This window comes from Ovis canadensis, chromosome 3 (genome assembly GCF_042477335.2).
Source record: "Ovis canadensis isolate MfBH-ARS-UI-01 breed Bighorn chromosome 3, ARS-UI_OviCan_v2, whole genome shotgun sequence".
NCBI lineage: Eukaryota > Metazoa > Chordata > Mammalia > Artiodactyla > Bovidae > Ovis > Ovis canadensis.
This window is the reverse complement of record NC_091247.1, coordinates 198,937,279-199,081,457: the sequence shown is the minus strand read 5'-3', so window position 1 is coordinate 199,081,457 and position 144,179 is coordinate 198,937,279. Positions and strand designations below refer to the sequence as shown.

Sequence of the window (144,179 nt, the reverse complement as noted above, 5' to 3'; positions counted from 1 at the left end):
AGATTTAATAGACAACATAAATCTTCTGGGGGAAACAAACATCAACCAATCAGTTCAGAAAATAGCATCCATCCATATATCAGTACAGACAGTCACTAGTCTTGGCACAGCAGGTATCCATCATGGAAGCTGGTGAGGTAGTTGTAAATTACATCACCCAGATATGAAACATAAAATCCCAGAATGATCAATTCTAGGAGAAAAAGTATATATATTTTATGCTTCTCTATTTGAACAGAAATATGACTCAATGTGATAGAGTCACAGTACAGCCTGCATAGGACCGTGTGAAAATAGAAAATTGATTAAGAACATACATGTTACAGTGGCAGAGATCTTGAATCTGTGACAGAGTTGCTCTTTTGAGTAGAAAGTGGTGCTAATGTATCAGCAACCAGATCAAAGTTATGTGTTCAGTGCCCCAGGTAGGCCAATTTTCTGTGTTTTCAGGTTACAATGTGCAATTTGCCCTTGAATAGGGCAAAAAAAGGAGGGCATTGAGAATGTATGGATCTATCTCTATTACTGGAAAGCTATTCAAATGGCTTATTCTGCCAGTGACAGGTCAGCAGTTTCACCTTTAAAACAGAGAGAACCAATCATTATGAACACAGCAGACACTTGTAATTCATATCAGTGGTGGAAATGTTAATATTATTGGGTATGTGCTTCAGTCATGTCTGACTCTTTGCAACCCTGTGGACCATAGCCCACAAGGCTCTTTTGTCCATGGGATGCTCCAGGCAAGAATACTGGAGGGGTTGCCATGCCCTCTTCCAAATATTATTATTATTAAATGTTAAATATTATTTCCAAAAATATGACTTTTATTTTTGACATAAAGTAAAATGTGTCCCATTTTTCCGGGACACCAAAAAATGTATTTTCTTTGCAATTTTCCTAGTTCATCATTAAACATCAAAATAACTCACCATAGTAACTCATGGAGAAGGAACATATTCTAATGATCTTGCCCCTGATGTTGCAAAATGTCATTCTGCTGGTTCATTTCCATGACACTTGTCATTACAATACTTTTAGCACTTGACTTTTCCTTTGTGAATTAAAGAAATAGCTATTAAAAACTTAATAATAACACTAATAAGGCAAATACTATTACCACTAGTATATAAATACTAGTATAATAAAAGTAATATTTTTTATTTATTATGTTTAGAAATGACTCATTAGTTGGGACACTTTGAAAATCTTTGCCAATTTGTCCAAACTGCTACTCATCAAATATTTCAACTGTAGATGCTGAAATAAAAAAATTAACACTGAATTTAATTAGATCAAAACCTTGATACTTGAATCCTAGTCATGATTTTTGAAGATAAAGTTACCTTATAAAGAAATGGATAGCTTCTTTCAGCTTAGTTCAGTCACTCAGTCGTGTCCAAATCTTTGCAATCCCATGATTTGCAGCATGACAGGCCTCCCTGTCCATCACCAACTCCCAGAGTCCACTCAAACTCACATACATTGAGTCGGTGATGCCATCCAGCCATCTCATCCTCTGTCGTCCCCTTCTCCTCCTGCCCCCAATCCCTCCCTGCATCAGAGTCTTTACCAATGAGTCAACTCTTCCCATGAGGTGGCCAAGTATTGGAGTCTCAGCTTTAGCATCAGTCCTTACAAAGAAATCCCAGGGTTGATCTCCTTTAGAATGGAATGGTTGGATCTCCTTGCAGTCTAAGGGACTCTTAAGAGTCTTCTCCAACACCACAGTTCAAAAGCAACAATTCTTCGGCGCTCAGCTTTCTTCACACTCCAAATCTCACATCCATACATGACCACAGGAAAAACCATAGCCTCGACTAGATGGAACTTTGTTGGCAAAGTAATGTCTCTGCTTTTGAATATGCTATCTAGGTTGGTCATGACTTTTCTTCCAAGGAGTAAGCGTCTTTTAATTTCATGGCTGCAATCACAATCTGCAGTGATTTTGGAGCCCAAAAAAATAAAGTCTGACACTGTTTCCACTGTTTCCCCATCTATTTGCCATGAAGTGATGGGATCAGATCCCATGATCTTCGTTTTCTGAATGTTGAGCTTTAAGCCAACTTTTTCACTCTCCTCTTTTACTTTCATCAAGACACTTTTTACTTCCTCTTCACTTTTTGCCATAAGGGTGGTGTCATCTGCATATCTGAGGTTATTAATATTTCTCCCAGCAATCGTGATTCCAGCTTGTGTTTCTTCCAGCCCAGCGTTTCTCATGATGTACTCTGCATGGAAGTTAAATAAGCAGGGTGACAATATTCAGCCTTAATGTACTCATTTTCCTATTTGGAACAAGTCTGTTGTTCAATGTCCAGTTCTAACTGTTGCTTCCTGACCTGCATATAGGTTTCTCAAGAGGCAGTTCAGGTGCTCTGGTATTCCCATCTCTTTCAGAATTTTCCACAGTTCATTGTGATCCACACAGTCAAAGGCTTTGGCATAGTCGATAAAGCAGAAATAGATGTTTTTCTGGAACTCTCTTGCTTTTTCCATGATCCAGCCAATGTTGGAAATTTGATCTCTGGTTCCTCTGCCTTCTCTAAAACCAGCTTGAACATCTGGAAGTTCACGGTTCACGTATTGCTGAAGCCTGACTTGGAGAATTTTGAGCATTACTTTACTAGCATGTGAGATGAGTGCAATTGTGTGGTAGTTTGAGCATTCTTTGGCATTGCCTTTCTTTGGGATTGGAATGAAAACTGACCTTTGCCAGTCCTGTGGCCACTGCTGAGTTTTCCCAACCTGCTGGCATATTGAGTGCAGCACTTTCACAGCATCATCTTTCAGGATTTGAAACAGCTCAACTGGAATTCCATCACCTCAACTAGACTTGTTCATAGTGAGGCTTTCTAAGACCCACTTGACTTCACATTCCAGGATGTCTGGCTATAGGTGAATGATCACACCATCGTGATTATCTGGGTCATGAAGATCTTTTTTGTACAGTTCTTCCATGTATTCTTGCCACCTCTTCTTAATATCTTCTGCTTCTGTAAGGTCCATACCATTTCTGTCCTTATTGAGCCCATCTTTGCATGAAATGTTCCCTTGATTTCTCTAATTTTCTTGAATTTCCCCACGTCCAAGGTAAGAGAAACCCAAGTAAGACGGGAGGTGTTGTGAAAGGGCGTCAGAGGGCAGATGCACTGAAACCATAATCACAGAAAACAAGACGGGCCCGATAAAGGACAGAAATGGTGTGGACCTCACAGAGGCAGAAGACATTAAGAGGAGGTGGCAAGAAGACACGGAAGAACTGCACAAAAAAGATCTTCACGACCCAGATAATCACGATGGTGTGATCACTCACCTAGAGCCAGACATCCTGGAATGTGAAGTCAAGTGGGCCTTAGAAAGCATCACTACGAACAAAGCTAGTGGAGGGGATGGAATTCCAGTGAGCTGTTTCAAATCCTGAAAGATGATGCTGTGAAAGTGCTGCACTCAATATGCCAGCAGGTTGGGAAAACTCAGCAGTGGCCACAGGACTGGCAAAGGTCAGTTTTCATTCCAATCCCAAAGAAAGGATGCCAAAGAATGCTCAAACTACTGCACAATTGCACTCATCTCACATGCTAGTAAAGTAATGCTCAAAATTCTCCAAGCCAGACTTCAGCAATACATGAACCGTGAACTCCCTGATGTTCAAGCTGGTTTTAGAAAAGGCAGAGGAACCAGAGATCAAATGCCAACATCTGCTGGATCATGGAAAAAGCAAGAGAGTTCCAGAAAAACATCTATTTCTGCTTTATTGACTATCCAAAGCCTTTGACTGTGTGGATCACAATAAACTGTGGAAAATTCTTCAGGAGATGGGAATACCAGACCACCTGACCTGCCTCTTGAGAAATCTGTATGCAGGTCAGGAAGCAACAGTTAGAACGGGACATGGAACAACAGACTGGTTCCAAATTGGAAAAGGAGTACATCAAGGCTGTATATTGTCACCCTGCTTATTTAACTTCTATGCAGAGTACATCATGAGAAACGCTGGGCTGGAAGAAGCACAAGCTGGAATCAAGATTGCCAGGAGAAATATCAATAACCTCAGAAATGCAGACGACACCACCCTTATGGCAGAAAGTGAAGAGGAGCTAAAAAGCGTCTTGAAGAAAGGGAAAGAGGACAGTGAAAAAGTTGGCTAAAGCTCAACATTCAGAAAAAGAAGATCATGGCATCTGGTCCTATCACTTCATGGGAAATAGATGGGGAAACAGTAGAAACAGTCTCAGACTTTAGTTCTTTGGGCTCCAAAATCACTGCAGATGGTGACTGCAGCCATGAAATTAAAAGACGCTTACTCCTTGGAAGAAAAGTTATGACCAACCTAGATAGTATACTCAAAAGCAGAGACATTACTTTGCCTACTAAGGTCCTTTTAGTCAAGGCTATGGTTTTTCCTGTGGTCATGTATGGATGTGAGAGTTGGACTGTGAAGAAGGCTGAGTGCGGAAGAATTGATGCTTTTGAACTGTGGTGTTGGAGAGAATCTTGAGAGTCCCTTGGACTGCAAGGAGATCCAACCAGTCCATTCTGAAGGAGATCAACCCTGGGATTTCTTTGGAAGGAATGATGCTAAAGCTGAAGCTCCAGTACTTTGGACACCTCATGTAAAGAGTTGACTCATTGGAAAAGACTCTGATGCTGGGAGAGATTGGGGGCAGGAGGAGAAGGGGATGACCCAGGATGAGATGGCTGGATAGCATCATGGACTCGATGGACATGAGTCTGAGTGAACTCTGGGAGATGGTGATGGACAGGGAGGCCTAGCATGCTGCAATTCTTGGGGTCGCAAAGAGTCGGACACGACTGAGCGACTGAACTGAGCTGAACTGAACTGAACTCTAGGACCACATCCTTGTCTAACTCAATGAAATTAAGCCATGCCCTGTGGGGCCACCCAAGGCAGGAGGGTCATGGTGGAGAGGTCTGATAGAATGTGGTCCACTGGTGAAGGGAATGGCAAACCACTTCAGTATTCTTGCCTTGAGAACCCCATGAACAGTATGAAAAGGCAAAATGATAGGATACTGAAAGAGGAACTCCCCAGGTCAGTAGGTGTCCAATATGCTCCTGGAGATCAGTAGAGAAATAAGTCCAGAAAGAATGAAGGGATGGAGCCAAAGCAAAAACAATACCCAGTTGTGGATGTGACTGGTGATAGAAGCAAGGTCTGATGCCGTAAAGAGCAATATTTCATAGGAACCTAGGATGTTAGGTCCATGAATCAAGGAGAATTGGAAGTGGTCAAACAGAAGATGGCAAGAGTGAATGTCAACATTCTAGGAATCAGCAAACTAAAATGGACTGGAATGGGTGAATTTAACTCAGAATACCATTATATCTACTACTGTGGGCAGGAATCCCTTAGAAGAAACAGAGTAGCCATTATGGTCAACAAAAGAGTCCGAAATGCAGCACTTGGATGCAATCTCAAAAACGACAGAATGATCTCTGTTCGTCTCCAAGGCAAACCATTCAATATCACAGTAATCCAAGTCTATGTCCCAACAAGTAACGCTGAAGAAGCTGAAGTTGAACGGTTCTATGAAGACCTACAAGACCTTTTAGAACTAACACCCAAAAAAGATGTCCTTTTCATTATAGGGGACTGAAATGCAAAAGTAGGAAGTCAAGAAACACCTGGAGTAACAGGCAAATTTGGCCTTGGAATGCGGAATGAAACAGGGCAAAGACTAATAGAGTTTTGCCAAGAGAACGCACTGGTCATAGCAAACACCTTCTTCCAACAACACAAGAGAAGACTCTACACATGGACATCACCAGATGGTCAACACCGAAATGAGATTGATTATATCCTTTGCAGCCAAAGATGGAGAAACTCTATACAGTCAGCAAAAACAAGACCAGGAGTTTCTTTAGTCTACAAATATAGCCCCTGGCTTGCTTATCAGCTGCAGATGAAGAAAATAAAATCTATGGAATGAGGCAGAAGAGGAGAAATTACTGCTAAATTTCTGGGATGAGCAAAGAAGGTTCTTTCTGGGGAAATCCATGTATCAGGTAAGACTGGCAAATACTACAGCAACCCAGGAGCTCAATGGCTTAACCTTATAGAAGTTTGTTTCCTATCCAGTCCTGCCTGGACTCTGAGCATCATTGCAAATTTCAGTTAGACCTTTATCAGGACCATTCGCAGGATTATAGTTACTGTGTCAACCCTGAAAGACGAAGTAATGTCTTCTCCACAGACAAGGGCAGGCTCGATTCTGCTTACAATAAAAGTGGTAAATTCCCCAAGTTCAGTGTTCCTTTCTTATAATGTTGCTCACTGCATGTGGAGACATCTCTCCCATGTCCTGTGTTGCCTGAATAGAACTGGGAGACAAGAAAAATAGATACAAACCAACATGAAGCTCTGGCTATTGATTTTGCCAGGAATAGTAAAGTCTTTTGTTTCTGACTCAGGAGTTTTGTGTCTTCTTCCAAGATCCATGAAACAGTAGCAGATACACCAGTTATCCTGTGAGTATTGTAAAATCCCAGATCCTTCATAATTCTTGACAGGTAGAGGTTGGGGCTCTGTTCCAAACACAATTGTTCAGGGATCAAGGCATATATTAGTTTTTCAGCCAATGAGTCCTCACAAATGACAGGTGAGGGAAGTAAGAGGGGATGTATAGGGGGTTCTAGGGGCCAGGCCGCCAAGCAACATAAATTGCTTCCATCCATTTACAATAGACAGGACATGGAAACAACCTAAATGTCCATCAAGAGGTGAATGGATAAAGAAGGCACGGTACATATATACAATGGAATATTACTCAGCCATAAAAAGGAATAAAATTGGGTCATTTGTAGAGATGTGGATGAACCTAGAGTCATATGGAATGAGGTAAGTCATAATGAGAAAAACAAATATTGCATATAAATGCGTCTATGTGGAATCTAGGAAAATGGCACAGATGAACCTATTTCCAGGGCTGGGATAGAGATGCAGATGTAGAGAGTGGACAGAGGGGGAAAGGGAGGGTGGGAGGAATTGAGAGATTGTTTGACATAAGTACAAAGAGCTAGTGGGAAGCTAGTTGTAAAACAGACAGCTAGTGGGAAGCTGTTATATAGAACAGGAAGCTCAGCTCGCTGCTCTGTGATGACTGAGATGAGTGATAAGGGGGGTGGAGTGGGAGGGAGATCCAAGATGGAGGGCATATATGTATCATACATAGCTGATTCACTGTCACACAGCAGGAGCTAACACAACATTGTAAAGCAATTAGACTTCAATAAAAAATAAATCACTTCCACATTCCATTGACTGGAATATAGCCATAGCCAATAGCCCAACCTGGTAATGGGAATCTGAGATATAACCTGTGTGGTCAGGAAGATCCCCTGGAGAAGGGAATGGCTATCCATTCCAGTATTCTTGCCTGGAGAACTTCATGGGCAGAGGAGCCTCCCTGATGAGTTATAGTCTGCAAGTCACAAAGAGTCAGACACAACTGAGCAACTAATACTTCCACTTTCAGGAGTAAAAAAGAAACAGGTCTTGAAAAGGATATAGGGATCTCCTTGCTACAGTCTGACAAGGTGATGTGATCATGGAAAACATGAACTCATTTTTGGAATTTTATAATTTACTCAATAGAAGTTAGTGCCTGGACCAAATAAAGTTAACGAGTACATCTAGAATTTTGTTTTCTGTGGAGGAATCAGCATTTCTACAATACTTTCAGATGAGAGGAGAAAAAGAAGAAAGGCATGGCATTCTCTATTTTTCTGGAGAATGAAGAAAGCTTTCCCATCTTGACCTGTAAAGGTTTGAAGCAAAAAGTGCAATTAAATTTGCCAATGAAATATAACTTGGGCACCCATATTGTTTACAATTCTACTTGGGTTTAACTTCTTTTATTTCAGGTGATTGCTCAGGTGTTCAGAGTGTTTCTTCTATCAGAGAATGTGTGGAGGTGGAGATGAGGAAGAAAGGATCCTGAGGTCTGGGGCTCTGGCCTTATTTGACTTCTCTGAGGGTGTTTCTGATCTTCCCTGGATACTGGGCATTTTTCTCTTCATTTGTTGTTGTTGTTTAGGCACTAAGTCATGTTCAACTTTTTGTGACCCCATGGATTGAAGCCCACCAGGCTCTTCTGTACATAGGATTTTCCAGGCAAGAATACTGGAGTGGGTTGCCATGCCATCCTCCAGGGGATTTTCCTGACCCAGGGGTCGAAACTGCATTCTCTGTTATTCGCTGCTAAAAGTCACCAGGAGGAAAACTTGCAGTCTTTTCTCTTTCCTGGTCAGATCCTTGTGCTTGTCCCTCCACGATGACTGAACTCTGCCTTGGTTGGAGAGGCGAGGAGTCGACAACACCCCCAACATCTGTTCTAACCTGTCACCTGGATGCACCTTGCTGGTTGCTCTTTCTGTCAGTCATTCAGTTCAGTCGCTTAGTTGTGCCTGACTCTTTCCGACCCCATGAATCGCAGCATGCCAGGCCTCGCCGTCCATCTCCAACTCCTGGAGTTCACTCAAACTCATGTCCATCAAGATGGTGATGCCATCCAGCCATCTCATTCTCTGTCATCCCCTTCTCCTCCTGCCCCCAATCCCTTCCAGCATCAGGGTCTTTTCCAATGAGGGGACTTGAAATTCCCGCCTTGCCCAGAAAAAATGGAGAGAAAGCCATTCTTCTCTTACATACCTGAAACCTTACCTGGTTGTTTTTTAACGCCTCACTTCCAGGACTTGACGTGAAATGGGGAGGAAGGAGTCATGGATCTGACCATGTCCTATGTCTTCCTCTTCTCCACTCACCCCTGGGGATCTCCAGTTCTTCCCTGTGCAATCAATATCCTTCCTAATCTCAGCCCATCTGCTCCCTCTTCCTGCAATCCCTAGTGAAAGCTAAAGTTCAGACCACCAATCTTTAAGGAGTTTGAAAACGTAGAAAGCCTTTCTCTCTCATCAAACCTTGCCTCCCAGGAGCCTACTTTTTGCAAGAGTCCTATAAATATCCAAGCAATTAAGTAGTGTGTCCTAGCCTTCTGCTGAGGGGCTTCCCAGGTGGTACTAGTGGTAAAGAACCCACCTGCCAATGCTGGGGACACGAGAGACTCGGGTTCAATCCCTAGATTAGGAAGATACCCTGGAGGAGGGCATAGCAACCCACTCTAGTATTCTTGCCTGGGAAATTCCATGGACAGAGGACCCTGGCAGGCTACAGAGTTGCACGGAGTTACAACTGAAGCAACTTAGCACAGCACACACATCCTTCTTCTGAAGAACTGAAACCCTCTGGTTCATTAAGTGGAAAGTTCCAGGACACCACATTTTAAAGGGAAGAAAAATATATCACTCTTTCAAATAGGTATCTGTTACACTCTCACTCTTGAAGGAAAACAACTAAAAATATGGATAATGTTTTCTTCCCATACATATTCTTCCAGCACCACTTGTAACAAATATTACCTTGTGGTATTTGGGGCTATCATAACTTTGCCTTCCAGGACAACACTCACATCTTGGATGACTTTAAAATCCAGTGTTACACAATATACATCCAGCTGTTACTTCTTGGCTCTTTTTTCCACATGAGTGTTGAGTAGCATCCATTGTCTTAGAACCACACCTGGAACTAGAGTATGGCTATTTTATTTTTTAAAAGGCAGCTCTTGTCTCATTTGAGTTTTCAGTGTTCATATCACTATTATAATTTAAAAGGGAAGTTTTGTTATTTACCAGTACAGTTTTTCAATGTGACTTTGAAACAAGGCTGGTCTTTGTGCTAGAGGCCTGGCTCCTCAGGTCAGAAAAATTAAAAACTGTCTCAAGTAGAAAATAAGGAAATAGGCAGACACTTCCCTGGTGGTCCAGTGGCTAAGATTCACACTCTTAATGCCTGGGTTTAATCCCTGGTTAGAGAACTAGATCCCACATTGTGCAACTAAGACAGCGTGCATGAGTGCTAAGTCGCTTCAGTCGTATCTGACTCTTTGCAACCCTCTGGACTATAGCTCCTCGTCCATGGGATTCTCCAGGCAAGAATACTACAGCGGGTTGCCATGCCCTTCTCCAGGGGATCTTCCCCACCCAGGGTTCGAATCCGCATCTCCTAAGGCTCCTGCATAGCAGGCACTTTCTTTACCTCTGAGTTACCAGGGAAACACATGACTCAGCACAGCCAAGTAAATAAATAGCATTTCTAAGAAAAGAAAATTAGGAAGTAGAATTACAGGGGTTTGCTATTCTAAACATTCTACCAGAAGAATCACTCTAGGCCAGAACTCAGCAGAGTGGTGTCATGGAGTAAGTAACTATAGTTAAGCATGTCCCTAGATTCAGGTTCCAGTTTGGGGTGAGCATAGAGTATGAACACTAGTATTTGGGCAACCAAGAGGCTAAATATGGGGCCAGATATAGGTTGTGGGGAGAAAAAGTTGTGGAGTCCTGGTGGTTAAAGACCCCAAACAATATCCTCCATACACTTTTGTCAGATGGACGTTCCCTCAGCCACAGGTCATGAGGAATATTTTGTCCTTACGCACCATGAAAACATGCCCTGACAATTGCCAACTGTCAATATCAATGTTCTCATACTCCAAGTTGTATTTCTTAAAATAGAAAATCTGTCCTCTGAGTAGTTTGATTCTTATCACAGGAAGTATTTAAACAGAGGCCGTTGAGGCTTATTATTGAAATGCGAAAATAGATTCGCCTTTTCCAAGCTCTACAGCACAAAGAGCAGAAAGACAAAATAAGGATTTGGATTTGCAGCAGAAAAATCACATCATTCAAAAAAAAAGATCTTGTCTGTAAGAATGGGCATATGTTCAGTATTAGGAAGCGGTTCTTTCTGATTTACTTCTACAAGTTTTCCACTTCTCTATTTTTATAACTTCAACAACATAAATATCAAAACATCTCATGTTCCACAAAGCGTATCAGCAAGACATGGCTTTTATGTGTAAGCCAGTAAAAGGCTGACCAAAGATTCTTTTCCCACGTTTGCCAAGCATTTGCAATAATTTCTATTTTAGGAGCTTCCAATGATCCAGAGTGGAATTAAAGCTGATGTGCACTGTTTTGGGGTGGTTTTTTTTGTAAGAATTATAAATATCCTGTGACTTCCCTGGTAGTCCAGTGGTTAAGACTTCACCTTCCAACGTAGGGGGTGCAGGTTCAATCCCTGGCCAGGGAGCTAAAATCCCACATACCTCAGGGCCAAAAGATCAAAACATAAGACAGAAGCAATATTGAAACAAATTCAATAAAGACTTTTTAAAAATTAATTTAAATTGTTTTTTAATTTTAAGACTTAAAAAATAAAAAAATTGGGTTTCCCTGATGACTCAGCTGTAAGGAATCTGCCTGCAATGCAGGAGACCTGGGTACGATCCCAAGTAGGGAAGATCCCCTGGAGAAGGGAATGGCTACCCACTCCAGTGTTCTGGCCTGGAGAATTCCATGGACTGGTTGCAAAGAGTCGGACACGACTGAGTGACTTTCACTAAAAATGGTCTATGTCAAAAAAATCTTTTTAAAAATGTGTAAATATCCAAAACACTGATGACTCAGGAGAAGCACTCAAAACCCTCTAACCCTCTCACACCTCCCTCCTCCAGCTTCCAGGCCAGCAACCACCCAGTATCCTGTCACCTCCTTGTTGTCCCTCGAGCAGCAACAGGAATTCTTGTTCTTACTATCTTTGGGGAGCATAAGAAACACCCCAGGGGAGAAACACTTGTTGTTTTAGAGTATCAGTTGCCCCTTTTGTTCCTCTCTTGTGGCAGAAGAGGAAGCCATATAAAAAGAAGTTAAAAATAGAAGCAGCTGTGGTTACTTACTCATGTTTGGGAAATAGATTCAGAAAGCTTTGTCCAGGTTTTATTGAAGTGTTGGACTCAGAGAGTTTAAATTGAAACGACAGTTTTGCCACTGCTAGCTGTGTGACTTTGGGGAAAAGAGTTCATTACTCTGTGTTTCATGGAGCCCATAAAATAAAAAACGAGGAGAGTAAAATTCATCCCTCTCTGAACTGTTGCATGAAAGTTAAAAATTTAATATATGTAAAGCTTTTGAAGTAGTAACTATGTATAAGAAGCATGATATAAATGTCAGCTGTTTTAGTGGTGGTTTGTTCAGGTGGGAATGAAGAACACAGATGGAGCCGGTGCCATACCCTCTGCTGTGATTTCAGTGTATTCCTTCCTGTTTGGTCTTCAGGAAAACTACTGGCTTATCCTCTTTACCTCAAAGTATTCATGTCATTCACATTTGCATGCTTAGTTGCTTCAGTCATGTCTGACTATTTGTGACCCCGTGGACTGTAGTTGCCAGGCTCCTCTGTCCATGGGATTCTCCAGGCAAGAATACTGGAGTGGGCAGCCATTTCCTTCTCCAGGGATCCTCCCAACCCAGGGATCAAACCTGAGTCTCTTGCATCTCCTGCATTGCAGGCTCTTTATCACTGAGTCACCAGGGAAGCCATCATTCACATTTACTCAGCCTTAAAAAAGAATGAAATTTTGCCATTTGCAGAAAACATGAATGGAATTGGAGGGCATTATACTACGTGAAATAAATCAGAGAGAGAGGGACAAATATTGTATGACATCACCTATATGCAGAATCTGGAAAAATAAAACAAACTAGTGAATATAACCAAAAAGAGGAAGCAGACCCACAGATATGGAGAGCAAGCTAGTAGTTTGAGAGAAGGGAGGGGGCAATATACGGGTTAAAAGGAAGAGGTACAAAACTATTAGATATAAAATAAGTTACAAGGATGTATTGTACAACAGAAAGAATATAGCCAATATTTTATAATAACAGTAAATGGAGTATAACCTTTAAAATTGTGAGTCACTATATTGCATACTTATAACTTGTATACTATTGTACAGCAACTACACATCAATTTAAAAAATAAAGCTTGTTTTCATCCAACCTAGAAAATGACTTCCATTCACAGCAGAAGCATAAACAGAATCTGAAGCCACGTGTTAGTTATTCTTCCTATTGAGGGCACAGGGACCCAGGTTTTCAATATCATTAAATGGCACCATGATGGATAGAACCATCATCCATACAAGACAGGGTTAAAGACAAGACAGATTTTCCAATCTAAGGATGTGTGACTTTTTGCTCTGATTTGAGACTGCTGTCTGTGGTTCACAAAGGAGAATCATGGGCAACAGCCTAAAGGAGCGCCTAAATGCAGCTCCTTTACCTTAGACGAATTGAATCCCAGCTCTCTGAGTCACTTCATTCTGCATCTTTCTGGGAAGACTGGGCTAAAATTCTCTCATCCAGTCTGCCTTCTCTAACAAGCCATTGACTTTTTCATGTATTTGCTAAAGGGAAATAAGCACTTTTCCCATCTATTTTTGTATTAATTTGTTTTTTTCAAAGGCACCAACATGCCACATGGATTGACTCACTTATTTTATCAATTACTTCTACTGACTGAGAACCTCTTAATAATCTAATATCAAGAATAGATGAGTTTTTAGAAAACTGGTAGAAACTGATAGAAAGTTTCTGTAAACAAGACAGAGGTCAAAGGGGGAAAAAGTAAAGGTAATTTGAAAAGTATAAAGCACTGCAATTTAAATGATTACGTAGGGTGCAATTAATAACACCAATAACCCTGTGGTCCAGTGGTTAAGAATCTGCCTTCCAGTGCAGGGGAAGTGGGTTTGATCCCTGTTGGGGGAACTAAGATCTCACAAGCCACAGGGCTACTGAGCCCATGCACTCTAGAGTCCCTGTGCCATAAATGGAGACATGCCTGTGTGCTACAACTAAGGTCCATTGCAGCCTAATAAAGAAATAATTTTAAAATAGAGAAATAATTGCATATACATGTGTACCCAAATATATTATTTATATATATGTGTATATATGTCTCTACCTTTTTTTGTAGACCTGTGTAAATATTAATGAAACGAGGACTGAAAAATGCCAGTTTCATTCCAATCTCTAAGAAAGGCAATGGCAAAGAATGCTCAAACTACTGTACGATTGCACTCATCTCACATGCTAGTAAAGTAATGTTCAAAATTTTCCAAGCCAGCCTTCAGCAATACGTGAACTATGAACTTCCAGATGTTCAAGCTGGTTTTAGAAAAGGCAGAGGACCCAGAGATCAAATTGTCAACATCTGCTGGATCATGGAAAAAGCAAGAGAGTTCCAGAAAAACATCTATTTCTGCTTTATTGACTATCCAAAGCCTTTGACTGTATGGATCACAATAAACTCTGGAAAATTCTGAGAGAGATGGGAATACCAGCCCACCTGACCTGCCTCTTGAGAAACCTGTATGCAAGTCAGGAAGCAACAGTTAGAACTGGACATGGAACAACAGACTGGTTCCAAATCAGGAAGGAGTACATCAAGGCTGTATATTGTCACCCTGCTTATTTAACGTACATGCAGAGTATATCTTGAGAAACGCTGGGCTGGATAAAGCACAAGCTGGAATCAAGATTGCTGGGAGAAATATCAATAACCTCAGATATGCAGATGACACCACCCTTATGGCAGAAAGTGAAGAGGAGCTAAAGAGCCTCTTGATGACAGTGAAAGAGGAGAGTGAAAAAGTTGGCTTAAAGCTCAACATTCAGAAAACTAAGGTCATGGCATCCAGCCCCATTACTTCATGGCAAATAGATGGAGAAACAGTGGAAACAGTGCCAGATTTTATTTTGGGGGGCTCCAAAATGACTGCAGATGGTGATTGCAGCCATGAAATTAAAAGACACTTACTCATTGGAAGTAAAGTTATGACCAACCTAGACAGCATATTGAAAAGCAGAGACATTACTTTGCCTAGTCAAGGCTATGGTTTTTCCAGTATGTATGGATGTGAGAGTTGGACTATAAAGAAAGCTGAGTGCCAAAGAATTGATGCTTTTGAACTGTGGTGTTGGAGAAGACTCTTGAGAGTCTCTTGGACTGCAAGGAGATCCAACCAGTCCATCCTAAAGGAGATCAGTCCTGAGTGTTCATTGCAAAGACTGATGTTGAAGCTGAAACTCCAATACTTTGGCCACCTGATGTGAAGAGTTAACTCATTGGAAAAGACCCTGACACTGGGAAAGATTGAGGGCAGGAGGAAAAGGGGACGACAGAGGATGAGATGGTGAGATGACATCACCGACTCAATGGATATGGGTTTGGGTGGACTCTGGGAGTTGGTGATGGACAGGGGGGCCTGGCGTGCTGCAGTCCATGGGGTTGCAAAGAGTCGGACACGACTGAGCAACTGAACTCTACTGAACTGATGCAAACTCTGGAAGATGGTGAAGAACAGAGACACCTGGCATGTTGCAGTCCCTGGTGTTGCAAGGAGCTGGACATGACTTAGCAACTGAACAACTGTGTAAGGGACGCAGTGATGAACAAGACAACTTAAAGCAGAGGAAGCCGGGATGGCTGGGAGCTGCTGTCAGAGCGGGTGCCTGGGGACAATTCATATAGGATCTTGCAGGATTTTAATTTCATTCTAGATGAATGAGACTTAAAAGCAGGGTAAGGGGGTTATCGGGGGAGAATCTGACTTGAAAACTCTGTGTTCAGGTTCACTAACACAGTTATACCTGGTTTGTTGTTATTTTAACTGTTCTCTATACTTATTCTATATGTGATAATATTTCAGGCCTTCCCAGGGTTTTGGAACACTTACATGTGAGATGAGTTTTTAATTTGCTGCTCAGTTGCTCAGTCGTGTCTGACTCTTTGTGACCCCATGAACTGCAGCATGCCAGGCTTCCCTGTCCTGCACCATATCCCAGAGTTGGTTCAAACTCACGTCCATTGAGTCAGTGATGCCGCCCAACCATCTCATCCTCTGTCATCCTCTTCTCCTCCTGCCCTCAATCTTGCTCAATCTTTCCCAGCATTAAGGTCTTTTCCAATGAGTCAGCTCTTCCCATCAGGTGAAGGAGATCAGGGGAGGAGAAGTCATATGTACATATATGTCTCACCCTCTCCTCCCTTGATTATCTTTGCTTCAGCTTCAGCATCATTCCTTCCAGTGAATATTCAGGGTTGATATCCTTTAGGATTGACTGGTTTGATCTTCTTGCTGTCCAAGGGACTTGCTTTCCAAGAGTTTTCTCCAGCACCATAGTTCGAAGGCATCAATTCTTCCTTGCTCAGCCTTTTTTTTTTTATTGTCCAGCTCTCACATCCATACATGGCTACTGGAAAAATAATAGTTTTGCCTATATTGAGTTTGTAGGCAAAATAATGTCTGCATTTTAATATGCTTTTCAATATCCTTCACTAAAACCTGTAGCAAAATATTTAAAAATGGATCACTAACAAGCACCTAGTGTATAGCACAGGGAACTCTGCTCAGTGTTATGTGGCAGCCTGGATGGGAGGGGAGTTAGGGGGAGAATGATACATCTATATGTATGGCTGAGTCGCTTAGGTATTCACTTGAAACTACTGCAACATTGTTAATTGGCCATACTCCAATACAAAATAAAAAGTTAAAAAAAAACTGTAAAAAAGAATAAACTTAATGGACAGCAGATGGGTCTTGGTAAACCCAAATTTACCAGGCATATAATTCCATATACAATCATTGGGAAGCTTCCAAGAAGGGGGAGAAAGCATCCTATCTAGAAAAAGCATCCTATCTAATCTTCGCCAAGGTGTTAGCTGCAAATGGATAAGTGATGTTTTCCGCATCCTCAGTTGGGAGACACCTCTTATCACCTCCATTTCAGGCCTTAGCATCTGCACAGAACCATAAACAATAAAAGACGTATTTAAACAGTTGGCTTGAAACGTAAATCTCTTACCCACCTTTCATTGTATTTGTTTATCTTGCATCTAATAATGAATTCTGTCAATGTCTTTGTATCAAATTTCCCTAACTTGTTATTTTTCTTTAAGCTTTACATATATATATATATATTTAGTGCCTTTATTATTAAAAAGAAAACAGTTGACCAAGAATGATTGTTCAAAATGCTAATAGTGTAAATTAGCATACATGTGGTTTGAAATGTGGCAGGTAATTAGTTTTCCATTATGTAGGGTTCTTGAAAGCTAGTATATAATGAATAATGTATCTGAAAGAGTGTGGCCATTAGTCTGAACCTCTAGGGTTTTGCAGTTTCAAAGGAGAAAATATATTCTGTATATCATTACTTGGTATTTTTAGTGGCTGCAGAAATACCAATAACTAAATAATTTTGATGATAATATTAACCAAAAATTTAGCAGGGTACTTAATAATTTTTAGTGAACGTAATACATTCACAACTGGTGGGATATTATAAGTATTCCTGAAGTCATCTTTAAATATTGAAACGGGCTTCTTTCTAATCCTTCTTTGATTTTGACTTGGAAGTAGAATTTCAAATTATGCTGAGAAAGAAAGTCCCAAGGCAGTGGGAGTCCCAAGGCAGTGGGAGGTGTTAGCACCAGGCCAGATATAAGAAGGGGTCTGGGAGGCAAGTTTAAGACAACTTCTCTCTGCAGCATGTAACAAAAATGGAATGTTTCCTGGGGCACCAAAACTCCGATAAATTATCTATTCCAGGATGGCATTAAAAAAAGAAAGGAATGCGCCAATTTTAGTTAATAATGTACTCCATTGTTCTTCCCCAGGTCTCTGGGGAGTATCTCATAACCTAGAGAAAGAAACAGGCAGGAAACAATTACTTACAATAGTCAGATACTGTCAGTAATAGCAAAAACAAAGGAGAAACCAATCTAAGTTTTCCTTATTCTAGTTTCAGTCATCTCACTGATGTGCAGGAGGTCACTGTGTCTAAGATATGGCCTCCTGAAACATAGCGAGGTTTATAGCAATTTCAAGACCACAGAGATTACTTGGTGTAGGTAGCCATTCTGGGCAGCGCCTATAGACATATTTAGCTGGATGGTGTGCATACATACACGGATTATCTGGTGATTCATGGAGTTGCTCCCCAAATTTGTTGACACTACCTTCAGGCTTATAAAGGAGCAATTCTGTATTCACGAAGTATCCATTCAGCCATATCTGGAGATATAAGACACTGAGGGCTGTGTACAGACAGAATCAAGACAAAATTGGACAGACAAGATATTTTAACTTATGCCCATTGGGTCACCAATAGTCAGACCAGATAGTCCTTTTACAATGTCTGGAACCTGAGTCTTGGTCAGGTCATCCCTTCTTAACATCCCAAGCCATATAGTGGTTAAACATATATTTGTTCCTGTCTGGAAACCCACTCAATGATGTTTTTCTCTCTCTGATGGCAGTGTTCTGGGTGCTGTACACTCACTCACCATCTGCAATCAGGCAGCTAGGCAAAGGCGCCAGTTAAGTGTGGTGAGAATCCCCACCCTCCACATAACTTACATCTTTTGAGCTGAGCTCTTGCGCCTTCCATCAATCTCCTGAAGAAATAGCTGGGTGGGATTCTTACTGTCTAACCTGGAATTTTGAACGCTTGAAGACCAGAATTAGCCAGAGGATTTTTTTTTTCAATAGTTCACTTGAACTACACTGTCTTACATTTATACAACTCTAGCCATTTGTAAAGAATAAACAATTTTTCTTTTTAGTAAAAAATGATTTAGAAGGCTTCTAGTCTCACACCTTAATTTTCTATATTAGAAAACAAGACTCAAGGAATAAACTGGCTTGCCCAAGGACAGAAAGCTTCATTTCTTCAAGCATTCAAAACACATTTATTTATTGAGTATCTATAACCCATTCGTGCAATTCATGGATGTACAGCTTTTCATATTTTGACATCTCTGAAATCTGGGTGACTTTTAGAGTTGCTATCTGCCAGGCATTGACTGTCCACAAGCATCAAAACTTGCAGAGCAAATGTTACCCTCTGGGAAGAAAATCACAAAGACAATAATGGCTCAATCTTTTAAGAAACACTGCTTTGCTAATGCTCTTGATGACAAAGACAATAATACTGTGTGAAAAGTGTGTGTACTGGCAGCTTTTCATTGAAAATTGATACTGGAGACTTGGATTCTGAGTGAGAAGTTGTTTCAGGAATAGGTTAAACAGTTTAGTTTTGCTTATGTTCTCATCTTTCAAGTGTACGGTAAGATGCATGATAAATTTATAGTCTTTCTAAATAAATCTAAAAGAGCTCTTCAATATTTTGAGATTAAAAAATCTAAAGTGAGAAGACATTGTGCCATAGCTTAAGTGGTGGCATTTTTTTCATACATATGTAAAATGACGGTGTATATTATAATTGACATCTCGCTAGATTTGGTGAGATAGGTACACTCCTGCTTCTCTTCTAGACGCTGGATATTTAGCAAAGAAAAAGACATAAAATCTCTAAAGCTTAAATTCTGGGAGGATCACAGTCACAAGTAACAAATAAGAAAAATATCAAGTAGTAAATGATAAGGGCTACATAGAGAATTAGTATTAGGTGATGTGTAAGAGAGAGATTAAAGTTAAGTCGCTCAGTCGTATCCGACTCTTTGCGACCCCATAGACTGTAGCGTACCAGGCTCCTCTGTCCGTGGGATTTTCCAGGCAACAGTACTGGAGTGGATTGCCATTTCCTTCTCCAGGGGATCTTCTCAACCCTGGGCTCAAACCCAGGTCTCCCGCGCTGTAGACAGACGCTTTACCGTCTGAGCCACAAGGAGTCAAGGAGGTGACTTTAAGGTGAAGAAGCAATAATACTAGGTGAGTGGAAGAGCCACCCGCCTGGACACCAGTTCCTGAACACCAGTGCCTTTGCCATTATGCCTACACAGGCTGAGAGTATAATCACTGTGCCAAAGCTTATCCACAGGTTTTGTTTTGTTTTGTTTTTCCCACTCTGGAGGCATAATTCTTATTTCAAAGCAAATGTGGACTTTAGGACAAACTACTTTTTATCTCATCATTTTAAATGGAAATGTCTTAGATGGCTAGTGTTTTATGCATTTAAAAAAATTGAAGCTTTGATGCATTGAGATGTTGGAAGAAATGAATCTCTAAAATCCTTTTGAAATGAAGAATGAAATGAAAGTAGGAAGGAAGGAAAGAAGGGAGGAAGAATGAAGGAAGATGGAAAAGGAAAGAAAAAGAGAGAGGGAGGAAAGGAAGAGAGGGAGGGAAGGAGAAAAACAATTACTTAATATCAACTTTCCTGTGAAAACTTTTGCCAATAATCAGACAAAACCGATTTTATTTTCTTGGGCTCAAGAATCACTGCGGATGGTGATTGCAGCCATGAAATTAAAAGACTCTTGTTCCTTGGAAGAAAAGATATGACAAACCTAGGCAGCATATTACAAAGCAGAGACATTACCTTGCCAACAAATGTCCATCTAATCAAAGCTATGGTTTTTCCAGCGGTCATGTATGGATGTGAGAGTTGGACTGTGAAGAAAGCTGAGCACCAAAGAATCGATGCTTTTGAACTGTGGTGTTGGAAAAGACTCTTGAGAGTCCCTTGGACTGCAAGAAGATCCAACCAGTCAATCCTAAAGGAAATCAGTCCTGAATATTCATTGGAAGGACTGATGCTGAAGCTGAAACTCCAATAATTTGGCCACTTGATGTGAAAAACTAACTCATTGGAAAAGACCCTGATTATGGGAAAGATTGAAGGCAGGAGGAGAAGGGGATGACAGAGGATGAGGTGGCTGGAAGGCATCACCGACTCGATGGAAATGAGTCTGAGCAAGCTCTGGGAATTGGTGATGGACAGGGAAGCCTGGTGTGCTGCAGTCCATGGGGTCGCAAAGACTTGGACACGACTGAGCGACTGAACTAAACTGAAAGACCCTGCTCCTGGGAAGATTGAACGCAAAAGGAGAAGGGGGCAACAGTGTATGAACTGGTTGGATAGCATCACTGACTCAATGGACATGAGTTTGAGCAAACTCTGGGAGATGGTGAAGGACAGGGAATCCTGATGTGCTGCAGTCCATGGGGTTGCAAAGAGTCGGACCCAACTTAGTGAATGAAAAACAATATCAGAACGGAAGAGTATCAATCTGGAGTTAGGGCAGAGGGATAATTTACCTCGTTGGCTTTTTATTCTTTTCTTGATTGATTGCTGTTTAGATAACATGTGTTTAAAATCAGGATGTTTACTTAAAACTGACCAAAAGATTCTTGGCCTGTGATCTTAGTTTTAAAATATCAGAGGTTCTGAAAATTAGATTCAAACAAACAAGTGTATGAAGAAAGTGATAAAATAAAAGATCTGGAAACACTAGGATCAAAAAGAAAATTAAAAGTTAATTAAAAAAAAAGACACACAAGGTAACTCCTAGGATAGATGAAAACTCAGGGAGCATGACACAAAAATGATAAAATTTATTAGAGATATACAAGCACTAAGATAAATAACTGGTTTTTACCTTAAACAGCTTTATGCTTAAAAGTTTATCTTGAATTGCATCTTGATTTTTTTAAAAGAAGAAATAAAAGCTTCCCATTCATTTTACCTGTAATAAATATTTACTCTGCCCTTACTATGTACCAGTCACTGCATTAGAACAGTGGCTGAACTCTTCTTAATATACTAAGATCAGTTGAAGCAAAATAAAAGAAACTGTAAATAGGTTATTAGTAATTTAAGACCTAAAATCTGAGGAATAAAGTGGTACCTATGTCCATCCCAGTGAGCATCCAAGAAAACTGGTCTATAGTTTCCCAGCTGGAGACATTAAGTGGTAATCCCTTAGGGTGCATGCCTCTGAAACATGATAAGAATAAATATGAAAGGCCTTTCTGGAAAATGCCTAAGGTTATGAATAGCAATCAATCCACTGAACCCAGCTGCTCCCCACCTCCTTCCACCCATTACGAACTGATGCTTCATCTTTTATTTCCATCATTATAACCACTCTGGTAAATGAGGTATTTATGCCAATGTGTGGAGGAAAATCTTAGGGACCAATAAGTATTTCTTCTGTCTATCCTGGGATCCAATAATGGCTGAGTACTTTATTTCAAAGTGGAGGATTAGGAGCCTGATCAATGGAAATTTTGGCAAAGGTCCATCAAACATAACTGAATGTGACAAGAAAAATAGAAACGATTATTCCTCAATTTCCTCAACTTCAGAGAGTGAGAAAGAGATGAGAACGTCTGTAAACAGATCCTTTATATTTAGATCATTTCTCTAAAAACACCGAGCAAACACCACCCAAGGCAGGCAGGAGCAATTCAGCTAGATGACTCTGCTATTAAAACACTTATGTGTGCCTTTTTGTCTTATGGGTATGGAAAAGTTATCTTCATTCTTATGCCATGAAGAATCCATCTTGTTCCCTCAACCTGAAGCTTAGTAAGATTTTCAAAGAAAATTTCAAAGATTTTCTTTGAAAATCTTACCTGTGAGGATAAAGTGCTATGTGTGACTGATTGCAATGCAAAAGGAGAAAATGTTTTCTAACGGTTAGATTCTGGTTCATTATTCATTCTAAGCCTCATCTGTCATCTTCTCTACAGATCTCATCAACTCCCTTAAAGAGTCTCAAATAAATAATTTCCTGTCAAGAAAACATTACTGCTAGGAATATCAAGGCTCTAATTAACCTTTTACACATAAAGTTACTTCAAAAACCATCACTATGGAAACACTGTACTGATATACTAGAGAAGAGTCTTCAGATACACAATATATTTTGCTGTGGCAATATGAAAGCAAAGTGAAAGTTGCTCAGTCACGTCCAAATCTTTGCGACCCCTTGGACTATACAGTGCATGGAATTCTCCAGGCCAGAATACTACAGTGGGTATTTATGTTTCACAAATATAACTTTGACCTCTGAGATTTAATTACATCAATTAGTAAAAAGTATATTGCCACAGGAAGGGGCTTCCCTGATAATTTAGTTGGTAAAGAATCCACCTGCAATGCTGGAGGTGCAATGCAACCTTGTCAAATACTCTGAATCATTTGAAAGAAACACTCTCAAGCCCAGGAAGTGCATGTAGATTTAAATCAGCGTTTTGGAAATGCTTTTCAGTTCAGTTCAGTTGCTCAGATGTGTCCGACTCTTTGTGACCCCATGGACTGCACCATCACCGACTCCCAAAGTTTACTCAAACTCATGTCCATTGAGTCGATTGGATCTCCTTCCTGTCCAAGGGACTCTCAAGAATCTTCTCCAATACCACAGTTCAAAAGCATCAGTTCTTCAACCCTCAACTTTCTTTATAGTTCAACTCACATCCATACATGACTACTGGAAAAACCATAGCTTTGACTAGATGGATCTCTGTTGGCAAAGTTATGTCTCTGCTTTTTAATATGCTGTCTAGGTTTGTCATAACTTTTCTGCCAAGAAGCAAGAGTCTTTTAATTTCACGGATGCAGTCACCATTTCTGAGTAATCAATTACTTATTATAAAAATAATTAATATAACAAGTAATTGATTACTCAGATATTATAAAATTTTACAATTCACAAAGAATGTTCAGATCCATTATTTTCTTTTTATTTGGAAACTCTCAAGACCATTGTGATTTAAGGCACAGATTAACATCCCCATTTTCAAGTGAGACTGTTATGTTAAGTGGCTTTGTCTAAACCAAACTGTGATAAGGAGATCTGGCATTTAAGGCCAGTTCTTCTGAATGCTAGTCCGTATTTTCATCCTAGTGATTATTTTCACTCTTCTGTTCTCTTAATATCTATAAAATTCATTCATTCACCCCTAGGTATCTGGTGCTCTGCTAGAAAATATGGTGCTCTTCAGAGGAAAAAATATTGTGAACCTAGATTTATAGAGTCAGCTATACTATATAGTGAAGGTGGAATAAAAAAATTTCAGATGCAAAATTTTAAATATGCACAGAACCCGAGTAAACTAAATTCTAATAAATATACTTGTGATGCAAGAATGAAAATAAACCCCCAAAAAAGGAATGGTACACAAAGAGAAGTGCTAAGTACATATCAGAAAAGTACATCAGTAATCTCCATAAATACATAAAATACAAAAACAACCACAATTTGTTTATGTTTTAAAGTGTGAGAATTAAAAATCATAGACAATAACATTAAATCTCTGCTTATTTGGGAGAAAGATAGGAACACTCAAAAGTTTCGACTTGTTAGAGAAATAATATACTAAGAATGGATACATGAGGACTTATCTCATGGTCCGGTGGTTAAGAATCCGTCTTGCAACGCAGGGGACGCAAGTTTGATCCCTGCTCGGGGAACCACATGTCACATACCCTGTGCCGCAACTACTGAGCCCGTGTGTCACAACTAGAGAGAAGCCGCTGCACTGCAGTGAAAGAACCTACATGCTGCACAGAAGGTTCAGAGTGCCACAGCTAAGACCGGATGCAGACAAATAAGAAAGCAACTCTTTTTTAAGAAAAAAAACATCTATGTGGTAGGCTGCATAACAGGCCCCAGAGACAGCCACACCCTTAATCCAGATCTGTGAATATTATCTTATACACCAAAGGGGCCTTGCCGATAGGATTAAGGATCTTGAGATGGGGAGGTTATCCTGGTTTATCCAGGTGGGTCCTACATGTAACCACAAGTGTCTGTAAGTGTCCTTCGATGCTGTATGCAGGCTTTCTCTAGCTACAGCTCAGTCCCTTCTAATCTTTGGGATCAGCTTATCAGTAGAGAACACAAATTCTGCTCTGTTCTGTTTTGCTTCTCAGTAGGGAAGGAGTCCTGTGGTTACTCTACACTGATAGGAATCAGGTAAGTCTGCCTAATTCAGAGATAACAGACTTCAAGTCACATTCTCCAAAACGTCATCATTAGTAATAATTGACAACTACATAATTACAGTGGAAATTTTTTAAAATTATGTATCAGTTAGTAATTATTCCTTCATAAAAATTACCCTCAAACTCTCTGGCTTAAAGCAATTGTCATTCATTATTATTTATGGATCTGCCTTACAGTTAATTCATTCAAGTGTGGGATGGACTCAGAATAACTTATCTTTGCTTCACAAAGTTCCTCAGCTTCTAGAAGACTAGCCAGGGCCTGTTTGCCTGGCGTGGTAGAGGTTCCAGAGAGAAAGCAGAAGCACAGAGTTCAGTACATCTGTGATCCGAGTACAGTGTAAGCAAATACACTTCTGCTTTGTCCCATTGGCCTTTGCAAAGCAGGAGGCCAGTCTCAAAATCTGGGGAAATAGAGTCCACCTCTTGATGGTAGGAGCCACAAAGTCATATGCTAAATGCCTGGTTACCTGGAGACCATTATTTAGGGCCATCAGTGTAATCAATGCGCCACAGTCACCTCTCTCAGAAACAGACAGGTCAAGGGGACAAAAACAGTGGCAAGGATGTAGAAGATTTAATAACATAATTGACAAGCTTGATTTATACAGCCATGATGATAGATGGCAGATAGATGATATAGAGATATATAACTTGCTTACAACAAATGAATTTTCTTTTCAAGTGCATATGAAACAGGTACATAAACTGAGTAGGAAAACAACCAGGGAATTTTCAACAATTTTCAAAGAACTTACTGAGATCACAATATTTTATCATAGTGCAGCTTAATTAGAAAACACCAAAGTAAACAACAACATGCTTTTGGAAACTAAGAATACACTTCTAATGAAGACATCATAGTGGTAATTATAAATATTCAGATAAAAATCTAGAGATACTGAATTAAACTTGTGGGATGATAAAAAAGCAATTGCAAGCAGTTGCAGGGGAATTTATAACTTTAGACACACTTATGAGAAAATAAGAGCGACAACTAACAAGCTAAATGTTCACCCCAGGAAGCTGGTAAAGTCCAAAGGAAAAAAAATGAAAAGGAGAATTGCTTTCAATCATTCAAAGAATATTCTTGAGCTGCAAAGTTATGCTGCCATACTATTATTTGATGGTAGACTATGATAAATATAAAAATGTACATTGAAAAGTCTAGAGCAGCCACCAAAGCTATTTTAAGAAGAGGCATAATTTATATGTCAATTCTGAAGACAGAATGAAATCACAAAGTCTGACCTTGAGGATATTATGCTGAGTGAGATAAGTCAGACAAACACACAAATACTGTAAGGTATGTGGAATATTAAAAAAGTAAAACTTGTTATAGTATAGTGATTATAGACAGCATGCTGTACTTCAAACATAACGCTTGCTGAGAGACTAGATCTTAATTATTCCCATCACAAAAAGAAATGATAATTACATGAGCAAATAGAGGTATTAGTTAACAGTATGGTGCCAATCATATTGCAATATATAATTGTATCAAATTAATAAAAAATTGTGCACCCTAAACTTACGCAAGGTTACATATCAATTATATCAATAAGCTAAATAAATAGTAAACATTTTAAAATAAAAAGTCGAACTCATAAAAACAGAGAACAGGATGGTGGTTATCAGAGCCCAGGATGGGGAACCAGTGGGGGCACTGGGGAGATGCTCTTTAAGGGTATAAACTTGCAAACAATAAATAAGTAAGTCTTGGAGCTCCAACGCACAGCATAGTTATTACAGTCAACATCATGTATTATAAACTTCAAAATCGCTGAAAGACTCAATCTGGTTATCACCACAAAAAAATAACTGGAAAAATCCCTAAATATTTGGAAATTAAACAACACTCTTCTAAACAACTCATTAGTTCAAGAGGAAGTTAAAAGGAAAATTGTGAACTATTTTGAATTTAAGAAAAATATAAAAATTTGGGGAGCCTTTTAAAGGAGTAGATATAGAGAAATGTATCACATTCAGTTTTATATTAGAAAAGAGGCCTCAAATCCATGATCTCAGCTTCTGCCTTAAGAAACTAGAAAAATAAGAGAAAATTAAACCAAAATCAGGTATAAAGAAGGAAATGTAAAGGTAAGAGCAGACACAAATAACAGAGTCTAAAAACATAGGAAAAAACAGTAGAGAAAAATCAATGAAACCAAAAGCTGCTTCTTTGAAAATATGCTTCTTCTCCCCCTGAGATCTGCAACAAGGGTAGAATATCCACTGTTATCATTCTATATTGTACTTAATAATTTAATAAGATAATTACTAATAAAGCCAATTAAGTAAGGAACAAGAAAAATAAACATATACTAGATTCAAAGGAATAAATAAAACTGTCCCCATGTACAGTCATAAAAATGATTCTCTACATAAAAACTCCAAAGAAATACAGAGAAAGCTAATAGAATCAATACATGGATGCAGAATGCAGTATCAATGTAAAAGATCAATATTTGTATATGCTAAAAATTAGCTCTCAACAAAGAGGCCATGCCAATCCAGAGTAGCAAAACTAGTCAACATTGTCATTGCTGGAGCAATTCAACATCCATATGCAAGCAAAGGAATGAATGAATGAATAAATCCTTAACCTCTACCTTATACCATATACAAATGTAAATTGAAATGATCATGTATTTAAATGTAGAGGCAAAAACTGTGAAATTTCTAGAAAATGTTTTCGAGGTTCATTAGGCAAAAATTTCTTAGAACACCACACAAATTACAAAAGAAATAAAAAGAATTAGACCTCACCGAAATTTAAAATTTCTATTCCTCAGAAAGAATGTTTAAAGTATGCAAAATAAGTCACAGACTGAGGGCAAATGTTGGCGAAATACATATTAAAAAAAAAAAAAACCTGACATCTAGAATTTGTAACTCTCACAACTCAATAAACAGTTGAACACCATGAACTGAATCTTGGCAGGTTTCCTTAGATGGAGCAGGCATAAAGAAAATTACTTGCTAAAGAATCCTGGAAACATATATGCGCGTCTTGGGCAGTTTGACATCCTCCTTGCAGAAAAACCAGCATCTTCTGCTCTACCGTGTGGAACCCGTTACAACAGTGACACCATGTGGCACTGAGAAGCAAGTGCAAACCAAAGAGGTTCTGGGAGCTGAGCTTTGGGGACTGAGACCTAGAATTGAAGGCAACTTCAAAGACTGGAGATCATGAACTTCTGCTTAGTCAATGAGTATTAAAAAATTAATTGGCAAACAAAAGAGATACAACTATACTCGTACCTTGAGTTAGTGAGGCATTTTGTATTAGATGTTATTACCATGTGCTGTGCTTGCTGCTACTGCTGCTGCTAAGTCGCTTCAGTTGTGTCCGACTCTGTGCGATCCCACAGACAGCAGGCCACCAGGCTCCCCCGTCCTTGGGATGCTCCTGGCAAGAACATTGGAGTGGGTTGCCATTTCCTTCCCCAATGCATGAAAGTGAAAAGTGAAAGTGAAGTTGCTCAGTCGTGTCCGACTCCTAGCGACCCCATGGACTGCAGCCCACCAGGCTCCTCCGTCCATGGGATTTTCCAGGCAAGAGTACTGGAGTGGGGTGCCATTGTGCTGTGCTTAGTCACTCACAAAGAGCACTGTATTTGATATTTGAACTAAATCTCTTCAGTTTAAACTTATGAGAACTTGTATTAGTTTACTATTCCAACTATTAAAAATGACTACAAACTTAGTGACTTATACAAGTTTAGCTTACAGTTCCACAGGTCATTAAGTCTGATGTGGGTCTCCCTAGGCTAAAACCAAGCCTTTGGCAGGGATCTCTGTTCCTTTCTGCAGGCTCAAAGGAAGAATCCAATTCCTCCTCCATTTGAGGTGAGGCAACATTCAGTTCCTTGCAGGTGTAGAACTGAGAACCTTGTTTTCTGGCTAGCTGTCAGCTGGTGGCCATTCCCAGCATTGAGATGCCACCTACATTCCTTGGTTTATAGCTCTCTTTTCTTCTTGAAAGTCAGCAATGGCAGGTTGAGTTCACCTCTCAAAGAATCTCTCTTACCTAGTCTCCTATCCCTCTTTGAGAGGTAAACTCAACCTGCCAAGAAAGATTAGATTCTAGGACTCTCACAGATAAACTTAGATAATTCACCCATCTCTAGTTCTTTAGCTTTGACCCTATCTGCGAAGTTCCTTTTGTCACGTAAGGTAATATATTCACAGGCCCTGGAGGTTAGACTGTGCACATCTTTGCTGGGAGGTGGGAGGCTGGGGGGACATCATCCTGCCTACCATAAATATACATCTTTCAAACATTTAAACGTCTAATCTTAAAAATGTCTTTTCTACTGGAGAAGAGGCAAACATTTTAGGATAGGATTTACCCAAATCTTCCTAATGTTTCCTTCAGCCTGGCTCCTTATTCCCCTCCATATGCTGTGCTGTGCTAAGTTGCTTCAGTCATGTCTGACTCTGACCCCATGGACTGTAGCCCACCAGGCTTCTCTGTCCATGGGATTCTCCAGGCAAGAATACTAGGGTGGATTGCCATGCCCTCCTTCAGGGGATCTTCCACATGCAGAGATGGAATCCACGCCCCTTATGTCTCCTGCATTGTTCTTTACCCCTAGCGCCACCTGGGGCCTGTACTAAATTTAACTTGAGCTCAACAATGGGGCTTCAAAAAACCTGAAACAGTGTGCAAAATTTCACCTCTGTGCTTATTTTTCTGGAGAAAAGTTCCAGAGCTTAAATCAGATTCTCACAGTACTCTTTGAAAGACCCCACAGAACAGAAATACAAGTTTCACAAGAAAGTGTGAACTTAAATAAAAGTTTTATTCATGCTAGCCACAAATGTTATCCAAAAGGGATGCATCTAGAAAACATCACACTACGTGAAAGTTACCAAGCACAAGATCCTATTTACATGGAGGGGTAAGTTAACTGACTGCAAAGGGGCACAAGGCATTCTCCTTGGTGATGAAATGTTATCTTGGTTACACAACTGAATCTATTTGTCAAACTTTGACTCGTACACTTAAAATAGATAAATTTTATTGAATGTAAATTATACATTAGCATATTTTAATATGTAAGAATATTACTAGGTTATTAACATGGATTGGGAAGGGTAAGAAGGGGGAAGAGAAAACCAGGTGGAAAGGTAAAAAAAAAACACCAATATACTTACAAATTAGGTACTTGATTCAATTTATGAAAAACTGCATGTGTATGCATGAAGCTTCAGAGATGCCTGATACTGCAGCCCAACACTTGCATCCTTGGCAAGTTCAAATTTAGGGCAAGATCAGGTGATGGAAACCTGATGGTGACGGTTTATGGCAGAGTAGGGCTTCCCCGATGGCTCAGCAGGTGAAGAATCCTCCTACAATGCTGGAGACAGGAGATGCAGGTTCAATTCCTGGGTCGGGAAGATCCCTTGGAAAAGAATATGGCAACCCATGCCAGTATTCTTGCCTGGGAAATTCCATGGACAGAGGTGCCTGGTGGGGTACAGTCCATGGGGTCAGAGAGAGTTGGAGATAACTAAGCGACTACACACACACACTGGAGGTGAGGAAGTGGGACAGTGAGTTTAGCAAATCCAACAAAGGACTGGATAAATTGTGTAGTTTAAGCTTTGGACTAACAACAGAGAATGAGAATGAGAATGAGAACAAGGTGTGCTATAAGTCCTGTCACTGGCCTCAATATTTCCAAAATATTAAGTCCCAGTACGTTTGTCTAAAATGATGTTTCTGAGGGAATTTACACACAATGAACAGCAGCAACTCTTTCGGCATCAGGTAACATCAGCCTTTCCGGAAGGAGCCATTTCTGGCATGGGATGACTACCTCACATGTGACGCACACTGAGCAAATGGCCTGTGTCAGCAGACAGAAAACCTGAGTAGTTATAGAAACTCTAGCTTTTCTAGGAATCAGTCTGCGCCCTCTGTTAAGTATCCAAATGTTGAGACCAAAACAGCCAGTATTATGTTTTAAACATTAGTAATAAGGTATATGCACAAACCTAAAGGAAATCAACCCTGAATATTGACTGGAAGGACTGTTGCTGAAGCTCCAATACTTTGGCCACCTGACAGGAAGAGGAGACTCATTGGAAAAGACTCTGATGCTAGGGAAAATTGAAGGCAAAAAGACAAGGGGACAGCAGAGGATGAGACAGCTAGCAAATAGCATCACTGTTTCAGCTGACATGAATTTGAGCAAACTCCAGAATGTAGTGGAGGATAGGAGCCAGGCATGCTGCAGTCCATGGGGTCGCAGACAGTTAAACACGACTTAGTGACTGAACAACAATATGCACAGGATATGACACAAAACAGGTACTAAGCCAGTGCGTTACATTATTAAGCCCCTGCCAAGAAAGAACTCAGACACATACTCAGGAATCACAAAATAGCTATTGTATGGATGGATAAAACTATGAACAAGTCAGTCAACTCCAAGTACCTATTGTTCCAGAATGAGCTCCAGTATGAGCTCTTGGGGAAGCCACCTTCATCCCAAGCTACACACATTTTCCCACTTAACAGTGCAGGTTTCCTACCAACAACAATGAAAAGGCACAATTACACATGCATTTCCCCTCCACATGAAGAACAGACACACAACAGATGACTGTTGACTAAAGAAATGAAGATGATCATATGGAAAGTGATTTCTGACCACTGACAATACTATAAAAAGGCAAAAAAAAACAGATTTAGGAATATTCCAGTTTATAAAATCTTTTATTTAAAAAATAAAATTATAAACAAAATACAGAAAAATATTGACACCTGTGATAACAAGGAAATGACTCTTAATCTTTAGGGCAGCTGTTATCCTGGAAGAGCAAAATCATGAGTTTTAAAAAGAAATTTTATTGTCCAAAGGAGGAATGTACTTTTAAAGGTTCATCTGTAATAGGTATTTGGCATTGACAAAAAAAAGTATTTCTATCTATACATTCAACATTCTGCAGCATATTTACATTCAAGTTACATTTCCAAATTCTATGCCAAATATAGTCTACCTCACCACCCCAAACCCCTAATAAGATAGTACTAAAATTCTGTTTATTTGGTAAGGGTTCAGTATGATTTTATTAGAAAATAATTTTATGTTCCAACTAGATCAATTATATTTTAACTACTTCAACAAAACTCATTGGCCTGTTCTTCCCAGTTGAAGCCAAGCCCCTTCCAAAAAAATTAAACACAAATAGAAACTTGGGTAAAAATGAAGTATATAGTAATTTTTTCCTCCTTCCTTAGAGATATTATTAAGCTTCCAATGAAAGGACACTGGCTCTGATAAACAGATTTTACTTTTGCAGCAATTAAGATACAAATCACAGAAGTTTAACATCTTTTTCAAAGATGGCTAAAGCACTTTTCCCTTCCAGCTGTTACCAAATTCCTCATCAAAATAACACATTAATAAACTCACAGTTTTCTGAAAACTTGACATTTTCCCCATACATTCCTCAAATCAGATTACTTATTAACAATGTTAATTTCTTATTTAATTTTTATAAATTACACCAGGATAGCTAGCCTAATTTCCTGATAATTTAAATTATGATTTTATTAAAATCAACATAAATTATAAATAGCTTGCATCTTTGCTACAGTTCTCAGAGAAATTTATCTGAACTTCCTGGGGAGTCAAGCCTCCATAAGGCCTCTCTGTCTAGCCTTGATAAAAAAAAAAAAAAAGTCAAGATTTGAAAATTCTCATGCCTCCAAGGTGATCCCATTCAAATCAAACATTGTCATATGGGATCAATTCTTTCTTAATTCTCTCATATTAAGTTCATTTTTTACGTCTAGTATGATAAATGAATGACAAAGGAAACTGATGAATGTCATTTAGTTGAGCTCTTTCTTTCTAACTGACTTCAGGTTGTGACTTCTCCTCCAGTACATGAGGGCTGGCAACTGGCAGCAGGCTGCTGAGTAGACACCACTTCTAACTCAGATTCACGAACAAAAACCACTGCATCACCACTGACGTTTATAAGACACTGTGCCTAAAAGAATAACAGGACATTTCAGTCACATTTCAGTAACACGCTCATACTCTCCCGTTATGCTGGGGGCAGCACTGTAGAGCAGAAACAAGCATACAGTCCAAGAAAAAAATGAGCAAAGGATAAGAAGGCAATGCATAGGAAAGGAAACAAAAAAAACTCATTAATATAGTTATTTAATTTTTTAAAGGACTATCTTTAACAGTTGTAAGTGAATTATTATGTTAACAAAGCTGATAAGAGAAATCTATTCTAAAATTTAACCTAAGCAACACTCCCATATCCTCATTAACAGAATTATATTACTTATTAGAATTAACAATGTGGCCCCATCAGGATGTACTCTTCACCAGCAGAGCAGTCAGAAGTGGACAGCATCACAACTCAAACTAGAGGGCATCTTTAACTGTCCTCCATTAGCCATCAGGGGATCCCAAAGAACCCCCCCAAGAAGGTGGTGGGAAAAGTAATTTAGGAGCAAAACTTCCAGAGGTATTTCAGACTAATTACTAGTCACTGGGGATATGAAAACAGCACCTGACCTATGTATGACCACAGTTACCAATATATTTACTAAAACATGTTTTAAGCCTCTGGAATCAAAGAGCTCTGAGGAGCAATTCTCTTTTTTGGAGGTGGGTGGGAGGTGAAAAGCCCATAGGGTAAATTTGTAGGGTCTCCCCATCAGGTTTTTAACTCCACCTCACCTGGTTTTTGTTTGGATTCTCCATGAAGACACACTGCTTCATTATGTAGGAGACAACAGCGTTCCCTCCCAGCGCAGCCACATGTGCGCGCACCATGGCAAACACTTCAGCAATAAAAGCATGGAGAAAGCCACTGACTCCACCTTCCTAAAGGATAATGCACAAGAAAACCAAACTATATACCTGTCTAAATGAACGTACATAAAACATCAAAGAATATATATTAAAACAGTTTAAGTGATCTTACAATGGATGGTCCTTTTAATTTCCTTCACCATGCAGATTTGTTGCATGAATGAAAAAACCTTTACTTAACGCATGTCTACAACAGGGATTATTGTTGGTGTTCAGTCACTAAATTGTGTCATAATCCCAACAGGGATTACCATCTTGATTTTAGAGATGATGAAACTGAAGCTCATGTGACATGCCCAGGATGAAGGTGGAACACAGAGCTAGTGGACAGATGGCAGAGCAAGAGTTCTAACTGTTCCTCCACTGTCAACACCTCCCTCCATGAAACTGTTCCTGTCATCATTCAAATAAATTGATGGTAAATATAAACAATGAGACGTCCCTGCTATCCATATCTCCCACTTTGAAAATGAACCATGTTCCAAGTCGCACTCGTCTTTTTCAGTTTCTTGAAGGTCTGACACCTTTTCCAGCCTCGGGGTCATTGTACATGAAGGGTCCACACCCGATTTTCCTCCAGGGTAACTCGTACTCAATTCTTCAGGTCTTGGTTTACATGTGACTTCTTCAGAGCAACCTACCCTATCAGACCTAAATTACGTTCTCCTGTTAACATTCTCCAAGAGCCTTGTTTTATTTCTTTATATGACTTATATTACTAAGAGCCATGTTCTCACCACATGATGATTATTTACTGTCCACTAAATCCCACCATGCCAGGGGCTGCATCTGCCATGCTCACAGCCATATACACTAACACCTGTTTCAACAGGCGCCTGTGCCCAGTGATCTGCACATATTTGTCATGGAAAGAAACCCAACAGTTTGGGGAACTTTTGCAGTGTTCAAAGCCAAACAAGACAGAAACCAAAGGCCAGCTGATAGCTCAAAATGCTTTACAATCTAAATTTTCCACAAATTTTACTGAAGGTTTTTTACAGTCTAGGAAGAAATTTCCAACTTTAAATTGGAAGGGCAAAATTTAATACACTGTTAGAAAAAGCATTTGTCTAGGTCACATCTTTCTGAAAAGCTACAGGCTCCTACATAAAGTTTGAAATTAAGGAATTAAAGGAGTTGCTTCAGCCTGCCTGACTCAATCACAGTCCAGGACAGTCTTCTCTTCTGCTTTAATCAGTTTTCCTCTTACATATCAAGTCAAAAAATTTTAGAGTAACAGACACTACAGGGGTAAATTCTAATATTACATAACTGAAAGCAAATAACAAGGAATGAACAGATTTCAGGTATTAAACTATGTACAGGCTTCTCAGGTAGCACTAGTGGTCAAGAACCCACCTGCCAAGGCAGGAGTCATAAGAGACGTGGGTTCAATCCGTGGGTCAGGAAGATCCCCTGTAGAGTATGGCAACCCACTCCAGTATTCTTTCCTTGAGAGTCTCATCTTCAGAGACGCCTGGTGGGCTACAGTCATGGGGCTGCAAACAGCCAGACACAACTGAAGCAACTTAGCCCACATGCATGCATATACTACATATTATACTATTAACTACATTATAGCTGGTATTATAAATCTCTGTTGAAAGGAAATCTGTGAAGCAACATTTCAGGGTATGGTTGCTTCAGCAGTTGAAAAGACACTTTGGAAAGAAAATTTTATGGATTTGACAGTATAATATCCATGTGCAACTGGAAAAGGTTAATTCATCAATCTATGACAGCTTCTCAAACCCAGATTTCTTTGTCAAACCTCAATGGATCTAAAAGTGTTGCCCATTTTAATTCTACATTAAAAGGTTTTTTAGAATATCTTGAGATAGTTTCTTTTCCATCTCAACACAATTAGAATATGATTACAAAAATAATTTTTCTTAAAGGAAACATTTATCTAATTAATTAATCTGTCAGAAGTCACTCCCTCATTTACACAAAAACGGCTTGTGGTTCCTCTGCACCAGGCACTATGCTAGGTGCAGGAGGGTGAGGCTGAGGTTAGTAAGCAGGCTGCTATTTCCAAGAAGGCATAGAAACACTGCTGGTGAAACAACGGGGGGAAAAAAACACAATTAAGTTGTGTTTATAATTAACACACTTTAAAAAAATACAAACTTCTGCTAAAGTCAATTTTGAAGAGTTTATTGGGTTTCACACTTAAATAATTAAAAATTTTCCCTACTCACTATATTAATTTGCTTAGCAGCCCTGCTCAAGAAACATAAGACAAATAGAAATATCATCTTTTCCTGAGTTTAAATTCCTCTGTAATGCAAGATATAATAGGCTGACTCTGATTCTTAATTCTGACCTCATCAAGCAAGAGATTATAACTGCTGTTACTTAAAAAACAAATTAAAGTTTAATGATACCCATTGTGAGGTAGGCACTTGAACAAGTAACACTGATGGCTAGAGGAGAAAACAAGCAGCCTCCTTCTTTGTCAGGAGAAAACGACAGAACCAAATGATATAAAAAAAATCTCCAAAGACATCCATTCAGGATACAGTCCCCTACTATTTCTTAATGTGGACTCTTAAAAATTGCCATTTAAATCCATCTCAGGCAAATACCTACAGAGAAACTAAGCTCAGGGCTGTTTTAAACCTCTATCAAACATGGATACATTTATTTTTTTTTAATTTACCATCTGATAAGGATCTGTAACGTCTAATAACAAATGAATTTAAACCCAACACAACTCTTGTGATAATACTGAAAGCGAAAGTGAAGTCGCTCAGTCACGTCCAACTCTTTGCAACCCCATGGACTATAGCCTACCAGGCTCCTCTGTCCATGGGATTTTCCAGGCAAGAATATTAGAGTGGGGTTGCCATTTCCTTCTCCAGGGCATATTCCCGACCCAGGAATCGAACCCGGGTCTCCCACATTGCTGGCAGACACTTTTACCATCTGAGCCTCATCTACAACCAATCCAGACAGGCTATGGAAAAAAGTGTGCGTGTGCATGTGTGTTACTTTTGGCAAAAAAAACCCAAACAATTTGAAACATGTCTGGTTTTGATACTAATACTTTCAACCACCAAAAATTCACAAACACAATGAAATAACAACTATAAAGTTACCTCACGTAGAGAAGTGGTTTCCCGAATAAAAAACATGTTAATTATACCAAGATATTTTGTTATTTTTGCTCCAGGAATGAAAGAAAGAGGTGTCATCTTAACAACCCCAACGGTAGAATTTGCACAAGGTGGAGCAGAACGATTCCGGAAGTTTCCTTCACCCATTGGACTTGCTTTTTCAACTGTCACTGCTAAAATTGGAAAGAGAAGAGAAAGCATCAAGATCACAAGCTGGTGACTCAATGATTCCCTAGTGTTTCCAAATAAGTGGTGACAACATTCAGCTGTCTGTGAGGCTAAGCCATGTCATGAAAGAAAAGAAATTACCATGCACTGCATGCAATTACAAAGAGAGAGAAAGAAAAACGTAAGCGGAAATGCTGGAATGGAATCTTTGGGAAGAAAAATGGCATTCCTGCAAAAGAAAATGTTGATGCGGTGTAGCTACACACACAGTGATCGTTATAAAGTGAAGACAAAGAAAAAGCGGTAGAGCATTAAAAAATCTGCTGTAGGAACAAATTATTACGAGAGTGTGAAAGTTGTTCCATTTCCCAGGGCAGTGTTTTCCATCTTTTTTTCAGACGACTTCATCATTGTCAACTTGTAGATAAACCTTATCTTAACTAGTTGTAGCAGGTTTTTTTCCCAAACCTTCTCGATCAAAGTTGTAATTTAAAAAATTTAACAAATGACCTTGGCTGTCTAAAAGTTAATTGTTCATAAAATAACAAATACCTACTGCTTATCAAATAACTACCATGAACCAAACACACACGTGTGTGTGTCTATAATTCTCACAATGCAGCGACATAGGTGTTATCATCCCCATATAACGCATGAGGTAACTGAGGCTCACAAAACTTAAATAACTTGCCAAGGTCACACAGGCATTAAAATGGCACTTTTAGGATTCAAAACCAGACCTGGTTGATTCCATAGCCTGTGGGCTTCCCCCTAAATACAGTTCCTTCCCTTTAATGTCAACTCTTCCACTCAAATACATTTACCTCAAAGTCTACTAAAACACATGGAGTATAGATTAAAAAAAAAAAAAAAATCTTAGTCCTGCTGCTGAGTCTAGCAGTGAGATAAGAGCTGGCCACTTTCTCTCTGGAGATACCTTCTGTTCTCACTCTAGACATTACTCTTAGTCATCTGACGGATACCATATACCACCGAGTCTCTTCAATAAAAGCTCATTTATTTCCTTCCACTATGTGACCTAATATCTATTTATACACGTCTAAGAATACCTTCACCAAAATAAAATCCTAAAAACACAACCCTGCAGCTGCAATTTAAACATCTAAAGGCCCTTCAAAAGCTTTTGCTAAATGACGGTTAGCATCTGCAGCTTTCACACTCCAACACATGATTGATTGGCAATGTTATTACTGAGTAGTCAGGGCCAGCCTTCACCACTGGGAAATCAAGGATATGCTTCTCAAATCACAACGTGGTAGAAACATCCGCCTACTTGTCTTAATTGATCCGCGCCTTATGGTCTGAGCTTTCAGTTTAATGAGCTCTATCCAGCTGCTGCATCTGTCTGCAAAGGAACTGTAATCAACTGACGTTGCTGAAAACACAGACAGAAAACAAAAGAAAAAACAAAGAAAAAATATGGATGACGTCTCTTACTCGTCACAACACTCCTCTCGATGATGTAATTTAACTGTAACTTAGGGGGAAAGGTGGTCCTTTTCAAGTCAGGTGAGAGAGATAGTAAAGAATCAAGCTTTAGACACTGATTTGTCCAAAACCAACTTGTCGGTTGGCTGAGCATCTCTGGTGATGTCAGAGCTGTGTGGTCTCTTGGAGGGAACAGAAGCAGGTCTACCAAGATCAAGGAAAGGGTCACGTGCTGCGTTTTAACTAACTTCCTTTCCTTTGTTTTTATTTTACACTGTTTTAGCTGTTTATACTTAGGACTTTAATTTACAATCAGAACTTAGTGAATAATTCCTTGACCTATTTTTGCTCTGAAACTTAAAAAAAAATGAATAAATAAATAAATGAGAATCAAATGTTAAAGGATACATGAAAAAAAAAATCACTAGTTAACTTATCTTTTGCAAAATATCTTCTTTCTACCAGTAGTAACAAGGAAGCCAAAGGGTCATTTTTATCAATATCCTATTTCCACATCTGATTTTGGCAACAAAGCTTCTATTAACATGGAGTGAGGATCAAGTGTGAGCCCAACAAGTTCTTTTCAAAAGAGTATCTTTTACTACTGTTGAGCTAAAAAATAATATTAAAAGCTGAAGTCTTATCTTTAGAAACTGGGACACTATTAAAATGCTAGATGGCATAAATAATATTTGAATTACACAATCTAACTACAATAAAGCCACATTTTGGTGTCTATTCCATTGTCCAGTGCATTTCTTCAATGTCTGTATGCTTATGCTCCACCACGCTAGAATTTCACACCTTTGGTGACTATTTGCTTAATTAGACAAACTCACCTCTCTGTGCAGCTGGTATACCTGAGTTAGAACTTGCACTCTCCAGGTGTTCTAGTAAGACAATATGAACAACATTAGCTTGGATGCTAAGTACAAGCCAGTATCTCTTTGCTCTTGGTTAATACTCTCTAAAAACCAGATGAATAGGAGAAAATTTTTATGGCCTCATTATAAAAGCAAACCAAATCGAAGTACCTAGGTTTAAAATGGCAGTTTCTATTGATATATGAAAACTAGCTCGGTTAATAAACACCATGTCAAGAAAGATTACTTGTTATTATAACACAAAGAAAGTTCCAGAAACTCTACATGTTAGAAAATATCCACACAGTAACAAATGTTAGTGGGAGGGAAGCAGAATGTGGGAAATCTGAACAGAGAAAAGGGTCAATGTACTGGGAAGAAAATCTGAAATGAAGCGGGAAGGTAAATGTGTGTGGGGGGAAAGCCAGTAAGATTAAGAGCTACAGACAAAGCGGTGACCTGCGTCTCACAGATAAACGCACACCATACATGAGCCCCGCCCCACCCACCTTACCACCAATGCCCTCATTCAAAGCTTTCCCTTTCAACAGCTTCCTCTGAAACTATCATGACTTTATGGAACTAAAAGGTGACTACTTTTCACAGAAATAACTAGGAATCCCAAACTATAACCTCCTTTCTAGTAAGCTCACACAAGCAACATCTTGAATTCTTCCTGAAAGTTTATATTTTTATCACAGATATTTAAGGAACTGTACAAATTCAAACAGCACTACATTAAAAAAAAATCTTCATCATCTATTTCTAATTTTCAGGCTCTACCCACACTAGCATATTTGAATTTCTATTTCTAAGAATCTCATAACTGAGGATATAGTGTTGCCAAGATGGAAATAACTCATAAAAACACTAAGAATAATTTGGTCAGCCATTTTTAAAAAAATTATAAACTAAGTAAATAAGTAAATATATAATATTTTTGTCTCTGTGTCATATGGTGATTTTGGGGGTAATATTCTTGAATTTGTATAAGTTGTAATTTTCAAAAATCAGATTTATACAGAATGTTTCTGCCAACTGGGGGGCAATGACATATCTCCCGTCCCCACTCCACCTCCTTTTTCCTAAGGCTAGTTACCACGAGCTAATACTGGAGAGAGTACAATGATCAACATTCCTCTTACGATACACAGCTGTCAATAAAAGGGATCACGAGGGGAAGTTCACAAAAAGACTTGTGGGGGGATTACACTGGGTGTGCCCTGACCATCGTGAAGTTTTCAAGGGAGTGTCCTCCTGTGTCCTCAGAATCCTGAGGGGTACTGGAAGCCCAGGAGGAGACAGGACCTACAGCAGGAAGACTAAACAGAACTGACACTCAATTTCTAGCAACAGCTGATCCAATGCACAAGCTCGGAAAGTAAGTGGCCCACCCCAGGCTCACATATCCCAGGGGAGTTCCAGGACTTCCAGAGGTCCTGGGCAGCACAGCCTCACTGAGTACAGACACAGAAAATACAGTCAGCATTAGAGACCCTAGTTTTATTGTGTGGGGATGGGAAGAAGGGAGGGGAAGCTAAAAGAAAACAAGAAAATGACTAAAATTATCCTCTATACCTTCATATTATCTTGGCAGTATGGAACTCCCTGGTAGCAACTGTATATGAAATGTCCACAAAGAGAGCTTATACATGTAGAATCTATCTGCTCCCATCTTCAAATATGTCGTGTTAAAAAGTAAAGGTATATCTGTGGTGTTTTTTTTTTTAAAGGATAAATAGAACATCTTTGCAAAGAGAGACAATATAGCTATTAAGAGCACTTGCCTCTTGGGAAGGAAAATGAAGGGAGAAGGGAGCTTTATTTTGGACAATGTGGTCTTTTTGTAGGATTTGAATTTTTTATCATGTACACTTACTACACTTACTACTTTGCCCAAAATTTTACAAAAGGTGGAGGAGAAACAAGAGAGGAAAAATATTTATTCCCAGCCCTCAAATGTCAATGTGTCTGAATTAAAATCTGAAAAGAACACAGTTCTTCAATTGGAGACGTAGAGGGAAAGAATGAGTCGGGAGACTTCTGACCTCACTGGAGGAGAGCAGGTTCACCTTCTGCCATGTTTGCCTGGATGCCCATTTTTTCTATCAGAGAAAAGGCCCAAGAGAAGCTAGTCCTGTGGACTTCAGCACTTTGGACTGGTCTAAACACCTCAAACATCTATTGACCTCAGGCTCTCTGCCCCTTCTAATTACAGTTTGGCTTCCCAGGTAAGAGCCTTTTTCAAAAGAGAAGGTAGCATAGACATTAGCTGTCGGGCTCACTGACAAAGCAGAAATTCCGGTTGTGTGTGTGTTAGTTGCTCAGTAGTGTCTGACTCTTTGTGACCCCATGGACTGTACAGCCTACCAGGCTCTTCTGTCCATGGGATTTTCTAGGCAAGGATACTGGAATGGATTGCCATTTCCTTCTCCAGGGGATCTTCCCGACCGAGGGATCGAACTCGGGTCTCCTGTGTTGCAGGCGGATGCTTTACCGTCTGAGTTACTGGGGAAGCCCTCTGCAATCTCTAGTGTATACATGCTCAATTGTGTCTGACTCTCTGTGACCCCATGAACTGTAGCCCACCAGGGTCCTCTGTCCACAGGATTCTCTAAGGCAAGAAAACTGCAGTAGGTTGCCATTTCCTCCTCAGGGGATCTTCCCCACCAAGGGGTCGAACCCGCATCTCCTGTTCCCTGCAATGCAGGCAGATTCTCTACTGCTGAACCACCGGGAAAGCCCCATGCAATCTCTAAGCCAATACTAAAAAAAGGCAACAGATTTCATACTCAGAAGTAGAAATCTTTTTAAATGTCCTTGAGGCTTTGCTGGGGAGCCAATGCTCAGTTCTGGCCATTTGTACATCTCTGTGGAAGACTTTGAGACAAACGTTTCATATGCCAGGTCCCCACTGAAGCTGCAAAGAGAGTTTAAATCAAGCCACACAGCAACCCAGTTCTCTTACCATTTCCTTGCCCACTGAATACAATTTTGCTGTTCAAAAAATCTACTAAGTGATAGTGATAATCCCTCAAAAAAAACAATGCTGGAAAGTTAACAAGGCAAACAGAACATATAGAACTATTTTCTTAGTATACTCGAGTGACTTTTAACAGGCCTTAGCAGAGTGGGGAGGGGGATTAATCTAGATTAAAGTGGTTTAGTGGAAATGAGCATACAGATGAAAAACAGAAAGAAAATCTAGCAAGAATTCTTCCTCCTTCAATTATACACCTGCCAGTGCTTCTAAAGGTTGAGATGCCTCCATTCTCCTAAACAATCTGTCATACCAACGACAAAGGGATGTGCTAGCCATGATAAAGTCTTACACTAACTACTCTTTGGACAATTTACTTTCTATCATTAAAATTGATAGATCATCTTTGCTCTGAATAATTAAAAAAGTCTTTGAGACATTCTTTTCCTGTCACCCTAAGGAAGTTATTAAAACTGAAAAAATTCCTGCAAACTCTGAAAAGATTCTCCGGCAGATAAAACTATGTGCAATCTGGAGTCTCTAAATCATAATGCTTTATTTTCCTATTTAAACATGCTCAGTTTTAAACTATGATGATCAAAATTTGGTTTTATGTTCCTTTAGGCATTTCCATCAGTCTATAATGCACTGATCTGGCTTAATGACCGAGTGAGACAAATGATGTATGTAAACATTCAGTATATACCTGGACCCTAATGGTCTTCAAATATTGGTGGTCTGATAATGAAACTGACATATTACAGTTAAAAATTATTAAGGCATGGATAAAAATGTAAGTTGTTTTCATCTGGATATTTCACTAGGAGAAAAAAATTCAATACATAGATAATATATAATATATGACAAAAGACAATTAGTTGCCTTATTGAATCATTAAAACTTCCAATTAAAGGTGTATAATATCCTAACCCACTTGCTTTTCTTCTTCAGTCCCCATCATTCATTCCTCTCACTACCATCCTTTGTCATCTTTTTTCCCCAAATAATCCTGGTTTTTGGTCAGTAGCCCAATTCCACTTTCTTTGCTTTTCACTCCCTCGTTCCCTGACTGGTTTTTACTGCCCTCGAGCTGCTTTGAAGAAGCTAAGATTCCTTATCTCTACCTCTTCATCAACTCTTTGCTTCCTTCACACTTCTTAGGTACAGTTTTCACATTTTCCACTCTTTAGAGAGTTCCTGTTCATTCTGTTTCCCCTCAGTATTGTTCCCCTTTCAGGATGCCCTACTGATTGCTGTGGCCACCAATAGCAAGGGAAAGGCAGCATTTTTAACAGCTGCTACCACTTGGTCACGTGTGCTTAGTGTCTCAGTTACATCCAACTCTGCAGCCCACCAGGCTCCTCTGTCCCTGGGGCTTCTCCAGGCAAGAATTCTAGAGTGGGGTGCCATGCCCTCCTCCAGGGGCTCTTCCCAATTCGAGGATCAAACCCAGGTTTCCCGCATGGCAGGCAGATTCTTTACCACCTGAGCCACCAGGGACGCCCAAGAATACTGGAGTGGGTAGCCTATCCCTTCTCCAGGGGATCTTTCTGAGCCAGGAATCAAACTGGGGTCTCCTGCATTGCAAGTAGATTCTTTTACTTGCTGAGCTACCAGGAAAGCCCACCATTTGGTCACAGTGACAAAATATATCTTAAAAAATAGAGAGGAAAAACAGACATGCAATGAACTGTTAATATAAAAAAATTTTAGCTAATATAAAGAATTATATATACTTGTAAGAATTCAGAACCATTAGTTGGCAGGAAAAACTTAAAGCTAAGTTCTGTAATTCTCATAGATTTATATTTCTAGTAACTAGTTTACAATAATTTAAAGCAAGTCATTTAAGTTTAAAAAATTAAGCTATATTTAAAAATCAAATTTGGTTTAACAAAAAGCCTACTCCAATAGCCTACTGTAAAAATAAAGGAAAAAGGTTCCAATGTGGATACCTAATTATGGAGTACAATGCATTGAGGGGTGTGAGTTTTCTTTTTTACTTAAATCCAGAATGTGACCTATGTTTGTCACATTAGTCAGCAACTGCTCAGTGAAAAGAGAACTCCTCCCAGCCTCTAGTTAATGCAACTGGACATGAGGATACCACCCCAGCATAAAGCCAAGTGACAGCAGAAACAAGCATGGTGGGGGTGGGGAGTAATAAAAAAATGTTTCCTCTATACAGTTCCACCCAACAGTACACAAACACCAGAAGTGACTTAATTAAACCCTTTTATGGCCTTAAATTCTCAGAATTTTAATGAAAACCATTATCCTAATATAGATTAGATTTATAAAGTATTTGATATCTATCTATCTATCTATCTATCTATATATATATAGTGGTATATGAGTCACACACATTTGTCTAACATAAGTTCTTAAAGTCCCCCAATATGGTATCTAATATCTCAAGGTTCAGACCTTTAAATATGTACCTACTAAAGCAATATGCTAATCTTTTATATAAAAAAATTATACACATCTTTTACCCAGATTACATTTACTCAGATTCTCTATTTTTACTATATTTGCTCAATCTTTTTTCACTTTCACTTCATAAAATATATATGATTTTTAAATTCTCTTAAAACCATTTCAGAGTGAAGTGACATATTAAAAAAATTGACATATAGATATTAATGAAGAAGAAAAATATTATGAAAGTGCCATAAAAAATTTGCTATTGTTGTCTTTTTTTCTTATAACACAGGTTCATATGAAAAAAAAGTAATTTATGGTGATGCCACATCAACTTTGTTCCTCACAGTATTCTAAGAATTTTGATGACCTTCACTTGATAATGTTCCTTAAGAAATTACTTAGGCTCAGCACTTTTTGATATTTCAAATCAGAAAAATCAAGATAACTAGCAAGGTAACACCAAATCAACCATAATTTGAGACATACATCAAAACTGTTTTGTTTACCTTGAGAAACAAAACCAAGTATAACAAAAGATGGAAGGGAAAAAAAAAACTGAACACGGATGGACAACTCAGGCCCGGGTTTACTCTACACAGTCAATTAGAATACATGTAATTGAAACATCTTCTCTTCAAAGAGTCACTCATTTTCAGTAACACAAAAAGATAAGTAAAGGTTTATCTACAAGTGAAAAGATGGAAGTATTAATAAACATACTGTGCACAGCTCTTGACACTACTCTGTCAACTAAAAAGAAATAAAAATTTTCATAAATCATCCCATCTGTGATGAGAACATGGAAAATAAATTAGTATTCAAAGTCTTCAGAATTAAAAAAGATAAATCTCAGTCAGCTTAGCTAACTGATCTAACTATGAAAACTATGTATTTATTTTACTTATCATATCAGTCATCAATTTTTAAGCCTCTGGTTGCAGAAAGTTTTTTTTTAACATTTATTCCCCACCCTTGCCTTTCTTTGTCCCACCTATTTCCTCTAAACTGCTAAGCTTAACTGTTCCCAGATATTTTTATTCTCTATTCAAACCCTGCCTTCATGTTAAAATATTCAGCTACTACATTCATAATATAACACTCTATTATTACATGTTTCCTACCTTTCAAAAGCCATTCTATCCTCAAATTTTCTAAAATATTTTGAAATAACTTTTTCTAACGTATATAGCAGAGCACACGTTCTCCTGGAGAGATGTCAGGAAGCAAAGACAATAAGTAAGCATGCAACATAAACCACAATATACATGACTTAAAAAAAAAGGCACAGATAAACTTTTCAGTGTTCACTGATGATTTTAAAATATAACACTCAAAGAAAGGCACATAGGTTTTACAGTTAAGTACTTAGTATTAAAAGTTTCATATGTATATATATATAAGTATTAGATGTGATATTATTATGAAGCTGACAACGGTGACGACGATGATGATAAAGGCAGCAGGATCTGATTCAGTGATTTTCAAACTTTTGGAAACCCTTCCTTCTAACAAAATCACATAGAAAGTCAACACAGAAAGCATAATGAATCAAAGCTGCTCTAGTTCAGAGGTAGGTGAGCCAGCACTACCCCCGATACCTTGCTTCTTGGAAGGCCACAAAACACCTCTGAAGAAATTCTATGGTTTGGAGGGACAGAGTTTAAAAATCATTGGTTTAACTGATTTGAGGCTATTTGGAAAATGAACTCAAAGAAGCTCAGTGTGACCTCAGGCATAATTTAGCTTTTATGTTTTTAGTAATAATTGAAGAACCATACACCAAAGAAACTCAAAAAAATCCGAGAATTTTAAAGGCAGGAGAGAATCTTCATCTTTTCACATTTTACAAATGAAGAACTGAGATGTCAGTGGCCTAACTGCAGGTCACCTGGCCCCAGTTCTCACATTTGATATCATCAGGAGCAGAACTGAGAAAAAGGCCAGGTCTCTTGCTTTGTGAGTCCACTGTATGGCCCTTTCCCATGCTGCTTAAAATAAACTGCAAATATTGTAGGCATTGTTTAGATATAACTTATTCTACTCAAATTCTTCTTTGTTTTTCAGTTCAGAGTATCATTTGTGCAAAATATACTAATTACTACAAAAAGCATTAGTTTTAATTACCTTTGAAAACATTTTGAAAGCTATTATCAAAACTGTAGGTTATCAATATAAACATAGTTAATTTACAGAGTTTAAATTTAATCTTCTGCAGAATTCAGTAGCTATTAACAACATGGTAAAACAGAGCTGCCAGGGACCTCAACTCCACAAATAAATATTTTTATAGATTAGCAACTAATCAAACCTTATTGCTGATTGGATTATTGGTTTTAGTTGCCCCCTCCTCACCACTTTTGGGTAAGGATAAACTAAGTGAAAACTAAAAGTAGCTTGAAACTAACCCTATGTTAAATGTAAGTTTCTATCTAGTCAGTTCAAGAAAGATTCTAGACTGTTCTGCTTTTTGTTCTAAAAGCTATATTTAAGTTATAAATCTGAACTCAGATTATCTTTGGATTTATCCCTTTTTTTTTTTAAAGGAAATTCTCTATGAAATTCTGAATGAGAATTTTATTTGGACAAAAAGGAAAAAGAACCACATGGTAACCATGTTAGAAAGTTCCAAATCTGAAAGTAGCTTAACTTTTTCAGCTCCAAAATGAGTCAAGATCTATTTATCTTCATAGACTCTGAACTGATTTAGTAAAGACTCTACTGATATATACACAATGTGAATTTAAAGCTATTATGTATTATAACTAACTTGGTATCAGATAAAGTAACTGACAAGTAGAAACCATATGCATTATAAAATGTAAACATTAGAAAGACCATTTGATTTTAAATAATGAATGCACCATTTCTCAGAATAAAAAATTGAGGAAAAAACACACACATTTATTGTGTATAAACTGCTCTAAGATAAGGTACAGTAATTCTGAAATTTTTATAATAATTACATTGAAATCACAAGAGAAATGGAAAAAACTACCTCCCACTTTTCTCCAAAGATTGTACAGATGTAGGTAGACCTAATGCTACTGAATTAAGGGATAATCATTTTGCATTTGAAAATATGTTCCTCAAATATAAGACACCTGAAAGACAGAAAGCTCATCCCTTTCTCACTTGTACTAATCCTTGCCCAAAACCTCTCTTCACATGGCTTCTGAAGAAAATAAGTAATTCGTTGGCTAAGAAAATCTAAAAGTTTCTGCAAGAGGTTAGAATGTTGCTAGAAAAAATTCACCAGATAAAAATATCATAGATAACATACGTGAACAGTTAACTTTGGGAAATCCAAATCTCTGAAAATAAAACTTTAATATATTTGAGGTATTAGGACAGAATATCATATGAAAAATCACCTTAATAAGTTATGATGAGATTACTAGAGAAATTAAAATGAAAGCAACGGTCCTCTCTCCCCTTTATGAACATGAAGAAACATACAATGAGGGAATGAAGAGCAAATCTCCATTTCAAAATTAAGTTAAGATCACCTACAATCAAGAAGCAAGTAAAAGTATCTAGAAACTAGTATTTGTGCTTGCATTTCTCTTGCTTAACCAACCTTTAGCTGATGGGAAAGGATGAGAAGGAAGTGAATCTGAACAGAGTTCCAGGGGAAACTGCAGAAGTTCTTCATTATCTGTAGAGGCTAGAGAAGCAAGAAAAAATATAAATTACTATATAATGATCTCATTAATTTTTTAAAAATTAAGAATCTGGGATAATATATGTATTTTCCCCCAACTCAGTTTATTCTGGTTATTTTCTCCTTGCTTTCTACCTTCACCTGCAGACACTGAGAGTGGCTGCTATCTTTCCAGGAGGGACTGATGAGATTTAGAAAGGATGATAATATAAACCTCTTAGCACAATGCCTTGCAAAGAATAAGCACTCACTAATAATTATCGCTATCCTCCTTTTGTACTGATACTATACCAGTTCTATAATACTTACACCAGTTACTGTCTATTTTCTTTGATAAATATCTGAACACATCATCATTTAACACATCTCTCAATCTGACATTTAATCAATACTATGCAGGTGTAATATATTCAACTTAAAATATTTTAGATATGTATTTAGCCAGCAGGTCATTAAACTTCAGAAAGTTTCTTTTTTTCAGAGCCTCTAAACTGCTGCAGAATTAATGATACAATCTAAATGTAAAAAAAGGCCACATTTCCTGCGTAAACAGCAGTGAACCACCTATCCATGTGTGAAACAAAAAAAAGCCAGTCATATGCTTATCCATACAGTTATCCTGATAAAGAAAACAGGAAAAGTAACAGTATCTTACCAAAAAACATATCATTTAGTTAGTTACCTATCCTCTATATTTTTTCACTGAAATATAAAATAGACAAATGTATTTTTTCACTGAACCATGCTCCCATCTACCACAGGTTTACCTCTTTGCAATAACTTCTCAGCATGTGTTTTTGTAGTCTGTAAAGCCTGATTTTTGTCAAAAGTTATTGCAACTGCTGTGACTGTAACCTAGAATCACAGAAACAATATGATGAGCGAAGTAAGCATTCCCAAAGTCATCTCCTCACAAATCTTTCTCACTACCATGGAACAACTTATACAAACTGGCTAATTTGCCTTTACTTTTACTGGTTAAGATTCTTAACCGGAACTGCACATAAACTCAGATATTCAGGCTACAACTAAGCCCAACATGTACACCTATACCTAGGTATTCCAGAAAAAGCTCAAGAACCTTCTCTAAAGGATGGGGACTGCAGAAGTCACACTGAGGCAGAACTCCCAGTGGGTGTTACGCTGGAACATACATGTGATTCCACCTTTAGATAACTACAGTTCACAAAAGTAAAACGGACAGACACGGTCTGACTCATACTAACATGTTTAAAAATATTTTGAAATAAAGCAGCTCATACTTCTCAATTACAGCAAATGTATAATATTAAAACAGATCAAAGAAATCTTTTTTAATAACAGACTAAACTTTAATTACCTGAATTAATTCATCTTCAGGGAGGGAGACTGTAAAATTGACATGGCAGAGGCAGCAGGGGATCATAGACCGGAGTTTAAAATACAGGCTCTACACAAAAGAAAATATTAGTAATATCACTTCTTTTAATTTAAAAATCCATAAAAAATGATTTTTAATGCATATTTTACTGTGGCAAATAAAATTCAAAAGATTGAAACATTTATGTTTTGTCTATTCTTTCATTAAGAATACAGTTGAGGGGCGGGGGAACACATGTATACCCATGGCTGATTCATGTTGATATAAAGCAAAAAACATCACGATATTATAAAGTAATTATCTTCCAATTAAATTAATTGAAAAAATAAAAAATGGAGATTTTAAAACATTAAAAAATGAATACAGTTTTAATATCTAAGCAGATAGTAAGATTTAGTCATATTTCTAAGTCATAAAAACATAAGAAAGAGGAGTTTTTAAAATTTATAAATATAAATTTTTATGCAGTTTAAAGCTATGAAATAACTCAAAATATATACCTTTTATACTGCGGCATATTAGGATGGAGAGGACAACTTTGGCATTTTACTTGGTGGCAAGTTAAGATTGACAAATAAACAAAAATAACTGCCCCTACCACTGTGCAAGGTATTCCAGACAATATAAGCACTTTTCTTTTTAAATCTCATGATCCTTAGGCATTTTAACTAAAGTATAGTTAGTCAGAAGGTTCCTACCTTAAGCAAGTTTTCACAGAGATCATTAAAGTTCTTATTAAGGGCTTGATTAGTCAGGTTAAGGCTGCTTAATCGGATTACTCTTACTGATGTAAACATCTAAATATGGGAAGATATAATGGCATGTCATTTCATTATTATTAACTATACACTGTAACAGAAAATAAAATAAACAACAACTACCATACTACTACTATAATAATTATTTTCTAAAAAGATAAGATTTAATTGCAATAAGGAGGCAAAAAGAAGACACATGTTAAAAAACTTGCCAAAATCACACATGCTATATTTGCTTAAAATTAAGAATAAAAGGTTTACCTGTATTTCAGATGTCCAATTATTTATACCAGGCATGATTTCTGTATTACAACTATAAAAGCCTGTCAAAATAAATTACAGTTAAAACTCATGATATTATTTCATTTATTCTTGTTGTTAAAGGATAACATTTCAATTATTACATGAAATCCTAACTGTAAAATCTACTCATTCTTTTTTTCTAAAACTCTATACCTCTGGGAAACTTTAGACCGCGTTAATAAATCAGCATGATTTTGGGGGGTTAATGATAAACATAAAAGGATTAAAAATCAGTTCACCTAAGTTCTAATGTAAATATTTTTAAACACTGTGTTTTCTATCTTGGGGCAGCAAAGAACATGACAGAATGTAACACTGATAAAACCTTTAGAGTTAGTGCTATAATAATTATGAACTGAAATACTGATATGCAAAACTAGTCTCCTCTCAGGTAATTTTTCTCTATTTACCTGAAGGAGGTGGGACATCAGTGAGGAGAGAATGTACATCTTCCATAGCATCTGTGTCATCAATCTGAAAATGAAAAGATTAAACCTATCACATAAATAGTAAATATGTAGTTATTTCAAATTTTTAAGATTATTTTTATTATTTATTAAATAGAAAACATACAGCATCAAGGAAAAGTAGTGCCATTTTCCCCTAAGTTAAAGCATAAAATTTGAAAAAATTTTTCTATAATCTATAAACTTTACTGCAATAATAATTATAAATACTTCTAAATGAAATATCTTACACTACAAAGTATACTGGGTTAAAAAAACCAAGCCTTTTCTCAAGTCTTTTTGAGGGCATGTTTCAAAAGATTTACAAAGATAACATAAACAATCACTACCTCTGTTTAAACTAATAAAGTGTAACTTTAAAAAATCTTTTGGCTAAATATGGAACTACTTTAAAACAGAATTACATAGGGATAAATTTAAAAGTATATCTTAAAAGAATAAGTACAAACTCCATTTTTCTTACATCTCAATATTCTATTGTGAATTATAAATAGTGAACATATCCAACTGGACATATACATACATTTATCTATACCTTGGGGGTCTAAATCCTATCTCATACCCTTGAAATGTCAAGAATCACTTTCAATTACACTTTGCTTCAGTTACCCACAATCACAACCATACCTCAACTGTGGTATTCCCCAAAACATTTCACACCAAGATCTCAAGCACTCTCCAAGCACAACCCGTGTGTCTCTCTGTCCCTTTTACTGAATCTACACCTTGTCCTCTTGTCCACACTTGAAGCACTTCCATTCTCCCATTAGCTAGAATCCCATACACAATTTAAAATTTGCACTCACAAAAAAAAAATTAAAAAAATAAATAAATAAAAAAAAATGAAGTTCTAAAAAAAAAATGCTCTGGATAAAGGTTTAAGAAATGCTAAGAATCATCTGGAGGGTTTGTGAAACAGATTCCTGGGCCCCACACTGAAATATTTATGTACGAGGTCTGAAGTAGGGGCCCCAGGGTCTGAATTTCTTACAAACTCCCAGCTGGTGCCAATGCCATTTCACAGGACACTGAGTAGCACTGCTCTAAACAGAACCCTGGAGCTTGTTACTTCTTAATCTTTCACTGACCTACGCTTCTTTTTTTCCATTCTCAGACTGTAGAAATTATGAGAAAAGCATACAAAGTCATATAGTTTGAGTTTTCTACAAGGTAACACTCTTATCTCAGTTAAGCCTTGAGCATCTTCTACAGCTGATATCCTAATCATTCACAGGCACTGTTCTAGACTCTTCAAGCCTCCAATCCCAACCCAGTTCAATTCTACTATCACCTTCCTGCTTTACTGAGATGCAGACGTCGGATTTTTTTCTCTCAACTGTCACCTTCAGTTCAGTTCAGTTGCTCAGTTGTGTCCGACTCTTTGCAACCCCATGAATCACAGCACGCCAGGCCTCCCTGTCCATCACCATCTCCCAGAGTTCACTCAGACTCACGTCCATTGAGTCCGTGATGCCATCCAGCCATCTCATCCTCTTAAAAGCATCCTCCAAGCATGGGTTGTGCTTGGAGAGTGCTTGAGATCTTGGTGATCTCATCCTCCAGTCCCTCCCAGCATCAGAGTCTTTTCCAATGAGTCAACTCTTCTCATGAGGTGGCCAAAGTACTGGAGTTTCAGCTTTAGCATCATTCCCTCCAAAGAAATCCCAGGGCTGATCTCCTTTAGAAGGGACTGGTTGGATCTCCTTGCAGTCCAAGGGACTCTCAAGAGTCTTCTCCAACACCACAGTTCAAACGCATCAATTCTTCGGCACTCAGCCTTCTTCACAGTCCAACTCTCACATCCATACATCCATCCATACTTTGTTGGCAAAGTTATGTCTCTGCTTTTCAATATGCTATCTAGGTTGGTCATAACTTTTCTTCCAAGGAGTAAGCATCTTTTAATTTCATGGCTGCAGTCACTATCTGCAGTGATTTTGGATCTGTCACCTTACCAGGAAACATTTCTCAGTATCCTCATTTATTTTCCTTTCCTTCAGGATCAAAGAAAGATCATCAACCCTTTTAAAGCTAAGCATTCTACAGGGGAGTGCCTGGGAAGCAGATCTGTGAAAGCAAAGGTTCCATAAACCTTTCACGTCACATTTATTCTTCAGGGAAGTCAGTTCTGAATGTATTTTTACAATGAAAGTTCGATTACATATTCTGAACTCAGCAAGAAAACACTAAGTGCTTATATTATTATGTTTACATGTAAAAATGTTATAGTAACATTACAACCTATAAAGTAGGTAAGAACTATAGTAAGTGAAGGCATAGAACCTTATTTAAATTAATTCAAATTTACAAAAATAGCTCTAAAAGTTTAATATTTTTATTTCAACCCCAACATTTCTTCTTCTCAAACCATCTACATTATTTTATCAGTCCTCTGGTATTAAACAAAAGATATACTACCAAGTCTTTATAGCTTCAAATTTGTTGTAATTTCTATAAGAAAACATTCTTTTGACATTTATAACAGTTGTAAGTTGTAATGATTTTAAAAATCACACCAATTTAGGATCTGATTGTAAAAATACATATCTTATAGTCCAAAAATTTTAGAAATCATTTCAGTGCAATAATACCTCCAAAACAAAGGCATCTTTTTTCCCATGTGAAAGGTCCAATTCTGTAACTTCATCAGAGCTTTCTGACTGAGATCTCAAAAGTCTTGAGCGTTGTCTAGGTTCTGGAATGGGGGATCCTATAATCTCTTCAGATATCTCCTAAAAGAAATATAATTGCTTTATATGGTATCTTTTTCTGTTTAAGGGAGCTTCAGTTGACATGTAACATAGCAGTTTCAGGTGTTCAATACAATGATTTGATATTTGTATGCTTCAGTCTGGTTTTGAATTTTCATATTAATAGAAAATTACGGGGGGGATCTGTAAAATGTATTAATAGTCTATATTTAATCATAATCTTTAGGAATAATTAAACTTTTATAGACTACATGGCTATCTCTTTTAGTCAGACACAACTTAGGGACTAAATCACCACCACCACCTTGATACAATAATCCAGAAACTATCACAAACACAGCAAGGCAACACTGACATCTAGTGTACAAAGAGGACACTGCAACTGGTAGGGAACTGGAGGGTTTTCCAGCTCAGTGTTCTCTACTCGACATTTGAAAGTCCTAAATAACTCATAAAGAATTAAAGATTATGTACCCCAAAATTCTAATTTTTTATATCTTATGCAGTGTTAATTTTTCAAAGCCCCAAACAGTAAAATGTGGTATATGACATACGTATCTATGTGTTTGTACACATAATACATATATTATACATGTATCTGCTATGCAACTTATTAAGCTAAATAAATCTTGACAGTTACAATGATCTCTTTAAGGTAAATGTATGGTGCAATCTTATATGGGTTTATAAACTTTCACCTATTTTATAGCCAAAGATTGCAGCTAACTAGAGGTTCTAAATAGCTGCTGGCCACAAGGACATCAACAGAAAGCGGAATGCACACAATGTACAGAACACCAATGTAAAAGACAAAGCCTGCTGTTGGTATAACAGAGCTATCTTAAAAACAAAAAAAAAGACCAAGGAAATTATTTTTAAAAAGGTCTTTCCAAACTGTTTCCAACGTTCTCTGCTAGTGCACACCTTACATAAGACTGCCACCGCACCATTTCCTAACTCAGCTAATCTGCAGCACCTTCATATCCTTACCTTATTTGCTTTCCACATTAATCTGCCCTACATAAATCTGACAGGGTGCCTGTTACAGTGACTACAAACTGAGAAAGAAAAGACCCTGCATTTTTTAGTATTTTTGCCATAGATAAGCAATCTTTCTTCATACTGAATAAAGAAAAATTTAAACCATTTATTTGGTTACTCAACAAGGACTTATCTGTCAGGAGGCTACTACTAGGTGGAACTGGTCAAACCATTAGGGATATAGCCCTGATGCAGCTTCATTCTACTGGGAGCATCAAGGCAAGTAAGTGAAAGTCACCCAGTCATGCCCAGCTCTTTGTGACCCCATGAACTATACAATCCTTGGAATTCTCTAGGCCAGAATACTGGAATGGGTAGCTTTCCCTTCTCCAGGGGATCTTCCCAACCCAGGGATCGAACCCAGGTCTCCCACATTGCAGGTGGATTCTTTACCAGCTGAGCCACCAGGGAAGCCCAAGAGTACTGGAGATAGCCTAGCCCTTCTGCAGCAGATCTTCCTGATTTAAACTGGGGTCTCCTGCATTGCAGGCAGATTCTTTACCAACTGAACTATCAGGGAAGCCCAGGAGCATCAAGCAATACACAAAAACATACTTCACACATAAAGACACACAGAAATAAGAGAAATGGAAAACAATAAAACACTGAAGGGAGATGCAAAGTACCAAAAATTGATGGGAGAGTTACCGTTTTTTAAATAGGGTGTTCAGAGTTGGCTTCCCTGAAAAATAAGACATTTGAGCATGGATGTAAAGGAAGGAGAAAGAATGAGTAATAGGGACAGCAAATTTAGACAGTGTAGAAAAAGTCCTTAATAGAACCTAGAAATACACTAACATGTAAACAATAACTTATGTATTCACAATGGAGATTTATTTCACTTACCGGAGGATTGATTTCATACAACTCTTTATTCTTGGCAATCGTGTCATTTATCTTCTTCTGCATATGAGATATGTGCTGCTCGTATGAGCCATCATTAGGAGTCTTTCCAGCAATCTGAATACCACCAGGCGTTGGTAAAGCTGCTAAATACACACCGGTGGCCGACTGGTAAAAATAATGGGGGAATAATGAGAAAAAAAAATATCTAAATCATAACAGTCCTTTGGTATTCATATTTAGAAATATGATCCTTGTCCTGTGTAGGAAAAAGATAATTAGCACCAGTGTTTGCACAGGACATATGTAAAAGAACATAGAAAAACAGAACTGGTAGCACAGGGGTTGGTTACTTCCAGTGAGAACCTTGGGTAGGTCAGACACAGTAGTGAAAGGACAATTTCCTTGGCTCTGCATACACAACTGGACTTTAAAATTTTTCCTCATGACTGTAAAAAATAATGTGCACAGAAAAAAATAGCTCAGGAAAATATGATTGAAAATTGTATTAAGTAAGTATTTAATGAACAAGTAAAGTTTATCTTTAAAGTGGCAAAAGTAAAAAGGAAACTTACGCAAAGCAAGTAAAGAAACTGAAGTTCAGAAAGGATAGGAACCTTACTCAAGATCACATCAATAAATGTGGGGAAGAGATGTGAATGTGTTTCAAACTCTTAAAACCAAGAACTTTCCACTATATCATCCTAACTTCATAATCACCAAGAAAGAAAACCTGATACAGATTTATTTTAAATATTTAATTAAATAAAATTCTGACTTTGTAACAGTACTGCATGTCATTAGTACTGAAAACCTATTAGGGGAAATACAAAACAAGATAAAACACACACACATGTGCTTTATGTTTAAATATGTTTCTGTAAGGAAAGAAAGCAAAAAAATGTATAAAAGTACACATAGCAAATTGTTCACATCAAAGGAGCAGAATGGAGAAAAGAGAAGACAATTCTTTTAACTCTGGATAGTTGCATAAATTGTAAGAGTTGTTGTTACTAAAGGTTTTAAGTGACTGCCAATTTTGTTAAAGTTCATCCTGGAAAGCGTGTGGTGCTCTATGAAGTCTGGTCCCCAGAAGCTGTTTCTCCGGTTTGTTCGCATGTCCATGACTGGACCCACAACCCAGTCTCCGATGCTCGAACTTAGAATGCCCTCCGCACCATATGACGCCTTAGAGCACCATCTCTCAACACTTTCTTAACTGTATTCACTAATGAGGCAACAACCCAGCATGGCTGAGAACACAAACTCTGGAACTAGACAGGCCTGCATTTGAAACTGACTTCTGGTATGTGCAACCATATCACTTTGGACAAGTCTCAATCTATTATGGCATCTGTCTTCTCTTGTAAAGTTAAGATAATGTCCATTCCTTCCAGAGAAGTGCAGTGCCACATACCCAGGAGACACTCATCAGAGATTACCTATTATGAAAGCTACTCTTGGGACCTTGAGATTCAGGTGTACAGACTAAAAAAGTCTCCAACAGTTACAATGAGTGTCCCTAGTGATCAAGAAGAAAAGATCAGTAAGATTCAGAAGAGGCAGTATTTGAGGCAGCAATGTTAACAATGCTGAGAAGGAAAAACCCTATGCTAGCATTGTATAAACAATAATAAAGTCCAGACAATGGTGGCCAACTTACAAAATAAGGTCTACATGGTAATTCTTAGAAATGTGACCATAAGAATTATAATCTTAATACAAAAGTAGAATAATAACATAAATATAAATTTATATAATAGTTTATTAATTTAATTTCAAATAATAATTTCATTAAGAAATATAAAAGTATCTGAAAGTCTATCACTGGATTTCTTTTCCCCTAGCCTTTAGACGTCTTAATGCCCATTTTTTAGCTAAGTCTTCTTAAAAGACTCTTTGAATCACATAAAACAGAATCTACAACTACATGAATCACAAAACAAAAACAAAACATCTTGAAACTTACCGCTAAGCCCATCAACATATTTTCGCCCACTGTGATCTGAATTCTCAGTCCAAATAAAGCATTCATTGCTTTGAGTTTTAGTTTATTCATTAGCTGAGTATGCACTTCATATTCCATAAATGGCAAGAGGTTACTGATGGCTGTGGCATTTGCTTCTGCCTGTGCCTTCTTTTTTAAGCGACACAATCTATTAAGGAAAATAATGTAGTCAGTGGACAGTGTTCCTGATACCATCTTAAGCAATATCCAATTTTTAAAACTTCCTAAAAATGTGCTTGATGAAAAACATTTACTTGCTTCAGATGGGCTTATTATGTTTTATCAATAATCCTTTCTGCCATTTTTTCACCATACACACTTTTGCTAAAAGTCCCATTTTGATAAACAAAAGGAAAAAAAACTCAAACTCTCTAGAAATGAAACAAATAGTAATCAAAATCATCAGAGAATATAGTTTTAAATCTTAGGTTTCATAACTCCACATGATCATATAGAGAAAAAAAAGTTAATTTACTCATTAAAAGAATATAAAACTTGAGTACCTACCATGTGCCAGGCACTGTTCTAGGTGGTGAGCAATGAATAAAACACTGAGACCCTACTCTTGACCGTATTCCAGGGGAGGAGTAATAAAAAAAGGCAAAGAAACAAAGCAACTGCAGACAACGCTTAAGAATCAGGTGTGTGCAGAAAAACAACCAGGTGAAGAAAGAATACCTGGACAGAAGGCCTCAGAGCAGAGATAACACCTGAGCCAGGATCTTAAAGACAAGATGGAATTGGGACTGCTGGAGAAAGACAATGATGGAATAAAGTTGGCATATTACAAGAACCAAAAGGAGACCATTGTAGCTCCAGTGAAGTGAGCAAGGGTGAGGGCAGCACAGAGGAGGATGCAGTTAAGCATGGGCATGACTATGTCAGGATTGGTCATGGTGAAGAGTCTGATTTTATTCTACCAGCAATGGGAACGCCAGATAGATTTTAAGAAATAACATGATCTAATGTATATTTTAGGACATCATTTATACTGCTACACAGAGAATGGTGCAAAGAGAACTGATGTGGGAATGGTGAACAAGAGCTACTTAGGTGACAGACAACAAAAGCTTGGACTAAAAAGTTGACTGAAAAGATGAAGAGAAGATCCCCAAACTGGTAAGCCAGGCTGCTCAGGCCAGCAGTTTTCAAATATAGGCTTGCATCAGAACCACCTGGAGGGCTTGTTAAAAAACAATTGCTGGGCTTAATCCCTAGGGTTTCCGAGTCAACAGTTCTGGCACAGAGCCTCAATTTGCATTTCTATACATTCCCCCAGGATGGTGATGCTACTGGTCTAAGGGCCATACTCTGAGAACTGTTGAAGAAGATTACTTAAAAGAAGAAGAAGAAAAAAAAAAACAAAACTGGATAAACTATGTACTTTAAAAAATCTTCCTAAAAGCATCACAGGACCAGGGCAAGGGGCAATACAGGGTATAAATATAAGTGGGTAGCATAAGGAAGTTCTTTTGTGGTGGTGAACAACTGTGTATCTTGACTATGATGGTGGTTTACACAATCTATTTGTTGGATAATACTGCATAGACATATATACACACACACAAATACTTAAATGAATGCAAGTATTAAAACTGTAAAACTGATTCAGGTCTGGAGCATAGTTAAAACCATTATAACAGTGTCATTATCCTAGCTGATACCCTACTACGACTGTGTAAGATGTCACCAATCAGGGAAGCCAGGCGAAGGGCACACAGGACTTTTTACAATATTTGCCAAAGCAAGTAAAACACAATGAACAATAACCAGCAGAAACAACAGGAAAAAAAATGTTTTAGATATTAAAATCATCAGTTACAGAATTAAACACAGACTATAGTAAGTGGTATCAGATTTGAAAAAGAATAAAATACAACTTCTGGAAATAAAAAATCAAAAATTTTAAACCCAATTATTAGGCATAACAGCATATTAAAGATAGCTGAAGACAAAACTAAAGCACTGAAAGATAAGAAAATATCCAAAATATAACATAAGAAATAAAAAGATTAAAAATATAGATAAGAAAGTAACAGACATAGAAGAGGCGGTCAGAAAGTCTCACATACTTTAATTGGAATATCAAGACAAGAGAACAGACGAATCACAGAACTAACCTAAATTTTTTTAAAACACATGAAAGATACCATTCTATAAATTCAAGATGTCTAAGGTATAACAATTAGGATAAAGAGAACTCCATACCTAACACTCTACAGGGAAACTGAAGAAAAGTGAAGACAAATAAAATAGCTTGCACACAGCCTGAGGGGGAAAAAAATAGACAAACTTCAAAAGAAGAACAGTTAGTCTAGTAGGTTTTTCTCAACAGTTGCAATGAAGGCCAGAAGGCAGCAGAAGAGTTATCTCCAATGTGCTTAAAGAAATGTGCTAGCCAAAGATACTGTTTAAAGATAAAGTAGGCTCATTTTCAGACATGTAAAAATAGTTCACCATCAACAGATCCATCAAAACAAATACCCAAGGAGATAACTCAGGTGAAAGAGAAACAATTCTAAACGGAAGGTCTAAGATGCAAGAGGGAATGAAAGCAAAAAGGAAATAGATTAGAAATATATTTTAGAAGAAAATATAACATGCTTTTGAAATAACTCTGATGTGGGGAGGTTAGGAAAGAAAACAATGTCTAAGAATACCATATTTGCAATGAAGAAAGAGCAAGTATCACTTATGAAAACAGGAAAGACCAATATGAAAGAAATGGATAAAATCAGCAGTTCAATATGTAACAAGTATTAGATGCTTATGAAAGTGGGGTGTAAAGTAGACAGCAAAATATATGGGTCTGAAGCTCAGAAGAAAGCTCTGAACCAGAGCTATAAATTTAGGAGTCCTAGAGTTACAGACAGAATACAGATATATAGGAGTTGATGACTTCAACTAGCGAGAGAGCGTTGAGAAGAGGGTCTGAACTAACGGCTCTCAAGGAATAAGATATGAGGAGGAATGAAGACTATATATAAAGGTAGGAAAAAAGGATGTGTGGCACTGTGAAGTCATGAATTTCAAGGAGAAAATGATCAGCTGTGTGATTATTGCTGAGACCTTAAATGAGGACAGAAATGCTCCATGGATTTGGCAGCCTGGCAGTTGTTAGTGACCTAGATAGCTGCAGCTGTTTCCTGTGTTCCTTCTAATTTCCTATTCCAGCACACTTTAAAGAGAACTCTTGACAGCTAACTGAAATTGTTTAAAAACAACAACAACAACAAACCACACAGCACCATTCTTAAAAAGAACAAAAAGTCAGCTTCCAAAATGTATCAGATATTTAACGTCATTAAAGCATACTGAGTCACATCCCTCACCTGTGACAGGTTAGTTAATAATCTTCATAATAATAAACATTTGTACCTAATTTCAATGTTTAAGACTTTTTGCATACAAGTTTATCTGAGTCTCATAAAGAGGACTATTTTTCCTTCCAATTTTCCATACAGTAAAATCATATGGATCATATATGTCTATTTGACTTCATACTCTATATTCCTGCAAGGACCCCAAGTACTGTCTTCACAAACATACCTTGCTTGAATGAGACAACCTTTTCCAATAACTGTTGCATCCACTGGAAGGTCTATGGTTGTGAAGAGAACATCAGGAACTTTTTGTTTCCTACAGTTATTGCAGTATGTGAGATGAGCTGGAAATGGCATATTCAGTTCATCATATGGTATATGGCAAAATCCACAGCCTGCAGGCAAATTTTCTTCTAGCCTGTATGGATACATTAAGGGGAAAAAAGGCATTCTTGAAAATTCTATGCATTTTTCCGAAAACAAATATTATCTATCCAGTACCTGTGTACAAACTATATCATAACTTTGACCATAACAGGTACCACTATGTTTGATAAGAAATAAATAGGAAATCAGAACCACACACTCTGTTATGGAAGAAGAGGCTTATACAAGTAGAGAGGCATTTTCTATCGATTATTTTTTTTTTAATTTTTTAATTGAAGGATATTTGCTTTACAGAATTTTGTTTGTTTTCTGTCAAACCTCAACATGAATCAGCCATTGGTATACATATTTCCCTTCCCTCAATTCTTATGTTTGATGACCTGACAAAACCCACTATTATTCCAATGGTTTCTCCTTTAGGATACAACATAAAAATGAATGGCTGATGTATGACAGAAATCAAACCAATATTGCAAACCAATCATCAATCAATTAAAAATTAAATATTTTTAGAAATGGCTAGATAACAAGAGTGATATGCTTTTATTATCTGAAAAGATAATACACATAAAATCAGAAAATAATTCCTAAGGGAAAAAAACAACCAATTTGAAAAAAATCTATAGTTAGAAACAAATGTATTTAAAAGGGGAAAAAAGTCAAAGCTAGACACTCTAAAGTTTCTAATTTCTAATGTCTGCTGTAGCCTTTCAGAGAAAACAAAACACCTGGGTTTCAGAAATGAACATCCATCATACATGAACCACAAACGAACAACCCACAACCTTCTCATTCATTGTAAAATGTCTACTGTAATAGGCTGCTTATGAAATCACTTTAGAATGATTAAGTTTTTTTTTCAGTCATTAAATCTGAAGAAATCAGGAGAATAGGAAGGGAAGAGAGAAACTCCATGGAGAACAGCAGGATTTCACAGTCACGTCCATGGCTCTGAAAAGATGTGGGTTCTCAATTCTGTTTCATCCAAAAGTTTACAAGTTACTATATTTCCCAGGAATCAGGCTTTGCACAGATTCTTTGCATACATTATTTTACAGAATTTTCTCAGTAAGCCTCTAAATTAAATTAAGTTTCTCCCAGATATTATTCTTTTACTGTTGGGATGGCATTCTGGCTTATTAGAAGTAACAGGGGAAACAGATATGAGCAGAGCTGTGAGCCTGAGCAAGTCATTTAACCTAAGAGTCTCCTCTATAAAACTGGAACAACAGTGTCTACTCAGGTTCTATTTTTTTTAAAGATTAAGTAAGAAAACTATAGCTACATGAACACCCCCTTCAATATGACGCCAAGCACAGGGAAACAAAACCTAGTTTCACTTGGCCTGAAACCCAGCTGAGATGCTAAGTAATTTGCTCAGTCACAAAAAGTACTAAGTAGCAGACATCAGATTTTAACATCAGTTTGTTTGAATCCAAAGCCCATGTGGTACAAGGGGGACACAGAAAGATGAAAACTGGGACGATTTTTAACCAAATAACTCCAAAAAATTTGAACACAGGTGGTATAACATCATATAACATAAAGAATAAAAGTGCTAAAATGTTCAGTTCAGTTCACTCAGTTGTGTCTCTTTGCGACCCCATGGACTGCATGACATGAGGCTTCCCAGTCCATCACCAACTGCCAGAGCTTGCTCAAACTCCTGTCCATTAAGTTGGTGAAGACATCCAACCATCTCATCCTCTGTCGCTCCCTTCTCCTCCCACCTTCAATCTTTCCTAGCATCAGGGTCTTTTCCAATGAGTCAGTTATTGGAGCTTCAGCTTTAGCATCAGTCCTTCTAATGAATACTCGGGTTTGATTTCTTTTAGGATTGACTGGTTTGATATCCTTACTGTACAAGGAAATATCAAGAGTCTTCTCCAATATCACAGTTTAAAAGCATCAATTCTTTGGCATTCAGCTTCCTTTATGGTCCACCTCTCACATGCACATGACTACTGGAAAACCATGCTTTTGAACTAGATGGACTTTAGTCAGCAAAGTAATGTCTCAGCTTTTTACTATGTTGCCTAGGTTGGTCAGCTTTTCTTCCAAGGAGCAAGCGTTTTTTAATTTCATGGCTGCAGTCACCATCTGCAGTGATTTTGAGGCCCAAGAAAATAAAGTCTGTCACTGTTTCCACTGTTTTCCCATCTATTTGCCATGAAGTGATGGGACCAGATGCCATGGTCTTAGTTTTCTGAATGCTGAGTATTAAGCCATTTTTTTCACTCTCCTCTTTCACTTCATCAAGAGGCCCTTTAGTTCCTCTTTACTTTCTGCCATAATGGTGGTGTCATCTGCATATCTGAGGTTACTGATATTTCTCCCAGCAATCTTCATTTCAGCTTGTGCTTAACCCAGTCTGGCATTTTGCATGATGTACTCTGCATATAAGTTAAATAAGCAGGGTAATAATATATAGCCTTGATGTACTCCTTTCCCTATTTGGAACCAGTCCAAAATCACTGCAGATGGTGATTGCAGCCATGAAATTAAAAGATGCTTACTCCTTGGAAGAAAAGTCATGACCAATCTAGACAGCATGTTCAAAAGCAGAGACGTTACTTTGCCAACTAAGGTCCGTCTAGTCAAGGCTATGGTTTTTCCAGTGGTCATTTATGGATGAGAGAGTTGGACTGTGAAGAAGGCTGAGCGCTGAAGAATTGATGCTTTTGAACTGTGGTGTTGGAGAAGACTCTTGAGAGTCCCTTGGACTGCAAGGAGATCCAACCAGTCCATTCTGAAGGAGATCAGCCCTGGGATTTCTTTGGAAGAAATGATACTAAAGCTGAAACTCCAGTACTTTGGCCACCTCATGTGAAGAGCTGACTCACTGGAAAAGACTCTGATGCTGGGAGGGACTGGGGGCAGGAGGAGAAGGGGACGATAAAGGATGAGATGGCTGGATGGCATCACGGACTCGATGGACATGAGTCTGAGTGAACTCCAGGAGATGGTGATGGACAGAGAGGCCTGGCGTGCTGCGATTCATGGAGTAGCTAAGAGTTGGACACAACTGAGCGACTGGACTGAACTGAACTATTGCTGGTTCCATGTCCAGTTCTAACTGTTGCTTCTTGACCTACATATAGATTTCTCAGGAGGCAGGTAAGGTTGTCTGGTATTTCCATCTCTTTAAGAATTTTCCACAATTTTTTGTGATCTACACAAAGGCTTTGGCGTAGTCAATGAAATAGATTTTTTCTGGAATTCTCTTGCTTTTTCTATGATAGTGGATGTTGGCAATTTGGTCTCTGGTTCCTCTGCCTTTTCTAAATTCAGCTTGAACATCTGGAAGTTCATGGTTCATGTAATGTTGAAACCTAGCTTGGAGAATTTTCAGCATTACTTTGCTAGTGTGTGAGAAGAGTGCAATTGTGTGGTAGTTTGAACATTCTTTGGCATTGCCTTTCTTTGGGATTGGAATGAAAACTGACCTTTGCCAGTCCTGTGGCCACTTCTGTTTCCCAAATTTGCTGGCATATTGAGTACAGCACTTCCACAGCATCATCTTTTAGGATTTGAAATAGCTCAGCTGGAATTCCATCATCTCCACTAGCTCTGTTTGTAGTGATGCTTCCTAAGGCCCACTTGACTTCACATTCCAGGATGTCTGGCTCTACCTGAGTGATCACACCATTGTGGTTATCTGGGTGATTAAGATCTCTTTTGTATAGTTCTTCTGTGTATTCTTGCCACCTCTTCTTAATATCTTCTGCTTCTGTTAGGTCCATACCATTCCTGTCCTTTTATTGTGCCCATCTTTGCATGAAATGTTCCCTCGGTGTCTCTAATTTTCTTAAAGAGATCTCTAGTCTTTCCTATTCTATTGTTTTCCTCTATTTCTTTGCACTGATCGCTGAGGAAGGCTTTCTTATCTCTCTTTGATATTTTTTGGACTTCTGCATTCAGATGGATATATCTTTCCTTGTCTCCTTTGCCTTTCACTTCTCTTCTTTGCTCAACTATTTGTAAGGCTTCCTCAGACAACTATGTTGCCTTTTTGCATTTTGTGACTGGTGATGGACATAAAGTCCGATGCTGTAAAGTACAATATTGCATAGAAAACATTCATAACCTGGAATGTTAGGTCCATGAATCGAGGTTAATTGGAAGTGTTCAAACAGGAGATGGCAAGAGTGAACATCGACATTTCAGGAATCAGTGAACTAAAATGAAGTGGAATGGGCGAATTTAATTCAGATGACCATTGTATCTACTATTATCTCCATTATATCTACATTATTTCTATTATATCTACTAGTGGGCAAGAATCCCTTAGAAGAAATGGAGTAGCCCTCATAGACAACAAGAGTCCGAAATGCAGTACTTGCGTACAATATCACAAATGACAGAATGATCTCTGTTTATTTCCAAGACAAACCATTCAATAGCACACTAATCCAAATCTAGGCCCCAATCACTTATGCTAAAGAAGCTGAACAGTTCTGTGAAGCCCTACAAGACCTTCTAGAACCAACACCAAAAAAGATGTCCTTTTCATCATAGGGGACTGGAATGCAAAAGTAGGAAGTCATGAAATACCTGTAGTAACAGGCAAGTTTGGCCTTAAGAGTACAAAATGAAGTAGGGCAAAGACTAAAAGAGTTTTGCCAAGAGAACGCATTGGTCATGGCAAACACCCTCTTCCACTAACACAAAAGACTCTACTCATGAATATCATCAGATGGTCAACACCAAAATCAGATTTTTGCAGCTGAAGGTAGAAAAGCTCTATACAGTCAGCAAAAACAAGAGCAGGAGCTGACTGTGGTTCCAATCATGAACTTCTTATTGCAAAATTCAGACTTAAATTGAAGAAAGTAGGGAAAGCCACTAGACCATTTACATATGATTAAATCAAATCCCTTACGATTATGCAGTAGAAGTAACAAACAGTTAAGGAATTAGATCTGATAGAGTGCCTGAAGAACTATGGACGGAGGTTCATAATACTGTACAGGAGGCGGTGATCAAAACCATCCCAAAGAAGAAATGCAAAGAAAGTAAGAAAACAGTTGAAATATGAAATGTACAAGATGGATAATCTCTAAATACTGACATCCTAGGGAATTTTTTTCTTCCTTCTACCCTCCTACATTTTTTCAAATTTTCTTTAGTAAGCACTAATAATTTCATGTGTCCATCCAAGCCATAATATGGAAACAATCAAACTGCATGAGAAAGGCTGTTCATTAAATTAGGCTTCTACCTACTAAAGAATGGAAGCTACTGACATAAGCAAGAACTATACGGCAGCACTGGGACAACTCACTGGCAAAGTCGGTTTCCTCAACAGAATATTCCAATTGTTTAGTATACTTCAAAATGTCCAACCTTCACTTTCCTATTACTTACCATGACTTTTAATGCTCTGAAACATATTATGGTCAAAATCCATGTTTAATACTGACAAACGAAGAAAATGACCAAGGTCTGAATAATATATCTTTCTTGGCTACAGAGACTTGCAAATTTATACTAAATTTGATAACATATAGTTTGGTTTTTTTTTATTTTGGCTTTCTTCCCTACATTAATACTGGGGAAAAATATGCATAGTGTTAGGTAAGAAGTATTTAAGATTTATATTATTCAGGCAAGCTCTGGTATCATACTTACAGCTTTCTGTATATATAGTTGATAACCTCATCATTTATGGACACTAACAGATTAAAGGAACCAATAATCAAATAAACCAAAAAGCAGTCTCGTTTTACCTAATGCTTTCACTTTTACTTTCTCTTTAACATATCTTAAAGTCATATTTCATAAGGTTTTTATACATAATTGAACCTTTCATATATAATTTTAGTACAACATAGTGTCTGTTTTGTAAATTAGGAATTTTCTTTATGGAAATTGTTTCATGACCTTTTCTTATTTTGGAGGTAAGACAAAAGGAAAAGAAAGGAAGAGAAAACTCAAAAGAAATTACTTCTACATTGTAGCAAACACAAAAATGTATACCTGAAATTCTTCAATTGGTAATCACATGTGCCATTTACTGAGATATTAAAAATAACAACATGCATCATGCAGTGCAGAATCCAATACTTCTTTGTTGCTATGGTGTTGCTATGGATTAGGTAAAAATCAGTCAAGTGCCTGGTCCTGATTTCTACACTGCACCCGTGTAACCCGCCCTCATAGAGAAGGATTATCCCAGCTCTGAGAAGAAAGTCAAACTCTCCCTTCTCTACCCTTAAGGAAAATAAGCCATGCTGTCGTGACAACCTCTGTTCCAAACAGCCCTCCACGGTGCCATCCTGCAAAAATCTAGGGTTCAGTACAGCTGCCGTGCCGGATGCAGATAAAATACAGACCTCTTCACTACAAAAGAAAAAAAAAAAAAACATAACCAAGTTAATATTTTCAGGCAGTCTAACTCTGGAAAATGTTAAATATCAAAGTCATTACCAAGGTGACAATTTAAATTTAAGATAGACTTTACTAAATATTATTATCACAGGATTACCTCCTAAATCTAGGATAGAAAATAGAAGTAACATTGTTAAAATGAAGACAAAGAGTATTCTTTGTCACTTAAAAATTGTAAAAGATATAGTATTAGTGATAATTCCTTTAAAATATGGCAAAGCTTATAAAGACTGGAATGTTTAAAAATAATGGTAGTAACAAACTATATTGCTAGCCCATTAAACTGTAATAAAATACTCTTTAAATGAATATTGAATTTCATTAAAATTATTCTAAAAGCACAACTATGTAAATATCTATATTGCTTTAGCTTAATTTAAACTTAATAATAAAAAGACAACTGACACAAACATACAAAGTATACTAGACAGAGCTTAAGCTACATCATATTATATACATGATAAAAACCGATTTTCCAAAGAATTATCTGAAACTCTTTATTACATATTATCCAACCTGAAAACCAAAAAACAATCAACATAATTATTGAATTTATGAATGAGATCACTCAAAGCTAATGGGAAAAGTAGCAACCTAGGGACAATACACTTGAAACAAAGTAAATGGACAAGAAGCAAGGCCATAAAAGAAATGATCTGCAAGAGGCCAAGCTTCTAACAGTTAAACGCACACTGAGAATATAAAAAAAACACAAAGCCACAGAAGGCACTGAATCAAATAGCTACTAGAGCAGGTGTGCATTTCAAGGTGTGCACTGCAGGGAACTAAATCCAGTAATAGTAAGTAGGACGGGTTAGAACAGAAAAAACTAGTAAAGACAGGATCTAAATACAAAGATTTTCTGAGGTCTCCAGGGAAAACAGAAGCTTACATCAGGTGAATGCAAACTTCTAAGTAAATGAATTGGACTCATTTCTGTAGACTCCTGCATCTCTGACTTATCTCCAGCAACTGAATCCATACCTCTGGCCTTCTCCACATGCTACTCTTTTCACCCTGAAAACCCTCCTTATGCCTTTTCTCTTCATGATATAACTCATTTCTCAAGGATACAGTTCAAGCTTCAGTTACTTCATTAAAACTTTCTTCCAATCTTCCTAACCTATAGCCCTCTAGGATCCTAAGATATACTGGGATATCTCTACCATACAATGTATTATGCTTGTCATAATTCTCCAGGAGAATGTGAATCTGATGGTAAGAACTGTCTTCTAAAACTATACCCCTAAGAGCTGAAAGTTTATGAAAATAAATCCACAAATAGAGCAAGACTATCTACTGGGGAAAGGTAGGATAAGCCTAACACGGTTAGTAGGTTAACAAAAGTAGAACAGCTTCTATGAGAACAGAGCAGTTCAAGGGTATAATATATACAAAGGAGTACTACTCAGCAATGAAAAGGAACAGGTTCTTACTAACTGTTACAGGGATGACACTCAATTTAATCTCAACTTAAACATGCTGAGTGAAATTAATTAAACAAAAAGGAGTGCATAATGTTAAGATTCTATTTACATAAAATTCTGTAAAAGTGAAAATTTATTCTAGTGATAGAAAGCAGATGAGCAGTATATCCTGTGACAGGGGTGGGATGAGAAGGGACTGAAGCGAAAGAGTACAAAGGAATATAGAGAAGCTTTGGGGGTGATATATGTGTTGACTGTCTCAACACTAATGATTTCATGGTTTCACGACTGATGCTAATGGTTTCATGATAATAATGGTTTCCTGACTTTTATGGTTTCACATAAAACTTATGTGAGAACTTTTCAAAGTAATGCACTTTAAACATGTGAGATTATATGCCTATTATACATCAATAAAGTTGTTTTTTAAAAAGAGTATAATATATGGTCTGCAAAGAAAAAAAAAAGATCCTTAGAGAATGAAACAGCATGGCTCTGTAACATCCTCATTTATTACAGTCTAATCATTTGTTCTCCAACAAAAATGATCAGCACCACCACAAGAAAGTTATCCATGTAATAGCTGGCAGTTAAGAATTACCCAACAGAAGGTGGAAAAATTAGACAGCATAAGGTCAAACAGTGTCTAGATGACATCTATTACCAACTTCTGAAGGAGTGGAAAGTAGGGTTCAAGGATGGCAGACGGCATAAAATCAGAACATAAGTAAAGAACTGGGAAAACTCTTGATTAAGAGAAGGGCCAAAATAAACTAGAAATAAATAAGCAAATGGAATGGGTAGGAAAATATCAGGTTGTGATCCAACAGTGAAATTTTATGGTTTAAAATTTTTAAAGAGGAACAGTTCCATGTGATAATGAAGTTAAAAGAAGGTTGAAACTCAACTGAGGCTAGAGGACTTGAGAATGAGAAAGCACAAGGACAGGCTGTTAGAAGGGAGATAATGTGTTTAACTGGAGGAGACAGGCAGGAAAAAGAGCAGAAAAAAGTTTTGGAGGTAGAAAATCCTGAACAGTGGATCGGCACGGACTTAAATGGGGAAGAGGTTGTCCAAATGAAAGGCGAAAAAGAAATTGAGAACTGAGTATGGAAGTCCCTTCCTAACTGGACAGCATTAGGGAGATTTGTTGGTGGGAAAAAGTTAAGTTATAGTTCATTAATAAAGGCAGAAGAGTTTACCAATGAATTTGAAAGACACACGGCGGTTCATTTACAATAGATTAAGGGTTTCAAAATCCCAGAGGAAGGAGCTGGTGGAGTCACAAACTGGAGTAAAGTACGCCTGGAGTTAATACTTGCTGTGTGCCAGTATTATATTCTCATTTAATGTCTCAATAACCTTAACTGATAGGTAGTTATTGTCTCCAACATATAAACTGAGGCTTGGAGGAGTAGAGCAATTTTCCTGAAGTTTCAGGAAAATTAAGCAGTAAAGATAGCATATGAACCTCCTCCTGATGTATTCTAAAAAAGCCCATGCTAACTGGATCAATCCACTTTTCTTCTTTTCTCCGTATCTGCCTAAAGCTTTTCCCCTTTCAGATGACAATCTGTAAACTACAGCATCTAGAAAATCAAGTTGTTATCATCATTTACCAGATGCTAGTTGATTCACTGTAGCCCACTACAGCATGACAGCCTAGTGCTTTGGCATGGGATTTTATTTCTTGTCTGATTTCTGCCCACCATGCATCTCGAGTTTCTGGTTCATCTGAAAAATAAATTTTAAATCAGTTCACTATTCAATAGCACATTGTCTATTTAATAAAGTACACATACTCTGGAAGGCAAAGAACTACTATTCCACAACAGGTTTTCAAACTTCACATCTTTAAAATGCTAGTTCTCAAAAAGCTTATTAACATTTTCATTTAATGCTACTTCTCAAGAAGTTTAACATTTTAAACTCAGGTGCTAGAAAATAAATCCTCTAGTTCTATTTGCTTTATTGCTTTAGGGCTATCTATAGGGATCTGTTTTATGAGACACAATTTGAAAGGTAGACCCAGAGTTTTCAGACTCTAATCTTAAACTAAAAGGACTTCCTATGTCTCACCTCACTGAGTGAGCACCTTGAGTCATATCCATAAATTTATTTTAAATTCTGATTTCATTTCCTGGTACTTAATTTTTAATAATGCAATACAGTCTGGGTTCTCTGCAAGGCATAGATTTATCAACATTAAAAAGCAGAAAGCCATCTGTAGCCATCCTTCTAAAGAGATGTGGGTCCTGAAGCAACGTGAAAATAAATAAAGGGACTGGCCAATTCAAAATAAAGAAAGCAAATACACTGGAAACATTAGCACGAAGAATCCAGTTAATGTACATAAGGACAAATTTCAGAAAGAACACTGAAACTCCATATATAGCTCTGTCATTAAGAAAATGCTTTCGAATCACAGAATCACATTTTATTACCATAGGGTAGGCCAACATCGCTTGCAATGGAGCGTTATAGATGGAACATCTGTCACATACACTTTCTAATTACTTGCATTTAGCTGCAAACTACTGATGAACAGCAGCTGCATATATAGTTAACTTTTCATGCGCAAAGATGTTAAAAACAGAAACGGTCTATATCAGCATATCCTAAATTGTTTCTTTTTTTGTGACCAATTCCATTTGGGAACAATTTGGAAAAGAAAAAACCTGATCAACTCTAAATAAGATGTTAAGCTCTTACTGTAAATCTTTCACATTAAAAAGGCACTATTACGACTACAAATCCAACAATCCAAAACAGCCTTCTGAGTTTCTGTACATATGCAGTTTTCAAATACGTTTTTCAAAATAAGTAGAATAAGTAGAATCATACTCACTAGTGAAATACTGAAGACAGCAAAGTAAAGAAAGGTTAAAAGGCTTGTTATAGCTCACATTCCTATGGTGGAATTTTGTTTCCCCCACAGGGAGATCAGCAAAAAGAAGTGAGGAGATAAAAACCAGAACTACAAATGATGCCAGCCAGTTCTTGCGTTAAAGTCTTAGATCCAAGACCGTGCTACCCTAAAACTTTCTTTCAGAAGAGAAGAAAGAAACACAAAACTCCAGGAAACTGAGGAAAAGATCAAAGTACGAGATAAAGAAGGAAAAGAAATAGAAAATACTACAATATGGTGTTAGCAATCAATATTACGAATTCAGAAATGGGTGAGACAATTAGGAGGCCCTATTTTGCACATATGCTACTATGTTAAAGAATTTCTTCATACTCCTAGCTGAATTGTAGACATTAAGAGCACAAAAACACTTTCATATCCATTCTCTCTTTTTAGGACATACAAGTTTCCAGATTAATTTGGACATCTATTAACATCAACTTTTCCTATTAGGGAAATTTTATATCATAAGACAAACTATTATTCAACTAGTTGCTCCATCTATCAAATTACTTATGATTTTCTAAAAAGATAGCAAAAATAAGAGAACTGTATCTCAGCTTAGAAAAAAATTATTTTCCTGAAAAGCTATGTGAAATGAAAAGTCGACTTTCTAAAACATAATAGTAAAACCTGCAATTTACTTTTCAAATCATTCTGGAAGTTTACAATAATATTTACTAAATCAAATAATCATATACTACATTTAAAAAAAATAGATTTTCTCACATTAGGTTGGCCTACATCTTGCTACATGGTAATACATGGCAGTTTTTCTGCTTTAAAAATTTTACAGGATGTAATCAACAGTATTATATTTTTTTTTAATTAATGAAAAATTTGGAAGAAACTACTTAAGTTTGAGATCTATTTATTTAGAAAGGCCAGCATGCCTAAATGGAAAAGTATGTAATAATAATTACCATGAGATACATGTAACCACATAGAATACAAAGTTTATCTACATCAAACTTACCTTGGTATAACACATAAAATAATCAGATAATTAAACCAAACACTATGAAAGAATAAGTGGCTGATTTAAAAAAACAAACAAAAAACCGACAAAAAGCTGAATGCAGTGCAAGTAGAGCATTCATACTCTTCCGACAAGTTCACAAGCAGCCTTTATTTTTACATGAGCCACACAACTGCACACGGGGATGCCACTGTCGTAGTTAACACAGTATTTACAAGTTTAATAAAAGCCGAAGAGTTACATAACAGGAGGGCTAAGGAAGCAAATGGTGTTATGTCCACACTCCAAAGAATTTCTTAAATTTGGTTTTTGGCTAAAGCAAAAGCTCAAAGAACGAAGGGTTTTGCAAAGCAGATTCAGCAGACAGGAGCCAGAAACAGTGGAAACTTTGGCGCATGCTTGGATCAGGTGACGGTACAGACTGAAAACTATGGCAGCTCACTGAAATGGTTACAGAAAGTAATGGCCCTAGAGTCTAGGTGAAAGCAAGGCAAGCATACAGTAGGGAGCACTTCATCACAAACCAGTAATTGGATTAAAATCATTACCTACAACTGTGAGCAAGAAGTCAAGGGACGAATTTTTTGGCTATTAAATTTAGGGGTTAATTAAGATACAATTAAGAAAAATCAATTTATTTAATACTACAGAAAAATTAAGCTTCTCTTCAAAGCCTATCTTATACTTAATGCCAGAGATGAGCCACAGAATATTCAAGTAGCAATCATGATTCAGTCTAACTTACTAGTACTGAAAATTCAGAAACAAAAATCAGAGTGTTTAATCCCTACTAATGGAAATCTTAAAGCTTAAAAACTGCTAATTATACTTCTTATAGGAAATACATTAGTGAATCTGAACTGTTTTATTCACCCTACAAAAAAGTAAAAACTGAGGATTTACCAAACTTATATAAAAGGCAAAACAAAGAACCTGGTTTAAAAGTTTACTGGCAACTATACACGCCTTATATGAAACTGGATACAATTTGGTCACTTGAAGGATATACAGCTGAGATGTGAGGGTTTGAAATTAACGTTTCAGAGATGTGAAGAAAAAATATCTTCACTTAAAATACCATGCTCCTCCCAAGAATCTATAGAATGATAATCATAAAAAGATTATCATTTTAGGAGATATGAAAAGTTACTTATTATATAAATTATATTTCATACTATTTTGTATTTTTCTTCCAAGGGTCAGAACTATACATAGATAATTATCACAAATCTTTTACTATATTCTTTTAATTGCAAGCATGAATTGAGTTCTAGATCAATGCCTCACTGATGCCTCTTACAAGGGTAATGTCCTCACACTTATGCTGACACCACAGTTAATTCGTTTTTCTATTACTTGTCTAGAGCATGGCCATAGCTTGATATCTTGCCATCTTTTTAGTATTTTATCTTGTTTCTAAAGCACAGGTGACACTGGTAAAGATTCCTAAAATGACAGTAATAGTTTACCCCTCAAAAAGTAAAGAAGTGAACAACTCAACATAATATGCCTTTATAAAAGTCCATTCCTTCGAGATTTTAGGCAATTACACATTTGCAACTAAGAAATGCTAACTACATAAAGAGTTAAATGTAGTTCTATTTTTATATAGGTCTAGAAGAGAATAATTCTGTCCCTGGGAACCTTTTAATCAAGTTGAAAGAAAAAAAAAAGGAAATGGGCAGTTATTCAATCTAATTTTTAAATAAACAAGAGAAGATAAAATGTTAGATAGGATTTTCAGAAAAAGGACAATGTATCTTGTTACAAAAAGCTACCTTCTCAAATATCTGAAAGTAATAGTCCAACGCAAAACAACCTTTTGAAGAAGATAAATTTCCACTAACAGAATAGAAATTAGAGAGTCCAGGTTCAAGGAAGTATAGAACCTCACACTGGTTGGGGATTCAGTATAGACTAAAAAGAAGAATCTCATTATAGAAGAAGTAATGCACAAACTGAGAGTGAACTTCAAGATGTGGTAATTTGGAATACTAGGATGGTGGCTCAGATACAATCCATGTTGGACCAAACTGCAGTTGTTACTATTTGTTTAAAAAAAAAGTCAAATATGTAATTTACTCCTCGACTGTGACATTTCATTCTTTATATATATAATGTAACTGGTGTCCAGTTACATTATTTTATACAGAGAATGATACATTACATTTACATGTTACATTATAATAATGTAATGGAATATCCAGTTACATTTTACATATTTCATATATATGAAGAGTGAAATTTCACACTTAAGGAGATTACCCATCTGACTTTTTTTTACAGATAGCAGAAAAGTAATGAATATCCAGTTACATTATATATAGAAAGAAAATTAAATATTATAGTTATGTCACATTATAAAGGAAAGCTCACAAGTCATGCATGCTATATTTATGCCTACTTGAACTCTATGTATCTACTTTCTGAAAACCTTATTAAAATACTGAAAACCAAATGCTGCTTAACTACTTTAGGCTTACTTTGCACATCTGCTCATGAATGTCCCTCAGATGCAGAAAAATAATGACTGCTGAGATCATCAGTAGAATTCAAATTCCAACAAAGTCTATCTCCATTTAACTCTCTCTCTCACACACACACACAGCAAAGTAGTATAAGAAATAGACTAGACTACTATGTAAACAGGAGGTTTGCATGGGTGAACCCTGGTTATTTCCAATCCCCAGAATTGTGCTTAAGATATGGTAGGCACTTGACAAACATCTACTGGAGAAAAATGTGAATGATCAGAGTGGTAAGTATATTCTATATAAATATTTCCTTATATAAATATTTCCTCAGCTGACTCATATTGTTAAATACTTTAAAGTAGTAACTACACTTTTAGATGTTAACTATTAATTTTGCCTCCAAAATAAAGTCAAATTTCTAACTATATTTCTGAAAACAAAAAAAGAGAGAGTAACATTTTCTAAATTTAAACCACTAAATCTATCATTAGCTGAAGTTCATTCACTGTAAGATTGAGAAAATTTCCAGTCTAATAAGTCTTAAAACCTACAATCTGTCTAAAACAGTAAAAGAAGAAAAAAAAATTTTTAGAATATTCTCAAAAACAAAAGAAAGGCTATTCAAACATCTTGCTTTACTAACTCGGGGCTTAAAAACACTTAAAAATATTGTCTAAGTTCATAAGCTACTTCAAACTAGTATTTTTCAAATGACATTATATAACTACTTTAAATTTCCTCTTGTCACTTCTAAAAACATTATCTAAATTGACATGCATCCTACACAGGAAAGAATAACAAATGTTCCTCAACTCACTGAGACTGTTATAAGAAAGAAACTATGTGTGACCTATTCAGAAATACTTCTAGTGGTAAACTCAGAAGAAAAAAAGATTACAGCCATTTGAGAAGCAATGAGCTAGGGCTATTAAAATTTACTCAAAATATTATTTACAACTGAACTTTCAAACAGACTTGAGTTTCTAAAAGATAGGAATCATTTGCCCCCTGGGATGTTAAGACTTGCAGACATGTGGGACAATCATTACCCTTCTCTCTCCCTCAGCTGAAAGTTGCACCGAGCCTGTTTCACTCACCACATTCTCCTATAATTACCAAGTCCTGAAGGCTTTACATTCTAAACAGTTTGTAAATTTGTGGTTAAGAGTGTAAGCCCTGAAGCCAAAACTGTAAGGTTCAAACTGGGGCTCAGTCACTTCCTATTTGACCTCGGACAAATGGCTATGTTTCATACTGCTCACGTACAAAATGAGACAAACGCCTATGTGAGGGCTGTGCTTGAGGATTAAATGACCTACTACCATAAAATCTTAGAAGAGTACAAAGTAACTGCACCATGAAACTTTAGCTCTCCTGTCACCATCAGATCCCAGGTCACTATCTTGCTAGGACTCCTGCACTGCACTAACTGGGCTCTCTCTAGTCTTGCTGCTTTTAAATTCATTCTGAATCAGTAGGCAGCAATTTAATGCAAATCTGACTACTCTGTCTTGAACCTCCTGTCCCTGGCATGTCACACACAAGATCTGCAAATGTTATATTCTCCTTCCTAGTAGCGAGGTTCATTTCGTCTTTCTCAAAGTGTTTTAACAGACCAAGGAAATAAGAAACAAGGTAATAAAAGGTAAGAGTTTTGAATAAATTTTCAAATATTGAATTTTCAAATATTTTCTTCCTGCTCTATAAAAATACCTTCTATCACTGCAGTTAACACTGTAGTTAACACAAACTAACACGACAAAGCAGAAGAAAAGGAGGTGGGGGAAAAAGGTAAACTAAGACATTTTGTATTAATAGCAAACAAAAAGTATGAATTAGCTATGTAATAAACATCAAATGAGTAATGGCTAGGATATTGTTTTACAAATGCTTGAAGTTTCAGAAATAGACTCAAAGAATATATTAACATGGTTCCAAATACACTGTCTGAAATATAAATCTAAGTGAATCTTCATATACTATCCAAAACTGAGCTCAAGATTACTACCTCTATAAGGTACCCTGCCACACAGAGTTAATCTTAACTTTCTCTTTAACTCTGAATCTTGTATCACACCATACTACACAGTAAGCCGTTTACATATTCTTCTATCCTCCTAGAATATAAAAATAGGGGGACAGGTACCTTTGCACATCTCTTATCTAGCAAATTGCACAGTACAAAATAAATTCTAATAACTGCCCACATGGTCTACTGTTTTGCATGAAACACTATTGTGTGATATAAAATGTTTTCCTATACCGTTCCACATTTTAATGTTTCTGAAATAAAAATGTCAAATAATTAGTATGTTTGTCTAGCATGTGTTCCTCTTTTTTCTTAGAAGGCTTTTATGAAGTCAATGCTATAGCTGGTATCAGAGACCAGGAAATATAATATTGATAAATAATTTGTAGCATTAACAGAAACTGTATCAACAACTACTTTTCTAAAATTTTTGATTTTCTGTGGTAATACAGGACAGGAGTGGCTAAATATTTCCTAATTACAGAGAAAAATATATAAATGATTTGAATACATTTACCAAATATATAAATTTTTTGCAGAATTATCAAGCTATTTTTCTGAACTAGTATCAGAAAAATCCTGGTTTCTAACTATATACCAATTCTTACCAGAAAGACTCTAAATATCCCCAATCAAAAACATAAAACTATGAGCATATTAAACTGAAAACATCATTTTTTATGTTCTTTTAATATGCTGTAACATATCCATCTTTTCTTTCTTATACTCACTACTGGATTTTATTTTAAATGATGGCAAGATATACTGCTTCCTCAACCATGTTCCTCCTCACCAAATTTTGTTTACAGGGAACAAAGTCTTTACTGTGTCTTTAAGATTTAACTTTTGCCTTTTCCACTTTCCAAAACAGTTCTATCATCTATTATATCTCTCATTTTAAACATCGTTGCCCTCACAAACTTTCAGCTCCTTAAATTATTAATGATGATGCCTCAATGTCCTATTCTTATATAACTAGCCTTTTCTCTGCCCATGACCATAATCTGCCCATGTTTTTCTAAAATATATTCTTATTTTATTAAATGAATCCAGCAGGGTATTTTACATTTCTCATTAAAAAAACCAATATAAAGCATGACATTACAAGAGATTACTTTAACTCTAACCAATGTGATACATGCTGGCAAAAACTTAGATAGGAAATAGAGGTAATTTCCTCAAAGATTTACCAACTGATGTCAGTCCAAATCTGCAAAGGTTGGACCAGATCAGATTGTTGGACCAGATCAGATCAGATCTGACTTTAGGTTAAATCCACATGATGAACATGAGTTACTTCATAGTCAAACATGCACTACTTACATCAGAACTTACTCCTGGACTCCTAAAAACAAAAAAAGTTTATAACACTGAAAAGATTATGGGATATTATCTCAAATGTTGAGCCTCTTGGTGCTTCTGCTTTTGTTTTTCTATAAACAGATGTACTTTCTGATACAACTAAAAAAGTTCTTTAGGAAAATGCCAGTTTCTGATACTGAATCAAATAGCTCTATTATTTAATTCTAAAATAGAGATAATATAAATATCTACATTTTTATGTTGAGAACATGCTTTTAATCAAAAAGAAAAATTGGCTTTGACTCTAAACCACATCATCAGCTGTAAAGCTATCTTAGTTTCTTTAAAAGCTACAAACTATATTCATATGTAAAATTACTTAAAAAGAAAAAATATATTCCATTTGGAAAGGGAGAGAGGAAAGCTTATGAAAGCTGTTAATCCCCCCAAAATCTGCTCCTACTTACCAATTTTCAGAACACTTCTAGAATTATAAAAAAAATACAGCAAAACCACTACAATATTGTAATTAGCCTCCAATTAAAATAAATTTTAAAAAATTAAAAATAATAAAAATACAGTTATACTTTTATAATATTTACAGAACACTAAATATATTCAAATCTAAATTGAAGTTTAAACATACTTCAAGATGATCAAACTAGCCATTTGATACTTATATATTTAACAATTACTATTCCCTTAATGATAAAGCTAATCTAGTATCATTCACCTGATATGAAAAAACTGTACAAAATGTAATAAATTTAAAATTATCACTCTGAAAGTTCATCACCTAACAGAAGTCATTCATAATTCATGGTATTTCTATGGTTTTGATTAATTCATTTTAGTAAAAACATTTTTATGCTTGTATCTCCATGGAAATTACAAAAGTTATCACATATGTATTCCAAAATATATCTGTATTAACTGAATTGACATTAAGCCTATTTAATTGAGAACATTTCTAAAAACTTCACTGAGCTGCCATAATTTTTGTCAGCATATGTAGTACTGAATGACCATTAAAATACCTGAATTGAAACTATTCCAGTCTAGCAGTTTGTAAGATCTTGTGTTACCCATAATTCCGACAAAGGCTGAGTTCAAAACAGCAAATTAGTAGATCAGTTTTAGGTGCAGAATAGTAGGGAAAAAAAACAAACAAAAAATACTACAAATAAGAACACAATTGACACCACCACTTGACAGGAACTAGAAAGACACAGACAGCAGAGTTAATAAGAAGTAGAAATAGAGAAGAAGGAACATGCTATAGTTATCTAACATTAACTGAAGTCTAATTATTATTTCAAATAATTAATTACCTTTTAAAACCTTCCCATTCTCTCCCTTATTGTATGACCTGTTTGTTTATTATTGAAGAAGAGGAAGTTCTAAAGAAGTAACTCCAAAATAACAATCAATAGTTAGCAGGTGGTAGTCGTTTTAAAATAAGGCTTTTCCTTTTAAACTTAGTGTGAAATGAAAATTTCCCATATTCACTAGTCAAAAAATAGCTGCAAGATTCATCTGAGAGTGCAAATATAGGACTTTTAACATTAGAATGTGTTATCTCATCTGTCATAATTTTCTTTCAGCAGAGTAACTCAGAATCATAAAATTAATAAATCTTTATTATGGTAGATGCTAACTGAGTTTTGTTCTGACATTTAGCTTCTGTAAACAAATTAAAATTTTTTCACACATAATTATTTACGGGGCCTGAAGATTAACAAAATGTTAAACAAATGTTCCTTTTTCAGGCACAATACATATATAAAAAAACATCCAAATAATGTGATAATTATATCAAAATAATATAATATTGGGGCCATTAGAATATGATTTGTATTTAACCGAAAATAAAAACAAAACTGAAATACAACATTTATAACATTACAAGTATTTACATGTATTATATATGCCCATAATCTTCTGGAAAATAAACCATCAGTAACTGAGAATTTCTCCACATAAACTGAAAAAATATTCTGATAGGGAAGGAGAGAAAGAAAATGGATGTGCTATAGTTACAATATACAAATCATATTTTATAAGAAGGAAGAACTTGTGTTTTCTTCCCTGGGCCTGGAATTTTATATTTCTTACACAACTAAAAATAAACTGTCAAGTATGGAAAACGCTCAAAAGCAGGTTTTGAGGTTTTGTTTTTTTTTTAAGTAACGCAATTTAAAATTTGGCTCTCTACTTAAACTTAATTTAAATAACCTTCATTTCTTCTCCTAGATTCTACAGCTTACTCAGAGTACATGGAAGCAATGATGAAATTTAAATGTTCCCATCACGAACAACTGAATATATCCCTAGAGCCATTTTTGGAGCTATTATATCGATGGGTGGATGCCACCTATCAAAATACTTGAGTCAAGGGTACATAGAAACACCGGTAACTGGCCTTGGGTCACCCAGTTAGTGCCAGGTATCTTAACTCAGTATTTCCTTGCACTTCTCAAATAATTTAAGTTCCTAAATGCACAGATATGAAACTTGGCATAATCTTCAAGATCTCAATCCATTAAAACTGGCATCAGTCTAAATTTGCCTTTAATTACTGCTGCTGCTGCTGCTGCTAAGTCACTTCAGTCGTGTCCGACTCTGTGCGAACCCATAGACAGGGTCCCCCGTCCCTGGGATTCTCAAGGCAAGAACACTGGAGTGGGTTGCCATTTCCTTCTCCAATGGATGAAAGTGAAAAGTGAAAGTGAAGTCGCTCAGTCGCGTCTGACCCTCAGCGACCCCATGGACTATAGCCTTCCAGGCTCCCCCGTCCATGAGATTTTCCAGGCAAGAGTACTGGAGTGGGGTGCCATTGCCTTCTCCGTTTAATTACTACAGAATGCATAAAATACTGCACGAAGAAAAGATTTTAAATTGACCCCAAAAATGAGATACAGGGGAAAAAAATAATAAACCAGAGAAGAAAAAGAGAAGACTGGTACTTAAAATATGTATTTGCTCAACGTTAGAGTTAAACTAATCCCCAAAAGTATTGCTTTTCTGCAATTCCATTCAGGGTTTAGAAAAATTCCATTCTGTTTTAATTCAAATGACATCAAACTATGGGGCCCAGATTAAATTTTTTAAAAATCTAAAAGAACGGTAATGCTTTGTATCCTCAAAATCACTATTTGAGTTTTGCATACAATAATTTCAAAGCATTTTTCTTTTTTCATAGCTGTCAGTACAAGGCCCCAAAGAGGTTACTGGAAGTGACCATTTCAATTTTCAAAAATACATTCGCATACATGCCAGGTAAGAATACTAATATAACTTCAAGTTTAAGGTATGTCATCAAAATAATAAGTGACTTGAGCAAGTTACTGGGCATCTAGTCAATGAGAGATGCAAGAACAAGTTCCATAGGGAAAGTTCCTACTATACTTCTCATGCTTATTTTAGATTTAGAAAAACCAGCAAAGCATTTTTAATCCAAGGGTCTGAAATTACTGGGACTTGCATGCCTTTTTTCTCTTTCATAATCAAGGTTCATGTTTTAAAGAAGTGAGTTGCCATTTTCTCCTGTTTGCTTAAATGGAATAAATAGCTACTGAAAGAAACCAAGGATCCAAAGACAATAATTACTTTTTTAAAACTTTTAGGTTCTCTACACAATGTATACATGTCAAACTAAGACTTCTTTTATGAATAAGAAAATTACTCAAATAACCCATAAAGAATTATTCCAGTGAAAAGAATTAACCTAACCTCTTTAAGCTAATGGCCACAATGATCAAATTGTAAATTTTGTTATCTGCCTGAGTCAAAGAAAACAGCTGACTCAAAAGTGACTTAAGGAGTGCCTCAGAGTGATACACCTTGGCCAAAAATGAATCAAGATTTGCTTTGTATTAAAAAAAAAGGTAACTGAAATATACATGTCTACTTAGTTTATTTTTAGTTAAGATTACTGCAAATATTTGAAAGCAACGTGTGCTAGTTTATACTTTCTTCGTCATTTTTCTTTTTGGATAAATTCAGCTTAAAAAACTATAAAAATCAGTGTTAATAATAATCACAGTGTAAGTAAATGAAACACAGAAAACAAATGTTTAGAGAACATACCAGGATTGTGGATGCGATCCAAAAGCTTCACAGAGCGTGCACTAACAACGCCCCCAACATGCACAAGGAATCCAGGAGGAAATGCCGTCAGGGTGAAAAATGGAAATTCCTAGTAGAAAGAATGGGGGAAAAATATGCCTGACCATGTGTGAAGTACAAATGCATGTCTGTTAAAAAGCTTGTCATAAAGAAATGAATTCTACCCCTTAACAAAAGGCTACCAATTATACATTACAGGTGCTTTGTAATGAAAAGCTTCCTTGGATGCTGAGTTCCCAATCCATTTTCCCATATGTATTATGTTATAGAGAATCCGAACACCTTTTTTATCACTTCTAAATGAGAAAAAAAAAACAACATTCTCAGAGTTTCAATTTGAGATATTTGAACACACTCTTCCTTCCTCTCAATTGCCTATTGCGATCGAACTTGGCAATGAGATGAGGAATCTGCCTGAACCACAATCCACGTCTACTTCTCTACGGGGCAGACTCTCCCTCAGACACCTACCCTGTTCCAGGCTACTGGCAGACTCTGAAGTCTTGGGGCAGGAGGTCTAAAACAAGGTGGGGCTGAGGGAGGAGGAGGGAGAGGATGAGCAGAGCAGGTTAACAGCTACATAGAAAGATGAAGAGAAGAGCCAAGTTCAGGTAGGCAGAGAATTACTGTGTGGGCTTATTTCCTCTATCAACAAGGGGGCAGCAGGAAAAAAAAATCTAAATATATAAATGCATATTAAGAAGGGGAGAGGTATGTAGATGACAGCAAGGTAGGCAATCAAATTCTACAAGTTCTTCCAGGATTTATTCTCCTCTTTCTCTCTCTCGGACATCAAATTTGTCAACTTAGAAATGAAGAGATGCAGGCAACAGAGAAATGGTAAAGCAGAGAAGGAAAATTTATTAAAATAGCACCCAAAGGAAAGGAGAGTTCCTGAGGCCGCTCATATGATAAAAACTGGATTCAAGAAAGGAAAACAATATCCAACCTGTCTGGCGGCAAGATTAACGTAGCTCACTTAACCACAAGTCACTTAGCAGTAGCCTCAGCTATTCAGAACATACTGAGAACTGGAAATTAAGCAAAACAGGGCTCTCAACAGTCAAAAGAACTGTTACAGTTGCAAGGACTAAACTTCATGGATTTCATTCCTAAGAGATCCCCATAGACTATATTCATACAATGATATATGGTAATTACAAGTGTATAATATTACAAATATATTCTAAAATCTACTGGTATCTTTTTTTTCTGGACCATAGCAGATTAAATGCAGCAAATAAAAGTTGGGAGATAAAGAGATACAGAATACTACAAGAAGTAGGCATATTAACCACAGCAAGATTACTGACTGGCTGCCTAAAGCATGGCGATATGAACTGACCAAAGCATAATTCACACAGCAAAGCAACTTGGAATCATTTAGCACAGAGGCAAACAGTCCTGCACACCCCAATAACCCATGACGTATAGTATTAAAATATATATACATGTGTGGGTGTGTGCATACACACACTCATATTCAGAAATAAATTCATTAAAATTTAAAAGTAATCTTTAACAAGGGCAAGAAAAACCTATGCTATGTAAAAAGGGAGTAAAAAAACAGTGGAAGTGGACAAGTTTGACCCAGTTGATAGGTAGAGGCCCCCTTATTTCCACCTAAATTTTTTACATATAAATTTTAAATGAGAAAGTACAGATAAGCTCATACTATTGGAAACATGAGTCTTTTGTTCAGTCTCTAAGTTGTGTCCTTAAGATCCTTAAGATTTGTTTTCAATTTTAAGAATACAGAAGTTTTAAAATTTCCTCAAAATACTGTGGTAAAGTCCAAAAAGCATGTTACACTTTATACTTAACATTTTAAATATTTTGGATAACAGACAGTGAAAATGCAAATTTTGGAAGCTAAATGGAACGCAGTACTTCCACCTAAACTTGAGAAATAAGTAAATTCCATGCTGGAAATCTGCATATAAGATTTTAGATAAGATAGAAAAAGAAAATGAACCTAAATGATTTCTCTATTTGGGAGTCTCTAACTCTTCTCCCCAAACTTCAGAAAATGGGAGAACAGGATGGGGGGAAGCATCACTCCAGAGCAGAAGTAGTAGGGGACCAGCTGACCTAACAGATAGAGGATGCCCTGCCAACTTAGACTCTGTCCTAACTGTCCCCAGTTCATCCAGGCAGCACACTCCCCCAGTTTAACACAAAACTTAACCTAGAGGGACTTCCCTGGAAGTTCAGTGCTTAGGACTCCCATTTCCACTGCAGGGAGCATGAGTTCTACCCACAGTTAGGGCTAGGATCCTGCTTGCCACAGGGCGTGGCCAAAAACAAACCAACGAACAACCTAGAATTTAAATGGCATTATTATTCAACCCAAACTATGATTGGCAAACAACACTTTCAGAAGAGCTTACTGCCAGTATCTCAACTGAGGGTTAAATAGCTATCCTCCCACCAGCATCACCAGTAACTATTATGGAGCACTTCCAATGTGCCAGTCCTGTGCACAGCACCTCAAAACTAGGCTTCACAGACACTACCATACCCTGAGATGGATGTCCTATCAAATCCAGGATTCAGGTGAAACACTGAAATGAAGAAGGCCTACACTCTCTGAGCCACAAACTTTGTCACCTGGCTTCTTACCATTTTTGGTTAAAACACTGAATAAAAGAATTAATTTTAATCTCTATTACTACACCTGATGAATCTATAGGCTCTCCTCCACTGAAAAGGACAGCTTCGTTAAGATCCACCCAAGCACACCCTGCCTTCAGTGTCCAGATGGGAATGCCAGGGACCACATTTTCTCTGGAAAGCCCTTATTTTGCCCTGTGGAGCCTAGATAAGACTTCATACATTGATGCTTTGACATAAGCCAAGTGCATGCAGCATAAATCATTTAATAGCATGTGCTCAGAGACAGGCTAGTTGAAAATTCTGAGAACAAATGGAATTTTTAAAAAGATTTAAATAGGATTTTTCTCAGAAGATATTTAATCAATTTCATTTTTTGAAATCAGAGATTTTTTTTATTATCCCAAGACACCATAGTAAACTTTCTAAATACAAAACTCCCTGCCAGGTTCCCACAATGATTTATCATATAATTTTATCCCTTCATAATTTCTCAAAAGAATCCATTTTAAATCTAACTTTCCCAAAGTGGGTTCCTAACAGGCATTTTACATGAAAGGACTTCATGGTAAAATACATTTGGGAAATACCAAACTAAGTCAATTAGGATTCTTTATTGAAGAAAAACATACATTCCAGAATCTAAAAAGTAACTTCATTTTTCTGGCAAGTTAAAAAAAAATTATATTGGGAAAATAAATCTATTTGCTTCATAGCAAATACTTCACAGGCAGAACCTTAATCTAAACTTTTACCTCCCAATAATCTGATACCAATTACCAAGATCTTGTCAATTTATTTTTTAATGCTTTTGTGAGAGAGGAAGAAAAAAAGCACTTTTATTTTTGATAACTGCTACTTGAGTAACTCAAAAGATGATGGACAAATAAAGTTCCTCTTTTCCACAAGAAACAAAAAGCCATATAATATATTAAGGGTAGCAAGGGGCAGAAGTGAATGTTTTAAAAATGAATATATAAAATGATAAATAGATCATATGTTCAACTTGATCTAGTGTTCAACTTGGCAGAGTTAAAGCATAAGTGACCACATACAGGGAGAATTCTTCATTATTTCTGCTCAAATTTTTTCCATACTGATGGCAGCCACAGGTACATGGGGAAGCCAAGCATGACAAGGCTTTTTCTACCCATTATATACAGGGTAGAGAGGGAGGCTCACACATACAACTCACTGCCACTGCAAGGTTTGATAATGTAAATATATTGCCAACTGAGGTTTACAGAGTGGTAAATGAAAACTATAGACCTCCACATCTCTGCTGTTAATGCCTCGAGGATTATTTAGTAATGTATGTCCAATGTGTTAATGTGCCCAGAAGTTTAAGAATGTTTGAAAGCATATTTGAAAACATAAATTTTATCCAAACTAAATCCAAAACATTTTCAATGATTAGTATTTCTTTTGTCCTTTAAAACTAGGTGCTTTTTAAAGCTCTCAGTACAGACAGGAGAGTCACGGACTCAACACACAGGCAAAGTTTCATTATATCAAATGTCAAGGCAAGTCAAGTTTTTCTGTTCATGTGAATTCTAGAATGGTAATTAGATTACAGAAAATATTCCTAGCGTAAGGGACTCCAGAAAATGTAAAACTGGGAGGGGGTAGGCAATAAGATAAGAGTTCTCTGGCCTAAAAACTGTAAGTGACACACACACTTTAACTCTGATCCTCTTCCCCATGGCTGTTAGTCTTTCTTTATATTTGGTTTCAATGTATAGTTTGAATGTTTAGGTGAGCTACTTGATGGCAGTCATTGGCACGATATGCCTGCCGATGTAAGAGTAGTAGCTCAAAGGCAAAGAACCAGGTACCACCCAAGTCCTACCAAAGTCCCAAGTTTAGTTCAGCTCTGTTCTCTCCAGACTTTTATAACAGGCAAACTGCACACACAGATACTTTCAGCACAAGGAAAAAAAGTCTAAAAAAATTACTTGTTGTACTGTTTATAATAATAGGATCTGAAAAACACTCTTGTCGAAAGCCAACTTCTAGCAAATAAATACCTTTGTTTTATAAAATGCATCCTTTTACAGGTATTTGATATGTGTTATCTTTTTTTTTTTTTACTGCTAGTATAAAATGGAACATGTAAAAGAAAATTCTGTAAATGCTTGTAACTTCCAAATCAGACATAATGAAAGTTATGGAACTGTGCCTTAAAATAACTGACATGACATATAAAACCATGCACTGTATTAGTTAGGGGGGAAAAAAAAAACATGAGTCTCATAGTGCCATTAAATTAAAGCAAAAAACAAACAACTTTGCATTACAAAAAGAAAAAAAGCTGGCAACATTTGTTAAATGCTTAAATAAAACTTAAATGACCAAGATTAAAACTAGAAAAGCTACCAATACATGAAATAGGCTCTCACACATGTTCGGAAACATACCCGCCTTCTACAGAACCTATGAGGCGATCCTCCCTTAGCAATGAAGTTTATACAAAAAAATAAAGAGAGAAAATCATCCAAACACTTTAGCTCTTCATACAACATATTTAATTAAGTAAGTTTACAGTACTTAAAAGAGATGTATTCACATACTGAATAGTCATATTATCTATGTTAATCTGTAAAAATATGGAATCTGCATTTCTTAATCCCAAAGAGACTGGCCACTGATAAAATTTATCTCAGCAAATATATGTTAATATACTAAAGAATTATTTTTAATACAACACCAATAAACTTTTTTCTAGAAAATTATCCACTATTTCCTTTTATATATTAAACCCTAACATAAAATTAGAAAGATTTCATTATTCAATGGATATTTCCAAACAGACTATTTCTAATATAACTTTGGGAGATAAGACAAAAATAGTTATAGAATTATTCCAAATTAAAAGTAATCATTTATAAGCAAATTACTATGATACCTTTTGGACTGAAATTGTAATATTAATCAAAACTAGTATATGGAAACAAGTACGTACATAGAAGCATGAGAATAAAATCATATTAACAGTGTAAGAAGAAAGAATATTGAGTGAACCTTACCCTCTGTTCCAATGCTGATTGAGTCTGTTGTCTTAAAAGAGCTTTAAAGGGCCCCCCTTCTTTTCCAGCACTACCACTTCCCATTCCTACAGAACATCAGTATGTAAATAACGACCAAAAACAACTAGAGACATAGAAAGTTTAATTGCATTTATCTTCATAAATATCATGAACAAAATCTGTTAAAAACAAAAATCTAAACATTTGAAGTATTTGTGATGGCAACTAAGCACATACTCTTTTTTATTCACAAGGTTTTCTTTAGGAGCAAGATGTCAAAATTCTGATCACAGTGAGTGTACGCTTAATTTATCCTAAAAATCATTTTTAAAATTACATTAAGGTGACAAACTTTTTATGTAATATTCAATTTTAAAAGTGGAGTCTTCTAATAAAAAAAATCAATGTAATATCAATTACTTACACCCTGCTAACAAGTGAAGAGTACTAAAAGAAACGAGAAACATTAAATGTGTGTTTCAAACTAAACGTATATGTAGAGAAAGCACTAATTGAGCTTAAAATACTCCAAAATTCTCTAAAGAGTATGAATTCTAGGCAGCTTTGAAATATAGTCACATCTATTTTCTGATAATTTTGCATTCATAAACATAATATTCATTACAAAATAGCACTAATATTCATATCATACAACTCATTTGCAAAAACTGACATACAGTTTTTAAAAACTAAAAATTGCAGACATATAATAGACACATCACAAATGTACATGGTTATGGATGAAAGAATTACATTTCCCAAGCTCTTAGATGTATTTATTTTTAAGGCATAAGTTTAAATGTCTTTCCTTATTTTATTGTTTTGATAGTACTAATAGACCAACTATGGTTAAAGAATTAAAGAAAGCAGGGGGCAGGTGAGAAGCCAGTGCTCTACAAACTAAAATTAATAATTTAGTCCCACCTTTTAAACCTGAAGATACATGCAAGCATATTTACTACAATGACTTAAGAAAGGAACTAATTTACTTTTATATTTTTAGCTGTTCTTGGATAAGGAAACAAAGTTAGCATGTGTATAGTCCCATTTTGTTCTTTAAAAATTAAAAAGAAATGTATTTTTCTTGTAGTAACCTAAACATAATTTTTAGAGACTATACAATACTAAACACAGAAACAAAACTAAGATCTTCATATGAAGCATATTGAAAGCCATAAAATAAAATATAATTTGGTAGAGATAAATGAAATATCAGAAAATAGAGCAGAATAACTTGAAAATTAATACAATGGACAAGAAAAAAATGGATAATGAAAGAATATCACTAAAATGAGACTTAAACTGATTCAAACAGAATAATTTACTAATGTAACCAATATGGTTTAGCAACATGATGACATAGGTCCAACGTGAATGGAGTTGGTGTGAAGGGAAAGAAAGTAAAAGCATCTAAAACAGAAATTCTAGTAATGAGAACCTAATAATTATTAGAAATAAGCAGCTCTAAGCACTTAGACAAACAATTTTTAATACATAAGATTATTTAGCAGAATATTCATAATTATCCATCAAGTAATCCTCAATCGTGTTCTCATGGTAATTTTACTGTCTGCCAATAAGAAAAATAAGAAATACATCCTGTGTCAAATACTCAATACTTCTGTACAGTATGAAATAATTAATTTTTTTCAAAAATGATTTCGAATAAAGGGATTAAAAAGCTGACATAATATGATCCTACCAGAAGCAGCCAGGAACAGCTCTTCACTGAAAGAAACACTTTTCCTCAGAACTGGGCTGACAAGGCTAGAAGGATGAGGGGGAAGGCTAGATTCCGAGAGGAGGAGACAGGACTTTTTAAGATGAAGGGACCCACAAGGGAGAGAGGGGGAGCTGGGACACAGGTAAATCCTAGGCCCCTGTGGGTAAGGTGCTGTGGAGGAAAGTAGCAGAGAAAAGATGCAGATTCAGAAGATGACCAGAAAATGCAGGATAAGGAAAGCAATGGTGAAGCAAAACGTAACAGTAAAATGAACTGTAAAATGCGTACACAAATTACAGTAAGCATATGAAGTCATTAGCAAGATCATCTGTTCAACGTAATATAAAGAAAAGGCATAGTCTAAAACTTAACAAAACCTTTACAAACTCTGCACTCATTAAACATTTTTAAATCGATTAACACGATTTTATGCCATTCTGATTACTTTTAGCTGACTCCTTAAAAACATTTATATTACTTCCGATTTTTTTGCTTAAGACTGTTTAAGGTCAAAATGTATCACATTTTTTAAAGCCAGAAATTTGTTGTCTCAAATACAAGAACTTTTTTAAAGAGGTAAGAGTATAGTTCTTCCAATGTTACTAACTGAAACACATGACTTATGGGTATTTTAATTGAATTTAAAAAAATCAAACACCTGCTACCACATTAAGCAGATAGCCATCATTAAGTTTAAATAAATAAAATATTAACTACCTTCTGTCATGCTTCAGGATGTATGTTAATGCTTTTCTTTTTCCTCTAAAATTTTAAATACTCAAATCTGATCATAACACTGTTTGCATTTACAAAGATTTGAGTACCTGAGAGTCAAAGGAATATGCTCTGAACCACAAAAAACACACATGGCAAAAAGCCTGATCAAAAAAAAGTAAAATTAGCTTGAGTCAGATGTCACATCGGTATCTTAACACTGGCATTCTAAAATTCCACTTCTCCTAGTTGAATACTTGAAAAAAAAAAAAAAGAAAGAAAAGAAAATCTGGTAAAATGTCAAAAAAAAAAATCTACAGAAATAAATGTGAAATTTTTTTAAAACAAGACTCATCTGAGGTGGATGAGAGCTTTAACTAGAAACAGAAAAACAACTTTTTCAGTCTATTAACTTTATTCTGTTCTGTTTTTGTTTCCCACTGTACATATAATTAATCAATCATGAGCAACTAATCTATCATGAAATACATGCTGACCTACAGCTCTAGAAATTTCAGAACATTCATAATTTTGGCACTTTCAATCTCCATGAAAAATAGGAATACTTCCTAGTGGCTCAGACGATAAGGAATCTGCCTGCAATGCAGGAGACCTGGGTTCAATCCCTGGATCAGGAAGACCCCCTGAAGAAGGGAATCGCAGCCCACTCTAGTATTTTTGCCTGGAGAATCCCATGGACAGAGGAGCCTGGCAGGCTATAGCCCATGTGGTTGCAAAGAGGCAGACAGGACTGAGCAACTAACACTTTCACTTTCACTTTTTCAGAAGTAGTAAGGATCCATAATAAGGACAAGCACCTAAAAACTGTTAATATCCTATAAAAATGCAACTGATGTAGTGAATACTGCTGCTGCTGCTAAGTCACTTCAGTCCTGTCCAACTCTGTGCAACCCCATAGATGGCTGCCTACCTGGCTCCCCTGTCCCTGGGATTCTCCAGGCAAGAACACTGGAGTGGGTTGCCATTTCCTTCTCCAATGCATGAAAGTGAAAAGTGAAAGGGAAGTTGCTCAGTCTCGTCCAACTCTTAACGACCCCATGGACTGCAGCCTAACAGGCTCCTCCGTCCATGTGATTTTCCAGGCAAGAGTGCTGGAGTGGGGTGCCCATTGCCTTCTCCGATGTAGTGAATAATTACAGGCAAAACAAAATAATTTACTTAGAGGCAGCTTATATAGAAATACATGAGAACAATACTTTTTTTGTAAATGAATTTTTAAAAACTAAAAATTTGGAGCTAGAAAATAGAAAAAAGTTTTCATTGATAACACAATTGATTGCCTACTAAAAAGCTAAGGGAATATAAGTCTGGTTTGGTTAATTTATTACTTGACAATCTTCATTAGATTTGGTTTTCCTGATGAATTAAAAAGAAACAGAAAGACAAAGGAAAATACTTTTAAAAATGTGTTTGTAGCATGGCCAAAAAAAGATAAGGAATACTGAAAAGTGGCTTGGAATACAAAAATGAACAAGCAGTGGACAGTCTCAAAAAATTAAGAAAACTACTCATCAAATGTTATGCTACGTCCTTATTGTTTTGATATTATGAATTTCAAAGCCAGAATCTTATACTTTACTTAAAAACAAAATTTAAAAAAAAAAAACAAAAAACAAAACACCCCCACTTCCCTACAATTTCAATGATTCTGTTTTTATGACACCAATATGGTTAAGATGCTACATTCCACAGCATCCATTACTATCAAATATCACATTTTTTTGTTGTTGTTCACAGTTATACATGTAAAAATAAAGTAATGCTTTTCAAAGAATTAGGTATTAATAATTATCTTATTTATATTTTGTGACTATATTTATAAAAAATAATATTGTGTCTGGTGGTGGTGGTTTAGTCACTAAATTATGTCCAACTCTTGTGACCCTATGGACCCTAGTCTGCCAGGTGCCTCCACCCATGGTACTTCCCAGGCAAGAATACTAGAGTCTGTTGTTATTTCCTTCTCCAGATATTATGACCACAGGCTTTTTAAAAACACCCTATCTTTACTTTGAAAGTAGCACTGGTTCTAGAATTAGATTTCTTCTCATTATTTTCATAAAATCTGGGGTCGTTCTAAATTTCTTGTCTAACATAAAAACAGTTATTAAAGATTACAAATTAAAAATAACACATGAACTAGGCAAAATGTTTTCCTCAATCTGTCAAGGAAACTCCCAAACATGCCATTTGCAAAAACTGCAAATGATTAACTTTTAAATGTTTCATTTATCTTTTATTTTTCTCAAGAATATTAATTTGATGATTTAAATAAGCTAATTTTATTTTAAGGCATAAAAAACTAATTTGATTCATTAATCAATTTTTATCATAAAACATATTCACAAAACTGAGAGATCAGCAAAATACAAAGAGAGGGAAAAATTATAAATGTCATACACTGAGAAATATGCAAAAATAAGTAAAGCATAAATGCTATTTTCTAACCTAGAGAATATAACTAGCAAAACCAAACATTTAAAATAAAAGCTAATAAATATATATGCTCCAGTATAACAATATCAGCTGTTCTTAACGGTTTTTTTCATAATAAAATCTTAGAATTAAATTTCAAAATAGAAACAATGAATTCAAACTGTTTATACTGCATGAGGAATTGGACTACAAGCTACTAGTGTTACTTTCTATTCAAATGCTTTGAGATGTTATTCCTCTTAATTTGAACATGAAATGAAAAATGTCTACATGCAAAAATAAATCCTCAACTTCATATCTAAACTATAATTAAATCAACAAAATGTCATGCTTTGAACAAAATAACTTCTGAACTATACAAAGTTTTCACATTTTAATTGTAATCACTGAAAATGATCAGTATTTCCATTAGCTTTTAACTTAAATGCCAAAAACAGGAAGAAAGGCTTGGATGGAAAGCTAATAAGGAACAAAAAACAAATTTGGAAAATAAAAGAAAAAAAGAAAAGGTGAGTGGAAGTGCCTTACCAGTTTTGGGTGTCAAACTCAAATCTGTGTCAGAAGAAGAGGACTGTCGACTGTAGGACTTGGAAGGTGAAAAGGAATAAGTTTGGTTTTTCAGAGGGGTTGAGGGTCCTGATGAGTGAGTATTGGGATTGGGATCTTCATTGAAGGGAATCCTGCCAGAAGAAGGTGGAGAAATATTAAGCAATCATGTGCCAAAGGACCTGACAGAGGCAGCATGATCCAAACACCAGGAAAGGATTGGGGCAGGGCCAGTAGTCATTTCTTAAGTGTGGAGCTGGGTCTGAGGCCAAAGGCATCCAACTGTTGTTTAACCATTCAACATTCTCCAGATAAGTAATTATCTGCATTGAAACAGTTAATAAGCCAAGGGAAAAAGCAAAAAAGCATGAAATGGCAGACTCAAGGGGTAAAAAAATATTCAAAGAAGAAATAAACAAAAAGGATAAATACATGATTAAAAATATTTTCAAACAAACAATGCTTTTTTAAGTTACAAAATAAAAAATGGTGACTGCAAATGGTGTGTGTAAATATTCACAATAGTTTTTATATTTGCACACACAGATATCTTGGGAATAAAACATGTTTCCTTATCCTATAGCATCAAGAGTGCCACAGCTAAAAACACAGCAGAGTGGAAAATGAATATAGTTACACAGAGACATCACATTTTATGCACAAGAGTCGCTTACCTGTTTTCCAATAGCTCTCTTCCACAGAAGGAAACAGACCCTACTATAACAAGCTTTGTACATAAAGAAAATAAGCAAATTGGAAGCTTTGGCAGCTATTTCATTTCGATTGCTATTTCTAATGCAGAAATAACAGCAAAAATACATACTGGAAGATTCTCCCAAAACTCACAGTATCTATATGTATGTGTATATATATGTGTGTGTATATATATATATATATATATATATATATATACACACACACACACTCACACACAAGATAGGGTTCTTAGAGGATCTATGGAAGAGACTTTGGAAGCTGGAAGAACACTTTCACTTCCATGTAGTTAGAGCCTCTGCGGCGGCTAAATACAGGATTCTTCACTGCCGCTGGACTAGGAGTAAGAAAAGGAGGAAGCAAAGACTAGCGGGGCCTGCCTACGCTACCTGCCTGCCTGCCCTCTGCAGCCACTCTGCCCGTGGCCTGCTTCCCCAGCTCTGGAGTCTGAGCAGTCTCGTACCAGTATAGATGAGAGTGGGAACAGACACAGAGAAGTTCTGAGTAAGTCGTGAGCCAGTAGCAGTGTGAATTGGGCTGTTGTGAGTCGAGCGGCATCCATGGCTTGGAGGATGAACCAGCGGAGACCTGAGGGAGTTTGTGGTCAAAGTGGAAGAAAAGAAAACAATACATACAACAGATAGCAAAGTTATGTTAAAACAGTTTCAAACGAGCTTTAGCTAAGGGAGAGGAATTATTTTTTTAATCCCTAGCATGCACAAAATAAGTTAAGATAAAAAAGAAGAGCTAGATATTAATTTGTTAGGAATCAGATTAATAAATTATGACTGTGAATAGAAAAACAGCAAGCAGAACTGTCAGTGGAATTAAATAAGAAAAAGACTGTGATTTGGATTTTCAGTTACTTTAAAATGCCTGTTATTATTTTGATCATCACTGAGCTTACTGAACAGTATTTCAGGAAGAAAATAAAACTGAAAAGTCAAATATGAAGTTCTTACATGACCTTTGAAACTGAGATATGAATAATTGCTAATATAATTATATTTTTCTATAAAGAAACTTTAATAACAACTGTTTCTGTCTAGAATATAAAGACTAGGGTACATAAAAATATGAAAAATGACAGCATAAAGATAAATGAGTGAATAGAATGTATATATATGTATACCCAATCATCCATATTTCTGCACACCAAATATCTACCTTAAAACCAGGTTACAACAAGAACAAAACAAAGCAAAGGAACACTGCTTTCAAAAAAATAAAAACATTAAACAATATAAATGACTCTTCTGTAACTTTCAAACAGAAAATATTATTTAAACTTAAACAGAATTTATTTCAACTACATTCTGAATTGAAACTTTGTAGGATATCAACTAATATCTTGCAATAGATCACATCTACGTACATGTAAAGATACATATTTGGACCAGATACACAGATATACATTCATCTATGACATTTAAAATTTTCAAAGAAATTTAGGTGAAAGAGCACAGTTTCAATGGATGGCCAAAAAGAAAAAAAAAGGCATATTATATAATTAAGAATCCTGGACTTCATATAATCAATTATTTCACTGTGCAGTTCCTTCCCTTACGGACAATGGGGAGAAACAAATAAGTGACTATACTCTGAAAAGCTCTCATGCTCCCATTTTTTAGAATTCAAATTAATAGTAGTTTAAGAGCCCAACTTTTCCTGGCCTTTCTTCCTTTTCCATTGCCCAGTGAACATTCCCAACAATCACAATTTGTCAAGATTCAAACATGAGTTCTCATTAATTGGCAACAGTGGTCCTTTACAGACCATCTACTTTCTGAAAATATCACTGCTTTAACTGTAGGACAAATGTTTCTGTTTTTGTTGCTACCTTAAATTTTTAAGTGTTTAACGGATAAAAATCAAATATCTCCTGGGTGACCAATTTCTATACAAGCAACTAAGTGAGGTTTTATTTTTTTTCTTTCTCTGTTCAAGAGACTAATGGAGTTAAAAAGTCTAAGAATCAGTGCCATACAGAGGAGAAACTATAATTAAAAGCTCCTAAAAAGTACTTTTTAAAAAAAAGTAAGAAAAATAAAAAATTTAAAAAAAGTAAGGACATGACTGAAGCGACTTAGCAGCAGCAGCAGCACCATGGAATTGACAAATCATATTTAAATGCACTTTCTACAATTAAGATAGTTCAACTAGGAAACACCAAAGAGATTTATACTCTGTACTAAACATCTGAAATGAAAACAAACTGATGGAGTAGAACACACAGTTAATAAAAGCAAAATAAAATGAACACTATTAAATGTTCAAATTATGACATCGAATTAAAATCCAAGCACAGTGGAGGGAACATCACCATAATGTATTCTTGGAGCCCTAATTCTTATTGGTCTTATATGAAAGGTTGCCTTACAAGAATATGTTAGTGGTATTTCTTAACATTAAGTCCATTCAGGCAAGAACATAATCCAAATTACCTTTATCAAATTCCTGTCTAGAATCAACAAAGTTAAAATTAAATAGCAAAGTAATACAATCAGATGACTCATAAAACAGTTTTAAACTAGCACCCAAACTAATTCTTTATCAAAAAGACAAAGAAGCTGGTTGAAAGTGTTTTTTTAAAAAAAATAATAATAATAACATGACTTAAATAATAAGATGCCATCAGAAAATCTTAATGAAGCCACTTAAATTCTTCATGGTGTGATATCTGAAAATTTAAGGCAAATGGCTGCAACAAAATTAGAAAAAGAGAAAACTTGGACAAGCTCAGGTTTACCATAAATGGAACTCTCCCTGAATGCAGGCAAAATGTAGTTCCCTACTACCCACATATCATTTTAGGACAACAACAGGTACTGCAGCTTTCTTTCCACTAAGTAATTTAGTGAAAAGAGGAAAACTTCAGACATCACAGTTGCAAAGGCCAGGCCCGTTCAGACAGTACAGATAAAGCAGGAGGGTGGCGGAAGGAGGAGGGACCCAGGTCTTCAAGTAAATTTGCTATGGAAAGAGAAAAAAATCTCAATCCCCAAAAAGGTTATACCTGCCATCTGACTTTATCTATAGAACAAGGTAGTTTATACCTTTTTTAAGACATATTTTAAATGGAATATAAAGCAAATTCACTCAATTTATTTAAAACAATTATACTTATCAATACTTCTAAATAAAATCAGGTCGCATACACAACACTGTCCTCCCTCTTGTGACTAAAATTTAATTCAAATAACTAAAGGTCAGCAGAAATAATTAAAAAGAGTTGAGACAAAGAGAAAAACTTCACCTTTATAAAGACTATTTGAAAAAACATTGTGATTGCTTTCTAGGCAACCTCTCTACTGCTGAACTAGGAAACATTTTGGGTTTTTTGACTACAGAACTCTGACTCCCTGATGATGAAAGTCAGAGGTCAGCACACTACACAGTACAGACCAAATCCATCCTGCCATCCGATTTTCAAAATAAGTAAGTTTTATTGGAACGAAAGACACACCCATTCATTTGCAAACTATTGTCGGCTGCTTTCATACAACAACAGCAAAGTTGAGTCCTCGCTATTCCCATTCTGGTCATTTACCAAAAAGTTTTTTGACCTGTGATCTACAAGAATCTCCAGAGCAATGGTTCTCAGTGGAAATACTATCAGTATTTTTAGTATAGAACAAGTCTTTGTTGTATAGAGTTGTCCCTTGCTCTGCAGAACAGGCAGCATTTCTGGTCTCCAACAGAATCATCCACTTTACCCCAAACATTACAACAGAAACTTTTCATTTCAAGTATTCCTTCTCGATAGCACCACCACGTTGAGAATCTCTGCCTTAAGCACAAATGATGACACATAAGCCAAATCAAGCCAACAGAAATGTTTTGTTGGATCAGATGGAGTTTTTTTTTTTAATGTGAGACTCTAACTTCCTTTAGGTCAAAATTGCCAAATTCCTTTCATTTTTTTTAATAAACAAAGATAAAAACTATATGTCCAGTACATGAAACACTTACTATCTATTTACTATCTGGTCTTTTATAGAAGTTTGCCAACATCTGTTCTATGCAGTCCCAGTATTCACCATTTAATTATACCCAATTACTTTACTTATATAAATTGCTTGACCTCTGTAGACACTGAAGTTTGAGACTCCCGAACAGGTCAGTCTTCCCTGCTTTCTATACTATGTTGCTAATAATAGGCATAATTGGATTACAAGGTATAAGGTATTAAGCATTTCCCATACAACAAGTAAAATTCCCCCCAATGCATAAACGTTCATTTTATGCTTTAGGTACACAGGGCCTAAAGATGTAGAACAAGTTTAATTATACATTACTTAATATGAATTTCACAAGACAGTATAAAAAGTACTAGGAAGATCTAAGTTTCAAATTTTGATAGTCATCTCTGATAAGTAAAATTGCCACAGGAAAAACTGTATTTTGAACAACTCTACTAAAATGTTTCAAATCAAATGAAAATATGTAAGCAAAAGATAAAAAGCTCCATAAGAACAATTCATCAATTCATACTTACTCCTTCATTTCTTTGGACGGGGAATTACATGCAGGAAGGAATGCTGCTGGGCTACTTAATTTATCCAGCGTACACGCTGTTCCTATGGCTCGTACCACTAACCCAGATTCGCCTTCCAGATCAAAACACTGTAAGTACCCAACAACTGCATTTCCTCTCATTTCAAGTACTTTTAAGCCAATCTTCCTCTGCAGTTCACCTACAAAAAAGGGAAGAAAATTCAGCTTTTTATCTGTATGTTTCAAAACACAAAGCTGGGTATGGTGGTGATTTGAAAGAGTACAGGAAAATCACAGATTTTGAGAACTTGAAGGTAACCTAGAAGATTACCTGATACATACTCCTATAGTTAAGGAGGTAAGATATTATTAGCTACATTTTACAGATGTGCTAAGTAAGGTTCACTCATTCGTACATTCATTTACTAAATAATTTCTCACCATATACTGTGTGCCTGGCATTCTTTTCTTCTGTGCTAGAGATACAGAGGGGAACAAGAAAGATAAAGCCCTAAAACTAGTGGCATTTACATACTAGGGGGAGAAACAGATAAAAAACAAGTAAACAAGTATTACATATAATATAAATAAAATACATAGAATATACAGCACATAATATACTCTAATATATAAAAATATAATAAATTATATATGATTTCTTAATATGTAGACTAAATACAATAAAACATATAATTAAATTATTATATTAACAGTAACATATTAACTATAATATGCATATGCAGTCAAACATTAAATATTTATAAATATTTAAAATTGTATCAATTATATTAAAAATTTATAAATATGTACATGTTAATATACTTAATAAATTAATAACTATAAATATATCTATTTCTATTTAAATATGCAAATTTATTATAAACATATTTGTGTTTATTAATAACAAATATATGTATTATCTGATATATATGAGAGAATGAATGTATGTGCGTGTGTGTGTGCATATGCAGTCACACACACATACATATAAAAACAAACTTTAGATGGAAATAAGTTCTTCAAAGGAAAATAAATTAATGGGTAAGAGTGGCAGGGGAGTAGGGGATTAAAGGAGGTATAAATTGTCAGAGAAGGACTATGAAAAGACATTTAAACAAAAAGCCTAGGGGCTTTCCTGGTGGCTCAGCAGTAAAGAATCTGCCCACAAGACAAGAAAAATTATCTATTACGCAGGAGACAACGGTTCAATCCCTGGGTTGGAAGATTCCCTGGAGGAGGGCATGGCAACCCACTCCAGTATTCTTGCCAGGATAATGCCATGGACAGAGGAGTCTGGTGGGGAGGAGTCTGGTGGGCTGCCATCCATGGGCTCGCAAAGAGTCAGACAACACTGAAGTAACTAAGCAAGCCCACAAACAAAAAGCCTCAGAGAGATCACCTAAGCTCTGACTACAAATAAACACTCAAAGGAGGAAAACTGCTTCCCACTATTCCACTTCATAAGCACAATTTCCTTTCATCACCTAGATAAAAAGGAACCATAAGCTTCTGATTCAGATTTCTTCTTGTTATAAGACAATAATGCACGTGTGTTTAGCAGAATGGGGCCAAGGATAAGGAAACAGTTACAATTCATAGTCTTCATTGTAAAGTTTTAGTAACATGTCAAAAGGAAGTGAAGAATTTTGGAGGATTAAGTCAATCAGCCATGATGTTATCATTATTATTTCTCAAATACCTGACATTAAAGAAATGAGCCTCTGTCTGGCCTCATTTGACGCCCTTGGCGTGCGAATTCGATCAATCCACTGATACTCCGGGTCTTCATTGACCACAAGTTCTTCTACAAATCCATGAATTATTACAGCTCTATAGCACTTTGGAATAGATGTTGCTGTTAAAGAAAATCATTCATTATGCTCCGTTTATCACAAAGTTAAATTCAACCCTTTAAAAATGCACAACTAGTTCTTACCTTATGGATACACACTACAAGAACATCTTTTACTGTGATAACCTCAGCGTAATCATAATACTACTTCCAATCAAACAGTCTCTTCTATTGATTCTAATGATTATTCTTAGAAACAATCAAAAAAAAAAAAGAAACAATCATTTTCTTTCATGAGGCTTCTCACCTTTCTCATATAATGGCATAGTAGATAAAAACCTTATTTTTATAATATAGAAAACAGCTTCACACCATCTTAAACAGTATTCAATACAAAATATTTAAAAAGTCAAAATTAAACTGAGCTAAGTAGGTATTATACAAAAAATCAGAAAGCAGATGATGAATACCAAAAACTTCTAATTACTGGAAACCCTTTTAAAAAGTTCTGAACACCTCATGATGAAGGCTCAAAAATCAAACCATTACCTTTCTGACTTAATCTGAGAAGTCCTACAGGTTTGTAGTTCCTAATAATCCATGGCTCCAGGGCCAACTGGTTCAGTAGCCACTACACTACTTAACAGACTCATTCAGTACTGAGAATAACAAAGCTCCCTGGATTTATCAAAAAGGGGAGAATTCGAGAATTCACACTTTCTTAACCAATTAAAAAAAATGCCATTAATATCAACATCTGGGAAACAAACCTGATGAGGCTATATGTGTGGTGTATTTACACTTAATTCACATGGGCTGTTCAAAATCAAACAACACTGACATGGAGCCATTTGCGGTGGAGTCATTAGTATCAAGCCATTCATGTACCTTGAAATTAACTATTTAGGAGTTTTCAACCTTATTAGTTCAGGCTGGCTATGAATTGCCCAGAACTGCTTAATTGCGACCCCACATTTCATGGCATTTGCAGGGTTCCATACCTGTAGATGCTCATGTCGTTCTGGAGAGTACCATGGTACTCCACTCCTATCTTTCAGCATCCTATACCAGCATAAAATGCCACTGGATCTTTCTTTTTTGTGACAGTTATTCAAAGCTTAATTACAGTCAGATCTTTTACACATTTGACAAAAATAACTTGTTCTAATTTATGAAAAAAAATGTACTAGGCTGCTGCTGCTGCTGCTGCTAAGTCACTTCAGTCGTGTCCGACTCTGTGTGACCCCATAGACGGCAGCCCACCAGGCTCTCCTGTCCCTGGGATTCTCCAGGCAAGAACACTGGAGTGGGTTGCCATTTCCTTCTCCAATGCATGAAAGTGAAAAGTGAAAGTGAAGTCACTCAGTCGTGTCCGACTCTTTGCAACCCCGTGGACTGCAGCCTACCAGGCTCTTCTGTCCATGGGAATTTCCAAGCAAGAGTACTGGAGTGGGGTGCCATCGCCTTCTCCAGTACTAGGCAAGAAAATATTAATTTTTATAGAATAAGACAAATATGTGAAAATTATTTTAAGATTTTACAAGAGTAAAACTCAAACTAGATGAGTAGCTTGCAATCTTCTCTATAAGTTAATGTCCTGTAATTATGCTTTTTAAATAATAATTCTGCTTTTTAAAGCCATGTGAGACTTCTGCAAGATATACATGTCCATCCACCACAAATGGTTCCACATCTATATTGTTTCATTTTGAACAACCTATTTGAATTAGGTCTGAATATTCCACACATGTAGCCTCATCAAATATGTTTTCCAAATGTAGATATTAATGGGATTTGTCTTCACTGATTGAGAAAGTGCAACAAGTTCTCTCCCCTCGTGTTGTCTCTGACCACTGATTACCTGCTGACGTCAAGATAGTGCAGGCTACGTTCAAATACAGTATATCAGCTGTTTTATATCACAATGTTTTATATTACACATGGGCTCACACCCAGTTTAAGAATACACTGATTTTCTTTCAACATGTAGCTTAGATGAACTGTGGGCTCATTCTCTATATTTCAGTTTGGGTTTATTCCCTTAATTATTGCATTTTGAGTAAAGACTGTACCAAATACTACCATACTTTGCATTCCCATATCTAATTTCTCTAAGGCTGAATTAATTTGTTGCATTGCAGGAAAAAACTTTTCACCTTTATCTTCAATCTTGTTTCCAGTCATTCTTAGATATTTCTTATGTAGTGCTTTACCAATCAATTCTCCACCTCAAACCCAATATCACTAAACATAAGGTTTAAGTAAATATTCTCTCATTAACACATGGATTCTTCTTTAAAACTTTGGAAAAAGATGCAAAAATCTTCAGCTGTTACTCTTTCTAATGGTGTTAAGTACTGTAACCAGCAGTGATTAATGTGATTCCCTCTAATCACGCTCTGTGGGCCTGGGCGGAGGCTGGCATAGAGACTAGAGAAGTCAGGGAAGTGCGAACAGCCAAAGGCAGCCTCCCTGCAGGCCACAGTGACATCGTCATGACAACTACATGCACAGACATGCCCTACTGGACTTTTCTAGAAAAAACTTTCTATGAACTTGTGAAAAATTGGCTATCATCTACTTTAAAATAAGTTTCCAGAGCTACAGCAATTAGTTCTGAAAAACTAGCAATTTTCTCTTTGACATTAAGACCAAAGTATAACAGGTTTTCTGTTAGCCTTCTGAAATATTAATTTGATTTCTTACATTTAACACATTTATTAATACATTTTTTGTATTTATTAATATAAATATGTATAAATTAACAAAATTTCTCATATTTATTAATAAATGTATTAAATTTCCTGTCAAATGAGTAATAAAATATATTTACTTACTGCAGAAGAATTTGACTCCACATGATGACTGCCTGAATCGATTTAAATCATTGAAGAGGTCTACTTTGACAACTACGTTGATTTCCCCACGGATACCTGTAATTTCAAAAGGAAAATCAAGTTTATACCTTTAGAAGATAAAGTATAATTAAATAATCAGCAAATAAATGCCAATTAATGATTTTAAAATAATGTATCAGTCATAATAGCAATGCTAACCTTGTTTCCTATTTTTATTCTATAGATGCTCTATTTAAGTAAATACTGTTCCCAACTTATTTTACTATTTTAAATATCAGTAAAAATACAGAATATGAATAATGTCACAATACACACAAATCTCATCAAATATCTTACCTTCTTACAATAAACTACTATCGATGGAATTGCCAGGTCAAAAATGTAAAATAGGCAGAAAAGTGCAAGACTGTAGGCAGAAGTATCTGCCAGTTTCTTATGAGTCCATCTGCCCTTTTAAAGAGATGACATTATTTTTAGGTTAGTGGTTCTCAACTTTTTGATCACTGGGCCCCTCTAATCTCAAAAACTATTGAGGATCTCAAAGAGTCTTTGTCTATGTGAGTCAAAACCTATCTTCAATATTTAACACGTTACAAATTTAAACTGAAAATTCAGAAAAATATTTACTTATTACTTCATTTAAACTAACAGGAAATCCACTTATGACAAAATAAACATTTTTATAAAAATAACTATATTTTGAAAAACAAAAAAATGTTTAACGATAGAGTGGCATTACATTTTTTTGAACCTCTATAGTGCATAACTTAATGAAATATTTAGATTCTCATTTCTGCTCTGCATTCAGTGTGTGGTAACATGATATTATCATAAGATACCTCTAGAAAGCTCCATTGTACCCTCTTAAGAAAATGAGGCTAAAAATGGCAAATGACATACATGTAAGTATCATGCCAAAAACAGTTCTTATCTCACTTCGCAGGGCCTATGAAAGTATCTTAGGGACATACAGATGTTCCTAGACCATACTTTGAGAACTTTACTTTAGTTAACAAAAAGCCTTTGAACACTTTTATTCCTTTCAAGAATGTTTATGCAGAAAAGTTTCAAAATCATTCACTTTAAAGTATGTTTTAGAAACAGAGTACTAATATTAGATGATTTTTAAATGATGTATTTGCTTATTATTGCACAAATTCAGCAAGCATTATTCCAAATTATGGTCAGAAAAGTTACAATTCTACCAACAATACATACTACCACATGTCTATTAAAACAAAAGCCCTATTTTTTAAAAAAACAAGTTAAGCACAAAAGTCTTTAAGACAAATTAAAAGACCGTGAGGACTTCCCTGGTGGCCCAGTGATAATACAGGGGACATGGGTTCAAATCCCTGGCCCAGGAAGATCCCATATGACACCCAGGGCAAGTCCATGCACCACAACTGCTAAGCCCGAGCTCTGGAACCCGCGAGCCACAACTACTGAAGCCCAGGCACCTGGAGCCCATGCTGCATAACAACAGAGAAGCCCTCGCTTACCTCAACCAGAGAAAAGCCCATGCAGCAACAAAGACCCGGCACACCCAAAAATAATTTTGAAGAATTAATTTTCAAAAAAACATTGTGACTTATTTTCTTAAAATGTACTGCTTACCGTGAATGGTATCATAAATTGGAAACCATCCTGAGATGACAGTTGCAGCCTCACTGTAGAGTAAAGGATCAATGTCAATGTACACTTTACCGATGGCATCATTTGCACTGTACGTATCATGGTCAAGAACTGTGATCTGGAGAGGTTCATCTTGTAAATCTTCATCATCCACCTAAAAAAGGATACTTTAAAAGTTAAATCTTATAATAAAAGTATAATAAAAATCTTATAATAAAAATCTTCATTACCATAAATGTATGCATAATGTGAAAGATTACTTATCTCTGGGAAAAAATAAATCGTACAGATTTATCTGTAAATAAAGGTAGAGAGACTAGTCATCAGAGAAATGCAAAAGAAAACCAGTGAGATACCACCTCACATTATATTCTTTGTATTAAAATGGTCATCAAGTCTGGTGAAGTCTACCTCCAAAATCTAAGTATCTTCCTTTGGTGGTTAAAATATGAAACAGTTCAAAGTAAAAGAATGCAAATGAGCCTTAGCCATAAGAAATCAAACTCACCTCATTCATAATAAAAATGCACATTAAAATTATATAATAATTTATATAATTTATAGGATAATTTTTAATTAAATTATCCTATTAGGATGACTTACATTTTTAAAATAAATAAATATGGACAAGAATATGGAAAAACTGAAACTCTCAAGACATGCTGGTGGGAATGCAAAATGGTGCAACCACTGTGGAAAAGTTTGGCAGTTCTTTAAAAAGCTAAACACAGAAATTACCATATGACTCACACTCCACTTCTAGGTATATACCCAAAAGAACTGAAAACAAAGATTCAAACAGATCCTTGTATACCAGTGTTCACTGGTGTGGCATTAATCACAACAGCCGAAAGGCAGAAACAAATCCAAGTGTTCAACAACAGATGAGAATAAACAAAATATGGTATGTTCATAAGATGGAATATTATTCAGCCATAAAAAGAAATGAAATTTGGATACACACTGCACAACACAGATAAACCATGAAAACATCATGTTAAGTGAAAGAAGCCACACACAAGAGGACAAATACTTATGATTCCACTTTTATGAAATACTTACACAGGCAAATTCAGAGACAGAAAGTAGATGAGAGGCTACAAGGGGCAGGGGAGAGAAGGGCACAGGGAGTTGGTGCTGAATGAGGAGTTTCTCTGAAGTGACCAAAAAGTTTGGGAAATAGTGGTGATGCTTGCATATCATTGTATGCAGGTAAATGCAATTAATGCTGTTGTATTGTACACTTAAAAATGGTTAAAATGGTAATATTTATGATATATTTTTATAAAATTCAAAAACTTTTAATCTGTACACAGTTTGTAAGTGATTTTTGGTATATGCTAAAATCCAGAGGAAAATCATTACAATTATTACAATATAATAATACCTTTTTAACCTGGGATCTCCTATTCATACACCATTTTTCTAAACTGTAACATAATTTTTTGGAAAATTCAATATTCCTAGGGCTTCCCAGCTGGCACTAGTGATAAAGAATATGCCCGCCAATGCAGGAGATGCAGGTTTGATCCCTGGGTTGAGAAGATGCCCTGGAAGATGCAACCCATTCCAGTATTCTTGCCTGGAGAATCCCATGGGCAGAGGCCAACGGGGCCGAAAAGAGACACAACTGAGTGACTGAGCACACACATAGGAAATATTTTGCTGGTGTAGAAAAACTACAATACCTGGAATAAAAAGTAGTGCAATCATTCCTGGGGAGGGGAGAAAAAAGGGTCATACCAAAAATACACACACAAAAGATGCTGACATTTAAAAACTTACCTCAAATTTAAACCACTCTGAGTTCCACTGAGGGTTGAGGGACTTGAGATACACATCTGTTTTAAAGGTGGTATTACCAAATTTTACCTAAAAACAAATAAGAAACAATTCAAATATAAAGATCAAAAATGTGACTAAAAATAAAATTTAACATCAGCTAAGCAATGGGAAGATTAACCATGCAGGAGGGAAAAAGACAACTATCCCTGAGACGAAAGGGGAGAAAACAGGATAGGCTTAGGTAAATTGATAGATGATTACACCTGGGAACAAGGGCTCGCCCACTGTTCTGTTTGACTAGCTCTGCCGATCCCTGGGTCAGGAAGATCTCCTGGAGGAGGGCATGGCAACCCACTCCAGTATTCTTGCCTGGAGAATCCCCAAGGGCAGAGGAGCCTGGTGGGCTACAGTCCATGAGGTCACAAGTGTGGGACATGACTTAGTGGCTAATCCACCACCAACTCCGTATGGAGGAAGTACTCAACACAGCCTTCACTAAACAGGAGCTTAAACAAAAGAGCAAAGTCTTAAGGGTGGGAAGGGGAAGTGAAGTCGCTCAGTCGTGTCCGACTCTTTGCGACCCGTGGACTGTAGCCCACCAAGATTCTCCATCCACGGGATTCTCCAGGCAAGAATACTAGAGTGGGTTGCCATTTCCTTCTCCAGGGGATCTTCCCGACCCAGGGATCGAACCCAGGTCTCCCACACTGCAGGCAGACGCTTTAACCTCTGCACCACCAGGGAAGCCTCTTAAGGGTGGAGGACCAGCAAAACAAAATCAGAAGGTAAAAAGGACAGCTGTCTTACCAGCTCATCAAGGGAATCCAGAACTACAGACTATTATTACAAGAACTTAGTAACATACACTCCTCTATTTTCTTACTTCCTCATATTTGTTATTTTTAAACATCTTTACTTATGTATACATCAATTCAGTTCAGTCGCTCAGCTGTGTCCCACTCTTTGTGACCCCATGAATTGCAGCACACCAGGCCTCCCTGTCCATCACTAACTCCCGGAGTTCACCCAAACTCATGTGCATCGAGTCCGTGATGCCATCCAGCCATCTCATCCTCTGTCCTCCCCTTCTCCTCCTGCCTCAATCCCTCCCAGCATCAGTGATCAGCAATAAACTATAGTCATTAAGGGTTTTATGTTCCTACATTAGGGGACAATAAAAAGGGTTGGATGGGGAGTCTATCTGGTTTCACACTCAGTCTTGGCAGGCACTAAATCAAAAAGAAAAAGTAAATAAGAAGGAAATGAAGAAGATGGAAAGCAGGCTAAATCCCTGGGACGTTTCTAACAAAGAATGGAGATTGTGAAACCTCAGACTGGACTTGAGAAGCGGTCAGGAAGCTTAAGAGCAAAAAAGATAAGAAACTACTTCCTAGACTGTCTCATCTTTCCTAAATTTGATCTTGCCAAGCTCTTTCCCAATTCTATCAGTTTTCACCAGTATGTATCTCCCACCCTCAAAATTCACTAAAGGTTTATCCCAATACACAGTAAAGAATTTTGCATATTGTAGATACTTAGAAAATGCTGGTTCAGTCAGATTACCCATGAAATCTCCTTTCCTCCCTGACTTACAATCCTACTTTTGGTATTACAATACTGGCAGACATTAATATTTAATCAGTCCAGAAAATATTCTAAAAGCAAAATACCCAAAACTATGGTCATTATCTTCTGTACATTTTATCATACAATTTGAATTATCAGGGATGATACCTACCATTTTGTACCTAGGTAGTTGCGTCAGAGGGTAGAAAAAGTTTAAGAAATTACACAAAAATAGTAAGTTCTTGCATGGTGAGCGTGCTTAGTTGCTCAGTCGTGTCCCACTCTTTGAGATCTCATGAACTGTAGCCAGCCAGGCTCCTCTGTTCATGGAATTTTCCAGGCAAGAATATTGAAGAGGGTTGCCATTTCCTACTCCATCAGCCATGGTAAGGACTATGATAAATAAGAAACTGAGGAAAAGGGTTTGCCAAACATGTCACAAACAGCTAATCTCCTTGATTTCTAACAAGTTCCTACAAAGCAGTAAGAAAAAGATCAATAAACCAACTGAAAATAGGAAATCCAAAGAAATGGAAACATAGATGTCTTTTTAATGTATCAAAAGATGAAAACAAACTAAACCATGTTGACCACTTAGGCTGGCAGAGGTCAAAAAGTCTGAAAAAAGTGTGAGTGAAAAGTTTCATACTCATACTCTTGTTGCTCTAAGTGCAACTTTGAACCATCTTCACAAAGTGCAATCTGACTACATTTATCAAAATGTTAAATGCCCATACCCTTTAAATTCATACAGAGATGCACAAGGACACATACAAGCAGCATTATGGTGGCAAATGATTGGAAGTAACCTAGATGTCCATCAGTTGGGAACTGGCTAAATCAAGTATGGGAAAGCTGCGTGATGCAGTGCTAAAGAGAAAAATGAAGCTGTTCCCCAAACACTAGTACAGAACAATGTCTAAGGGCCCAGGTTTGATCCCTGGTCGGGGAACTAAGATCCCACATACCACAACTAAGCCCGTGTGTTGCAAGCAGAGAAGTCTGTGTGCTGAACCAAAGAGCCCAGTGCAGCCAAAATAAACTGAATTTAAAATTTTTTTTAAAAAAAGGAACAATGTCTAAGATACATCTCTACTGCAGGGCAGTGTGTATAGCATTCTTTGTGGAGGAAAAAAATGACAAAATGTCATAAGGCATATGACACATACCTGTATGTGCACAGATTATTTCTGGAAGGACACACAACAAATGTTAACAGAGGCCGCTGAACAGAATGAAACAGATCAGCTGAAGGAAAGGCAACGAGAGGTCGACTCATTTTGTACCTGTTGAATTTTGACATGCATGTATGTTACCTATTTTTTAAATGGGCTATTTTAAAAGTCAAAAACATCAAAAATAAAACTAAATTCAAATGGCAAAAACTCTGTTTAGATTCAAATTATAGAACTCTGGATTCACCTCCAGGAATTTATCCTAAAGAAGTACTTTCACATGTGGCTCCTCCTCCAAAAAATACACAAAAACCTAGTGACAACAAGAAAGGGACTAAATCACATACCCCCTACTAAAGAACGGAGTTGACTATATATGCTGTGAGGGGAGTATGTCCATGGCATAATAACTGAAAAAAACCAAGAAACATGATATGTAAAAGTTGCTTTTTTTTAGAGGGAGGAGTAGATAGATACATGCCAAAAAAGAGACAGCAATGATCTCTGAAGAAGGAACTGATAAGGGAGCAGATGACACGGTTCAGTGCTGTAAGAAGTACGGGGCTTTCAGGGTTCCTTCTGAGTATCTGGATCTTTTGTTACAGGAGTTATTCATGCTCAGTTGTCTCTCAGTACCCAGGTATTGGTTCCAGGACTCCTCCCTACCCCAACCCCCAGATATCCAAATCCGTGGATGCTCAGGTCCCTTATATAAAATGGTACAGTATCTGTGCATAATTTCCTGTACACTTTAAATCATCTCTAGTCCAGAGGGTCGCAAAGAGGACACGGCTGAAGCTGTGTGCTAAGTCACTTCAGCCGTGTCCTCTTTGTGACCCTATGGACTGTGGCCCACCAGGCTCCTCTGTCCAAGGAATTCTCCAGGCAAGAATACTGGAGTGGGTTGCCACTTCCTTCTCCAAAATGCTATGTAAATAGCTGTAAATATAACATATATGTATGCTAATTCACTTCAGTCCTGACTCTGTGACTCTCTGGACTATAGCCCGCCAGGCTCCTCTGTCCATGGGATTCTCAAGGCAAGACTATTGGGTTGCCATTCCCTTCTCCAGTGGATCTTCCCAACCCAGGGATTCAATTTTACCCTTGTCTCATGTCTCCTGCAATGGCAGGTAGGTTCTTTACCGCTAACGCCACCTGGGAAGCTCATACTATGTAAATAGCTGCCACACACAAAAAATTCAAGTGTTGCTTTTTGGAACTTTCTGGAATTTTTTTTTCCAAATATTTTCTACCTGCAATTGGTTGATTCCAAGGAAGCAGACCCCAGGGGAGTGAAGGGGCCAACTGTATTACTGTGTAACTATCTTTTTACTTTTAAATCACAAATGTAAAAGAAATGAAATGAGGAAAAAGACCCCTCAGAAGAAGCATGCTTACTACTTCTCTAACGTTTATTTCATTTCAATATTCAAAATACCAAATAAATATTTCTTTTTTAATTTACCTAAAAACTACTTTATCTGAAGTAAAATATCATTAGGATTCATAATACCATTCAACACCATTCAAAAGCCAAATGTACCCAAGGGTTTTGGCTCAACTGCCAAAAACCAGCATATCATTCCCTAAGTTATGATTTTTGCACTCTCTTAAGTTCTGTCTCACTACAGTATAGTGCCATAACATGCTTTTTTTTTGGGGTGGGGGCGGGTTTGGCCGGGGGGAGGATGGTCAACTGCCCATTCCATCTATGTAAAAATCTAATAGTCCCCATACTACTCTAAACGAACAAAAGATTTTTGAAGAAAAAGGCTAGAGCGGGTACTCTGCCAACATTGCGGTGATTCCCCACCTACTAAAGAAGAATCAGAGTTCATTTGGTCTTATTTAATTCAAAGGAGATTTTATTACTCAGCAATTAAATGAATGCCTCACCATTTAGCTACAGAACATCAGGGATTTTAACGAGATTCCCTGGTAAGGTAAAGGCATTCTCTTTCCCCACTCATTAGCTAAATTACCTTGAGAAAGTTATTTAACCTGTTATTTAAAGCTGCTTCCTCCTCTGAAAAGAGGAGTTGCTGTAAGCATTAGTCAGGATAATGCATGTAGAGACCTAGCAAAATGTCTGGTAGAAGATGCTCATTAAATATTTATTTCTTTTCCTCTCCCAGTTCCTTCAAAGGCTCCTGGGCAAACACAAAATGATAATGTAGTTTCGCAGAACAGTTTGTAACATGCACATTAATACTGGGATTTATTTTGATTGACACTTCCCTTGTACAGAATGCCATCCCATTCATCCTGGAGACTCTCATTTAATAATCATCTTTAAGTACTACTTGGTCTTCACTGGCTTCCTGAAAGCCTCACATCATACACAGCAGAAATTCCCTCAACCAATACAACCAGGACCAATAGCTGAGTAGTCAGTCAAATAATCTGGTTAGATCAGATAATAACTAAAAATGATACAAGCAATAAACATTTTCAAATAAAACAGGAAAACAAATATTCATTTCTCTATCTTTTATCATAAGACTAAAGGCCTCATCTTTGAGTAAGGATCCACTGCTGATAGTTCTGTGGCATCTTTTTTGCGTAAACAACACTCATAATGTATCATCTGTGTTTGCCAGTTTGCGTTTCCTTATAATGTGGTAGAGGGACTTCCCTGGTAGTCCAGTGGCTAAGACTCCACACTTCCAATGCAGGGGGCCCAGGTTCGACCCCTGGTCAGGGACCTAGATCACACATGTCATAGCTAAAGACCTGGCGCAGCCACATAAACAAATAATTTTTTTTTCATGCAGTAGACTTAAAATTGCTGGTAAAAATACTATGGATAGAGAATACTCATTTTAAAATCTTCATCTAATTCAGGAGTAATTTTTAGCAACTGTATCCATAAGTCTTTACACAGCATTATCAACTTCATCATCCCACTTAAATCACTGATTTGTATGAGGTTTAAACAAATAACAATAACAAATGGAGTTGGCATAAACAGGGTAGGGAATAAACACAACTGCCTCTTAGTAATATATCAAAACTGATGGGAAAAACAGGCACACTGGAGCAGAATCTAATGATACGAGGTCTTCAAAAATGTGTTTACGGCAGAAATGCAGAGCACTGGAGACCGTAATGAGTCAGCTGGTAGAAACTGGTTAAGAGAGCATCCACCTTACAGACTTCTCCCCATCCTTTTCAGACCACTTGGCAATCTGTATCCATCTGAGCCACCAGGGGGCCCGTATCCCCTTTACTCAGCCAAATTTTATTTCCCACTTCTATTCAACAAGAACCCTCTTTTCAATTACATGTGCTCTATCCCCTCCTTTTACTTTTATCAAGTTTGTCCTATTCATCCAAAAAATGCTCCCTTTTCCTCTCTGCCTGTGGAAATGTTACCATCCTTCCAGTCCAGCACAAAGGCTTCTTATCACCAGCCCAGACTTCATTATGCTCCTTTCCTATGCATTCATAAAGTGCTTAGAGTCTACCCCATACAATGTATCCCTTTATTATACCGTAATCCTTCATTATCCCCTTTTTCCTGCATTAATCTTTCCCTTTCTGCTGGATTATTCCTACTAGCACACAAATATGTTCCAATATCTTCTAATTCCTTTTTTAAGTACTAAAAGCTGCATACCCCTCAATATCACACTATTTCTCCTCTCCCCTCACAGCCTGTTTCTTGAAACAGTTGCCTATTCATGCCACCCCTACTTCCTTATTCCCATGTACAGTGCGTGTGTGCTAAGTCGCTTCGGTTGTGTCCAACTCTGCGACCCTATGGACTGTAGCCCACCAGGCTCCTCTGTCCATGGGATTCTCCCATGGAGTAGGTTGCCATGCCCTCCTCCAGGGGATCTTCCCAACCCAGGGATCGAACTTGGGTCTCTTATTATGTCTGCTGTCTTGGCAGGTGGGTTCTTTACCACTAGCACCACCTGGGAAGCCCTCCTGTGTACTCGCTTTACTACAGTATGGGTTTCTGGCCTTGTCACTCCTCCTGAGTGTCAGTGCCGTCTGAGACATTACTTTCCTGGTTCTCTCCTAAAATCACTGGCTGACGGTATGTTTCCTTCCCACCATCCTCAACTTCTAATAAATTCTTAATGTCAAATTCGTTCAAGGATCCATCTTTCTTCTTGCTCCCTCTTCTCTCCCCCTTAGTCAGTGGTTTGCAAAAGGGACAGAACTAACTTCTAATGGAACTTTAAAAATTGCCAGCGGGTATTTTTGGGACAAACAGTAGTAGTATTAAGCGAAGAAGGGCAGAGATGCTAGGTGTCCTGCAATTCAAGAGACAGTCCCCAACAATGAAGACTTCTTCCATGTCAAGACTACCAAATGTCCCCACCAATAGCCAGATGGGTCAAAAACCAACCTAGAACCTAACTCAGTTTTACAAATATAAGTATTGTAATGTGGTTTAAATATACACTCACTTTAATATACATAATTGTCAAGAAATATGACTACTGTGAAAATGAGTGGACAACTTTTTCCCCATGAGCTGACTATTTTGGAAAAGCAGATCACCTATGGCCGTGAAGGGCCATCTGAGATGCCAGCACTACACAGCCGTCTCACTCTGTGCGAGGAGCAGCTGTGTGCAGGAGATGGTACATGGAGGTGAGGTATTTGCTATCCTGAATCCCCACTTTATTTTCTCCACGTGGGGCACTTCTCACCACCTTGCATAGTGTCTCTCTTACTTAACAATTTTCCTCATTAACTCTCCTCCTACTAAAACCTAAGTTCCATGACTACAGAAATTGTTTTGCTCACTGCTCTATCCTTGCATGCTGTACTATAGCCCGTACAGTATCTGATATACACAAAGCCTCAATAACTATCATGGACTCAATCTGACTACTTCATGTCTTCTACTATGGTCATTAACAAGTATGTCTGTATTAAAATACATATTATAAAATACTTTTATTCTGTATCATATTACAGTTAGAGCATTCTATTGATTCTTTAGAATTCTAAGCATGTAAAGATAGTAAAGGGAAGATTCCAAAATACCTGCTATATAAACATGAGATTGGGCCTCACAGAGTTGAGAAGTACTGGACTGTGGGAGCTTATTTTTAACTCATACCTCTCTTCAAAACACCATACTCACAAATCCAACCTTTTTTTCCTCAATAACTCCAATTAAAGGACCCAAGGACACTTCAAACTGAACATGCCCAAACGGAAGCTTATGCTCAACCCACTCAGTCAATCTCTCCGAATCCCATGGAGACTGAGAAAATTACTCCAGTGACACCAGAAAGCTAGGAATCATCTTGACGTCTCCTTTCCCGGGCCCCTACTCCAACCTACCAAGTCCTCTACTGTCTATTTTCAAAGTATATCTGGAATCCATCCACTTCTATTACCAAAACCATCACCCTGACCCTCACGATCTCTTTTTTGAACTATTATGAAATCTAACTAGTTGCCTGCTTTTGCTCTTTCCCCTCTGCAGTCCATTCTCCAGACAGTAACAGAAATACTCATCTTAATAAGTGCTTCCCACTGAACTGAGAATCAAAGCCAAACTTCAGTCATGGCCTCTAGGATCCTGCACAATTGGCTCCCTGATTAACTGTCCAGTGTTATCTCACAGCACTCGCTCTTTCCCTTACTACTTGCCAGCACACATCTCTTCCCTCACTTCCTGAAATAAGCAAATCCTCAGGATCTTCCCTCTGCTGAGGCTTTCTTCTCCTCCAGCCTCTCTACTACACACACATACACCGCCACCGCCACCGCCACCACTACCAAGCAGCTATTCCTTCTCATCCAGCAGGTCTGTGGCTAGCTGGCACTTTCTCGGGGGCCTCCCTTGATAATCCAACCTAAAGTTCCAGAGATGATTCTTCTTTTTTAATAGTTACTGACAATTAGAAAAGTGTATCTGCATATATTTATTTTTTTACTCCAGGACAGTGACTATACAAAATTAAACTTTTAACAGTCTACTACTTCGAAAAGGGTACAAGTACATGGTATTTAATTTTTTTTAAAACCTTTTATTTTCGATTGGCATACAGCCAATTAACAATGTCGTGGTAATTTCAGGTGAACAATGAAGGTAAACCTCCTGAGATTCTCTATCACTTTTCTTTCATGACTCTCACCATGATTTCTAATTATAAATTTAATTTTCCTTTACTTTTTAACGTCTGGTTCTCCCACCAAAATATACAGTCCATAAAAACAGGAACCAGGAATATTTTATTCACTATCACATACACAGCAGCTAGATTGGTGACTACCACAAGGCTTGGGAAACAGCAGACACTCAGTAACTACTTGCTGAAAGAAGGAATGAATGAGTCACCATTAAATCCAACTCCTCCTTCTCCAGCAAACACCATTTGTTTCCAAGGCCTGAGAATGTTACCTTAGAAACGTCCCTCAAATCTTTCTCCTTTAATTCATTCCCACTATCATCTAAACATGCACACATTGTCTGGATAATTTTACCACCTTCTCAACTGATCTCCCTGCCTCGTCTCTCATCTATCCAGTCTATCAATAACATCACCATTCAAGTCATCCTAGAAAGAAACAACCTAATAGAAAAATCTTATTTCATTTCTGCTTGAAAAACTTCCCCAGACTACCCTACACTCACAAAATACAGGAAAATGCCTTTAATACAAAAAATGAGGTTGGCGCAAACCTACCTTTCTAGCTTTAACCCCCACAAAGCTCCACTACCCACATATCCCTTCTGACACCAAGCACATCACAAACCAAGTTGGTCTCCTCACACACCACGTATCCCACTCTGTGCCTTTGATGTTCTGCGCCTTTACACTCTGCCTGGAAAATTCTGGATATTCTACAAAGCCTAGCTCCAATGTCTCTTTTTTAGGAAAACCCCCTCAACCTTCAGAGACAGAATTAAGTTTCCAGAGTCTACAGAAACACGCATCATCTTGTCTGGAATGGCAGTATGAGCACAGTGGATCAACAGACCACAAGGCTATGGAGAAATACAAGGTTAAGTTACCTCTGGCAAATTATTTAGTGTTCCTAGGCTTTTTTCAAGTTGTAAAGCATTTTTAATTGTAAAAACAGTCAATACAGGTTGACAGTGCAAATGTTATCTCAGAACATTTTCCCCTGGCTCCTGAATTTGCCAGGTTCCTTTGTACCAGCAAGTCTTCATAGCATTTCTCAGGTATCATGATTCTTTTCAGATATGTTTTAATTGATTATATGTATATATTGCTTGGAAACAAAAGTCCATATGCTATTAAAACAAACCAATCTACTGTGTCCTTCTGGCACTTCCACTGTAAATGGGAAACTAACAATACAACAGTAAGACTGATATAAAGGCTGGGTTGTGTGTTAGTTGTGCACTCATGCCCAACTCTGCCAACCCACGGACTGTAGCCCTCCAGGCTCCTCTGTCCGTGGAATTCTTCAGGCAAGTATACTGGAGTGGGTAGCCATTCCCTTCTCCAGGGGATCCTCCCAATGCAAGGATGAAACCCGGGTCTCCTGCGCTGCATGCAGCTTCTTTATGCCTGAGCTCGCAGGGAAATCTGATATAAAGACTAAGATGTAAGACTAAAATTTAAGATATAAAGACTAACAATTGAAAAATACTTAGCACAGACCTGGCAATAAAAAGACTCAACACATGTCAGCTACTATTTATTAACCTAAATTGTGCAGGTCAGTCTCTGATATACCTGAAAGCAAAGACTATGCTTTTGCAATCCGTGCAACCCCATAACTTATCATCTGGCCCAAAAACATACTCAGTATCTGTTTCTCAAATAAAAATGAAGTTGAGACTGTCAATGTTTGTGTCAATGTTTGTATCAATATTTGACTAGGTTAGAGAATCTTTAGGGACCGTGAACAGTATTTTATATTGAGATGGAATCAGGCTGTATCATGTATCTATCAACTTGAAGCATTAATAGCCCAAACAATTACTGTTCTAATGTTCTGGCTCGTCCTGACAATTTTTTATTACAGTATTACTAGGCTTCTTTCAGACTCTGGATTATTAACTTTCCGCGCCCCAGGCCTGTGCTAATTTGCATGAGTTTTAAACTAATCATTAGATTTAAAAAGCAATTTTGCAATTTAAACCCATGGCACTTAATTGGCTTCCTACCTCAAGGCACTAAATTACCCTGAAACAGCTCATCAGACCTACCAGTCTATACAAGAGCAGAAAAGTGTTACACTTGGGTTTCAGAACTTGCACTGATGATTCAGAAATCACTATGTTAAAGAGGATATCGCCTTGCAGCTCTCCCGTGTCCATAACAGACTGTATCTACATTCTTAAACATCTCCATCACTCTAACATTAAAAAACCAGGCACCCTCCCCCCAGAGAAGGGTGGCTGTGGGTGTCTGTGTGTGTGTTTCAGTGGCCGCCTGGCCACGCCTTGGGATCTCCTGACTGGCGGGTGGCCTGTTAGGAGTCCTGACATCAGGGTCACCCCTGCAGACACAGCAGTAACAGCCTTCCCTCGCGGCTGAGCGTGCCGCTGACGCCTGCGAGCCGTGCACCCATTACAAGGGCTGCAGTCTCAGCAGTCAGCTCTCCAGGGAGGGCTGGCCAAGCACCGCACCCCGCAGGCCGGTGGGCGGGGAACGGGCTGAGGGACTGCGGGCGAGGTGGCTAGGATCCTTCACAGGGCTTGGCGCTCCCTGTGTTTGGAGGGGCAGGACCTTGCACCAACCTCCACGAAGGCATCAGTCAGGTCACTAGCTCGGTCCATCACTGGTAAATGGCGCCCGGCCACGATTTTCACCTTCAGCTTCCCAGGCATCGTCTCGGCTTCGGCCTCTTCTTGGGCTCCTGCAGACACAAACAAGCGAGTCTGCGCCGAGCGCCCAGCCTGGGAGGGGGAGGGGCGGGGGCGCGCGGCCGCGGGGACGCGCGGGGTAACTGACAGGAGGGCGCGCGGGGGCGCGCTGCGCCGCCTGGTGCTACTTACTCTTGGAGGAGAAAGGGGGCCTTCCGGTGCGGGAACTTAGGCCTCATTCCGGAGAGGCAGGCGGAGGAGTGGCCCCGATGGAGGCTTCTGCCCGAGCTCCACAGCGCTGGCAAGAAAAGCAGAAGCCAGTCGACATCCCGTTGAGCCGCTGCCGCCCCTACTAGTGTTTCTCCTCCCCCCAAAATGGCGGCTCCCGGGGCGGGGGAGGAGGCATCGATTGCTCGGCGCTCGGCCCACCTCGCAGAGGAGATGCGAAATTGGCTGAGAGCAGATGAGAGGCGGGACGGACTTCGAGGAAGCGGAGGGCAGGGAAACTGGTGGAGCTCCGCATCATCCAGCGAGCGCGGGCTGTAGGTTGGAGCACAGCTGCTTCCGGAGGGGAAGCCGGTCTCCGGGTCAAGGGCAGACAGCAGGTGCTGCTCCTAACTTCGCAGGCCGTTACCTTCCCGGCTGCCAGCGCCGAGTTTCCAAACGGCCAGGAGAGACCCGGCAGCAGCAGAGACGGATAGAGGAGCCGTTTCAGTTGACCTTTAACGACCCTTTAGTAGTTTGTGAAATCAGCTTAACTGGTTTCTACCTGGAAGGGCTAGTTTTTGTCTTATATGAAATAGAGTGAGAAATTTCAGGAACCTCTCGGGTAGTCGAGTAAGTATTGGAGTAAGATAGTCGAGCATCCTATAGTAACATTCTTTATTCAGTCATATACACGTGTACTGGGTTACAGATGTTAAGGTAGATTTTGGACGGAAAGTTTTTGAAATCCAAAGGCACTTCTTGCAGGAATTTGCCTCGTACCCTTAGGTCATCTCAGGCTGGTCATGCTGGCCATAAATCGGGCCAATAAATCAGGAGACGAGTTGTTGGAACAAGAAATAACGATTTTAAATGGAAAGTTAGCAGATTGAGAAGATGGCCGACTAAGGCCTCAAAAAGCTACCTCTCCTTAATCTCAATTCAGGCGCCTTTTATACAGAAGTGGGAGAGGGGCTCACTCTGTTAGTGTTAGTCGCTCAGTCTTCTCTGACTCTTTGCGACCCCATGGACGGAAGCCGGCCAGGTTCCTCTGTCCATGGGAATCTCCAGGCAGGAATACTGGAGAGGGTAGCCATTCCCTTCTCCACAGTATCTTCCCGAACCTGGGTCTCCCATATTGCAGGCAGATTCTTCACGGGTCTGAGCCACCAGGGAAGTCCAATCGCTGAGCAGAACCAGTAACAGCTGCGGGCTGACAGTTATTCCCTGTCAGTTGCTTGGGGGAGGAGCCAATTGTGGTGCTAACCAATGGCTATAGAGCTGAGCTGCTATAGCTTGCCCCTGCCCTAACACTGTTATAACTTCTTGAAGGAATTTGCCCTCCACTCTTAGTTCGTTTTAGTGTGGTTATTAAGCATCCAAAGATCTACAATTCTAACGGAATTTCAGGACCTCCTACCATTGGAAATTGGGCTTCTCTGGTGGCTCAGATAGAAAAGAATCTGCTTACAATGCAGAAGACCTCGGTTCTATCCGTGGATTGGAAAGATCCCCTGGAGAAGGAAATGGCAACCCACTCCAGTATTTTTGCCTGGAGAATTCCATGGACAAAGGAGCCTGGTGGTCCATAGTCAGGGGACTAAAAGAGTCAGACACGACGGAGCAACTAATATTGGACGTGCTTTATTAAACAGTTTGAAGACTCGATCCAATTGTATATATACATAAACTTGCTAAAATGAAGCCTAATTTATAAGCTCAGACCATGAGAAAAAGATTAGAGAAATTGAAACACACACACGTGAGATAACACAAATCACTCCATAAAAAATATTAAAAAACAGTGTTAACAATGCATGCCATGTTAAATACCAGAATAAGCATTAGCAATTTCAGTAGAAAGATTATACCACTGGGATTCATCAGGAGTGGAAAATTCCAAATGAAGATACCAAGATGATATTTTTAACTTTGAAAATACTCAACAAGGTAGACATCCAAATTGGAAGGCAAGAAGTAAAACTCAGTATTTACAGATGATGTGATACTGTATAAAGACTCCATGGAAAAAAAAAATTGTTAAAACTAACAAATTCTCTATAGTTGCAGGATACAAAATCAATATATAGAAACCTATTGCTTTCTTTAAAACTATAAGAGAAATTAAAATTCCATTTACAACTGTATCAAAAAGAATAAAATATCTGGAAATAAATTTGACCAAAGAGGTTATATAAGAAAGACTTGTATACTGAAAACTGTTAAGACATTAATGAAAAAACACACAAAATATTGAAAAATATTCCATGCTCATACATTGGAAGAATTACTGTTGTTAAGATGTCCGTATTATCAAAAGCATTCTATAGATTCAATGCAATCCCTATCAGAATTACAGAGCTATGTTCCACAGGACTAGAAGAAACAATTCTAAAATTTTTATGGAATTAAAAAAAAAAACACACAAATAGCCAAAGCAACCTTGAGAAAGAGGTATCACACTCCCTATTTCAAACTATACTGCAAAGTTATAGAGTGATGTTGTCATAAACATAGGCACACAGATTAGTGGAACAGAATAGAAAGCTATAAATAGATCCACAAGTATATGGTCAATTACAATAAAGGAGCCAAAAATATACAATGGAAAATTTTATAACTACATGCAATGTGTGAAACTAGACCATGATCTTACACCATACACAACAGTTAACTTAAAATGGATTAAAGCCTTAAATATAAGACCTGAAACCATAAAACCTCTAGAAGAAAACATAGGCAGTGAGGTCCTTGACTTTGGTCTTGGCATTAAATTTTTAGACTGAATGGCTTAGCAGGTAAAGGAATCCACCTGCAATCCAGGAGACACAGCAGATGCAGTTTCAATCCCTGGGTCAGGAAGATCCCCAGAGGAGGAATGGTATCCCAGTCCAGTATTCTTGCCTGGAAAACCCCACGGACAGAGGAGCCTAGCAGGCTACAGTCCAGAGGGTTGCAAAGAGTCGGACACAGCTGCACACTGCATGCAAAAGTAAGGGCAACAAAAGCAAAAATAAGTGAGCTTACATCGAACTAAAAAGCTGCACAATAAAGGAAATCATCCACAAAATGAAAAGGCATCCTACTGAATAGAAAGGCAAATATGTATCTAGTGAGGGGTTAGTATCTAAAATGTCGAAAGCAAACAACTCAATAGTAAATGAAATAATCTAATTTTAAAATGGGCAGAGGATCTAAATAGACATGTTTCTAGAAAAGACGTATATGGTAAACAGGCACATGAAAATGTGTTCAACATCGCTATCATGGAAATGCAAATCAAACTACACTGAAATATCAGCACACACCCACTAGGATGACTACTCTCAAAATGGCAAAAGTTAACAAGTATTGAAGAGGATATGGAGAAAGGGAGTCCTTGCGCATTGTTGGTGGGAGTGTAAATTGGTACAGTGACTATGGAAAACATTATGGAGGTTCCTCAAGAAATTAAAAATTGAACTATGATATGGTCAAGCTTATGGATACTTGTCTAGTGAACACAAAAACACTAATTTGAAAAAATGCATCCATTTTAATTGCAGCATTATTTGCAAACTAGCCAACATACGAAAGGAACCTATGTCCTGTAATCAATGAATGGATAAAGCAGATGCAGTGTATATATATACAATAAAACACTACTCAGTCATAAATAAGGTAATTTTGCCATTTGTGACAACATGAATGGACCTAGAGGGTATCATGCTAAGTGAAATAAGTCAGAGAAAGACAAGTACCGTATGATTTCACGTACGGAATTCAAAAAAGAAATGAACAGAGAACAGATAAAGGAAAACCAAACTCATAGATGAACAGAAAAAACTGGTGATTAGATGACAAGAGGGCTGAGAGTGAGCAAAATGATGAAAGTGGTCAGTTGTATAGTGATGGATGGTAACTAGACTTACTGTGTTGATCACTTCATCAGTTCAGTTCAGTCGCTCAGTCATGTCCAATTCTTTGCGACACCATGAATTGCAGCACGCCAGGCCTCCCCATCCATCACCAACTCCCAGAGTTTACTCAAACTCAAGCCCATCGAATCGGAGATGCCATCCAGCCTTCTCATCCTCTGTCATCCCCTTCTCCTCCTGCCCCCAATCCCTCCCAACATCAGAGTCTTTTCCAATGAGTCAACTCTTCGCATGGTGTGACCAAAACATTGGAGTTTCAGCTGTAGCATCAGTCCTTCCAATGAACACCCAGGACTGATCTCCTTCAGAATGGACTGGTTGGATCTCCTTGCAGTCCAAGGGACTCTCAAGAATCTTCTCCAACACCACAGTTCAAAAGCATCAATTCTTCGGTGCTCAGCTTTCTTCACGGTCCTACTTTCCCATCCATACATGACCACTGGAAAAACCATAGCCTTGATTAGATGGACCTTTGTTGGCAAAGTAATGTCTCTGCTTTTGAATATACTATCTAGGTTGGTCATAACTTTCCTTCCAAGGAGCAAGCGTCTTTTAATTTCATGGCTGCAATCACCATCTACACTGATTTTGGAGCCCCCAAAAATAAAGTCTGACTCTGTTTCCACTGTTTCTCCAATCTATTTCCCATGAACTGATGGGACCAGATGCCTCGATCTTAGTTTTCTGAATGTTGAGCTTGAAGCCAACTTTTTCACTCTCCTCTTTCACTTTCATCAAGAGGCTTTTTAGTTCCTCTTCACTTTCTGCCATAATGGTGGCAGATATTTTGATATTTGTCCCAGCAATCTTGATTCCAGCTTGTGCTTCTTCCAGCCCAGCGTTTCTCATGATGTACTCTGCATAGAAGTTAAATAAGCAGGGTGACCATATACAGCCTTGACGTACTCCTTTACCTATTTGGAACCAGTCTGTTGTTCCATGTCCAGTTCTAAGTGTTGCTTCCTGACCTGCATATAGGTTTCTCAAGAGGCAGGTCAGGTGGTCTGGTATTCCCATCTCTTTCAGAATTTTCCACAGTTTATTGTGATCCACACAGTCAAAGGCTTTGGCATAGTCAATAAAGCAGAAATAGCAAATTATTATGTTGTATACCTGAAATATAGCATAAATTATATGTTAGTTTTACCTCAATAAAAGAAAAGTACTCAACAGGTTAAATTAAGTATACTAGACAGTGGTGACCCAGAATTATCTTTTCAAAGCAAAAATTTCTTTACAGAAGGAATATTGTTCATTTAAGTGAGATGTTGAACTCCCTTCCTCCAAAAAACGAAAGACCATCTCAAAATTAAAATCTAAAAGATGAAACTAGAGAAACCTTTATCCATCCAAACTATGACAAATGAATAGAGGCAACAGTTTCAATGCAAATTTCCTTAAATCTACCTGCAGTTTTTGTGGAATGTAACTCTACACTTAAAATGCCCTTACAATACTCTCAAGGTCGGCTATAGTAAGTACATGATCAGCTACTCTTGGTTTGTTTTATTTTGTCTCAATGGTAGAGGTGAAATAGCTTTATTACTGAAATCAAAATGTAGCTATACTATCATTTTTTATACCAAAAAATATATATAAAGAGAAGAATTAGATAAATGAAGTTTAGTAACAATCTTAATGGAAAAATAATGCGTTATGTTACAGGATGTTGTAATAAAAAATTTGTAAATTGCACAATTAGAGATTAGCTGTTCAGCCTCCTAATTAGCAGCCTGAGAGGTTCTTAGTACATAGCTGTTGCCTTAGGCTTATCAACAGGAGATTATAATTAAGATGCTTCCTGAAGATTTTTTTTTAGCAGAATTAAATCTGACTTCAGTTGGTCTTCTAATAATTGTACTGGCTTCTTTTAATTAGTTCTGGGAACAATACTGACTTTCCTGACAAATCCATCATGACCTGCTTCCTGATTACCTCTTTAGCTTCATACCCTCTCACACTTTTTACATTTTATATCCTACCGTATTAACCAGAGTTAATGTATATTGAATATTTGATGTGCAACAGTCAGCGCATCTTAACCTTTAAGCCTCCCTAAAAACCTGAGATAGTAATGATCAGCTTTCATTTTATAGATGAAGAAACTGAGGCGTGGCAAACACATGGTGATTACCCAAAGTCATAGAGCTGGTATCTTTAGGCAGGATTTATATCTAGACAATGCTATTCCAAGAACCCTTGTTCTTTAAAGACTACATGTAGTTTTCCAATAAATGATGTTTTTCTTTCTGCTTGAAATGCCTTTCTAAGATAGTCATCACAGAAAACATTTAAGAATTCATGTGTGTGCTGTGCTTAGTCACTCAATCATGTCCGACTCTTTGTGACACCATGGACAGAGGAGCCTAGCAGGCTACATACAGTCCATGGGGATTCTTTAGGCAAGAATATTGGAGTGGGTTGCCAAACCATCTTCCAGGAGATGTTCTCAACCCAGGGATCAAACCCAGGTCTCCTGCATTGCAGGTGGATACTTTACTGTCTGAGTCACCAGGTAAGCCCAAGAATACTGGAGTGGGTAGCCTATCCCTTCTCCAGCTGATCTTCCCGACCCAGGAATCAAATCAGGGTCTCCTGCATTACAGGTGGATTGTTTACCAGCTGAGCTACCAGGGACACCTAAAAAATTCATGACTCAGTTTAAATGTGACTTAGATGTCTTCCTTGTTCTCCTTCCTAATAAACATACTATGCTACCACTGCATCTAACATGTGTAATACTGCACTGTCCATATACATAAATTTTGACCTGTCTCTCTCCATTCAACTTTGAGCAACTTGAGGACTGCTTTCTGCTCACTCATCTCTCAGTTCTCAGTTCCCTGCCCTTCATGTGATCAAGAAAATACTTGTTGAATTAAATTTAAGTAACACTTACAGTATTACTACATTGTTCTCTCTTTCCTGACTTCCTAAAATCCTTTCATCTCTCTCCATCCCCTCAAAGTTAAGCCTCTCAAGGGTTGTCTAAATGTGGTGTCCTCGCCTCACCTCCCAGGCACTCCTGAAACTTTTTCTATCTGGCTTTTGCTACCACTACCGAAACAACTTTCACTGAGGCCACCAATAAACTTTTCTCGCTAAATCCAGTGGACAGTTCATGTTTTACATGACTCTCAAGAGCATTTGACAGTTGATCAAGCTTGAAATAGTCCTCCAAGCTTCTCTTACCTATTCTGCTATATACATCTGTCTTCTCAGCTTACTCTCAGTTCATAACAAATGATATGTTTTTCTCAGTGTTCCATTCTTGCTCCCCATCGAACTTCTCTCTCTAGGTGATCTCGTTCAAGCTCATAATTTCCGTTTCTATTTGTTTAGCTACGGAATCTCACATTTCTATCTGTAGTTCACAAATTTCTCCTGGGATCTGGACTGATAAATACAACTGCCTAATTCTTATTTCTATCTGGAATATCAAAGTGACCTTCAGTTCAGTTCAGTCGCTCAGTCGTGTCCGACTCTTTGCGACCCCATGAATCGCAGCACGACAGGCCTCCCTGTTCATCACCATCCCCCAGAGTTCACTCAGACTCATATCCATCGAGTCCGTGATGCCATCCAGCCATCTCATCCTCGGTCGTCCCCTTCTCCTCCTGCCCCCAATCCCTCCTAACATCAGAGTCTTTTCCAATGAGTCAACTCTTTGCATGAGGTGGCCAAAGTACTGGAGTTTCAGCTTTAGCATCATTCCTTCCAAAGAAATCCCAGGGTTGATCTCCTTCAGAATGGACTGGTTGGATCTCCTTGCGGTCCAAGGGACTCTCAAGAGTCTTCTCCAACACCACACTTCAAAAGCATCAATTCTTCAGCACTCAGCCTTCTTCACAGTCCAACTCTCACATCCATACATGACCACAGGAAAAACCATACCTTGACTAGATGGACCTTAGTCAGCAAAGTAATGTCTCTACTTTTGAATATGCTATCTAGGTTGGTCATAACTTTTCTTCCAAGGAGTAAGCATCTTTTAATTTCATGGCTGCAATCACCATCTACAGTGATTTTGGAGCCCAAAAAAATAAAGTCTGGCACTATTTCCACTGTTTCCCCATCTATTTCCCATGAAGTGATGGGACTGGATGCCATGATCTTCATTTTCTGAATGTTGAGCTTGAAGCCAACTTTTCCACTCTCCTCTTTCACTTTCATCAAGAGGCTTTTAGCTCCTCTTCACTTTCTTCCATAAGGGTGATGTCATCTGCATATCTGAGGTTATTGATATTTCTCCCAACAATCTTGATTCCAGCTTGGGCTTCTTCCAGCCCAGCATTTCTCATCATGTACTCTGCATATAAGTTAAATAAACAGGGTGACAATATATAGCCTTGACGTACTCCTTTCCCTATTTGGAGCCAGTCTGTTGTTCCATGTCCAATTCTAGGTGTTGCTTCCTGACCTGCATACAGATTTCTCAAGAGGCAGGTTAGGTGGTCTGATATTCCCATCTCCTGAAGAATTTTCCACAGTTTATTGTGATCCACACAGTCAAAGGCTTTGGCATAGTCAATAAAGCAGAAATAGATGTTTTTCTGGAACTCTCTTCCTTTTTCTATGAACCAGCGGATGTTGGCAATTTGATCACTGGTTCCTCTGCCTTCTCTAACACCAGCTTGAACATCAGGGAGTTCACGGTTCACATATTGCTGAAGCCTGGCTTGGAGAATTTTGAGCATTACTTTACTAGCGTGTGAGATGAGTGCAATTGTGCAGTAGTTTCAGCATTCTTTGGCATTGCCTTTCTTTGAAATTGGAATGAAAACTGACCTTTTCCAGTCCTGTGGTTACTGCTGAGTTTTCCAAATTTGCTGGCATATTGAGTGCAGCACTTTCACAGCATCATCTTTCAGGATTTGAAAGAGCTCAACTGAAATTCCATCACCCCCACTAGCTTTGTTCGTAGTGATGCTTTCTAAGGCCCACTTGACTTCACATTCCAAGATGTCTGGCTCTAGATTAGTGATCACATCATCATGATTATCTGGGTCGTGAAGATCTTTTTTGTACAGTTCTTCTGTGTATTCTTGCCACCTCTTCTTAATATCTTCTGCTTCTGTTAGGTCCACACCATTTCTGTCCTTTATCGAGCCCATCTTTGCATGAAATGTTCCCTTGGTATCTCTAATTTTCTTGAAGAGATCTCTAGTCTTTCCCATTCTGTTGTTTTCCTCTGTTTCTTTGCATTGATCGCTGAAGAAGGCTTTCTTATCTCTTCTTGCTATTCTTTGGAACTCTGCATTCAGATGCTTATTATCTTTCTTTTTCTCCTTTGCTTTTCACTTCTCTTCTTTTCACAGCTATTTGTAAGGCCTCCCCAGACAGCCATTTTGCTTTTTTGCATTTCTTTTCCATGGGAATGGTCTTGATCCCTGTCTTCTGTACAATGTCACGAACCTCATTCCATAGTTCATCAGGCACTCTATCAATCAGATCTAGGCCCTTAAATCTATTTCTCACTTCCACTGTATAATCATAAGGGATTTGATTTAGCTCATACCTGAATGGTCTAGCGGTTTTCCATACTTTCTTCAATTTAAGTCTGAATTTGGTAATAAGGAGTTCATGATCTGAGCCACAGTCGGCTCCCGGTCTTGTTTTTGTAGACTGTATAGAGCTTCTCCATCTTTGGCTGCATAGAATATAATCAATCTGATTTTGGTGTTGACCATCTGGTGATGTCCATGTGTAGAGTCTTCTCTTGTGTTGTTGGAAGAGGGTGTTTGCTATGACCAGTGCATTTTCTTGGCAAAACTCTATTAGTCTTTGCCCTGCTTCATTCTGTATTCCAAGGCCAAATTTGCCTGTTACTCCAGGTGTTTCTTGACTTCCTACTTTTGCATTCCAGTCCTCCATAATGAAAAGGACATCTTTTTTGGGTGTTAGTTCTAAAAGATCTTGTAGGTCTTCATAAAACCATTCAACTTCAGTTTCTTTAGCGTTACTGGTTGGGGCATAGACTTGAATAACTATGATATTGAATAGTTGGCCTTGGAGACCAACAGAGATCATTTTGTCGTTTTTGAGATTGCATCCAAGTACTGCATTTCGGACTCACAGTGGAACTTATTTTCCTTATCTCTCCTCCTGGAACTACAGCAATAGCGATTACAACAACAACAAAATAAAAGACTCAGTTCTCAGCCACTATGAGAGCTTCCCTGGTGGCTCAAACTGTAAAGCATCTGCCTACAATGTGGCAGACCCGGGTTCAATCCCTGGGTTGGGACGATCTCCTGGAGAAAGAAATGGCAACCCACTCTATTCATACCTGGAAAATCCCGTGGATGGAGGAACCTGGTAAGCTACAGTCCATGGGGTCACAAAGAGTCAGACGTGACTGAGTGACTTCACTTTCACTTTCTCCTCCACTATAGTCCCTCAGCTCTAACAGTAGCATCACCTGATGCCTAGTCAAGTGCTCAAGCTAGAGGCTCGCTGGTTTGAGATTGAGGGTGGATACAAATGATAACTCGAACTCGGTTGGGTTACTTTTGTGCTGATTTGCTTGTAAAGCAGTAAATCAAACTTAGTAAGCATACTGCTGCTACTGCTGCTAAGTCGCGTCACTCGTTTCCGACTCTGCGCAACCCCATAGATGGCAGCCCAGTAGGGTCCTCCGTCCCTGGGATTCTCCAGGCAAGAACACTGGAGTGGGTTTCCATTTCCTTCTCCAATGCATGAAAGTAAAAATTGAAAGTGAAGTCTCTCAGTCGTGTCAGACCCTTAGAGACCCCATGGACTGTAGCCCACCAGGCTCCTCCACCATGGGATTTTCCAGGCAAGAGTACTGGAGTAGGTTTTCATTTCCTTTTCCACAGTAAGCATAAAAATGAGCCAAATAGGCAGCTAAGTAGGATCATCTTCCCATTGGTTCCTTTGAATCTCATAAAGCCATAATGGTGGGCATCCTGACCACACTGAGAAAGATTTTCTCCAGATTGTTCCATTATTGAAGTGGAACACATTGCTTGGTGTCAGTAACCAACAATGCACTCAATGAGCCATGTCACCCAGGTGTAATGGGCAGGTTAAAGGCCTTGACTTTCTTATTTTGACAAGCTTATTATTTCTTATTGTGACAAGCTCCTTTTATTAATGCCTGCATTGCAAGCTTGGAGGATTTCCATTTATGTCTATTATTGATGCTTTTGAACTGTGGTGTTGGAGGAGACTCTTGAGAGTCCCTTGGACTGCAAGGAGATCCAACCAATCCATTCTGAAGGAGATCAGCCCTGGGATTTCTTTGGAAGAAATGATGCTAAAGCTGAAACTCCAGTACTGTGGCCACCTCATATGAAGCGTTGACTCATTGGAAAAGACTCTGATGTGGGGAGGCATTGGGGGCAGGAAGAGAAGGGGACAACAGAGGATGAGAAGGCTGGATGGCATCACTGACTCGATGGACATGAGTCTGAGTGAACTCCAGGAGTTGGTGATGGACAGGGAGGCCTGGCATGCTGCAATTCATGGGGTCGCAAAGAATCAGACACGACTGAGTGACTGCACTGAACTGAACTGAAAGATCTTTCTAACAAAAGCAGAAGATATTAAGACGAGGTGGCAAGAATACATTGAAGAACTGTACAAAAAGATCTTCATGACCTAGATAACCACGATGGTGTGATCACTCATCTAGAGTCACACGTTCTGGAATGTGAAGTCAAGTGGGCGTTAGAAAGCATCACTATGAATAAAGCTAGTAGAGGTGATCAAATTCCAGTTGAGCTATTTCAAATCCTGGAAGACGATGCTGAGAAAGTGCTGCACTCAATATGCCAGCAAATTTGGAAAACTCAGCAGTGGCCACAAGACTGGAAAAGGTCAGTTTTCATTCCAATCCCAACGAAAGGCAATGCCAAAGTGCTCAAACTACCGCACAATTGCACTCATCTCACACACTAGTAAAGTAATGCTCAAAATTCTCCAAGCCAGGGTTCAGCAATACATGAACTGTGAACTTCCAGAGATGTTCAAGCTGGTTTTAGAAAAGGCAGAGGAACCAGAGATCAAATTGCCAACATTTGCTGGATCATGGAAAAAGGAAGAGAGTTCCAGAATAACATCTGTTTCTGCTTTATTGACTATGCCAAAGCCTTTGACTGTGTGGATCACAATAAACTGTGGAAAATTCTTCAAGAGATGGGAATATCAGACCACCTAACCTGCCTCTTGAGAAATCTGTATGCAGGTCAGGAAGCAACACTTAGGACTGGACATGGAACAACAGACTGGTTCCAAATAGGTAAAGGAGTACGTCAAGGCTATATATTGTCACCCTGTTTATTTAACTTATATGCAGAGTACATGATGAGAAATGCTGGGCTGGAAGAAGCCCAAGCTGGAATCAAGATTGTCGGGAGAAATATCAATAACCTCAGATATGCAGATGACATCACCCTTATGGCAGAAAGTGAAGAGGAACTAAAAAGCCTCTTGATGAAAGTGAAAGAGGAGAGTGAAAAAGTTGGCTTCAAGCTCAACATTCAGAAAATGAAGATCGAGGCATCTGGTCCCATCAGTTCATGGAAATAGATTGGAGAAACAGTGTCAGACTTTATTTTTTTGGGCTCCAAAATCACTGTAGATGGTGATTGCAGCCATGAAATTAAAAGACGCTTGCTCCTTGGAAGGAAAGTATGACCAACCTAGATAACATAGTGAAAAGCAGAGACATTACTTTGCCAACAAAGGTCTGTCTAGTCAAGGCTATGGTTTTTCCAGTGGTCATGTATAGATGTGAAAGTTGGAGTGTGAAGAATGCTGAGGACCCAAGAATTGATGCCTTTGAATTGTTGTGTTGGAGAAGACTCTTGAGAGTCTGTTGGACTGCAAGGAGATCCAACCAGTCCATTCTAAAGCAGATCAGTCCTGGGTGTTCTTTGGAAGGACTGATGCTGAAGCTGAAACTCCAATACTTTGGCTACCTCATGCGAAGAGCTGAATCATTGGAAAAGACTCTGATACTGGGAGGGATTGGGGGCAGCAGGAGAAGGGGATGACAGAGGATGAGATGGCTGGATGGCATCACTGACTCAATGGACATGAGTCTGAGTGAACTCCAGGAGTTGGTGATGGACAGGGAGGCCTGGCGTGCTGCAGTCCATGGGGTCACAAAGAGTCGGACATGACTGAGTGACTGAAATGAACTTAAGATCTTTCTGGAAATCTCTAATCACAATTGATAATTTCTTTGAACCATTCCTCTTACCCTTGACACTCAAAGAATTACCCAGTCCTATTGCTTCTTACTCCTAGTTCAGTTCAGTTCAGTTCAGTTGCTCAGTCGTGCCCGACTCTTTGTGTCCCCATGAATCGTAGCACACCAGGCCCCCCTGTCCATTACCAGTTCCTGGAGTTTACTCAAACTCATGTCCATCGAGTCAGTGATGCCATCCAGCCATCTCATCCTCTGTCATCCCCTTCTCCTCCTGCCCCCAATCCCTCCCAACATCAGAGTCTTTTCCAATGATTCAGCTCTTCGCATGAGGTGGCCAAAGTATTGGAGTTTCAGCTTTAGTATCAAGCCTTCCAATAAGCATCTTTCAAATCCATCTACTTCCTTCACTATTTATCACCTGGATGTCTGGTAACCCCACTTCCACTGTTGTTTTCAATCTATGAAGCTGCCCAAAAGATGTTTTTAAATAGCAAATATATTTGCATCACTCTATTTTAGGGGAATTTTTTTTGCCAAAGATTAGGTGACATCCCTTTGTTCTTGTCAGAGACTTTTCTTTACAAGAAAGTAAAAATGTTCAGAACTTAGAGAGATCAGAAGTGGGTTTTTAGTATAATTTTTGCCTTGATGAGTTTGTTTAAAGCCAAACCATGACTTTCCACCTGTGTTACCCTATCACCTAATGCTAGATTGTTCCATTTCAAGGGGATTGTTGTTCAAATGAATTGTTTTGCTTCAGTATCTACAGACTGAAATAGATCCCAATTCATCACAATTCATTGCAAGTTATACAAATTAGACTGCCTCCTGTGTATTCGTGCTCAGTTTTGTCTGACTCTATGCCACCCCTTGGACTGTAGCCCACCAGGCTCCTCTATCCATTGTTTTCTCCAGGGAAGAATACTGGAGTAGGTAGCCATTCCTTTCTGCAGGGCATCTTCCCAACCCAGGGACTGAACTCACATCTCCTGCCTTGGAAGGCTGAGTCTTTACCACTGAACCACCTGGGAAGTCATATACAAGTTAGATACTGACCCTTAAAACTTTTAAATCAGCCACTGTATTTCCTCTGATGCAGATTATTTTTCCTTTGCCAGTTAGGTGACATTAATAGAGTTTTTCTGACCCTATAGGCCATTATCTTCACAGAGACACTGAATGTAACATTAACTGAATTACACTGGCATAAATTTCTCAACCCCTTTTTTAATGTCCAGTATTTTCCTCTTGTTAGAGGAGATGTTCAATAATGCTCCAGCGTATCTTGAAAAGTAAAGCTAGAGATATATATTTACTAAAATCTGTAATGAGCAAGATTCAGCTTCTAGGCTGAACTCACTGTGGGCTATTTAAAGGAGGGATGGTAACAGTGGGGAAGTTACTAATTACTGCAATTGATGGGAAGAACAGAAGTGAACCTAATCTATGGCTAGTGTCCCTGTACAGCTCACTGTAATATGACACACACGCAATCTGTTCTGAACAGTTGCATAAAGGATTTCTAGACCTGCTATCGACTGAGTTGCTTCCCACAGGAGAAAGTAGCTTCACACATTACAGGCAACATACATACAGACAGCTACTACAATTCAGATGCAAGCAGTTGAAATTTTAGCAATACTTATGGGGACCATGTTGGAACAACAAAACTCAGTTGATGTAGGGATCTGAATGAATATTTCAAGAATAAATTCAGCTACATACCTTGGGACCTTAGTTCCTAGTTAACTCCTGTGGCTTGTCTTCACACCCACTTGGGTAAAGAAATTGACTCACCACCACCACACCTAGCGGAAGGAAGTTTGCTCAAACATCCCCTGATATATATTACTATTGAACGTTTGTCTACTGCTACAAAGAGAAAAAACTAAATTTCTAAACTATACTATAAGATTTTATGTGATTTGACCCCTACCAACTTTAACTAAGTAAGTGTTAGTCGCTCAGTCATGCCTGACTCTTTGCAAACCCATGGACTGCAGCCCACCAGGCTCCTCTGTCCGTGAGATTTTCCAGGCAAGGATACTGGAGTGGGTTGCCATTTCCTTCACCAGGAGATCTTCTCAACCCAGGGATCTAACCCAGGTCTCCTGCACTGCAGGCAAGTTCTTTACTCACTAGGCTACAAGGGAAGCCTAACTTTACTAGCTTAATTTTCATGACCCTCCCTCCCACTGACGTATTCCAACTGCATTGGTCTCCTTTAAACAATACCATTTTCCATTTCTTAATAATTAATGTTGAGATAACTGAATAGCTGTATGGAGAAGGAAAAATTGAACATGTTCTTCACATCATAGTAGTTGGAACTTATATCACAGAAAAAGGATTAATAACTCTGTGAATAAAGAGCTTCTAAAAGAGATTTTTTTTTAACGACTAAGAAGTATAAACAGATGGTTCATGTCCATCCTGTGCGTGCGTGCTCGGTCATGTCTGACTCTGTGATCCACGGGACTTTGCCTGCCAGGTTCCTCTGTTCATGGGATTTCCCAGGCAAGAATGCTGGAGTGGGTTATCATTTCCTACTTCAGGGAAACTTCCCGACCCAGGGATCAAACCCACATCTCTCTTTTGCATCTCCAGCATTTTCAGGCAGATTCTGTACCCTGCACCACCTGAAAAGAGAAAATCAGGGAATTCTCTGGCAGTCCAGTGCTTAGGATTTTCACTGACAAGGGCACAGGTTCAATCCCTGGTCTAGGAATTAGAATTCCCAAAGCTGCACAGTGCAGGGGCAAACAAAGAAAAAGAAAATCAAATGGTCCTTGAGCATATAAAAAGATGCTCATAATTTTAAAAGCTGCAAGTCATACCATAATGAATTGTCATTTCTTATATATCTGGTAGGAGAAAATCCAAAAGCTTGACAAACATACTCTGTTGGCAAAGCTGTGGGGAAACAGATATATCATACATTTCTGGTGGGAATGCCAAAACATAATCCATGCGGAGAAGAATGTGGGGATATTTAGCACAATTACAAATGAATTTTTGTTTGATGCAAAAATCCCACTTCTAGAAACATATCCCAAAGAAACACTAACAAAAACACAGAAGACTGTGTTCACAAGGCTATAACGATAGCACTCTTTGTAACAGCAAAAGACTAAGAACACATACGCCTATCATGAAATGACTGAAAATCATGAAAGGCTGAATAAAGTACTATGTCATTTGCATATTTAAATATGAATAGTATGCAACTGTAATATGAGTAAAGACAGTATCTATATACTACTGAGGAACAATTACCAGGATATACAGGCTAAGCATGAAAAAAAGAAGCATGTTTTGAAAACAACCAAGTTGAGGGGAAAAAAAAAAACAACCACCAAGTATCTTTTCTTGCAGGAAGGGGAGGAATAATAATAAAGAGAAAATATTAATATATATTATTTTGAAGCAAAGAATAAATGAAAACTAATAAAAATGGTTACCTGTGAGGAGAGAGAGAAGATAGGAAAGAAGCTAGCCTTTTTAGAAAATACTTTATTCTGTGGCACAGGCTTTGGAAACAAAGCAAAGTACAAAAAAATTTTTTTAATTGAAATCAAAATAAGGCAAATCTAACTATATAGAAGGTGCTTACCTCGTAGCTCAGATGGTAAAGAATCTGCCTGCAATGCAGACCTGGGTTCAATCCCTGGGTCAGGAAGATCATCCTGGAGACAGAAATGGCTACCCACTCAGTATTCTTGCCTGGGAAATACCATGGACAGAGGAGCCTGCTGGGCTACAGTCCGTGGGTCTCAAAGAGAAAAACGGTAAATTAACCACACACAAAAAATCATTCCAAATGTCTACAACCTAGAAGTTCATCTATATATCCCTACTGTGAAGTATCCTAGGGACAAAAATAACTGCAAAGAAATCTTTATCTATTTTATAGATTTAGTAATAATATCCATATTGAATCTTTAGTAATAATATCTTTAGTAATAATATCCATATTGAATCTTTAGTAATAATATCTTTAGTAATAATATCCATATTGAATATATGTGTATATATATATTTATTATTGGACCACATCAAATTTAATAGCGTGTATATTTTGTTGGAACACATCAAGTGTGTAAAAATCCAATGTTCATAATATTTACAGCAACAGAATAAAAAGCCTCGTTGTTCCCTTTGGAGAATGCTAGGAAACAAACACATTATTCTGAGAACAGAAACTAAAGAGAATGAATAAAGTATTATCTTGCCTTTCCTAGAAGAATTTCACCTCAGGATAATGTAAGGGAATAATTTATAAGGGAAAGTTTTTCTTTATAGATATATTCCAGTTCATAAATAAAGAAATAGTAACATTAAAATATTACCAGTCTGTGCTGTATAGCACAAGGAACTATATTCAATACCTTATAATAAACTCTAAAGGAAAATATATGTATCTAGCTGAATCAGTTCAGAGATGACTTCTCTATCTGAAAGACTTGTGTGTGGCAAGCCAAACTCATCTTCCAGTGACTTGTCTTTCTCCTTTTGAAGTCCCAGGCCCCTACCTGTGTCTCCTTAGCTGAAGAGGACACAGCCTTATATTAGCCTCAATATCCTGACAGATTTTGAGTGTCATTGTCTCTGAGGGGCTCTTGCACATGTATATTTAAATGTGTCTTTCTCCTATTATTCTGTCTTATTTAATTATCAGACCAACCCAAGAACCTAGAAATTTTTTCACCCTACAGGAAATATATAGAATCAATAAATGTTTTCTTTTAAAATTAAGTCTACCATGAATTATTTTACTCATTCTGTGTCAAGGGTGCTCAAGACATTTAAGTTGAAAGATGAGTAGGAATTAATTTCAACACAATTGACATTTTCTCAAAGAAACCTTCCCTGCATTCCCAGATCAGGTCAGCATTGTGTAGTACTTTAAGTTACCCCTTTTGATGTTAAAATAATGGTAACTAAATAATTAATTAGGCGAGTAGTTGTTTAAAGCCCTCTGCCCTGGTAATAAGCCCTGTGAAATCAAGCACTGTCCGTTTCTGCTTCATCATTGCATCGCTGGCAGATTACACACAGTAGGCAATATAGTATATTTTTATTAAATGAATAAAATGTCATGTCCCTGTGTAAGAAGAACGGATTCTCAAGTTGGATGAAATGCTAAGGACTTGCAAGGAGACAATAGCCCTGGAGTTGAATCTTTAACTCCTCATTTACTGTTTGAGACTGAGTAAATTACTTACACTGCAAAAACTAAGGATTTCTATAAAATCAGGAAGTGTTGGGAGTATTTCAATAATGCATTTAAACTTTCTGGAGGGACTTCCCTGGTGGCTCAGTGGTAAAGAATCTGCCTGCTAATACAGGAGACACAGGTTTGATCCCTGGTCCAGGAAGATCCCATGTGCCATGGAGCAACTAAGCGTACGGGCCACAACTACTAAGCCTGCGCTCTAGAGCCTAGGAGCTGCAACTACTAAGCCCCCTTGCCCTAGAGCCTGTACTTAGCCTCAAGAGAAGCCACTGCAACAAGAAGCTCTTGCACCACAAGAGAGTAGCCCCCTCTGCAACTAGAGAAAAGCAGGAGCAGCCACTAAGACCCAGCACAGCCATAAGTAAATAACTCTTAATAAAACCCCAAGAAACCGTTTCTGGAACCCAGAAGTATCAAACAACCATTAACTATTGTTTAGCTATTCATTTATTCAGTAAATATTTTTATGTGGCAGAAACTGTTCAGGGAACCAAACATTTCATGATGAAGGAGAAACATTATCACTGCCCTCATGGGATATATTTCAATAGAGGAGAAATTAGGAAGTAGGTAAATGAATACTGTAATCTCAGGCAAGTATAGGCACAATAAAGTATAATAGGAATTATTTTAAATAGAATAACTTGAAAATAGCCCTTTTAGAAGCAATATCAGGAAAAAAGGAGGGGAATACACAATGCAACGATGTAGAAGGAGAAGGGATGGTAAAGAAATTAGCTTCTCCATAATAAATTATTATGATTGTGGATTTATTTGTTTTCCATTACAGTTCTATCAATTTTTTTTTTTTGCTTTATATATATTGAGGCTGTTATTCAGAGGACACAGAAATAAAATTGTGATCTCTTCCTGTTGATCGTTTCAACATTACAAAGTGAACTGCTCACAATATTTTTTTCATGAACGTTTATCTATTAATATTGCCCAACCAGCTTTCGATTGGTCAGTATTCTCACCGTATATTCTCTGTCCTTGAAATTTTCCAGGCAAGAATACTGGAATGGGTTGCCATTTACTTCTCCAGGGCATCTTCCCAACCCAGGAATCTAAACCACGTCTCCTGTGTTTCCTAGCATTGGCAGGCAGATTCTTTACCACTGTGCTGGCTTGGGGGTATATTTCTGCCAGTGAAAATGTTAGTTGCTCTTCATGTCCCACTCTTTGTGACTGCATGGATAGTAGCCCACCAGGCTCCTCTATCCATGGAATTCTCCTAACAAGAACACTGAAGTGGGCTGCCATTCCCTTCTCCAGGGGATCTTCCCGACCCAGGGATCGAACTTAGGTCTCTTCTACATTGCAGGCAGATTTTTTTTACCAACTAAGCCACCTCATAAGACTTCTCTGTATACAAATTTTTCATATTTTTTATTGTGAGACAGGTTTCCCCTAGCACAGTGTTTGTCTCATAGTTAGCACTCAGAGAATATTTGTTGAATAAATGAATTTGTTGACTGATGACACCACTACATATCGATTGTTAGAGAATTTAAGGGCTCATGTAAATAGTGGTTATTGAGTGTTTTATTGGACCAACTGCATGACACTTTCAAATTTATGCAAACAGCACCCCTTTTAAACAGCTCTTTAGAATTTTTGACTACAGGGCCCTCTCTTCCACCACCCTGCTCATTTGGGGAGGCATTTCCTTGTGCTAAGCCACAAGGCAATTCTGGGGAAGAGAGGCTGGGGGGTGGGGAGGGCAGGTATAAATAGATCCTGTCATTTTCTATGTTAAGGAACTGGGTTCGGTGGTAATTTGCCTATGGTTAGTGAACACTCCCCCTCTTTCCTTCCTGTAACACACCTCTTGCAAACAACAAAGTAATTTTAAAATTCTGTTTTGGTTATGATATTTTCCATAACAAGTGGTGAAGTCCTGAGGCAAAAATGAGCCCTGATGTGACTTGGAGAAAAGTAAGCAAGTGGAAGAGGGATAGTTGAGCACTGCTTTTATCGTTGCTGTTGGTAGGGAATTAAATTGACCCTTTATTTGATATCATCTTTCTAGTCGCTGGAACAAACAGTGCATTTTCTTGTCCCTGTTGTTCTTCTAGAATGCCCTTTCTCTCCCCACTTATGCAAATCTTACTGCTTCCTTCAGCATCAGTTACTATTTACTGACGATGCTTTATCCTTATACAAGGTCTAAGGTATGGATCTTGATCTCCAGAAGTTTGTAGTTCAGGTATGCGGATGAAACATTTATTACAGATGAAAAATGTTAACTATAATAAATGACTACATGTTGTTGGTTAGTCTCTAAATCATGTCCAGCTCTTTGCGACCCCCTAAATTGTTGCCCACCAGGCTCCTCTGTTCATGGTATTTTCCAGGCAAGAATACTGGAGTGTTTTGCCATTTCCTTCTCCAGAGGATCTTGCCAACCCAGGGACTGAACCCATGTCTGCTGCATTGCAAGCAGTCTCTTGCATTGCAGGCAGATTATTTACCACTGAGCAACCTTTTGGGTGTCAACTGAATGGTTTGGACGAAACATTAAAGGAGTTAAGGAATCTGAGAAAAGTCAGGGAAGAAGCCTCACATAAAAGAAAGAAGTGAGTTGGCAATTTGAGGATTATCAAGATCTAGACAGTGGGGATTCCTTTGAGAAAAAAATCAAGAGCAAAACTATTCAAGAAAGAATGCTTACGGAATAGTCTAGAAATAATGACTAGAGTTATGGCTGGATTTGGGGATTTTGGAGAAAAGTGGTAACTTGGAAGAAGGATAGGTTATCCCCAGGGCAACAAATGGCAACCAGAATTGGGAGGGAGGTGATTCAATTAATAAATCGAAGGAGCAAGAACATTGTTATGTCAGCAAAGGACGCCATCTAAGGATTTTTTGGAGGAAAGAAGCATAATTAGAGCAATATTTTACTAAGTGAAAATTCCATGAGGATTCAGGATAAATTGAACTACTGAAGGCCAAAGAATCATTGCTGTGCTTTAGCTATTAAATTAGCATAAACATGGTAACTGTTAATGGAAAGGAAAGTAGAGACAGAAAGTATTAGGGAAGAATTGATGAGACATAGCTCTGCACATTAAAGGGAAATAAAATGAAAGAAAAAGCCTGCCTCATGTTTTGAAACATGATGACACAGAAATGAAGGCACTATTATTAGAAAAGGGGAAAAACGAAAATCAAGAAAAATGAGTTTAGTTTTGTAATATTTTTAAAGAACAAAAATTCAACCGAGTCAATATAAGCATCAAACTGGCTTTATCAAACAATCCATGAATCAGGCAGCATCCATATAGTAAACTGATACGAGCTCCCTTGAGTTATGGAAAAGGAAAGGTTTTTAAATGCAGAAAGGGGGTGGAAACCGAAAATTATTACCAAACAATGCAGTTTCAGACAGGATCACCTTTTTAAGGGGAGAGAAGTACCTATTGGCCAATTGCTTCAGTTAGTGCTGACAGGTAATTCCAGGCTGACTGGTTAAAGATCACATTCCAAGGGAGTTGAGAAAGCAATTAGATTAGGTATTAAGTCTTGATTTGGTGACGTGGACTTAGCATAAATGACTCTATTTTGGGACTATTGTTCCTTTTTTAAAACATTGAGTTTCATGAAGTCTTCCTCAACTGTCCCAATCTGCTTTGAGCGCCCCAAAACCCAGTGACTTTACAGCAAGGATTTCTTATGCCAATTCTGAGTTGGTTGGATGGCTCCTCTGTCAATTCTGCTGACCCACTCATGCAGCTGCATATTTGCAAGAATGGCTGTTCTTGCAAGAACGCTGTAATTTGCAAGACTGGATGTTTGACACTGGCTGTTAACTAGGGGGTCTCAGGTCTCCTGAGAATGTACTCCATCCTATGGTGGGGTAGACTGGCTCTAATATGGTAGACATAGCCAGCATTCCAGTAGGGCAGAAACAGTCTGTCATTGAAATTTCTTGCCTTAATTGTTTCCAAAGTTTCCAAAGTCCACCTAACAGTCAGGAACCATTGTCATGACCCTGTCTCCTCTTTCCTTGCAAAGTGAACTTGATACTTAAAATGATACCATTTAAAAAGTTTATTTTTTATACTTAGGGCCTTGAAAGGCAGGCTTCTTTCAATTGAAGTGTTACATGTATTGGGGTTCAGACTACATCACTCCAAAATGTACCTCAATAGCATATTGATTATTTTGAATCAAAGTTGCTAAAGGCCAATGCAAGAGGGCCACTCTAACTCTCCTCTCTGTCTCCCTGAAAGCAGGAAATAAATGTCTCATGTGAAAGAGGCCCTTCTTTCACCTGGAGGCAGAAGGACATTCTTATCTCCTGAGGTAGGAAATTGGGGCTGAGAAGCCTGTGTAAATAAACTTGATGACTTTTAAAATTTACTACCCCAAGCCCAAACTCAGTTCAGATTCTTCACTAATTGGGTGCCCCAAACCTAAGTTTCTTTATCTGGTCAATTCCTCACAAAGTTATTGTTTCTTTGTATAAAAAGTAGAAAAGTTGCCTGTTTTAATCACTTCTTAGGTGTCATTTATATGGGACCACCATGTGCATGAATTAAATTGTGTTCTTTTTTCTCCTATGAATCAGTCTTGTGTCAATTTTATTATTACTCCAGTTATAAGAACACAAGAAGAGATGAGGAAACTTCCCACTCCCCAACACATGCATTCAATACACATGAACTTCCAGATGTTCAAGTTGATTTTAGAAAAGGCAGAGGAACCAGAGATCAAATTGCCAACATCTGCTGGATCATCGAAAAAGCAAGAGAGTTCCAGAAAAACATTTATTTCTGCTTTACGGACTATGCCAAAGTCTTTGACTGTGTGGATCACAATAAACTGTGGAAAATTCTGAAAGAGATGGGAATACCGGACCACCTGACCTACCTCTTGAGAAACCTATATGCAGGTCAGGAAGCAACAGTTAGTACTGGACATGGAACAACAGACTTGTTCCAAATAGGGAAAGGAGTATGTCAAGGCTGTATATTGTCACCCTGCTTATTTAACTTATATGTAGAGTACATATGAGAAATGCTGGGCTGGAAGAAACACAAGCTGGAATCAAGATTGCTGGGACAAAAATCAAAAACCTCAGATATGCAGATGACACCACCCTTATGGGAAAAAGTGAAGAACTAAAGAGCCTCTTGAAAGTAAAAGAGGAGAGTGAAAAAGTTGGCTTAAAGCTCAACATTCAGAAAACTAAGATCATGGCATCTGGTCCCATCACTTCATGGCAAATAGATGGGGAAACTGTGGCTGACTTTATTTTTTGGGGCACTGTAGATGGTGATTGCAGCCGTGAAATTAAAAGACGCTTACTCCTTGGAAGGAAAGTTATGACCAACCTAGACAGCATATTCAAAAGCAGAGACATTACTTTGCCAACAAAGGTCCATCTAGTCAAGGCTATGGTTTTTACAGTAGTCATGCATGGATGTGAGAGTTGGACTATAAAGCAAGCTGAGTGCTGAAGAATTGATGCTTTTGAACTGTGGTGTTGGAGAAGACTCTTGAGAGTCCCTTGGACTGCATGGAGATCCAACCAGTCCATTCTAAACGAGATCAGTCCTGGGTGTTCATTGGAAAGACTGAAGTTGAAGCTAATATTCCAATGCTTTGGCCACCTGATGTGAAGAGCTGACTCATATGAAAAGAGCCTGATGCTGGGAAAGATTCAGGGCAGGAGGAGAAGGGGATGACAGAGGATGAGATGGCTGGATGGCATCACCGACTCAATGGACATGAGTTTGGGTAAGCTCTGGGAGTTGGTGATGGACAGGGAGGCCTGGCATGCTTTGGTTCATGGGATTGCAGAGTTAGACATGACTGAGCAACTGAACTGAACTGAACACTCACATGCAAAAATTTTCATGATGTAGAGAAAGATATAAAGACAAAAACATCCTTCATACTCTTTCCTTAGACCATACAGCTTTGGAGTGCCTTGAATTTTAATGACAGTGTATCAGAACTGTCTCTTTCCAGATAAAAGAGATAGTCACATGACCATGTTAAAGTCTAATGTTTCAAAAGTCCCTGTCATCCATAACTTTCTCCACTTTCTGTTTTTCTGACTCAGAAAGAGAAATGATGGTTTGAGATGTTCCCTGAAGATTAGCAATTCTGTGAAAAATAAGCAGAGATTAGCAGAGTGCGGACATCTCAGTTAATGACTTTAATTATTACAGGCTTGGAGTGATGATGCATCTTTAATGAAGATGTGAGGAGAAAATAGCTGGTGAATGGCATCTGGAACTTACCTGAAAAATTTTTTGCTTGGGGTCAAATAGAGAAATAAGTAAGAGATTGATGTCATTCTTAGCATAGGATACTTTTGTTTTGAAGCTTCATTATATAACAATCTAAAACATAATAGTTCTTTCAAATACTTTTTATGGTAAAAATCATAATGAACAGAATCAAAGACTCAATTCAGCTCTTTTCTCTTCTCACCTAGAATGTAGCCTATCCACAGAGAAGAATATGCATTCATCACATGGTGATGGTAACTGAAATCACGGAAACAGTGTCTAGGAGAAAATACGTTCCTTGCTCTTTGGGTGCTTCACACCTTTTTTTTTTTTAATCACTCTCTTTTACATGGTTACCAAAGTCACAATATTTTTGCTTAAAACATCTGATCCTCTGCATAATATAATGGAAACATAGGGAAAGCTTTGGATTTCCAATATTCTAAACACACAAACTCCAAAGCATGAATAGATAATTTACTCACTCTGTAAAATT

General features: G+C 37.5%; 1 protein-coding gene across 12 annotated transcripts; it reads right to left on the bottom strand.

Moving 5' to 3' along the window:
- Positions 1–31,392: 31,392 nt before the first annotated feature.
- On the bottom strand, positions 31,393–119,301 carry C2CD5 (C2 calcium dependent domain containing 5). 12 transcript variants are annotated; one of them, XM_069581213.1, is made up of 29 exons: positions 119,096–119,301; positions 118,838–118,956; positions 107,402–107,488; positions 105,599–105,770; positions 103,961–104,056; positions 101,031–101,186; positions 99,333–99,531; positions 94,103–94,254; positions 90,383–90,574; positions 88,681–88,766; positions 88,072–88,104; positions 83,003–83,111; positions 70,841–70,955; positions 67,651–67,746; positions 61,244–61,435; positions 57,656–57,842; positions 55,690–55,854; positions 53,683–53,823; positions 51,035–51,098; positions 50,583–50,644; positions 50,262–50,360; positions 49,543–49,632; positions 48,971–49,058; positions 48,120–48,206; positions 39,112–39,162; positions 38,118–38,219; positions 36,638–36,828; positions 33,402–33,548; positions 31,393–32,694 (listed from the first exon to the last, which is right to left on the bottom strand). In XM_069581213.1, exons 2-29 carry the CDS (start codon positions 118,925–118,927, stop codon positions 32,563–32,565), a joined length of 3,381 nt encoding a protein of 1,126 aa, XP_069437314.1. In that variant the 5' UTR covers positions 118,928–118,956; positions 119,096–119,301; the 3' UTR covers positions 31,393–32,562. The 12 variants fall into 12 exon arrangements, with proteins under 12 accessions (XP_069437314.1, XP_069437316.1, XP_069437315.1 ...); XM_069581215.1 differs by lacking the exon at positions 38,118–38,219; XM_069581214.1 differs by lacking the exon at positions 88,072–88,104.
- Between the last annotated feature and the right edge of the window lie 24,878 nt (positions 119,302–144,179).

What these genes read in the sequence shown, in the direction of transcription:
- C2CD5 (XM_069581213.1), bottom strand. Translation starts at nt 118,927, where the DNA reads ATGCCTGGGAAGCTGAAGGTGAAAATCGTGGCCGGGCGCCATTTACCA. An exon ending in TGGAGTCAAATTCTTCTGCA is followed by an intron (nt 101,187 to 103,960) that starts GTAAGTAAATAT and finishes TTTCTTTAACAG; the next exon opens with CAACATCTATTCCAAAGTGC. An exon ending in CTGAAGATGAATTAATTCAG is followed by an intron (nt 49,059 to 49,542) that starts GTAATTAAAGTT and finishes CTGTGATTCTAG; the next exon opens with GTTACAGTCACAGCAGTTGC.